At 42.1% G+C, this 132,706-nt stretch overlaps 2 protein-coding genes, 1 non-coding gene and 2 pseudogenes across 11 annotated transcripts; 1 reads left to right on the forward strand and 4 right to left on the reverse strand.

The window, feature by feature from the left end:
• Nucleotides 1-4,046: 4,046 nt before the first annotated feature.
• LOC112424876 (small nucleolar RNA U13) lies at nt 4,047-4,150 on the reverse strand. The gene has a single exon (XR_003015814.1). It is a non-coding gene; the product is annotated as a small nucleolar RNA U13 (small nucleolar RNA).
• A 2,639-nt stretch (nt 4,151-6,789) lies between these two features.
• Nucleotides 6,790-10,795, reverse strand: LOC105471415 (triosephosphate isomerase pseudogene; annotated as a pseudogene).
• Nucleotides 10,796-10,867: 72 nt separating this feature from the next.
• On the forward strand, nt 10,868-112,027 carry LOC105471413 (transportin 3). Of its 3 annotated transcripts, XM_011723909.2 has the most exons (24): nt 10,868-11,331; nt 24,086-24,246; nt 47,737-47,937; nt 48,838-48,911; nt 50,742-50,898; nt 61,408-61,551; nt 65,174-65,349; nt 65,844-65,982; nt 68,849-68,995; nt 72,419-72,526; nt 74,254-74,345; nt 76,504-76,643; nt 79,987-80,178; nt 83,014-83,105; nt 84,973-85,049; nt 87,203-87,263; nt 88,114-88,254; nt 91,038-91,154; nt 92,021-92,115; nt 94,060-94,216; nt 96,324-96,491; nt 99,191-99,303; nt 108,919-109,010; nt 110,833-112,027. In XM_011723909.2, exons 3-23 carry the CDS (start codon nt 47,815-47,817, stop codon nt 108,977-108,979), a joined length of 2,574 nt encoding a protein of 857 aa, XP_011722211.1. In that variant the 5' UTR covers nt 10,868-11,331; nt 24,086-24,246; nt 47,737-47,814; the 3' UTR covers nt 108,980-109,010; nt 110,833-112,027. The 3 variants fall into 3 exon arrangements, with proteins under 3 accessions (XP_011722211.1, XP_011722210.1, XP_011722212.1); XM_011723908.3 differs by lacking the exon at nt 24,086-24,246; XM_011723910.2 differs by lacking the exons at nt 10,868-11,331; nt 24,086-24,246 and adding an exon at nt 11,536-11,557.
• Nucleotides 35,186-36,510, reverse strand: LOC139362486 (ornithine decarboxylase pseudogene; annotated as a pseudogene).
• A 4,938-nt stretch (nt 112,028-116,965) lies between the features above and the next one.
• LOC105476633 (interferon regulatory factor 5) lies at nt 116,966-129,410 on the reverse strand. 7 transcript variants are annotated; one of them, XM_071094528.1, is made up of 9 exons: nt 129,278-129,410; nt 124,722-124,927; nt 120,284-120,473; nt 119,756-119,820; nt 119,259-119,292; nt 118,825-119,085; nt 118,239-118,631; nt 118,031-118,149; nt 116,966-117,786 (listed from the first exon to the last, which is right to left on the reverse strand). In XM_071094528.1, exons 2-9 carry the CDS (start codon nt 124,914-124,916, stop codon nt 117,541-117,543), a joined length of 1,503 nt encoding a protein of 500 aa, XP_070950629.1. In that variant the 5' UTR covers nt 124,917-124,927; nt 129,278-129,410; the 3' UTR covers nt 116,966-117,540. The 7 variants fall into 7 exon arrangements, with proteins under 7 accessions (XP_070950629.1, XP_070950627.1, XP_070950624.1 ...); XM_071094526.1 differs by lacking the exon at nt 129,278-129,410 and adding an exon at nt 129,063-129,204; XM_071094523.1 differs by lacking the exon at nt 129,278-129,410 and adding an exon at nt 129,063-129,158 and having other exon boundaries at nt 124,722-125,079.
• Nucleotides 129,411-132,706: the final 3,296 nt, after the last annotated feature.

Genomic DNA, 132,706 nt, shown 5'->3' on the forward strand with positions numbered 1-132,706 from the left:
AACAGAGCAAAACCTGTCTATAAAAAAAGATTCAGATGATGTGAGCCTTATTAATGCATTCAACAACTACTTATTTTCTGTCTACCATATGCCAGCCACTGTTCAAAGCATTGGGGATATGGCAGTGATCAACACAGAGTTTCCGTTAGCATTGTTGACCTAAATGAAAGAGGCAGAGACACAAAATACAATTTGAAGAGTTTACTAGAGGCCAGGCAAAGTGGCTCAGGCCTATAATCCCAGAGCTTTGGGAGGCTGAAGTGGGAGGATCGCTTGAGGTGAGAAATTCAAGACCAACCCTGGCAACAAAACAATATTGCATCTCAACAACAATGACAACAACAAATTTAAAAATTAGCTGGGCATGGTGGTGCACAACTGCAGTCCCAGCTACTTTGTGGGAGCTACTCAGCAGGAGTATTACTTGAGTCCAGGAGTTTGAGGCTGCAGTGAGCCATGACTGCACCGCTGCACTGTAGCCTGGGTGACAGAGAAAGACCCTGTCTCAAAAAGAATTTATTTGTGCCAAAGTGAGAACAGCTGCCCAGAAGACTCAGACCCCAGTATCCTTGGATATGAGCTTCATTTGGCCTTTATTATAGCAGGTTTTTAAAGTCAAAAAAGGGGGAAAGCTAGTAGACTGATACGAAGTTATCTGTCAAAAATTCTAATTGGTTTATAGAAATAACATTGATTATTGATTGCCATACACTGTTAAGCTACAGAATGTGGATTATGGTGTCTGGTATGGCATTATTAGGTTAATTTTAGTTAATTTTTAGCTACCTGTGGCAATAGCAAGCAGTTTCAAGAGACGAATACATAGTTCAAAAGTGGGGGAGTGGGTATGATTGTTTTCTCATTTTCATGCCTCTCTGGGCCCGATAATTTAAAAGAACTCTCATTCCTCAGATAAAAGCTATTTTCTTTTCTCTTCAGGGAACTTACACTTTAATGAAGGGAGTAGCTAAAAACAACAGAAATATGGAATGTGTCAAGTGGTGATAGTGCTATGAAGAAAAACACAAAAAAGAAAATATAAACCGTCTGGGCGCAGTGGCTCATGCCTGTAATCCCAGCACTCTGGGAGGCCAAGGTGGGTGGATCACTCAAGGTCAGGAGACTGAGACCAGCCTGGCCAACATAGTGAAACCCCATCTCTACTAAAAATACAAAATTAGCCAGGTGTGGTGGTGGGCACCTGTAACCCCAGCTTGGGAGGCTGAGGCAGGAGAATTGCTTGAACCTCTAAGGTGGAGATGGCAGTGAGCCAAGATGGTGCCACTGCACTCCAGCCTGGGTGACAGAAGGAGACTCTGTCTTAAAAAAAAAAAAAAAGAAAATATAAACCACTCAAAATCTCATCACCAGAGATAATCATCGTAAGCATCTCGTTGTCTATTCTTCCAAACACCTCTCTTTGCCAATATACAAATATGTTTTTGTATCAACAAGCATTTTTACAGGCTGATTCATAACCTGTTTCCAGTAATATTTCTGAGATATCTTTTTATGTCAATAAACAAAAACTGATATGATTTTATTTCTAGCTTTGATTTTTTTCTATATCATGAGTCATCAAGCAATTTTTTAATACAGAAAACTTTAGACATATAGAAAAGTAGAGAGAATGGTAAACACATTTATCTCCTATAACAATTATTATTTTGCATATTTACTTTACCTTTTTTTTGTTTATATATGTTAAACTCAATTATAGACATGATGAACAGCTTACCTGTTCTGTTTCCACCCCAACTGGGTGAGCTATAATTCAATTCAAAGGGCTGTTGGTTTTTTAAAAACAACTTTTTTTTTTTTTTTTTGAGACAGGGTCTCACTCTTGTTCAGGCTGGAGTGCAGTGGCACGATCTTGGCTCATTGCAACCTCTGCCTCCCAGGCTCAAGTGACCTCCCACCTCAGCCTCACCAGTAGTTGGGACCACAGGTGCTCATCACCACACCTGGATAATTTTTTTATTTTTTTATTTTTTATTTTTTTTGTAGAGATGGGTTTTGCCATGTTGCCCAGGCTGGTCTCAAACTCCTGAGCTCAAATGATCCACCTGTCTAGGCCTTCCAAAGTGCTGGGATTATAAGCATGTGCCACCATGCCTGGCCCAATTCTGAGGTTATTTACCCAGAGTTAGTGTCAGACTCCACAGGGCTAAGGGCTCAGTCTTTTATAGGATGCTCTCATTTCAGATATCAGCCTCACTTTGGGATGTCCCTAAGCCCTTGCACTTTTGACCAACTGGCTGTAACCTCAAGGGTTCCCACAGTCCCCACATGCTTGATAATTTGCTAGAACAACTCACAGAACTCAGGAAAGCATAATACTTATGATTAAAGTTTTATTATAAAACAAGGCCAGGAGCAGTGGTTCATGCCTGTAATCGTAGCACTTTGAGAGGCAGAGGTGGGTGGATCACTTGAGGTCCGGAGTTGGAAACTAGCTTGACTAACATGGTGAAACCCTGTCTCTACTAAAAATACAAAAAAATTAGCTGAGTGTGTTGGTGTGTAGCTGTAATCCCAGCCACTTGAGAGGCTGAAGCAGGAGAATTGCTTGAACCCAGGAGGCGGAGGTTGCAGTGAGCCAAGATCATGCCACTGCACTCCAGCCTGGGTGATGGAGAAAGACTCCATCTCAAACAACAACAACAACAACAACAACAACAACAACACATTGTTAGAGGCCCGGGAGGAAGACAGAGTTTCCATGCCCTCTCCTGGAATCACGGGGCATCACCCTTTCAGCACACCAATGTGCTAAAGTAGGAAGAGCCGCTGAACTTTGGTGTTCAAAGTTTTTGCTGGGGTTTCAAGGTGTAGGCATGATTGGTTAAACAATTGGCGATAAAATTGAACTCATCTTAAGCTCCTCTCTCTCCTGGAGTTCCTACCAGAGTTCCAACCTTCTAAACACATGGTTGGTCTTTCTGGTCACCAAACCCCATCCTGAAGTTATCTAGGGGTCTGCACAGTCACTTCATTACTGTAATGAAGGCATTGTGATCACTTGGAAAATTCCAAGAGCATTTGAAGCACTGTGACAGGAATGGGGGATGAAGACTTGATATATTCTTTATTGTACTACGTTGTGCCTAAATACTTTAGTATATGCAAACCCATAGTACATTGAAGGTATTGTAAGTCAAAAGTGCAGACCAGGTGCAGTGGCTCACATCTGTAATCCCAGCACATTGGGAGGCCAAAGCAGGTGGATTGCTTGAGCCCAGGAGTTTGAGACCAGCCTGGGTGACATGATGAAACCTCGTCTCTACCAAAAGTAAAAAGAAATTAGCTGGATGTGGTGGTGCATGCCTGTGGTCCCAGCCACTTGAGGGGCTGAGGCAGGAGAATCACTTGAGCCTGGGAGGTCGAGGCTGCAGTGAGCTGAGATGGCGCTCCTTTACTCCAGGCTGGGTGACAGAGTGAGACCGTATCTCACATACAAAGTGCATTTTCCTCTTTTTTTCTTTTTCTCTCTCTCTCTTTTTCTTTCTTTCTTTTACAGATGGGGTCTCCTGGAGTGCAGTGGTGCGATCTCGACTCACTGCAGCCTCGACCTCCCTAGCTCAAGTGATTCTTCTGCCTCAGCCCCCACAAGCAGCTGTACTGTATATATATCACTTTTGCACCACTGTAAAGTCAAAAAATCGTGTCAGGGACTGTCTGCACCTCTAAATAAGTAAGGACATTTTCCTTTATAGCCACAATGTCATTACCATATGTAACAAAGTTAATGAGAGTTCTTTCTGCTTGATTTTCAATGGCTGCCTACTATCCAATGCATGCATATATCCTAAAGTTCTTGATGGGCATCAAGATGCCTATTGATGGACATTGAGGATATTTCTACTTTTTCATTAGGGGAAACCACACTAGGATGAACATTCTTATGCATACATCTTTTTATCCTGTAAGTATCCCGTGTTACTACCTGAGAAAATTGTGACTGCTTGTTTTCCTGGCAGGGAGCTGTGAAATCCAATTCAAAGGCATTGTTTAAAAAAAATTTTTTTTTCTTCTCTTTTTTTTCACATCAGGCAGGTAATGTGCAGATGTGGTAACAAGGTTGGAGGGAGGTACATCTCACACATGCACGTGAAACTCCAATCATCATGCTTATCAACTACAAAAGAATCAAGGTATTGTCTTTCAGTGAAGCACAGCATATCCCTGTCCCTGGTGCAGTCAGCATGGCTTTGCCTGAACTTTTGCTATAATCTGTGTACCAAAGAAATCTGATGTTATCGTATTCTTTTGGGCAAGGATGAGGGTCTTCTACTAACTCTCCAAGGCAAGTGGGCATAATGACAGATGCTATGTACTGAGTTGTGTCCCCCCAAAATTCATGTTGATGCCCTAGCCCCCAATGTGACTGTATCCAGACATAGTGTCTTTAGGAGGTAATTAAGGTCACATGAGGTCATAAGGTAGAGCCCTAATCCGAGAGGGCTGTGGCCTTACAAGAAGAGGAGCAAGAGGCTGGGCGCGGTGGCTCAAGCCTGTAATCCCAGCACTTTGGGAGGCCGAGACAGGCAGATCACGAGGTCAGGAGATCGAGACCATCCTGGCTAACCCGGTGAAACCCCGTCTCTACTAAGAAATACAAAAAACTAGCCCCGCGAGGTGGCGGGCGCCTGTAGTCCCAGCTACTCCGGAGGCTGAGGCAGGAGAACGGCGTGAACCCGGGAGGCGGAGCTTGCAGTGAGCTGAGATCAGGCCACTGCACTCCAGCCTGGGCGACAGAGCGAGACTCCGCCTCAAAAAAAAGAGGGCCCTCTCCAGAACCTGATCAGGCTGGTACCCTGATCTCGACCTTCCAGCTTCCAAAACTGTGAGAAAATAAATATCCCTTCTTCAAGCTGGTGTTTTGTTATGGTAGGTCGAGCTAAGATTTTGATTAAGTTTGACTTCAAAATTCTTGGTGGAAGTGACAGAAACTTAATTTGAATTAGCTTAGGAAAAAAAGAATATTTCTTCAAAGAACTCTAGGAAAGAAAACAATGGGTATTAGAGCAAAACCACTGGCCTCTGCCACACTGCCTTTGCAATTTCTCCCCAAAGTGCAGTGTGGCTCACTTTACCCTGAGGTTGGAGAGTGATGGGGGGAGAGGGGTGGGGTGGGTGTCAAGAGGCTAGAAAAGAATTAAGGAGGCCTCTGTGGGGCCACAACCTATGCTTATTATTGTAACCTGAGGTTCACCACAAATCATGGGTGCCGTCTCATGGCAGATCAAAGCTTTTTTTTTGGTGGGGGGGTAGGGGGTACAGAATCTTGCTCTGTTGCCCAGTCTGGAGTATAGTGGTATGATCTTGGCTCACTGCAACCTCCGCCTCCCGGGTTCAAGTGATTCTCCTGCCTCAGCCTCCTGAGTAACTGGGATTATGGGTGCACGCCACCATGCCTGGCTAATTTTTGTATTTTTAGTAGAGATGGGGTTTTGCCATGTTGACCAGGCTGCTCTTGAACTCCTGACCTCAGGTGATCCACTCACCTCAGCCTCCCAAAGTGCTGGGATTACAGGCGTGAGCTACTGTGCCTGGCCAGATCAAAGCTTTCACGGAAGGCTTCATGGTATTGCCTGTAGAGAACTGGAGTGCTTGAGGTACAGCCCTCAATCTTTGGATAATCTCACCCCGAGTCAGTAAAAGAAACAGTCATTACATCTTTCCTTCTTTCCTTCAGAGAATCCATATTTAGCTTGCTTGCAGAAGGAAGGAGTGGGTTTGGTCTCATTAAACTTTGCATTAGAGTCCAGTTTTCCTAGGGTTACCATTGTGCCTAATGACAAAAGTTATAGGGCTTTTGGTATTTTAAATATTCCATGTATTTCTAATATTTTATTTCAAATATATTATTCTAACAATATTTGACATCTCTGGTGCATTTATTTGGTGCTTAAAGATGCTCATCTCAATCACTCCTTTGTCTTTAGCCACGAATTAGAAACTGACAACTTTCAAATCTGGATTTTCAACCCACCCCCTGGGCTTCAGTCCCACACACGCTACAGCCTGCTGGTCTTGGCTGTCTGTTAAGTGCCTCAATATTCAACATGGCTAAGATTAAACTCATCTGCATCCTCATATCCTTTTCTGTTTCCATAAAAACCATTTCTTCCTTTAGGTTCCATATCTCAAAAGCCTGGGTTCTCTTCCCTCTTGTCACACCTTGCAGCTCAAATAATCACCATATCAAGATTCTTCCTCCTAAGTTCCTAAATACCTCTCTATCTCCATGCCCACTGCCAACACTTTACTCCAGGCTACCATCACTCCTTACCAAGATTATTACAATAATTTCTTATTTCTGTTCTTGCCACCTTCCCTGACCAAGCCATTTCATGTTAAACTAGACTGTGTGTGTGTTTTTCTTAAGACTAAGGAACTAAGAAACACACCACTTAAGACATTTGCTAAGCACCCACTATGTATCAGGTAATGGCATGAGGTCATCAAGCTGGGTTAAACACTGTTTAGCTTCATTTCTTACTCCTACCCAACGCCAACTCTATCCTTCAGCTAGTTTCAGTCTTCAGAACATAATTTTTTCCCTTGCCTCCAGGCTTTCACACTGTTGCCTCTGCCTACAATACTAAACCCTTTGCCTAATTGCTTCCTATTTATCTATCAGTCTGGTCTCAGTTTAGACATACTTTCTCCAGATGGTGTTCCCAATCTCACTACTCTGGGTTAGGTATCACTTCTATTTTTTTACTCTTTTCTCCAACTGTTAGCTAAATATCCATGTGGTGTTTTAATAATTCCTAACCATAGAACTTTTAAAAATAAGTTTTATTGAAATATAGTTCACATTGCCATAAAATTCATGCTTTTAAAACATATAAGTCAATGGTTTTTAGTATATTCATGTGGTTTTTCTGAACATCACCACTAATTCCAGAGTATTTATCTCCATCAATACCAAAAAAAAAAAAAAAACCAAAACACCCAAAACAGAAAACCAACCCTAAGGATCAGCAGTCTCTCCCTACTCATCCTTCTCATGGAAACGACCAATCTACTTTCTATATTTAGAACTTTACTTACTCTGAACATTTTATGTCAGTGGAATCATGTAATTAATGTGCTTTTTGTGTCTGGCCACTTTCACTTAGCATAATATTTCAAGTTTATCTCCATTGTAGCATCTATCAGTACTTCATTCCTTTTAAGGGTCAAATAACATTTCATTGTATGGATATAGCACACTTTGTTTATCCATGTATCAAATGACAGATATTGGGGCTGTTTCTGCTGTCTATTATGAATAATGCTGCTATGAATATGCATGTGGAAGTGTTTATATGCACACACGTTTTCATTTCTCTTGAGTATATACCTAAGTGTAGAACTGCTGGTTCATATGATAATTCTATGTTTAACATTTTTTGAAGAGCTGCCAAACTGTTTTTCAACATGGCTGCACCATGATACAATCCCATGAATAGTGTATGAGAGTTCTGATTTTTCCACATTCTCACCAGCACTTAACATTTTTTTGTTTTAGTTGTTCTAGTGGGTGTGAAGTTGTATCTCATTGCAGTTTTGATTTGTATTTCCCTGATGGCTAATGATGAGCATTTTTTCATGTGCATTTGTGTATCTTCTTTGAAGAAATGTCTATTCAAATTAATTGCCCATTTAAAGAACTGAGCTGTCTGAGGCCAGGCGTGGTGGCTCATGCCTGTAATCCCAGCACTTTGGAAGGCTGAGGCGGGTGGATCACTCGAGGTCAGGAGTTCAAGACCAGCCTGGCCAACATGATGAAGCCCTGTCTCTACTAAAAACACAAAAATCAGCTGGGCATGGTTGTGGGCACCTGTAATCCCAGCTACATGGTAGGCTGAGGCACGAGAATCGCTTGAACCCAGGAGGTGGAGGTTTCAGTGAGCTGAGATTGTGCCATTGTACTCTAGCCTGGGCAACAGAGCGAGACTCCATCTCAAAACAAAAAAGCAAAACACACACACACACACAAAACCCCAAAAACTGAGTTGTCTTTTCATTGCTGAATTGTAAGAGTTTTTATATACTCTGGATACTAATCAGTTATCAGATACGTGATTTGCACATTCCCTTCTGTGTTGTGGACTGTCACTTCACTTTCTTGATAGTATCCTTTGATAAACACAAAAAAATTTGTTTTGAGATATGGTCTCACTGTTTCCCAGGCTGGAGTGCAGTGGCACAATCTCTGCTCACTACAACCCCCACCTCCTGGGCTAAACCAATACTCCCACCTCAGCCTCTTGAGTAGCTGGGATTAGAGGCACCCACCACCATGCCCCGCTAATTTTTTTGTATTTTTTTGTTGAGACAGAGTCTCATTTCATTACCCAGACTGGTCTTGAACTCTTGGCCTCAAGTAATCCTCTTGCCTCGGCCTCCCAAAATGCTGGGATTACAGTTGTGAGCCACCAAGCCCAGCACTGAATCTTTTTTTAATGAATGAATGGATTGGGTAACTAAAATATCAAGTTTCTTTTCTCTATCTAAAATTATATCAACTCTGTGCAGTAACAGTGTTTTCATCATGTTGCTGGCAGTTAAAAATTCCTTGAGGAACAAATCAGAAGCAAACAGCAAACGAACACACGAGATGATAGGGATTGTGTGATTTAACAGGTTTTGGAGCAACACTGATCTGGATTCAAATCCTAACTTTAAGAACTGTATCCCTGGGCAAATTACATTACTATTTCTCTTTCTTTAAAATGTTTTTTTTTGTTTGTTTTTTTAAGTGCCAGGTGTTTATTTCCCTCACATGTGGGGTGGCTCACATATACAACACACACAGGCGTTGGCCCCGTGGGAGAGGGCAGCACCCCTGGCTTCTGAGGGGAGGATCTTGGCCTCACAGTGTAAAAAGGGAGAGGACGGTTTCTCTCTCCTCCCCTCACTAGGGCCTAGGGAAACCAGGAGCAAATTCCACGACTTTCACCTCTCAACCAAGGAGAAGCCACCTTGGTGACATTTAGTTCCAACCATCACAGTAAGTGGAGAAGGGATTGGCCTGGTCTTTCAACCATTACAGGGTGAAGGTATACATAGTAAAGGAAGATACAGTTTGGATGAGGCCACAATAGGGGGCAGATGACACCATCAGAAGCATATGCAGGGGAGGGGCAGTCACTCGGCTTCTGGGCTGCTTAGTTCCCAGATTGGCAGGAAGAGTAGGGAAGACGGATGGGGCTCATTGTTTGGCATTGATGATGTCCACGAATTCGGGCTTGAGGGAAACACCACTCATGAGGAAGCCACCCATGTGAGGCTGCCTGGCCAGCTCCTTGCAGGTTGCCCTGGTCACAGAGCCTCCATAAATGATACCAGTGCTCTGAGCCACTGCATCAGAGACATTGGACTTAAGCCATCCTCGGAGCTTCTTGTGTACCTCCTGGGCCTGTTGGGGTGTTGCAGTCTTGCCGGTACCAGTGGCCCACACGGGCTCATAGGCCAAGGTGACCTTGCTCCAGTCCTTCACATTATCTGCAATGACCTTTGTCTGTTCAAAAACAACCTTCTCACGGATGCCAGCTTCCCTTTCACCTAGCTTCTCCCCAGTGCAGGTGATTACTCCGAGTCCCTCTGCCAGAACATGGGCCACTTTCTGCCCAATCAGCTCATCTGACTCCCCAAAGACATGCCTTCTGAGTGCCCCAGGACCACACCACCTATGTGACTCCTAAGTCTTTGACCATGCCAGGGCTGATTTCCCCAGTAAAGGCCCCATTAGCCACTTTGCAGCAGTTCTGCGCAGCCACAGCAATCTTGGGATCTAGCGTCTGCCGGGCCAAATCGATACAGGCAGTGGGGAGAGCACAAATCACTTCGGTATGGGCAGGCACAGTCGCCGCGTTCTGAGTGCCAATGAGCTCCCCCAGACACTTCTTCCGCCCGTTATCTTCCAGTTCCTCTCCACGAAGAACTTCCTGGAGGGCGCCATGGCGCCGGAGCTGAGGTGCCGTAGGTCAGTGTCAGCGCCTAAAACGGGTTTTAATAATACTTGGCAAGGTTGTTAGGCGGATTAAATGAGCTCTTGTAACTACAGTGTTTTACACATTGTGAGCATTTATCAAATAGCAGTTATTTACTAGTGCAAAGGACTAGCAGCAATGTTCATATTAATATACTGTTAACCTTTTGTCCCCAATTTCTCCAGAGTACAGTTTCCAAGATTTCTGTTTTCTTTTGTGAACTGTTAGACCACTGGTATTGGATTCGGACAGAAAGGCATTCACAAAAATACGGTTCAATGTGAGAATAATCCTAAAGATGTATGCAAAACACTCTGGAGTTAGAGCACCAGGAGCTGTAAGCGGAATGAAAGACCTCTTTTGGGCTTAAGAACTAAATAAAGGGGAGCTGACAGAGATTCTAGGCATTTTGGATTTATCTCAATGTGGCACATATTTCAGGTTTGTAAAATAGTTCAGTTGACTACGTGTCTGTCTCCTCCACTAGAGCCAGCGTAGGCACCATGTCTTAAGTCATTTTGGATCTCCAGTACTGTGGCCACTACAGGGAGAGTTGAATTGACGCGCCTTGATCACCAGGGCAGAAAAGGATTCTCTGGAGAGGGATAGGGAAGTCGGAAGGGGGAGGAAAAACCTGGATCCATTTCCAAGGAGCTGAAGGCAGCTTAGATATGGGACACATCTCGGTGCTAAAGACCCAAGCTGGAAGCGAGAAACCGAGAGAACAACACCGGCTCTTCTTCCCGGCTCCTGCCCCGGTAGGGCCACTTCCGGGAGGGGGCGGGGAGACAAGAGGAGGCGTGCCGGGAAGGAGGCCGTTTGTAGTGTACCAGGCGGAAGTGTGCCAAAGGTATCGGTGCTGTCGCTTCCGGTCCGGGTAAACGCACCTTAGGTACACGCTGGTGTGTGGCGTGCGAAGATAGGCGTCTGAAGGCAAGTCAGCGAGTGAAGACGGGAGCGCCAGAATCTGTGGACTCAGAAGTCTGGGGTCTAGTGGAAAAACCGGAAAAAAGGCCAGGAACCTGAATACGACCTAATAGCTGTTTCCGAGGGGGCAACTTCCACGGGGAACCTTCTGCCCTGGTAACGGCCAAAGAGGAGGAGATGGCGCCAGTCAGGGAGCGGCCGTGGCCCAGACAGTGAGGAAGCGCGAAGGCGGAGCAACCGTGGAAGCCTCGGGAGAAGAATCAGAGCCGTCGTTACCGCCACTGCCGCCACCACCATGGAGGGAGCAAAGCCGACATTGCAGCTCGTGTACCAGGCAGTGCAGGCGCTTTACCACGACCCAGATCCCAGCGGAAAGGAGCGCGCCTCGTTTTGGCTTGGGGAGCTGCAGCGTTCGGTGAGGGGCCCAGAGAGGCAGTTCTGTGCCGCGGGGCCGGGGCGGGGTGGAACCTAGGCTCCAGGGGAGAACCTGAGCCCGGCGGTTGACCTCGTGAGGTCCTCCTTGGGGAGGAGCTGCTGTCGTGGGGTGGGGCTGCGAAGCTACATCTTTGCCGCTTTTGGGAAACTAGTCGCACCTGATCGGTCGCGAACTGGCCCTTTCCCCACCCGGTGGAATCTGATTTGTAGGTCTTATACTTTTCGATTGTGGCATCGATCTAGTCTTGTTTAAGTTCTGTCTTTGCCGTTGCTTCTTGGGCCGTGCTTTTCCGTTTTGTCTTCCTCCCACCAAATCCAACCCCAGTGTTTCTCCACCTTCCGCTTAAGAATGGTTTATTGGTCTCCTCTCCGTGTCCAAGACTTGCATCCGGCAATTTCCTCCCAGTCGTAGCCTTATGCCTCACTCTTTTTGCCTGTTTTCACTCCAGTTTGAGTCTGTTCTTCTCGAAACTTCTCAGGTTTCTAGATTCTTACTCGTGCGAGTTTTCCCCTTGCTTTGGAATGGCAACATAATATGAAGAAAAAATATTAATTCTGCTTTCAGAAAATCTTTGGAGTTCTAATTTTATTTCATATTAATCCTCTAACCTTGTTATTTCTCTGGCTTTTAGATTTTTTTATTTATAAAATGGGTATCACTGCTGCTTTGATTATTCCATATAAAACTGTATGTGCATCCAGTGAGATATTTAATTGTAGCTTATATCTATTGTATTTCTGCATTCGTTGATTCATGTTTTATGCTTCCTTCCCTAATTTTCACACCTTTGCTGTGCTTCATTTCTGTGTGAGTGTGTATTCTTGGTGATCTGGCTGACTTAGGTCCTAATGTAGTATGCACTTTAAAAATTAAGTACTTTGAAAACAACTAAAGAAGCTTTTTTACAGGCTGACAAAATACTCACCTTTGCCTTTATTTTTGCATTTTATACTAACAAGCATATTTTTTTGCCCCTCTTCCCTTTAACTCATAACTGATACTTAAAGGTGCTCTGCCTTATTAAATCAGCTCCTAGACTGCAAGTTCATGATATTTAAAAATTTGCAACTTTGACTTTTTAAAAATCTGGTCTTGGTATGGAGCAACTTTGCCTTTTTTTTTTTTTTTTTTTTTTTTGAGACAGAGTCTCGCTCTGTCGCCCAGACTGGAGTGCAGTGGTGCGATCTCAGCTCACTGCAACCTTCTCCTCCTGGGTTCAAGCGATTCTCCTACTTCAGCCTCCCGAGTAGCTGGGATTACAGGTGCCCGCCACGATGCCCGACTAATTTTTTTTTTTTTTTTGAGACAGAGTCTGGCTTTGTCACCCAGGCTGGAGTGCAGTGGTGTGATCTCGGCTCACTGCAACCTCCTCCTCCCAGATTCAGGTGATTCTCCTGTCTCAGCCTCCCGAGTAGTTGGAATTACAGGCGCACGCCACCACGCCCAGCTAATTTTTGTATTTTTTAGTAGAGACAGGGTTTCACCATGTTGGCCAGGCTGGCCTCGAACTCCTGACCTCAGGTGATCTGTCCACCTCGGCCTCCCAAAGTGCTGGCACTAGAGGTGTGAGCCACCGCGCCTGGCTGCAACTTTGACTTTGAATATTAAACTTAAAAAATTGGTGCCCAAGTCCTCGTCAGAAAATAAAGGAATATGACTCACTGTAGGCTACACAAGAAAATCATTCACATATGGTCTCATTTAGTGTTTCTGTGATCTCTGGAGAGTCACAATTCCCTGATCTTCGTATAGTTTTCTAAAGTATAAATAGGAGAAATGCTACACTTCACTGCAAAAGTCATATCTTTCTAATTAAACCTGCTTGTTGTGTGTATTTTAAATCAATATTTGAGTGCTTACCATGTGCCAGCAACTATGCTGGGTGTTTGGATTTGGAAATGAACTAGAAAAAAATCTCTGCTTATCACAGAAGGTGGTTGTGATTAAATGAGTTAATATTCTACGAAGAGCTTAGAAAAGTTCTTGGAACATAGAGATTAAAATGTTAGCAATTGTTATTTAAATATTAGTCACTTTTCTCTCCTTACTTTCCACTACTCTATTACAACCTTACATCATCTTCACAGATGGGATTTCCCATTGGCCAAACCCAGCCGGAAGCCAGGCGACACAGTGACCTGTTGGTAAAGTCTATACAGGTCAGCCTATTGGAGCAGAAAACATGACAGAAGAGGGTGGAAAAGTGGATCTGGAAAATATCCAGCAGTCACACATCATGTTTAGGCAACTTCAGCATCTGGATTGACAGTTCAGCTAACATTTTGGCCTTTTGATTCCTTTACCTCTTCATTCTCTTCAGTCACCTGGTCACACAATCACACCCTGGATCTTGTCTTTACTAAAAAGCCACCACCCAGGCTGTCATGACTGTAATCCCAACACTTTGGGAGGCTGAGGCAGGCAGATCGCTTGAGGTCAGGAGTTCAAGACCAGCCTGGCCAATATGGTGAAAACCCGTATCTACTAAAAATACAAAAATTAGCTGGGCGTGGTGGTGCGCACCTGTAGTCTCAGCTACTCAGGAGGCTGAGGCAGGAGAATCTCTTGAACCCAGGAGGTGGAGGTTGCAGTGAGCTGAGACTGTGCCACTGCACTCCAGCCTGGGTGACAGAGCCCGACTCCATCTCAAAAAAACAAGTTACCAGCCAGGCCCATTGGCTCACGCCTGTAATCCTAGCACTTTGGGAGGCCAAGGTGAAGGATCCCTTGAGCCCAGGAGTTCAGGACCAGCCTGGGCAACATAATGAGACTTCATTTCCACACAAAAAAAGGAAAATTAGTCGGGTATAGTGACATTCGCCTATGGTCCCAGCTACTCGGGAAGATCCCTTGAGCCCAGGAGTTCAAGAGTGAGTGAGCTATGATTTCGCTGCTGCACTCCAGCCTGGGAGACAGCAAGATGGTAAAAAAAAAAAAAAAAAAAAAAGTCACCACATCTCAAAATAGCTAATTCAGACATTCTGCTTTGATAATAACTCACTGTTTTCCAGTTTGCTGGCTCAAAAATCTCAAATAACGTCACCCAGTTTTTTGAAATCTTTATGTAATTTTACTAATATTTAAGTTTTATTTTTAAAACAAAATTCTGTGGAACCTCTTTTTTCCTGTTGGTAATCAAATACCTCTTTTTTTTTTTTTTAATTTTGTTTTCTGTATATCCACAATAAGTCATCCCCAAATCTCAGTAATGTAAGTATCCTCTTTGTTCAGACTGGTGATTTGTTTTCTTTTTTGGCTGAAGGAAATATCTATCCCAAGAACCCTCCATTTCCCTGCTCCAGTCTGGCCTGGTTCGCTAGGTCTGTTGATAATTATCGTTATGGGATTCCATAAACACTGTCCTAGGGAATTCCCTTTGCCTCTTTGTTGTGCTGAATCCACTGATTCTTGGATTCCATGATGTTTTCTTGGGTTACTCTTCCATTTAATGGATCATCGAGAAGGGAACCTTCATCCTTTCTCTCATTGCTTTTCTGTTGGTCTGTTTCTCTTGGGTTGCTTTTACCTTGAGTTCTCTAGTCAGCCGGGAGGTTGTAAGCTAGACTGCCAGTGTTCTAAAGCCAGGTCAGGGAATGAAGCTAGGGGATGGATCTCACAACTGAGTATGTAGGTTTTAATTTAATCTCTTGTTTTCAGCATGATACTCCTGTCTTTAGCTGAGTCTATTGTCTAAGAGTCCAGAGACCACCTACTTCAACTTCAATCTTTCCAAAGTAAACCTTGAGTCTTCCGTTATGGTGGGAGAGTAGTAGCCTGGTTGCTCAGAGTCAGAGAGGAAATTTAGGAGTCTACTGCTTCTTACACAGATTTTGACCCTTTTTTTTATTTAAACTTTTTTCTTTTTTCTTTTCTTTTTTTTTTTTTTTTGAGACGGAGTCTCGCTCTATCGCCCAGGCTGGAGTGCAGTGGCCGGATCTCAGCTCACTGCAAGCTCCGCCTCCCGGGTTTACGCCGTTCTCCTGCCTCAGCCTCCTGAGTAGCTGGGACTACAGGCGCCCGCCACCACGCCAGGCTAGTTTTTTGTATTTTTTTTTTTTTAGTAGAGACGGGGTTTCACCGTGTTAGCCAGGATGGTCTCGATCTCCTGACCTCGTGATCCACCCGTCTCGGCCTCCCAAAGAACTTTTTTCTTTTAATGCTGCATTACTGGCAGATTTCTCCCCCACCCCACCCTTTTTTTTTTTTTTTTTTCTTGAGACACTCACTGTCTCCCAGGCTGGAGTGCAGTGGCGCGATCTCAGCTCACTGCAAGCTCTGCCTCCCGGGTTCACGCCATTCTCTTGCCTCAGCCTCCTGAGTAGCTGGGACTGCAGGCGCCCGCCACCACGCCTCGCTAATTTTTTGTATTTTTTAGTAGAGACAGGGTTTCACCATGTTAGCCAGGATGGTCTCAATCTCTTGACCTCGTGATCCACCCTCCTTGGCCTCCCAAAGTGCTGGGATTACAGGCGTGAGCCACCACGCTCGGCCCACCCCACCCTTTAAAAAAAAAAAAAAAAAAGAAAGAAAAGAAAAGATGGGGTCTCGCTATATTGCCCAGGTTGGACCCAGACTCTTGGTCTCAGGCAATCCTGTCTCCTCAGCCTCCTGCGTAGCTGAAATTACAGGTGCACACCACCACACCCAGCTCCACTCTTTTGTTTTTTGTTCTGCCTGCGCATCTGCCTTCAGATGTACCTGTGCTTCCAATTCCCCAGTCTTCCTGGGTTTTGCAGCATGAGTAGTTTGTCCCTTGCTTTCCCCATTCTCATCTCATCCTCCCTCCCCACCCCCAAGGCAAATTTCAGCCTTTTCGGATCTGCTAGGACAGTTAACACTGTCCTTCAGCTTTCCAGTTTCCACAGTTGTGTTGATATCTGTCATCTGTTTCCATTTTCTTTGTCTTTATGTGTTTTTGCCTTTTTAAAAAAAATTTTTACTCTGATGTTTAGTGGATTTTTGGAAGGATCTGAGAGCAAACAGCTGTGTTCAATCAGTTAGTTAAGTCATTTTAAACAGAAGTCCCTGCATTAGTTCTTGAATTTTATCAAAACCTCAGTTCATTGACTGTCCCTTCCTTTTTCTTTATTAGGTCTTCCTGTCTTTATTTCTCTCCTTATCAAATGTGGATTCCAAGATCTATCTTTCTAGTTATTTTATAAATATACCATCACCTTTCCCCTCTAATTTGGTCAAACTTCAGCATGGTTGTATGCAGCTGCTTCTCCTCTTGTCAGATCTAGGTGCTTTGCATCTCTCAATCTTCTGAAATCTCTGGGACCTTAATCTTTTGGTTTATCCTATATCTTGTCTGCATCTTTAGACTCCTTTACTGAGTCTTTCCCATCAGCATCCAAATAGCTGAAATATTTCTCATAGTACACAAATATTTTGTGGTAGAATGGATGCTGCCTTTGCCCAACTTTACTTTCTTCTCTGCTTTTACTCTTTCCCAACCCTGTCTTCAAATGCAGAAACTAACTCACCTTTTGAAAGCCCAAACTAAATTCTACTTTCTCCTTGAAGGCTTACCTGCTTCTCTTCAGCCAAAAGTGATTTCAGCCCCCATTGAATGCCTAGAGAACTTTATTTCATTGTGTTTGCCTTTTTATAAACCTTTGAAAATAAGTGTTTTGCCTCCCCTACTAGACTGGGATTCTTGTCACATTTGTTTATGTAGTCCAATACCCATAGTTGAAGAAATAAACCATGGTTATTAAGATAAACAATCAAGATGCTTCACACACAGGTTCTTAAAAATGTTGATTGTCACAGTGCATACATGCAGATACTCAGTTGGATAACTCACATTTTTCTTTATCTGCGAGTTTTATTTTTGCTGTCACTCTTAACCGTATACACGGTTAAAAATAAACAATATTCAGCTCCTTTAATGCTCTTCAGTCTTTCCAGTCTTTTTTTTCTTTCTTTCTTTTTTTTTTTTTTTTTTAAAACCTTTATGAGATATGTATGTTGCCCTCATTTTATACTTGCAGATATTCAGGTGCAGAAAGGGAGAGGAACTTTTGGACTCAATAAGGCTCTCTTATTTTTTGAGACAGAGTCTCACTCTGTTGCCCAGGTGGGAGTGCAGTGGCACCACCTTGGCTCACTGCAACCTCCGCCTCCTGGGTTCAAGCAATTCTCTTGCCCCAGCCTCCCAAGTAGCTGGGACTACAGGCATATGCCACTAGGCCTGGCTAATTTTTGTGTTTTAGTAGAGATGGGGTTTCGCCATATTGGCCAGGTTTGTCTCAAACTCTAGCCTTAAGTGATCTGGCCGCCTTGGCCTCCCAAAGTGCTGGGATTACAGGTGTGAGCCACTGCAGCTGGCCTATTTATTTAGTTTTTTGAGACAGGGTCTCACTCTGTTGCCCAGGCTGTGGAGTGCAGGGGTGTGATTATTGCTCACTGCAGCCTTGCTCACCTGAGCCTGGTTCCCAGGCTGGTCTCGAACCCCTGGGCTCAAGCACTTCTCTCACCTCAGCCTCCGAAAGTGCTGGGATTACAGACATGAGCCACTGTGCCTGGCCAAGGCTCTCTTTAAGTGGTCACTGAGTGGCATTTGTAATCAAAAGTAATGTGTGTGGTGGTTTTTTTCTTTCCAGAAAATTTTGTCTACTGAAACAAAAGCGCATTTTAACTGTAGTAATAAGTATAGCATTTTAACATCCATTTGAAATTGGTAAGGCATAGAATTTGTGTAGTTAGCTAAAAAACTACTTTCAAGAATATGTATTTGTGAAACTGTTATCCTTATTCCTCCCCACCACCCCAACTAATTAATCTGAGAGTAATTTAGTATAGTTCTAATGACCTGGTGACAGTAGACTTGCTATAGAGGTATAATTTGAATAGGCTTTAGCCTGTGCTGTGAGTTAGCATCTTTTCTCTTTCTCTAATATTTGTATAAAACAGTCATTTTCTGAGTCTGTATTCATTGCTCTAAACCTTTTCCACCAAAATTCTTGGAGATGTACAGCCATGGTTATGTTTTATGTGATGGGTAAATATCACTGATAACTTCAAAGTGTTCTAAAAGACAGAGTATTTGGAGGCACATCTTAAAGGAATCTTAGTAGCCTGTCCTGTACATTTAGTAGTTTCATTTGTCCACCCCTGGTAACCAAAATTAGTAGAAGTTGTAGAGAGCTATTGAAGGAAAGACCATCTCTTCATAGGGCCAATTACTTAAGCTATTCAGTTATAAGTTTGTAATTTAAGTTGTAAGTAGGAGATAACTTTTACAGAGACAATCTTTGGGTTAGATGTTACCTCAAAAGTGTTGTAGTTCAGTCTGGAAACTGAAAAGGCATGCTTCAGCATGGGTATTTGCAGCTTTTTGATGAAAAGCATCAAAAGCATAAAGCAGATGAAGTAAACCATGCTTTGATAGACCAAGTTGGCATTGTCATGTTTGGTTTATCACATGTCCATAGGAATTTTCTTCTTAGATATGATATCAGAAACGTCATGGGTTGATATGGTTTGGCTATGTCCCCACCCACATCTCACCTTGAGCTGTAATAATACCCCCCCACTTGTGTCAGGGTGGGGCCAGATGGAAGTAATTGAATCATGATGGGGGGTTCCCCCCATCTGTTCTTGTGGTAGTGAATAAGTCCCACAAGTTCTGATGGATTTATAAATGGGAGTTCCCCTCCACAAGCTCTCTCTTGCCTGCCGCCATGTAGGACATCGCTTTGCTCTTCGTTCCTCTTCCGCCATGAATGTGAGGCCTCCCCAGCCGTGTGAAACTGAGTCAGTTAAACCCCTTTCCTTTATAAATTACCTAGGCTTGGGTATGTATTTATTAGCAGCGTGAGAACCGATTAATACGTGGGTTGTGGAATGTCAGCTTCAAACTTCTTTCCTAGTACTTTTCCCTTTTGGAATTTATTGATTCTTTACCCTAGTTATAAAACGTAGGGTTTTTGGCTTTTCTCTGGTCGTTACTGATTTATCTTGAAAGTTTAGGCATTTTTTTATGTTTGCTTATGCTCACACCTTCCAGTCAAAACATGGTTTTGAAAGGAAAGCCTTCTAGAAAGTAGATAATGTTCCTATACAACTTCAGTAGATGAGTTCAGTCTAGGAATACTCTATGCCTCCCACTGGTAGAAACTAGGAGTATGTAAATAATGAAAACCAAAGATCTTTCTCCCAGAGAGTTTACCAGTGTAGCTGTGTCATCCAGTGTAGCAGCCACCAGTCCAGTGTGAGTATTTAAACTTAAGTAAAAGTTAAAATCAGTTTCTTTTCTTTTTTTTTTTTTTGAGACAGAGTCTTGCTCTATTGCCCGGACTGGAGTGCAGTGGCGCGATCTCGGCTCACTACAACCTTCGCCTGCTGGGTTCAAGCAATTCTGCCTCAGGCTCCCAAGTAGCTGGGATTACAGGCGCATGCCACCATGCCCAGTTAATTTTTTGTACTGTTAGTAGAGATGGGGTTTCACTGTGTTGGCCAGGGTGGTCTCGATCTCCTAATCTCGTGATCCACCCACCTCAGCCTCCCAAAGTGCTGGGATTACAGGCATGAGCCACTGCACCCAGCCTAAAATCAGTTTCTTATTTGCACGTACCCAAATTCCAAGTGCTGTACAGTGCAAATATAGAACATTTCATGTCTTTGAAGTATTGGAGTCTATGTTTGTGATTTTGTGACAGTATTTCTGTTGCCATGGTAGTCTGTTATGTGGTGGCATTTCTCCATATTTTGATTAGTTTCTCATCTTGTCAGGCCTTGGCCCAAAGTTGATTGTTTGATTTAGGATGTAAAATTATCAGTGTACTGCTGTATTTTCTAATTACAATAGTTTTTCCAGCTTTTCAGATATTTCTTCAGCATTCTTTTATAGTGATTGCACTGATGTTTATAGAGGAAATGGAAAGTAGGTTTTATAGATTTTTTTTTTTGTGATAAAACATTGAAAACATAAATTTACCATTTTAACTTTTTTTTTTTTTTTTTTTTTTTGAGACAGGGTCTCATTCTGTTGCCCAGGCTGGAGTGCAGTGGTGTGATCATAGCTCACTACAGCCTTAAACTCCCAGGCTCAAGCTATCTTGCCACCTCAGCCTCCCACGTAGCTAGGCTTACAGGCATAAGCTACCGTGCCCAGGCATTTTAACCATTTTTAAGTGTGCAGTTCAGTGGTATTACATACATTCACATTGTTGTGCAACCATCACCATCATCCATTTTCAAAACTTTTTCATCTTGTAAAACTAAATCTATGCCCACTAAACACAATAGGTGCCCATTTGCCCCTCCCCCTAGTCCCTGGCAACCACCATTCTATTTTCTGTCTCTATGAATGTGACTGTTCTTGGTACCTCATGTAAGTGGAATCATACAGTATGTAGCCTTTTTGTGATGGGCTGTTCTCACTTAGCATAATATCTTCAGGGTTCATTCATGTGCGTAGCACGTGTCAGAAGTTCCTTCCTTTTTAAGACTGAATAATATTCCATTGTATGTATATATACCACATTTGGCTTATCCATTCATCCATCAATGGACACTTGCTTGCACCTTTGTGAATAATGCTGCTATGAACATGGGTGTACACATACTTGTGGGAGTACCTGCTTTCAGTTATTTTGAATATACGGTATACCCAGAAGTGGAATTGCTGGATCATGTGGTAATTCTATATTTATTTACTTACTTATTCGGGGAACTGTCATACTGTTTCCCAGATTTTTAAGCTCTGTTGAACTTAAAAACAAATTTATTTCATAGGAAGTTGAGATTACTCAGACTACCTGTCCTGTATTTCCCTCGCTTGTACCATGGTGCTGAAATATTATCAGAGAGTATTTTTCCAGCTGTGCAGGTGAAGCCTCTAAGATAAACCTTATTTCTCTTTATTGGAAGTTAACAGTATTGCTACAGGGGATAGTTTTGTAGTGTTGGGTATGTACATACTCTTAAAAGTACTAATTTAATTTTCCTCTTCTGGTAGAGTCTCCAAAATGAAATTAGAAAACAAGTATTTTTCCTTTTGTTGGGTTTTCTGTTGACAGAGTTTGCATAACGGTTTTTACTTATTTTTTTCTCAAGCCCACAGCACAATTCTTTTTTCTATTTTGTATTCATTGCTTCCTTGTTGTATTTTCTGTCTCAGTCATAGTGTAATGTTTTAACAGTTATCTTCAAAGCAAGAGAATATATTTGGAACTAGACATGAAAACATAGATTTTTGAGCAAGACTCCATCTCAAAAACAAAAAAATTAAAAAAGGCCAGGCGTGGTGGCTCATGCCTGTAATACCAGCACTTTGGGAGGCCAAGGCAGGCAGATCACTTGAGGTCAGGAGTTCAAGAAAATATACATGCTTTTATATAAATAAGCATTCAGAGATTTAAAAACCACTTTAATATATTATTACAATACTTTAAGTTAGACGTCTTACATTTATATTAAGTTTGAAAAATTTGAGCCTTAAGCACTCTTAACATATGCTTTGTATGTACGATAGAATTCTCATCTGGTTTATGTGAGTTACTATAAAACTGAACAGGTAGGCAGAAATAGAGACCAGTGTTGAAAGAAGATAAATTTTCTGTATTTTGCCTTTCAGGAAGCCCTTGCATGGGCTAACCATTTGTTTCAAATGAAATGGTTTCAAGCTTGGCATTTTCTATTTTTAAAGCAAGACTGCCTAGTATAAATAAGGCCCACAGGGAAAAGATTATCGAGTAATGCTTGCCTTGGTCATTCCCAACTGAAGTTAGCTTTATGGATCTAAATTTATTTATCTTTTTCAGGGCCATTCTTGAGATTAATACCCACATTCATAGGTAATTGAGGATTATTATTTTGGGTAGGGATTCTTGTCATGAAAAAATTGGGGCAAGATATCTTAGTATCATCTTATGTGTGACCAACAACTACATAGTTCAGCCAAAATTCCTTTGTCAAAGGTCATTATGATATAGGATCATTTGAAAGTGCTTGTCTCAGAACTTCTGGGATTTCGGGAGAATCTGGGAACACCACACTGTGCAGTGCTGTCATTGGCCTCATTGATTCCTTTCTTTTATTTTGATTAAATTTCAATTTATTTTAGAGATAGGGTTTCACTCTGTCACTCAGCCTGGAGTGCAGGGGCAGGATCACAGTTCACTGTAACTAGGCCTTCAGTGATCTTCCCACCTCAGTCCCCTACCCCCACCCCCAGAAGCTGGGCCCAAAGGTGCGCACCATCACATCCTGCTAATTTTTTTTTTTTTTTTCTTTAAAGACTGGGTCTTGCTATGTTACCCAGGTTGGTGTAGAATTTCTGGTCTCAGGTGATTCTCCCAAAGTGCTTAGATGACAGGTGTGAGCCACTGCACCTGGCCCTTCCTTTTAAGTAATTGTTTTTAGCTACGAATATCTTTCCTCCTGAGGAAAATACTTTTTTTCCTTTTGATTATATATTTAGCTCTTATGGAGATGGCTGTGAAAATGTAAGCTGACTGAACTTACCTCTGTAAGGGTACTTTTTTGCTTCTAGAAAATGTGTTTATGTATACCCAAGTGTATTTTGTGAATCTGGGAGCTTGCTAGGGGATTTATGATTACTTTTACAACTTTTTTTTGGAGGATGGGAGTTGCTTTATCACTGCTTTGGTAAAGATATTAGTTAAGTTTGATTTCATCTTGGTTTCTGTGTTGCAGGCCATCTTGCAAAAGAAGTTATATTGAAAAATATTTTTAGATAGTGATGGTTATCTTATGTGCCCCTCAGTTTACTTTTTCTTAATTGGTATCCCTTCAAACCAGTTTTCTTCCCACTGTCCGAGAAAATTATCAGGAAGTAATTTGTTGTAACAAATCTAGCAATTTATCTCGTTTTGTAAAATTCTCATAAAGGATTATGTAAAAGAACTTAAGGTAGTTGATGACTTAAAAAATTACTTTTTCTGTTTCAGGTAAATTAGACTTGTTCTTTCTTTACCTGTCTCATGAAAATGACTTTTTCTTGATTTGGGAAATTCTGACTTTTCTAGCGCTATACCACATGGTTGCAGGGCATATATCTAAAATATTGTTTTGTTTGACTGATTTATGGTTTTCTTTTTGAGTCCTTTTTACTCTGTGTTCTGATGTAGTCTTCCTTCCCAGAACTTTCCCCAATATACTATAAATCTTTGAAAATCTTCATTTAATAAATAATATCGTTCACTCATTGAAATGCTTAAAAAATGCAGCAACCTGACACTTATGTTACTTCTCAAGTCTTATTGAATTATCTGTATTTCCAGAGCTTTATTTTCTATTTGCCAGAGCTCTTTGGTACTCAGTGAAGTATTTTAGGTAATTCTGCTTAATTTGAGGAGTTTTTGTGTGGAATTAACTAGCAGCTGTAATCTGCTTCTAATTCTTGGCAGCTAATGAGTCCTTAGGCGTCTGTCTGGGTGTGTGCTTGCATTGTTGACGGCCTGCTCAGTGATATTGGTTGATTCGGCAGTTTTAGAAATGTTAGTTTAGAAGTGAGTCTTGGAGCAACAGTGCACCATTAAAGAAAAAAGGGAGCAAGTACTTTAGGATCTGCTGTGAAGTATAATGAAGGGCTTAGAGCATGTTAGTGAAAGGATTGCTGGGCCACAGCCTGCCTCATATTCATCACATAGTCATGGAAATATCTTTTGAAAAGACTGATATAAAGGCCTGTTCTGCTACTGCTTTGTGAAATGGAAGATTGGAATTAGATGCTTAAATAGAAAATGTTCTCTTGTTGCAGCCTCTTTGAAATGTGCTGCTAGTGGGAGCTGCAGCTTCCTCCTGCTGACTCTGAGCCCCAGGCTTCAGTTGAGATGGTCCTTTCAGAAATGTGGAGCTTAGTCCAAGCCTGGATTTCAGTGGGTAGCACCTGGCATCTGTGGCTAGAAAGTCCTATGAAGTGTAAGTGCTTTCTTCTCTCCTTATAAAGAATCCCTTTTCCTTCATTGATTCTCTTCCTTCCCTTCCTTTTTTCTGCTGTTTAGCAGAGGGGAAGAACAATGAGCAATGTACTGTAGTGTGTAGGGTATCAGGATTTGGTTGAATTTTCTTTATGACTCAGTGGCCAAAACGAGGTTTCATTTTGTTTTCTTTTTTGAGACAGCATCTCACTCTGTCACCTAGGCTCGGGGGTAGTGGTGTGATCGTAGCTCGCTGCTGCCTCCAGCTATTGGGCTCAACCAATCCTCCTGCCTCAGCCTCCTGAGTAGCTTGGGCTACAAATACTCCATGCCTAGCTGATTTTTAAATTTTTTTTGTAGAGACAGGATCTTGCTGGTTTCTAACACCTGGCCTTAAGCAAGCCTCCCGCCTAGGCCTCCGAAAGCTCTGGGATTACAGGTGTGAGCCACCATGCCTGGCTGGATGTCAACAATTGTTAAACTCTCCTGGAATTCAAAATAAAGTGATAATTATGACCCTTAACATTTAGTATGGGCAGTGTCATCATGGGTGATTTTTGATTGGCAATGTACTTAGTAGCCTTGATACCCAAGTTTGCCAAGTGATTCTTTAGGAGTCACTTTCATATTTAGTTATTATTCTGAAAAAAACCAATACAGTATTTGAAAGGAGAAGTACATTTGACCAGAGGGTAAGACAGTATCAAAGTAAATAAGGGTGCTTGAATTTAGAAGATAGTGCTTTCCTTTTGCTTCTACTTGATACATTTGCACAAGAGTAAGTCAGTGATTTTCTAACTTCCCATAGCATTGTCCTGGGAAATTCATATAGCTGCCATCCATAGTTTAGTTTAAAAAAACCCCAAACTAGAAAATAACATAATGAGCATTAAAAGGTGCAATTTTCAGGCCGGGCGCGGTGGCTCAAGCCTGTAATCCCAGCACTTTGGGAGGCCGAGACGGGCAGATCACGAGGTCAGGAGATCGAGACCATCCTGGCTAACACAGTGAAACCCCGTCTCTACTAAAAAATACAAAAAACTAGCCGGGCGAAGTGGCGGGCGCCTGTAGTCCCAGCTACTCGGGAGGCTGAGGCAGGAGAATGGCGTAAACCCGGGAGGCGGAGCTTGCAGTGAGCTGAGATCCGGCCACTGCACTCCAGCCTGGGCGACAGAGCAAGACTCCGTCTCAAAAAAAAGAAAAAAAAAAGGTGCAATTTTCAACTTGCAGAAAAATAATTTTTTTTTTTTAGACCGAGTATCACTTTGTCGCTCAGGCTGGAGTGCAGTGGCGCAAACTCGGCTCACTGTAAACTCTGCCTCCTGGGTTCACACCATTCTCCTGTCTCAGCTTCCCAAGTAGCTGGGACTACAGGTGCCTGCCACACGCCTGGCTAATTTTTTGTATTTTTAGTAAAGATGGGGTTTCGCCATGTTAGCCAGGATGGTCTCGATCTCCTGACCTTGTGATCCGCCCGCCTCGGCCTCCCAAAGTTCTGGGATTACAGGCGTGAGCCACTGTGCCCGGCCACAGAAAAATAATTTTTTTAAGGAGAGGTAATTTTCTTACATAAAGTGTATCATCTTAAGTGTATAACTCAATGTTTTTTTCTTATATGTACATTTTAAGTAATCACAAATAACTTCAAGGCATAGCACATTCTATTACTCTAGCAGATACCTGAATGCCTCTTCCCAGTAAATCATTCCCCTCCCATAACCACTGTTCTGACTTACATCACCACGGATTTGTTTTGCCTGTTTTTAAAAAAATAGCTTTAGTGAAATATAATTCACACAACTACATTTCGCTCATTTAAAGTATACTGTTTAATGGTTTTTAATATAGAGATTTCTTTATCAAGTTTTGGACATTTTCTTTTTTTTAATTTTTTGAGATGGAGTCTCGCTCTGTTGCCTAGGCTGAAGTGCAGTGGTATGACCTTGGCTCACTGCAACCTCTGCCTCCCAGGTTCAAGCAATTCTCCTGCCTCAGCCTCCCGAGTAGCTGGGATTACAGGTGTGTACCACCATGCCTGGCTAATTTTTGTATTTTTAGTGGAGATGGGGTTTCGCCATCTTGGGCAGGCTGGTCTTGAACTCCTGACCTCAAGTGATGCACCTGCCTTGGCCTCCCAAAGTGCTGGGATTACAGGCGAGAGCCACCGTGCCCAGCTAGACATTTTCATCATACCAAAAAGAGACTTGTACCCCTTGGCCTGCCACCTCCTACCTCATTCCTAGGCAACTACTAATCTACTTTCTGTCTCTAGAGATTTGCCTATTCTGGATATTTCATATAAATGGAATCATATAGTTCATGATCCTTTGTGACTAGTCTTCTTTCAGTTAGTATGATGTTTTCAAGGTTCATCCATGTTATAGTACATATTATTCATTCCTTTTTATGGCCGAGCAGTATTCCATTCAACATATATACCACATCTTACCCATTCATTGGGCAGTGGACATTGGGACTCTTTCCACTTTTTGGCTATCGTTTGTGAATAGTGCTATAAGGCATTCATATACAAGGGCTGTTGAAATTTTTGGATTATATGATAACTCTATTTTTTTTTTTTTTTTTTTAGACAGAATCTTGCTCTGTCACCCAGGATGGAGTGCAGGGGTATGATTTCTGCTCACTGCAACCTCTGCCTCTCCAGCTCAAGCAATCCTCCCGCCTTAGTCTTCTGAGTAGCTGGGACTACAGGTGCACACCACCGTGCCCAGCTAATTTTTGTATTTTTTCTAGAGATGGGGTTTCACCATGTTGCCCAGGCTGGTTTCAAACTCTTGGGCTCAAGTGATCCTCCCGTCTTGGCCTCCCAAAGTGCTGGGATTATAGGTATGAGCCACTGTGCCTGGCTGATAACACTCTATTTTTAACCTTTCAAGGAATGGCATCCTGTTTTCAAAATGGCTGTACCTACCATTTTACACTCCTACCAGCAGGGTATAAAGGTTCCTGTTTTTCCACATATTCACTAACACTTCATGTTGTCTTTTTGATTATAGCCGTCCTGGTGGGTATGAAGTGATAGCTCATTGTGGTTTTGATTTGCACTAATGGCTAATCATGTTGAGCATCTTTTCATATGCTTTTTGACCATTCATGTATCTTTGGAGAAATGTCTATTCAAGTTCTTTGTCCATTTTTAAAAAAACTTTTAGGTTCAGGGATACACATGCAGGTTTGTTGTATAGGTAAACCTGTGTCATAGGGGTTTATTGTACAGATTATTTTGTCATCCAGGTGTTAAGCCCAGGACCCATTAATTATTTTTTCTGATCCTTTCCCTCCTCTCAACCTCTTACCTCCAGTTAGTCCCAGTGTGTGTTGTTCTTCTTTGTGTTCATGTATTCTCATCATTTAACTCCCACTTATAAACAAGAACATGTGGTATTTGGTTTTCTGATCCTGTGTTAGTTTGCTAAGGATAATGGCCTTCAGCTCCATCCATGTTCCTGTAGAGGACATTATTTCATTCTTTTTATGGCTGCATAGTATTCCATGGTGCATATCTACCACATTTTCTTTATCCAGTCCACCGTTGTTAGACATTTAAGTTGATTCCATGTCTTTGCTATTGTGAATAGTGCTGCAGTGAACATTTGCATGCATGGAACAATTTATATTCCTTTGGGTATACACCCAGTAGTGGGATTGCTGGGTCAAATGGTAGTTCTGTTTTTAGCTCTTCAAGGAATCACCACATTGCTTTCCACAATGGTTGAACGAATTTACACTCCCACCAACAGTGTGTAAGCATTTCTTTCTCTCTGCAACCTCACCAGCATCTGTTATTTTTTGCTTTGTCCATTTTTAAATTGGGTTCTTTGTGTTGAATGCTTCCATTTTAGAAATACGGTTTCATTGACTTTGGAATTCTTTCCTTTTTTTCTTCCCATTTTTTAAATCTACCTCTCCATGTCTTCCGGCATCCTCATTCTTGACAAGAAGTCTGCTCTAGCTTTTTACTTTTGTTCCTCTGTATTTAATGTGTCCTTTTTCTCTGCTTACCTTCAGTATTTCTCTTTATCTCTGGTTTTCAGGAGTTTGAGTATGATATATTTAGAATTTGTTCGCTTATTTGCGGGAGGAGGGAACAGTAACGTTCTCTGTTGCCCTGGTCTAACCTAGTGTTTAGCATTTCCGTTGTCTGCCATTCTCACTGGTAGGGCGGCCTCAATGATCCTAGTTTTTCTTGTGGCATTTATTCTTTGCCTTGCATCCGGCAGGTATTGTGCAAAATAGTTTTTTTTCCCTTCTTTCAGTGGTAGGAGACCTCTCGTGGTGTTGGTAGTATTATTATAGGCTCAAGACTGTTTTATGCCTATCCCCTAGGGGTAGATGTTTTTCTTTTATGCTTAGTGCAACTGCAGTGAGTCTTAACCTGTGCTTTGAGGGGTGACATGCTTTGCTGCCCCTTCCCCATAGCCTAAGGCTTTTGTTCAGAGAAGAAGCGTTCAGTCAGAGATTTTTGTGCTTTTCCGCAACAGAGGCTGTTCCCCTCCTCCAGGACTGCACCACCAAAGGAGCTGGTCTTCTGCCCTACCCCCAATCTTTCTCTTGAGTATCTGGTCTGCGGAGGTGATCCTGCTGGGTGACTGAGTTCCCCTTGTGTCTGAGTCCCGGGGGTTCTATATGCTCATGCTAGCCCACATGCAGCCTTTCTCAATTTGTTAGAAGTGTTAGCTGAATTTTTATGAGCTGGTTGCCAGGTGCTGTTAGTTTCTTCCTCTGTCCTGTCATAGATGAGCCAGTGCTTGCCTTCGTTTTCCTTGTTAGAGGTCTGTCCTTAGATTTCAGTCAACTTGGTTGCCCTAAGACCTCAGCTTTCTGATACATTTAAGCAAGGTTATTTTATAGTTTATTTGCTTTTGTGTATTGTTAACTTGTGGAAAGCAGTATTGTTTCTGTCGTTATATATCTTAGGTGGATGTGGAACTCTTCTGAGGCATTTTTATTCTTCATATATTTTAAATCCCACAAGATATTATTGCTTTATATAATCAGTGTTAAATTGGATTTACGCATATATTTAACAGCTTTTTCATTATTCTTCATTTGTTCCTGATTTCCGTTTTCTTTTTTCCTACTAGGATTTCAGTTATATGTGTCTTAGCCTTTTTCACTGTGTCCCACATGTCGCTTGCATTCTTCTCATTGTTTACCTTCTATCCTTTTTTTGACTTTGTGCTTCAGTCTTTCTGTTTTTTATTGACCTGTTATCAAGCATAGTAATCTATAATTCTTCAGTTGTCTGATTTGCTGTTTGGCCCTTTCTAATGGTTCTTAATTTCAGGCTCTTTCTAATGGTTCTTAATTTCAGTTACCGTATTTTTTACTTCTAGAATTTCCTTTTAATTCTTTTTAATATATTCCATTTATTAATGGAAATTCTCCAGTTTTGTCTTCTAAGTCTTTGCATATATTAATCAGCTATTCATTTTTTCCAACTGTTTCTTTTAACCTTTTAGAAGTAAACCTTATAATGCCCTACTCCTTAAACATTTCCACTTGTATCTTGTAAGAACAAGGATATTTTTCTAAAATAAACTAAAACTGTTGTCACTCTCAAGAAGTTTAACATTGATATGATGGTATTATCAGTCTGTATTCAAATTTTCCTAATTGCTCTAGTTACAGATTTCTAACTTTCTAAAATTTTATTTTCCCTAATCTAGGATCCTTCATGGGTAATGCTTTTCTTTTGGTTGTTGTGTCTCTTTAATTACCTGGGTATTTTTTTTTCTTTTATGATAATGATATTAAAACACAAATCCAAGACAGGTGTGGTGGTGCACACTTGTAGCCCCAGCTACACAGGAGGCTGAGGTGGAAGGGTTGCTTGAGCCCAGGAAGCCAGACTGAGCAACTGTGTCAAGACCCTGTCCCTTTAAAACATACACACACGGCTGGGTGCAATGGCTCACGCCTGTAATCCCAGCGCTTTGGGAGGCTGAGGCGGGCAGATCATGAGGTCAGGAGTTCAAGACCAGCCTGGCCAATATGGTGAAACCCCCGTCTCTCTTAAAAATACAAAATTAGCCGGGTGTGGTGGCAGACGCCTGGAGTCCCAGCTACTCGGGAGGCTGAGGCAGGAGAATCGCTTGAACCTGGGAGGCAGTGGTTGCAGCGAGCCGAGATCACACCACTGCATTCCAGCATAGGTGACAGAGTGAGATTCCATCTCAAAAAAAAAAAAAAAAAAAAAGAAGAAGAAGAAAAAACACACACACCCCACACAAATCCAGAGTGGGCCATTTTGTCTTAGTTTTTCGTATGCCTCGCTATTTAGATTTGTCTGGTTCTTTTCTTATGATTGCATTTAGGTCAAACCTTTTTTGGAAGAATACTGCATAGACGATAATTTGTCATTTTTACTGAATCACATCAGGAGTCACATAAAAGCTATTGGTGATGTTTTATTACTTTGGTTAAGACATCAGTTATTTTAGTCTTTGATAGTTCATTATCTAGATAATGGTTACTTTCTATTGTCTGTTTCTTTCTAGTTGTTGTCACTTGGTTTTGTTTTCTCCCCCGCAGACGTGGTCTCGCTCTGTCACCTAGGCTAGAGTGCAGTGGTGTGATCACAGCTCACTGCAGCCTTGACCTCCTGGGCTCAAATAAATGGAACTTCCACCACAGCCTCCGAAGTAGCTGGTATTACAAGCATGTACCACCATATCTGGTTAATTTATTTTTTTCTTGCTTTTTTGTGTGGAGATGAGGTCTCACTTTGTTGCCCAGGTTGGTCTTAAGCTCCTGGCTTCAAGTGATCCTTCCACCTCAGCTTCCCAAAGCGCTAGGGTTATAGGTGTGAGCTAGTGTTCCTGGCCTGGCTTTGCTTTTGTTTGACAGATGCTTGATATGTTGTTTAAGAAAAGTTGAAGAGATAAATGATGTTTTCTTCCTGAAATGATTTTCTTTTGCATCTGGCAGGTCTTTATGACAGGAACAGATCTCTTTGAAATTCAAAAAGGAATTGAGCAGATTCTAAACTGTGTTTCAACCTTTTTTTTGTTTTGTTTTCCTAGACAGGGTCTTGCTCTGTCGTCCAGGCTGGATTGCAGTGGCGTGATCATGGCTCACCGCAACCTCTGCATCCTGGGCTCAAGCGATACTCCCACCTCAGCATTCCTGCCCACACCCCCCAGTAGCTGGGACTACAGACACGCCATCATGCCAAGCTAATTTCACCTTGTTGCCCAGACTGGTCCTGAACTCCTAGGGCTCAAGCAGTCTTCCTGCCTCAGTTTCCCAAAGTGTTGGGATTACAGGCATGAGCCCCTGGGCCTGGCCTACTTTCTGTTTCTATGAGTCTTGCTACTTTAGATATCTTATGTAAGTTAGAATCATTCAGTATTTATCTTTTAGTGATAAATGTATTTTCACTTAGTGTAATGTCCTTGAGGTTCATCCATGTTGTAGTGTGTGTCAGAATTTCCTTCTTTTGAAGGCTTAGTAACATTCCACTGCATATATATACATTTGTTTATCCATTTATCCATAGATGGGCATTTAGGTTGCTTCTGTCTCTTGGTTATTGTGAATAATGCTGCATTTGGCTGCAGTTGGACATGGGTGTGCAAATATCTTATCTATTGGAGATCTTTTTTTTTTTTTTTTTTGAGTTTAGCTCTGTTGCCCAGGCTGGAGTGCAGTGGCATGATCATGGTTCACTATAATCTCTGCCTCCTGAGTTCAAGTGATTCTCATGCCTCAGCCTCCCAAGTAGCTGGAATTAACAGTTGTGTGCCACCATGTCTGGCTAATTTTTGTATTTTTGGTAGAGATGGGGTTTTGCCATGTTGGACAGGCTGGTCTTGAACTCCTGGCCTCAAGTGATCACCCGCCTCCCAAAGTGCTGGGATTACAGGTGTGAGCCACTGTGCCTGGCCCTGTTTGAGATTTTATATTCAGTTCTTTTAGATATATAGATAGAACTGGGATTTTTGGAACATATGGTAGTTCTATTTTTAATTTTTTGGGAGCCTCCATCCCCATTCCCACCAGTGATGCAAAGGTTCCAATTTTTCCACATCCTTGTTAACACTTATTATTTTCTGAGGTTTTTTGCTTTGTTTTTTTGGATAGTGGTCATTCTGTTGGGTGTGAGGTAATATTTCGTTGTGGCTTTGATTTGCCTTTCTCTATGGTTGGTGATGTTGAGCATCTTTTCATATGCCTGTTAACCATTTGTGTATCTTCTTGGGAGAAATATTTATTCCAGAAATGCCATCCAAGAAATCATTGTCAATTGCAATGATTATGAAACTTTTCCCCTAGGCTTTCTTCTAAGAGTTTTATAGTTTCAGGTCTTACGTTTAGGTCTTTAGTCCTTTTTGAGTTAACTTTTATATGTGATGTAAGGGACTAACTTTGTTCTTTTTCATGTGAATATTCAGTTTTCCTAGCACCATTGTGTAGTCTTGGCACCCTTGTCAAAGATCATTTGAATCCTTTACAGGAGAGTTTATTTCTGGGTCTATTCCATTATATTGGTCTGTGTGTCTGTCTTTATGCTAGTATCATACTGTTTTGATTACTATGGCTTTGTAATAAATGTTGAAATTAGAAGTATGAGACCTCCAATATTATTCTTTTTTAAGATTTTTTTGGCTCTTTGGGGTCTCTTGAGATTCCATATGAAGGAAACAATTCCATTTTCTGCAGAAAACGTCACTGAGATTTTGGTGAATGTTACATTGAATCTGTAGATTGCATTGGGTAGTACTGAAATCTTAACAATATTAAGTCTTCCAGTCCATGAACATGAGATGTCTTTCATTTATTGGTGTCATCTTTAATTTCTTTCAGCAATGTTTTGTAATTTTCAGTATACAAGTCTTTTGTCTCCTTGGCTAAGCTTATTCCTGAGTATTTTATTCTTTTTTATTCTGTTGTAAATGGAATTGTTTCTTTTCAGATTTTTCATTGTGAGTATGTAGAAGCAACTAATTTTAATCTGTTAATTTTGTGATCTGCAACTTTGCCAAATTCATTTATTAAGTCTAACAGTCTTCTTATGGAATCTTTTGGGTTTTCTACATGTAAGATCATGTAGAATGCTCTTACATTATACGTGACCAGAGATTATTTTATTTCTTCCTTTCAATTTAGATGCCTTTTGTTTTTCTTGCCTAATTGCTCTGGCTAGAACTTCGAACACTATGTTGAATAGAAGTGGCAACAGTAGACATCCTAGTCTTGTTCCTGTTAGAAAAGCTTTTTGTCTTCACTGTTGTATGATGTTAGCTGTTGATTTTTGCATATATGGCCTTTATTATGTTGAAGTTGTTTCCTTCCTGGTTTGTTGAGTGTCTTTGTCATGAAAGGGTGTCAAAGTCTGTCAGATGCTTTTTTTGCATAAATTGAGATGACCTTCATTCTGTTAATGTGGTGGATTACTTTGATTTTCATATGTTGAACCATCCTTGCATTCCAGGTATAAATCCCACTTGATGATGATGTATAATCCCTTCAATATGCTGTTGAAAAGCCAGGCATGATGGCTCATGCCTGTACTCTGACCTATTTGGGAGGTTGAGGCAGGAGGATTGCTTAAGGCCAGGAGCTCGAAACCCATCTGGGCAACATAGCAACACCCATCTCTAAATATGAAATTTTGAAAATAAAAATTTAAAAATTGAGAAAAAAATATGCTATTGAGTTCCATTTGTTAGTATTTTATTAAGGGTTTTTGCATTACTATTCATAACAGATGTTATTAGTCTGTAATTTTCTTGTTTCTTCTTCTAGCTTCGGTGTCAGAATAATGCTGGTTTCATAGAATGAGTAGGAAGTGTTCTTTTCAGTTTTTGGAAAGAGTTTGAAAAGGATTAATGATATTTCTTTACATGTTTTGTAGAATTCACCAGTAAAGCCATTTGTTCCTGGGCTTTTCTTCATTGGGAAGTTTTTCATTACTAATTTAATCTCTTTACAAGTTATAGGTCTATTCAGATTTTCTATTTCTTCATGATTTAGTCTTGGTAGGTTATGTTTCTAGGAATTGTTTATTTCATGTAAGTTATTCAATATGTTCACTTGCAGTTCATAATACTTTTTATAACCCTTTTTATTTCTGTAAAATTGGTAGTAATCTCCTGACTTTCATTTCTGATTATTTAAATCCTCTCTCTTATTTCTTTCTTTCTTTCTTTTTTTTTGACATAGAACCTCACTCTGTCGCCCAGGCTAGAGTGCCGTGGCATGATCTCGGCTCACTGCAACCTCTGCCTCCCGGGTTCAAGCGATTCTCATGCCTTAGCCTCCCAAGTAGCTGGGACTACAGGCAGCTGCTATCAGGCCTGGCTGATTTTGTGTGTGTGTATGTGTGTGAGTGTGTGTGTGTGTGTATTTTTAGTAGAGACAGGATTTCACCAGGCTGGTCTTGAACTCCTGATCTGAAGTGATCTGCCCGCCTTGGCCTCCCAAAGAGCTGGGATTAACAGGCATGAGCCACTGCGCCCAGCTCTCTCTTATTTCTTAATCTAGCTTAAGCTTTGTCAATTTTTTTGTTGTTGTTAGTTTTGAAATACTTTAAAAACAAGTCACAACACTATGGCCCATTCCATTGTACAAGCTACAGATGCTTGCTTAGCAGCCGAGGGGCACTCTTGAGTACCATATCTGAAAAGTGAATAAAAATCCTTATAAAACAAATATTTAAATAGTTTCCATAGGAACATAAATAATGTGTGAACTATATCCTAGTCTTCCATATTGTCACATCCATGCGAACCCAACTGTTACGAAAAGTGAATAAAAATCCATATAAAACAAATATTTAAATAGTTCCCATAGGAACACAAATAATGTGTGACCCATATACTGGTCTTCCATCTTGCCCCATCCATGTGAACCCAACTCTTTTGAAATCCCTTAATTCAAGCAGGACTCATAGTTAACAACAACGAGAGTGATATCTACATATTAATACTAGTGGAAGCACAGGTTGCTGAGTGATGTTTCATTCCATTTGCCCAAGCACAAGTCACAGGCAGGGTGCTAATGTCCTGTTCCTCTATCTGGGGTGGGAGGTCGTGGTTCTAGATTTGCTGCATGAGTTTCGATGCTGGTCCTGACATCACATGTAGATTGTTGGCCTCTGGAATCCAGTGAAAGTAGAAGTAGCAGCAACAGCGTCAGTGCCCATGTTTTTAAAGAGCATCCAATTACCTACATGTATTTTGGGCAGATCACACTGCTCAACAATCTGATCAAGGCCATCACATGTTCTTCCCGTATGCTGGATGAATAATACTTCTCACTGATGTCGGTCTCTTTTGCAGCAGGGGCTTTACATGTGCATGATCATAAATGATTGATGAAATGATCCATATACTTCATCATTCATATAATACCTAAAGGTCTGTTCACTTGACTCATCTTCCTTATCAGAGCCTGTCCTTTTTTTTTTTTTTCTTTTTGAGACAGAGTCTCGCTCTGTCACCCAGGCTGGAGTGCAGTGGCGTGATCTTGGCTCACTGTAAGCTCTGCCTCCTGGGTTCACGCCATTCTTCTGCCTCAATCTCCCAAGTAGCTGGGACTAAGGTGCCCGCCACCACACCCGGCTAATTTTTTGTATTTTTTTTTAGTAGAGATGGGGTTTCACCGTGTTAGCCAGGATGGTGTCGATCTCCTGACCTCGTGATCTGCCCGCCTCCAGGATGGTCTCGATCTGACCTCATGATCTGCCCACCTCGGCCTCCCAAAGTACTGGGATTACAGGCGTGAGCCACCGTGCCTGGCCCTGTCTGTTCTTTTAATATGATATTTTTGGCAATGAAGCTGATGCCACATGAACTATCTGCCTGGCTTAGCTGTGACTCTCACTCTAGAGTCTGGTGGAAAATACTTGTCCTATGCTGGGTTGATTACACTGGTAATACTTCAGATTTAAGCCTCACATCCTCAGATCCAGGAAAGCAACTGCTAGTATCAAGCAGTTACATACTGAAACCAAACTCAACTCCTGTGTCAAAGACACAGTGGACATTGGAGGCTACCTGCATAAAGGTCTCAGGATTGGTACAGCTACTTCCTACATGGAAGCTGACACCAGTGACATCAATATTTAGCTCTTTTGCCCATTCCAGAAGAAGCCTGCTGGCTTTGAGCTTGGCACCAGATTTAACACTGAGGTGACGGACTGCTTTGGAATCATCATTTGCAATCTTAAAAACCAACTCTGCTTTGAGTGTGTTCTGGCAACTGACATCAACTTGACCTTATTACCGAAAATCATCATCTGGACTCCATTATCGGCAGTGTACTTAATTTGAGACATTTGTTTACAAGAATTTGCATAGATAAACCTCTTTTGGGGGCATCCCCAGAATCTGCACCAATTGTATTTCAGCCTTGCTAGCACAGTCAAATCCTGTCCCAATGGCAGTGAGAGTCTTCATGATGGCTCTGCTATCATTATGTTTGACTCCATGAAAGGGGGTGACATGAGGAAGAGTTTTTAACCATCTTAGATATATCTTTAGAATGTCTCTAAGGTCCATGACATAGAAGCCATCCTAATCATCATCAGAAGAAAATTCATTAAATTTTTGGTCCAGAATGTCCTTGGCAGTAAAACCTTCATCAAGGAAGCGAGTGGCAGTGAAACTCTTCATTACTAAACTTTTCATGGTTTCTTGATGTTCCTCTGAAACACAACAAAATGGAAAACTAAGAGATGGAATTGAAAGAAATATTTCCAGATTCTCACAAAGACAGTTCTCCAGGAATTCCAAATCCTGCCTCTTGTGCCCTCAGAGCAGCAGTGGAAACATTCTCAGAACACCTGGGTACCACGGAAAGTGAAGATGCTGCTCTCTGAGCCAGAGCTACAGGACCTCTCTGCTGTGCCTGTCAGTGCCTTGCTTCTGCTCGCCAGAGATGCTGGCCCAATGTAGCGCTGGAGCTGTTGGCAGAGGGGCGGCCAGTGACTGCGGCTGCCGGGACTGACCTTGTTGATCTTTTTGTAGCATCCCCTTGATTTTCCTATCCTCTCTTTTGTTAATCTTTGCCATAAATCTTTATTATTTCCTTCTTTCTGCTAGCTTTGGATTTAGTTTGTTCTTTTTCTGGTTCCTTAAGGTATAAAATTAGGTTGTTGACTTGAGTCCTTTTTCTTTTTTAATGTAAGCATATACAGTTATACATTTTATTTCTCAGCACAGTTTTTGTTGCATCCCATACATTTTGGTATGTTGTGTTTTTTATGCTAGTTCAGTTTAGTTCAGTTTTATACTAGATCTTATACTAGTTCAGTTTAATATGCAACATTGGGGTTTTTGTTCTGTTTTATTTTCTAAACATAAACACAGAAACACAATACAAATGTATAACTTAGTGAGTTACTATATGCGGATGTCCTTTTAGCCACCACCCAAGTCAAGAAACATCTTCATTTGTCTGAAGATGTTTTCTGATTTCCCTTCCTTGACCCATTGGTTTTTTTAAGAGTATGTTGTTCAATTTCCACATATTTGGGAAATTTCTAGTTTCCCTTTTGCTGTTGACTCCTAGTTTTATTTAATTGTGATCAGAAAAGATATTTTGTATGATTTCAGTCTTTGAAAATTTATTAAGACTTACTTTGTGGCCTAACGTATCAGTCTTTTTAAGGAGTGGTATATTTCTTGTTTCTGTCACTGGGTCCCAACTCGAGAGTTTGGAGTATTTACCAGGGCTCCTCTTCGATATCTCTGAATTCCAGTTTTGATTTCCCCAGTCTTGTGAGAATGTCCAGAGATCTTCAGCTTCTTAGCCTCGTGTCTTCCACTTTCAAATTGGCAAATGCCATGAGGGGAAAAGTGGAGCCGAAGAGTGAACTGAACTCTATGCTCTTCCATTCCCTTCTCTCTGGGATCTGTGGCCTCATATTTTAGCGTTGGTGTCTTTAAAAACGTTCTTTGTTGGGAGTATTTAGTGAATTTTTTTTTCTTTTCTTTTTTTTTTTTTTTTTGAGACCAAGTCTTGCTCTGTTGCCCAGGTTGAAGTGCAGTAGCATGTTCTTGGCTCACTGCAACATCCACCTCCTGGGTTCAAGCGATTCTCCTGCCTCAGCCTCCTGAGTAGCTGGGATTACAGGTGCGTGCCATCACACCAGGCTAATTTTTGTAGTTTTAGTAGAAATGGGGTTTCACCATATTAGCCGGGTTAGTCTCGAACTCCTGACCTCAAGTGATCTGCCTGCCTCGGCCTCCCAAAGTGCTGGGATTGCAGGCTTGAGCCACTGCGCCTGGTCTTAGTGAATCTTTTCTGGTGGTTTATGAATTGGTGTAATAATACCAGATGGTCTGTTATAACCAAAGTTGAAACACCCGATAAATGTTATGAGAGAGGTAGCATTATTGTTTAGGGAGCATATGGACATGAAACTAACTCCTATGTGTTGTTAAAAAGCTTTGCTACCTTTTCTAAACAAATTTTATAGAAAAAAGTCTTACAGGCCAGATGTGATTGTTCATGCCAGTAATCCTAGCACTTTGGGAGGCTGAGGCAGGCAAGCCCAGGAGTTTGAGACCAACTTAGACATTATAGCAAGACCTGGCTCTACAAAAATAAAAAAAAAAAAATTAGCTGGGTGCCGTGATGTATGCCTGTAGTCCCAGCTATGCAGGAGGCTAAGGTAGGCAGATCACTTGAGCCCAAGAATTTGAGGCTACAGTGAGCTGTGATGGTGCCACTGCCCTCCAGCCTGAGTGACAGAGAGAGGCCCTGTCAAAAAAAATTTACAAGATCTGTATCACTTTAAAAAAAATTGAATATAAAGTACAAGTTATTTTTAATAAAAAGGTAATTACAAAAGACATTTTAAAAATAATCAAACAGCCGGGTGCAGTGGCTCATGCCTGTAATCCCAGAACTTTGGGAGACCAAAGCAGGCAGATCACCTGAAGTCAGGAGTTTGAGACCAGCCTGGCCAACATGGTGAAACCCCGTCTCTACTATAAATACAAAAATTAGCTGGGTGTGGTGGCACATGCCTGTAATCCCAGCTACTTGGGAGGCTGAGGCAGGAGAATCTCTTGAACCTGAGAGGCAGAGGTTGCAGTGAGCCGAGATTGTGCCATTGTACTCCAGCTTGGCCAACAAGAGCGAAATTCCTTCTCAAAAAAAAAAAAAAAAAAAAATTCAATCATCATCAAAGGTGCTTGAAAAATAAATTTCCTGTGCATCCCTACCCTCCAAGTTAACCAGTTTTGCATCTCTACCTCTAAGATTACTGGTTTGCCCGGGGGTAAGTAATTGTTTTGTTTTGTTTTGTTTTGCTTCTGCCCTTCATTTTTGAGGTCTCTACTTTTAAGGAGATAGAAATGTTTAAAGTCAGAAGTACAGATAATTGAGGATGATACGGTTGGTGTTTTCTGCTAGTTTCTATCGTTTAGTTTCTGCACAATGTGGCACTGCACAAGCAATTTTTTCCCCAAGGGTCTTGACCCTGGTGGGTTGACAGGTGGATTTCATTTGGGAAAAAGATTTTTTTGTTTGTTTGTTTGTTTGTTTTGAGACAGAGTCTCACTCTGCTGCCCACGCTGGAGTGCAATGGTGCAATCTCGGCTCACTGCAACCTCCGCCTCCCGGGTTCAAGCAATTCTCCTGCCTCAGCCTCCTGGGTGGCTGGGACTACAGGCACACACCACCATGCCTGGCTAATTTTTGTATTTTTAGCAGAGATGGGGTTTCACCATGTTGGCCAGGCTGGTCTAGAACTCCTGACCTCAGGTGATACACCAGTCTCGGTCTCCCAAACTGCTGGGATTACAGGTGTGAGCCACTGCGCCCAGCCTACATTGGGGTTTTTATTGTTGTTCTGTTTTGTTTTCTAAATGTAAACACAGAAACACAATGCAAATGTGTAGCTTAGTGAATTACTATATACGGATGTCCTTGTAACCACCACCTAAGTCAAGAAATAGAACTTTGAGCACAGTGGTTCAAACCTGTAATCCTGGCACTTTGGGAGACCGAGGCAAGAAGATTGCTTGAACCCAGAAGTTTGAGACCAGCCTGGATAACATAGCGAGACCCTGTCCCATTTTTATAAAAAAAGAAAAGAAAAGAAATAGAACTTTACTGGCCATTCCACTCCAGAAGCTATTCTTGTACCATTTGACATAACTACTTTCCTCCCCATAGAGGTAACCACTGTCCTTTTATAATAATCTTCTGTGTTTCTTTATGGTTTTATACTTAGTGGCTTAGTGGGTCCAGCTGGTTCTTCTTGTTTTTTTTTTTTTTTTTTTTTTTTTTTTTTTTTTTGAGCCGGAGTTTTGCTGTTGTTGCCCAGGCTGGAGTGCAGTGGTGCAATCTTGGCTTACTGCAATCTCCGCCTCCTGGGTTCAAGCAGTTCTCCTGCCTCAGCCTCCTGAGTAACTGGGATTACAGGCACCTGCCACCATGCCCAGCTAATTTTTTGTATATTTAGTAGAGATGGGGTTTCATCGTGTTGGCCAGGCAGGTCTCGAATTTCTGACCTCAGGTGATCCACCCGCCTTGGCCTCCCAAAGTGCAGGGATTACAGGTGTGAGCCACCGTGCCCGGCCTGTTTTTTAATATGTTTTCTGAGTGTCTTAATCTGCAGGTTCTCTCTCTGTTAATTTTTTTTTTTTTTTTTTTTTTTAAGACAGAGTCTTGCTCTGTAGCCCAGGCTGGAGTGCGAAGTGTGATCAATGCTCACTGCAGCCTTAAACTCCTGGGCTCAAGGGATCCTTCCCCTCAGCCTCCCGAGTAGCTGGGACTAAGGGGCATGCCACCACACATGGCAAATTTTTCAAAAATTTTTCCTAGAGACAGGGTCTTGCTTGTTACCCAGGCTGGTCTCAAACTCCTGGCCTCAAGCGATCCGCCTGCTTTGGCCTCACAGAGTGCTGGGGCTACAGGCGTGAGCCACAACACCTGGCCTCTGTAGATTATTTATCTGTTGAACTATCAGGGCCATTTGACCTGTAGAGTTTCCCACAGTGGATTTTGCTGATTTTATTGTCATGATTCAGTTCTACTCTCCTTTGTTTTTCCTGCAAATTAGCTGCTGGATCTAGAGGCTCAATGAGGCACAGATTTGATTCCCTTGTTATTTTGGTATCTCCTTTCATCAAGAGGCACATAGTGTTTGGTTTTCTGGTGGTTCTGATTGTTTACCACGATGAAGCAGATTACCCCAAAACTTAAGTGATTTGAAATAAAAACCATTTTATTGTATCTCATAACTTTGTTGATCAGGAATTTGAGCGGGCTCAAATCAGCATCCGGGATCCTGATTGTGCTCCTTCGGGTTTCATCCATTTGGTGGCTGAGCTGGTCTGGAGGTTCTAAGATGGCTTCATTTACATGCCTGACAGTCTGGTGGGAATGACTGGAAGCCTGGATTCAGTTGGGCCCCTCTAGCTTTCCATGTAGTCTCAGGGCTCTACCACGTTCTCTCCAGCAGAGTAGTCTTAAGTTTTTACAGGCAGTGGCTTTCCTCAGAGTAGTGTTCAGGATACCAAGGCAGAAGCTCCAAAGATTCCTTTGACTTAACCTTGAAAGTTCCAGAATGTCACTTCCTGCCATATTCTGTCAGTTATGCAAGGTATCAAGGCCAGTGCAGATTCAAAGGCATGTAGATTCTACCTTTCAGTGTAGGATTAGCATTATATTCACAGCTATCTTTAATCCACCTTATTCTTTTTTGTGTGTGATGTAACTAGCTGTTATTGTTCAGTGCTTAATCCATTAATTGTGGGTTGTGAAGTGTTAATATTCTAAATCTGTTATTACTTTACTTACATGCTGTTAGGTTAGTGCCAAAGTAATTGTGGTTTTTGCCATTGTAATACTTCTATAAAGAGACTCTTCTCATCTGTTAGGTTACTTAGGAGTACAGTTTATATAGGAAAACCAAGATAAATACATGATTTTTTTCCCTTGTAAGATAATGAGTTTATATCTGCTTGTAATTGTTACCAAAAATGGCCTGTGGTGGACAGTTTGTTTTTTCCTTGTATCCCTTGCTGAATCCGAAATTGTCCTATCTCTGGCCAGCTGGTTGCCTCCTTGGCTCCTCAGTACTTTTGAAATGACTCTAGTAGTCTTATTGTCTTCTGTCCTTTCTAGTATGACAAGATGTATCATGGGCCTATCTTGTATATTTAATATTGGTATCTTTTAGTGGGAAATTGAATTTAAAGGCTACAATGTAGGCGCTAGGGATGCAACTTGTTACTGAGTTGGACAGTATGTTTAGGGCTTTCAGTGGATAGAGCTAGGGAATTGTATATATTTTATATATCTATATAGGATATATAAATTATCTATGTGTGTGTATACATATGTAGAAAAGTAGGTATATAAATAGTGGGTATAAGTACTTAAAGGTAAAATACCTCATGAATTTATATTGCCTTTTCAACTACAGCATTATAAAGTTTTTAACTTAAGCCTTTTTGTCTGCACTTCTTTTCTTCCATACTGAGAATCCAGGTTGTGAGGGACACAGACGGTGATAGAATATCTCATAATTACTCAGTAGCTCTGTCCCACATTAGCCTAGTCAGTAGCCTTAGACTAACAATGCTAACACTACTACCATCAATATGTACACTGAAAACAAGCGTAGTTTTGCATGTGTTCTCCCCTTTCTTCCACACTGTGTCTATACATAGCTTGTAATCATTACATACCATTTCTCTTTTGACCTTCATTTATTCGTAATTGTTGTAATAAACTATGGTTAATATTCACCCCCAGTCCTTACATTGATGCCTTGTTCTCTCTAATCAGTTTGATTGTCCAAAGCTCTTTTTTTTTTAAAAGCAGATTGTTTAGGAAGGGCTTTTAGGAATAATATCTACATTCTTGCAAGTAACAGTTTCTGGCCTTTATAATTGAAAATCAGTTTGACTTGACATAAAATCTTTGTCACATTTTCTTTCTTAGCATATCTTTACCATGTTCTTTCATTTTCTTCTGCCATGAAGTGTTCAAGTCAAAGTAGATGATAATCTAATTTTTTCCCTTGTAAATCATTTGCTGTTTTTATATAGATGTCCAAATTATTTTATTCTTTTTCTTTAAGTATATTAATTTTACCAGATTATGTCTCAGTATTGGTTATTCTGGGTTGGTATTTTTAGGTATATGATATACTCTTTCAATGTATAGTTCTATGTCTTTCTCTCTTACCACCCAACATTTCAGAAACCTTTTCTGTTTTTTTTTTTTTTTTTTTTGAGACGGAGTCTCGCGCTGTCACCCAGGCTGGAGTGTAGTGATGGGATTATATTCATTTATTTACCCTTCCTCTTTTGATAACTTTGATACCAAATTTTTTAAATTAAAAAAAAATTAGTAGCAGGATCATAGCGCACTGTAACCTCAAACTCCTGGGCTCAAATGATTCTTCCTCCTCAGCCTCCTTAGTAATTAGGACTACAGGCACACACCACCACACCCAGCTAATTTTTTAAATTTTTGTAGAGGCAGTATCTTGCTATGTTGCTCAGGCTGGTCCCAAACTCCTGGCGTCAAGCCTCCCACCTCCGCCTCCTAAAATGCTGGGATTATAGGCGTAAACTGCCTTGCCCAACTAGGAACATTTTCTTGAATTACAGTTTTTGATAATTGTTCCGTTTCCTTGTTTTGATTTTCTTCTTCAGAGATCTCTGTTGTCTAGATGTTAGATCTTTGTCTCTGTTCAATATTTGTCATTTCCTCTTGAATCTTTAAAATTTTTTTTTTATTTTAAAAACTCCATGTGTTTCTCTTAAGACATTATCTGATGTGTTTAGTCACAGTGAAATTCCTCCTAGTCTTCATCTCTGAAGGGATTTTCTTCTTTAATTTGTTTTTTTCCTGAGATTTTTACCGCATTTCTGAAATTTTCCTTCCCAATTCTGTTCTTCCGTATCTTGTATCATTTTCTTAACGTTGTTTAGCTCATTTTGAAATAATAGGCTAGGTTTTTAAACCTGTTTTTCTGGTCTTCTTTCCTCATAAGGTGTTACTCTGCTTATTTTCTCTTTCAGCCATGTATGACATTTGACCTCAGTTGCTTATTTTCTGTGAAATTAGTTTTTCTGAATTTCTAGAAGAAGGTTTGATTAAGGATAATACTTTCAACCTTTTCTTCCTTCATTTCTATTATACTTGTCCTATATTATTTTGAGTTTTTTTCACAGCAGTTTTTCCTCAATTGGGGTCTTTTCCTCATTGTTTGGTTTCAAGGTTTTATAAAGGCTAAACTATTGGCATCCCCTTCACACTTATACTCACTGGCTATTGGATTGGGTAAAACCTCCTCCATTTTCTTTTTTTTTTGAGACAGAGTCTCACTCAGCCGCCCAGGCTGAGTGCAGTGGTGTGATCTCGGCTCACTGCAACCACCGTCTCCCGGGTTCAAGTGATTCTCCTGTCTCAGCCTCCAGAATAGCTGGGATTACAGGCACCCGCCACCATGCCCAGCTAATTTTTGTATTTTAGTAGAGACGGGGTTTCACCAAGTTGGCCAGACTGGTCTTGAACTCCTGACCTCAGGTGATCTGTGTGCCTCGGCCTCCCAAAGTGCTGGGATTACAGGCATGAGCCACTGCGCCCGGCCCAACCTTCTCCATTTTCAACTGCCATCCTCAGATTGGCTCCTTGTACTTTCCAGTGAATCTCTGTTGGTTCTTGGTGTTTCTCTGTTCTTAGGTCCATTAGATACCATGTTGTTTGCCTCTGCTTCCACATTTACTGAGACTAAAACTACACAGGTCTTACAGATGTCACTGGCTTGTCTCTTTCCACTTATATTTTGGGGTTCTTGTAGATACCCTTGGAGATAACTAGACAACACCTAGTTTTGTTGCTGTCTAATGCTCTGTTTTTATGAGGGATTTGTGGAGATTGTATAAAGCTTCATAGAATCTTTTTGCTATTTAAAAATATATCAGCTAGGCATGGTAGCTCACGCCTGGAATCCCAGCACTTTGGGAGGCCAAGGCAGGAGGATTGCTTGAGTTTAGGAGTTCAAGACCAGCCTGGGCAACATGGTAAAACCCCATCTGTACAAAAAATACAAAAATTAGCCGGGTGTGGTAGCAGACACCTGTAGTTCCAACTACTAGGGGGCTGAGGCAAGATTATCTCTTGAGCCCAGGAGGTCGAGGCTGCAGTGAGCTGAGATCGTGCCACTGCACTCCAGCCTGGGTGACAGAGTGAGACCCTGTCTCAAAAAATAAAAAGATATTAATGTGAGCAAAGTAAAGATATTCTGATGGTATATTAAATCATAGGCGTGCTTGGATTACTGGTTAATCAATGGCTAAAAACTTTGGAAGATTTTTTACTTGAGAAAGGAAAATTGGTGCTATTAGTACTACATTAATTCATTAAACATTTGTTGAATACGTTTGAGACGCGATGCTTGGACTAAAAAGTACAAAAATTAGTAAAATATACTACATCTGTAAAGAAGTTAACACCTCATGCTTACTTTGTACCCCTTATTTCATCGAAAGCTATGTTGGTGTTTTTTGGTGGGGGGTGGGAGGGGTGTTTTTTTTAAAAACAGGGTGCCTGTTGCCTGGGCTCAAGCAATGCTCTTGCCTCAGCATCCCAAGTAGCTGGAACTACAGGTGCATGCCACCATGTGCAGCTAATTTTTTATTTTTTAGTTTTTTTAGACAGGGTCTCACTCTGTCACCCAGGCTGGAATACAGTGGTGCAATCTCGGCTCACTGCAACCTCTGCCTCCTGAGTTCAAGCTATTTTCCTGCCTCAGCCTCTTGAGTAGCTAGGATTACAGGAGAGTGCCACCACACTCGACTAATTTTTTTGTATTTTTAGTACAGACAGGGTTTCACCATGTTGGCCAGGCTGGTCTTGAACTCCTGACCTCAGGTGATCTGCTTGCCTCTGCCTCCCAAAGTGGTGAGATTACAGGCATGAGCCACTGTGCCGGGCCCCAGCTAATTTTTTAAATTTTTTGTAGAGGCACGGGGGTCTTGTCATGTTGCCCGGGCCAGTGTCAAAACTTCTGGGCTCAAACAATCCTCCCCCTTTGGTCTCCCAAAGTGCTGTGATTATAGGCATGAGCCACACGCCCAGCCTAAAGCTAAGTTTTATGTCAGTAAATCTGTAATTAGGAAATTCAGGGTCTTTATTTTCCATTTACTTTAGGAACTTGTACAAGCCGTTTATTCTACCTGTTTCTATATCTTAACTTGCTTCATATCTATCTTTGGGAAGATCTTGAAGGATACACAAGGGATTATGTATTACTTGTGAAGAGCTCTGTCTTCATAAGAAATTGACCCCTTCTCTTTACAATATACACTGTTCCTGAATTGAGGTTGAAATTTTTTTCAGTCCATTATTGCCAGTCCATGTTAGTCGTCTTCCAGAGGCTGTTTAGCATAGAATTGGATTAGAATTAAACTAATTAACTAGTTGTCTACAATCTACTGCATGATTTTGTTTACAAAGTTGTCTTCAAAATATGACTCCCCTTTATAATTGTGACTAGCTACTAGAGACCAGATTTTATACTTTGGTTCTTTTTATTATGTCTGTAGATAAGTTTATTTTTCCGTTGAAAGTGATTTCAGTAGCATATGTAGCACTTTGTCAAGTCGTAATTCATCAGAAAATAATTGAAGGGACCAGGCACGGTGGCTCATGCCTGTAATCCCAGCACTTTGGGAGGCCGAGGCAGGAGGATCACCTGAGGTCAGGAGTTCAAGATCAGCCTGGCCAACATGGTGAAACCTCGCCTCTACTAAAAATACAAATATTAGCTGGGTGTGGTGGTGCACATCTGTAATCCCAGCTAGTCGGAAAGCTGAGGCAGGAGAATCACTTGAACCTGGGAGGCAGGGGTTGCAAGTGAGCCTAGATTGTGCCACTGCACTCCAGCCTGGGTGACAGAGCGGGACTCTGTCTCCAAAAAAAGAAAGAAAATAATTGAAGGATGTGAAATATTTACTTGAGCCAAGATAGCTTTTCTTCTGTTTTGTCAGGAACTAATAATTGAAATGTAGGGCTACTGAGACCAATATAAAATATATTCTTATATTTATAGATATATTAAAACAGCTTCTGGATTCAATTCTTAGAGTGAACAAAGCTTTATTTTAAGCAAGAAAAGAGAAGAAACATCCAACCATAGATTAGGACTGGAAATTATACAGTGGAAATTATTTAGTGGAGACTTTTGGGACATTTTTCTTCATATTCTTGACACCTACACAGTCATTCAAATCAACAAGATTGTATCTATTAATTTAACTGATAGCTCTCATGCTTTCCTAGAATTAGTCAGATTTTAGGTAATTACTTTGTTGAACAGAGCGTATAACAATGTATTTTGAACTGTTGGCTGAATTACTAGGTGATTTAGCTTGTCAGATTTTTCTTTATACGTTGGTCTAAATATGTTTATATAAGTATTGAGATTGTGGCATTAACATTAGAAAAGTAGTCTTCTTTAAGACATCTTTGTCTAATACGCTTTCAGGTTCATGCATGGGAGATCTCAGACCAGTTGTTACAGATCCGACAGGATGTGGAATCATGCTATTTTGCTGCACAGACCATGAAAATGAAGATTCAGACCTCATTTTATGAGCTCCCCACAGACTCTCATGCCTCTTTACGGGACTCATTGCTAACCCATATCCAGAACTTGAAAGACTTGTCACCTGTCATTGTAACGCAGGTAAATCCTGTGCTTCTCATTAGAGAAATTTGTATGGCCATTTGAATTTATCAGGATTATTTTAATTGGTATTGCTAGGCCATGTGAGGTAATGTTAACTTCATTACAGATATACTGCTGTATTCTTTTAAGTGGATAGAAAATGAAATTTTTAATCTTTTGTATTAATCTTAGAGTGCATTTGGTTTTGAACTAACTTAATACCAGAAGTGGTTAAGGTGAGTATGTGTTTTCACAGGCATGCTAGGTCAGAGGTTTAGGTAGTTGCCTTTTAAGAAATCCTTTCTGGGCTGATTGGCTTTAGTAAAGGTCTCATGAATGAAAGGTTGAACTAGAGTATCTGTCCTTTTCCCCCTTGGACAGGGAAATACATTAGATAGGAAAACCGGAAGCTTCTGTGAGTACATACTCACATGTGTCCTCTGCCTGGCATAGAAGTGTCCTTGAAGAGGAGGCTTTTGCTTAAGTCTTCAAGATGAGAAATGGAAAGAGAAGGGAAATGGCAATCCATTATTTGAGAACTGAGTCAAAGGTCTGACTTTGTTAGTAGCTTTGACCTTTGGCATAGTATAATTTATATGTCTGTGAAGTTCTGTGGTATTGCCAAATAAAAGTAAATATTGATATATTTTGAGGAATGTCCATATTCTGTTGTTTGACTTCTTTTCTGTTTTTTTTTCTTTAATTTTTAAAAGTTAACTCTTAAATTTCAGCAATTTATAGCTAACCCAGAAGAGTTTATATCAGATACATATAACTGAAGGTTGGGAGAAATGGGGGAGGGGAGGTTAGTCTAGTTGTTATATTGTTTGGAAGAAATGTAATTTCTTTGCTTCCCAATTAATATTTATTGTAACCCTATTTCTGTTCATCTGTCTTCATTTATTCTCTCTTATTCAGCTGGCTTTAGCAATAGCAGATCTTGCCCTACAGATGCCTTCCTGGAAGGGATGTGTGCAAACACTGGTGGAAAAGTAAGTAATTTATATTGACTGTATATTAGCATTTGGAATTGCCATTAACCTACACAGAGAAATTTGTTGGCAATAGCTAGATATTTGACTATTTACCTGAACTCTTAACATAGAATTATGTTATTAACCTTTGTTAGATTAAGTGAAACTTATCTAAAATTTTAAATACCACTGAAATATATTGTGTGGGTTGTAAAAGACTAGTAATTTATGTAACACACACTTCTTGAATTAATTGCAGCAAAGTCTTTTATTGCCTTGTGGATCACTCTCACTAACTGGCATGACAGCCGTTTCGTAAAAATATAGAATTTAAGAGTATATTAAATGAGAAGTTGTTATGAATATATGTTCTTACTAATTGGGGTTTGTTTCACGTTTATCAGAGGGACAGTATTCTTTTTAGACACACAGAACTTGCTACTTTGAAACAAGCGTTCCTTCTGGGTCCTGGCAAGATAATCTTGATATTTGCTTGCATTTGATTGGGAAGTTATTTTTGAACAAAGTCTAGATGTACTTTTTACTTACAATGTAGTGTGTCATTACAGCCTTTTATGGATAACTTTTTATTTATTTTATTTTATTTTGAGCTGGAGTTTCACTCTTGTTGCCCAGGCTGGAGTTCAGTGGTGTGATCTCGGCTCACTGCAACCTCCGCCTCCCAGGTTCAAGTGATTCTCCTGTCTCAGCATCCCAAGTAGCTGAGATTACAGGCACGTGCCACCACGCCCAGCTAATTTTTATGTTTTCAGTAGAGGCGGGATTTGGCCAGGCTGGTCTCGAACTCCTGACCTCAAGTAATCTGCCCACGTAGGCCTCCCAAAGTGCTGGGATTACAAGTGTGAGCCACCTCACCCAGCCTGTATAACTTTTTAAAAAATTATTTTTATTTTTTTTGAGACACAGTCTTGCTATGTCACCCAGGCTGGAGTGCAGTGGCACAGTCATGGCTCACTACAACCTCAGCCTCAACCTACCGGGCTCAAGTGATCCTCTCACCTCAGCCTCCTGAATGGATAGCTTATTTTTTAAAGAAAAATTTTATTGGGGAAATTGACACATGCTCCTTGAAAAAATTCTAACAGTATGGAAGCGAACCCCATCCTCTCTCCCTATCCTTATATATTGTTTTTGAAACAGGGTCTCGCTCTGTCACCCAGGCTGAAGTGCAGTGGTGTGATCATGGTTCACTGGAACCTGCAACTCTTGGGCTCATGAGATCCTTCTGCCTCAGTCTCCTAAGTAGCTGGGATTACAGATGCACACCACCGTGCCTGGCTAATTAAAAAATTTTTAATGTAGGGACGGTCTCCCTGTGATACCCAGGCTGGTCTTGAACTTGTGGGCTCAGGTGATCCTCCTGCCTTGGCCTCCCAAAGTGCTGGGATCATAAGCATGAGCCAGCACACCTGGCCCTTAACCCTGTATTTTACAAGCAACCACTATTAACAATTGGCTATGTAGAGTTTCCTTTATGCATTTTAAAATAAATAAGTGCATATATATTTTAATGTACAAATACCTATATATTTGTTCACCCATATTCAATATGTTTCATACATGTTTTTCACTTACTACATTGTGGACATTTTTTCATGTTAGGACATATAGATATCACGTTCATTATAATGGCTATGTTTCATTGAAAAACTGTCCTTTTTTAAATCTTAACTAATTGTGGAGGACATTTATGTTTATATCTTTTTTCTCTCCCTTAATAGTGGTGGGAATGCTGCTTTTGTTGTGAGTTACTCTGATGGCTGTTATCTTACGTGATTGTGTATTTTCTGTCTATAAATAACATATCTCCCCTTTTTTCTTTTGCAGATACAGCAATGATGTTACTTCTTTGCCTTTTTTGCTGGAGATCCTTACAGTGTTACCTGAAGAAGTACATAGTCGTTCCTTACGAATTGGAGCTAATCGACGCACAGAAATTATAGAAGATCTGGCCTTCTACTCTAGTACAGTAGTGTCTCTATTGGTGAGTAAGTTTGAAATACTAAGTTGCTGCATAAAGTCAGAAAACCATGATGGTTATTTTGTAATCCAATTGCATTATTGTGAAATAGCTTTCTTTGCAAAATTTAATGATGATGCTTTGGCATTTATGTAACACCTTACCATTACAACATACTTTCAGAAACTATGCTTTTTAAGTTTCTGTATAATCCTCTAAAGGTGACGTTATCTCTTTTATGAATGAAAAATGGACTTTAGAGTTATACAACTGTTAATTCAGAATTTGAACTAAGGCCATCTCATTGTATATCTTGTGCTCTTCTACTGCTTAATGCTCCAAACTGTTGACTGTTAATAAAGGATCATGCAAAGGGAAGTGTGTATAAACCTACTTTACTAAGAAAGGATCCTTCCTTTTTTTTTTTCTAATTGATACATGAGAGTGGTACATATTTGTGGGGTTACATGTGTTACTTTTATTTTTTGAAACAGGGTCTCTGTCTCCCAGGCTGTAGTACAGTGGCATGATCTCAGCTCACTGCACCCTCCCCTCCTGGGCTCAAGTGAACCTCTCACCTCAGCCTCTTGAGTAACTGGGACTACAGGTGTGCGCCACCATGCCCAGCTAAGTTTGTGTTGTTTTTTTTTTTTTTGTAGAGATGGTGTCACTTCATGTTGCCTAGGCTGGCCTTGAACTCCTGACCTCAAGTGATCCGCCTGCCTCGGCCTCCCAAAGCTCTGGGATTACAGGCGTGAGCCACTGTGCCCAGCCACATGTATTATTTTTATCCAAGTATATAATATGTGATGATCAGATCAAATCAGGTGATGATCAAATTGAGATATTCATCACCTCAAACCTTTATCATTTCTTTGTGTAGGGAACATTCTAAATCTTCTCTTTCAGCTATTTTGAAGTACTCAATAAATTATTAACTATAGTCACTTTTTTGTGCTATGTAACACTATAACTTATCCTTTCTATTCAGCTGTATTTGTGTACCCATTAATCAACCTTTCTTCATCCTCCCCTCCCCATTACCCTTCCTAGCCTCTCTGATCACCATCATTCTACTCTTTACCTCTATGAGATCCTGTTTTTTTTTTCACTCCAACATAGCAGTGAAAGCATGCGATATTTGTCTTTCTGTGCCTGGCTTATTTCACTTAACCTAATGTCTAACAGTTCCATCCATGTTGCTGCAAATGACAGGATTTTATTCTTTTTGTGGCTAATGAATATTTCACTGTGCACCTATACCATTTTTTCTTTATCCATTCAGCCATTGATAGGTACTTAGGTTGATTCCATATCTTGGCTATTGTGAATAGTGTTGTAGTAAACATGGGATTGTAGACATCTTCTTGATATACTGGTTTCTTTTCTGGGTATTTATCCAGCAGTGGGATTGCTAGATCATATGGTAGTACTATTTTCAGTCTTCTAAGAAACTTCAATACTGTTTTTCATGACTGTACTACTTTACATTCCAGAGCGTTCCCCTTTCTCTGCATCCTTGCCAGCATTTGCTATTGATCTTTTGCCCATTTTTTTAATCTTTTTTTTTTTTTTTTGCTATTGAGTTTTTGGGTTCCTTATATATTGTCGTTATTAATCTCTTATTGGATGGGTAGTTTGCAAATATTTCCTCCCATTCTGTAGGTTGTCTCTTCACTTGGTTGATTGTTTCTTTTGCTGTGCAGAAGCGTTGTAGCTTGATGTAATCCCTTTGTTGACTTTTTTTGCTTTGGTTACCTTTGATTTTTAGGTCTGTCTTAAGAGAGATCTTTGCCCAGATCAATGTCCTGCAGCATTTCCCTAATGTTTTCTTGTAGTAGTTTTATAGTTCACATCTTGCATTTAAGTCTTTAATCCATTTTGATTTGATTTTTGTATATTGTGAGAGAGAAAAGAAAGGATCCTCTCTTAAAGATGAACTGAAATTTTGAGAGGGAGGTGATAGAAGATTTTACTTGACCTTTTGAGTAGTAGTATCCCATTATGGATGAGCTAATACACATTTTTAAAAGAATTAGATGTGATTAGGCTCCTTTTAGTTAGTCGACATTTTTAATACGCTAGAGCAGGAGTGGGTAAATCTATAGTTTATGGGTTGGCTGCCTCTTTTTGTAAATAAAGCTTTGTTGGAACACAGTTATGCCCATTTGGTTATATTTTGTCTGTCTATTATTTTGGACTATATCAGCATAATTGGGTATTTTTCACAGACACCATATGGCCTGCAAAGTGTAAAATATTTATCTGGTTCTTTTTTTTTTTTTTTTTTTTTTTTTTTGAGACGGAGTCTCGCTCTCGCTCTGTTGCCCAGGCTGGAGCACAGTGGCCGGATCTCAGCTCACTGCAAGCTCCGCCTCCCGGGTTTACGCCATTCTCTTGCCTCAGCCTCCTGAGTAGCTGGGACTACAGGCACCCGCCACCTTGCCTGGCTAGTTTTTTGTATTTTTTAGTAGAGACGGGGTTTCACCATGTTAGCCAGGATGGTCTCGATCTCCTGACCTCATGATCCGCCCATCTCAGCCTCCCAAAGTGCTGGGATTACAGGCTTGAACCTCTGCCCCCAGCCTTATCTGGTGCTTTATAGAAAATGTTTACTGGTTCCTAAAGTACATGGTAATAAATTGATTAGCCCATATCTCATTTATAGGTCTTTATAGTCCAGCTTAATTTTCTCAATAATGTGGTTATACAGCTTGAATATCCCTTATCTGAAAGGCTTGGGACCAGAAGTGTTTAGGGGAGGGCAAAAAAAGTAGTATTTGGGATTTCTGAGTTTTTAAAATTTTGGAATATTTTCATTATATTTACTGGTTCAGCATTCCTAATCTGAAATGCTCCAGTGAGCATTTCATTTGAACGTTATGTTGGCACTGAAAAACTTTTGGATTTTGGAGCATTTTGGAGTTTGGATTAGGGATACTTCACCTATAGTAAATTATTTTTCAGAGATGTGTTTCAGTACAGCAAGATCATAGATCTTTTTGTTTGAAAAAAATTAAAATTCTGTTAAAAATTGTGTTCAGTTTTGTATTAGAAATTCATTGGAGGGCTGGGTGCGGTGGCTGACCCCTGTAATCCCAGCACTTTGGGAGGCTGAGGCGGGCAGATTACTTGAGGTCAGGAGTTTGAGACCAGCCTGGCCAACATGGTGAAACCCCATCTCTACTAAAAATACAAAAATTAGCCAGGTGTGGTGGCACACTCCTGTAGTCCCAGCTAGTCGGGAGGCTGAGGCAGGAGAATCACTTGAACCTGGGAAGCGGAGGTTGCAGTGAGCCGAGATTGCGCCACTGCACTTCAGTCTGGGCGACAGAGGGAGACTCCATCTCAAAATAAATAAATAAATTAATTAAAATAATTCTTTTAAGTTAAATATATGTTTCTCACTTAGCCATTTATTTTAAAGAAATCGTTTTATGGAAAATTAGAAAATATGGACAGCAAATTACATTCAAACCATCTGGAGATCATACAGTTAACCCTTTCCTCTATGAACATACTTCTTTATGGACATATATACAGATATTTTAAGCCCAAATGCGATTATACTTTACTTACTCTTCTGCATCTTGCTTTTTCAGTCATCTGCTTATCTTTTCATGTTAGTAAGTTTTCATATCATCTGATAAACCCAGACCATATTCACATTTCACCAGTTAGTCCTAAGATACTCTTTACAGGCCGGGCCTGGTGGCTCATGCCTGTAATCCCAGCACTTTGGGAGGCCAAGGCTGGCAGATCACAAGGTCAGGAGCTCGAGACCATCCTGTCAACATGGTAAAACCCTGTCTCTACTAAAAATACAAAAATTAGCTGGGTGTGGTGGCATGCACCTGTAGTCCTAGCTACTTGGGAGGCTGAGGCAGGAGAATTGCTTGAACCCAGGAGGCAGAGGTTGCAGTGAGCCGTGATTGTACCACCGCACTCCAGCCTGGGTGACAGAGTGAGACTCCGTCTCAACAAAAAGAGAGAGAAAGAAAAAAAAGATACTTTTTACAAAGAATATCCAATCTATAACTATGCCTTGTATCAGGTTCTTAGTCACAGCCCCACATCCTGTTCCTTCTTTAAAATGACATGACTTGTTGAAGAGATTGTACCAGTCGTTTTATAGAATTATCTTAACCTTTATGATTTTCTGATTGCCTCTCCTTTGTTTCATTTAGCTTGTTTTTCTTTTCTCTGTATTTCCTCTAATTGGAAGTTGTATCCAACACAGCCCTTCTCAGTAGGGGTTCCTCAAGAGAATTAAACCTAAAGCTTTCATTATATGTAATGAATTCTTTCCTCTACATTAATAATGGTTCTAGCTATATACCACCCTTAGGATAATTAAGAAGATAAGCACTCAGATAATTTTCTGAAGGACTTAATTCTTATACAATAAACTTTTTTGTAGCTATAGAGCCTCTCTATGTTGCCCAGACTGGTCTCAAACCTGGTCTTAAATGATCCTCCCTCCTTGGCCTCCCCTAATGATGAGATTACAAATGTGAACCACCACACTTAACCTATAGGATTTAATTCTTTCCTAGGATCCTGATTGAGAAAAACTGAGAGGCTTGGATGATTAGTTTTTAAAAGTTAAACATTTTGGGATAGAATATATCATAGGTACATGATGCTATGTCTTAGTGTATATACAGCATTCGGTAGTGATGCTAGGATTGACCACTGGATTAGGATGAAAGTCTGATCCTTCTATTTTTAAAAGTCACCTTCCTCCTTTGTAATATAATGTAGTTTGTGTGATGGAAGCTTGTTATTTTATGAATGTTCAATTCCCTGTCAGACTTTAGCCTAATTATTTTACATTCCAGTAGATAATCCTTACTTTAATCAATAATTTCATTATGGGCCAGGCAATGTGGTTTTTGCCTATAATTGCAGCATGTTGGAAGGCTGAGGTGGGAGGGTTGCTTGAGGCCAGGTGTTCAAGACCAGCCTGGGCAACATAGCAAGACCCTGTCTCAAAAAAAAAAAAAAAAGAATTAACCAAGCATGGTGGCATACACCTGTAGTCCCAGCTACTCAAGAGGCTGAGGCAAGAAGGATCACTTGACCCCAGGAGTTCAAGGTGGCAGTGAGCCATGGTTGTGCCAGTGTACTCCAGTCTGGACAACAGAACAAGACTCTGTCTCTAAAAATAATAATACTTTCATTTTGCAATGGCTTACAAAATGATATTTGACTATTTCTGTCATTCCTTGTACATATAAGTTGGCATTCTTATGGGCTCCTACTAGAAGGGTAGGATAAATCTTAATTCTTTTCAAAATGAGGGTTTATTTTAAAGCTGCCTTGAATGTTAATTTTTTTTTCTTTTTCTGTTTTTGTCTTTTTGAAGTATGATGGACTCATGTTCATTAGGTCTAACCAGATGTTTCCTTTCCAAGTTTCAGAATCCCATTCTTTACCAGTCAGTTTCCTGACTTTCACATGAGAAGTGTGGAGAGACTGTAAATTCAACTGTTGTTTGTAATTCAGCAAGTCATACAACTAAGTTTTGTATATGAGTTTCAGCAGTGCTAACTTTGTGGCCACAAAAAATAAGAGCTGCTTTTAGACTTGGCATGAAAGCTCTGGTGCTCACACTATGGCTTGAGTTGAGAATTAATGGACTGGAATTTGTCATTTTCTTTTTGTAAGCACTTGTGAACTTAAAATAATCCAGTCCACATGTATTTTGTGTCATGATTACTGCCACAGAAGTCAACTACAGCAGCCACTTGGGCATTCAAGGCACGTGCTTGACTTAGCACATCATGACAGTCAATCACAGGTGATATTTTCCTAATTGTGATGCAGTCTGAAAAATATATTTCCTGTGGTGCTTAAAAATGTCTCTAATTTTGTCATGTAGCTTGTCATGTTATAAAACCCAGGGGATGAAATTAGTCCAAAATGGCCAAGAAAAAAATAGGCATGTGGCTGTAATGCCGGGTTCCAAACTCCTCTTAAGACCTTTTCTCGTTTAGTTTCCTGCATGCTCTCCTTTAATGGTTACATTCTATCCTATTTCTTGTTAGTATTATACTTTTGTGGTCTCTCCTAATGGACCCATTCCTAAACATGGTGTTGAACTTTTTGAAGTTTTAAATGTGTTTCTGCATGCTATCATAGCTAAACTGAACCTGTGCTTCTAATATTTTTGTCTCTCCACTTTCTATTTTGTTAATCTAAGATCTCAATTCTTGTTTATCCCTGCTATCTTTTTACTGGTGAGCTCTTCTGGACTCTGGCATTTATCTTGAAGCTTTTGAGGACTTACTTTAAGAGACAGATTTTTAACATAGCATAGCTCTCAAAGAGGAACAGAAGATAACTCTTAGTTCTGATGCTTTAGAATGTATGTTTGATTTAATTTGCAGAATTTCATCTTTTCAAAGAGATTAGTTTTAGAAACAGGTTTTTTCAGAATTTGGTCCTTCAGTTTGAGTCTGTAGTTAGAATGTACAAGCAAATCCTTCCACTTGTATATATCATGTCTTATTAAAATTGAAATGTCATTCAAGAAGTATAAAGGCCAAGTGATTATGTAATTATATATGCTTGTTGGAAAAAGGTAGAGTTGGAAAAAGGTGAGTTTATATCAACAGCATCAAAGATTCAATTGAGAGTTTGAGACAGGTTGAGAGGGAGAGAGAATGAGTATCAGCTCTTAAAGAGAAATCTCTCAGTGGCTCCAGTTCATGTTAAGGGAACTTAGTTACTCTACTTTCAGCCTTGAAATTAAGTGCTCCTGTGCCTTTATTTATGTATCACATATTTAAATATATTGCATATATTAGTGTCATACTCTTTTCTAAAAATTCTGGCCATTTTAGTGATTCTAGGCAACTGCCTGGCATCCGTGAATATTTTCTCTGAGTTTCAGGGGAACAAAGAAAGTCTTGAGGTAAAAAATAACTAGAAGAACTTAATGGGGCCAGAACCATATTTGCGACATTTTCTCATCTCATCTAGTGTGTTTTCTGGTGACTTTTAAAGTGTTATTTTATTTTTTAATCTGTAGAGACAGGGTCTTACTTTGTTGCTCAGTTTAGTCTAGAACTCCTGGGCTCAAGCAATCCTCCCACCTCAGCCTCCCAAAGTGCTGGGATTAGAGGTGTGAACCCCTGCACGCAGCCTCTGATGACTTTTTACGAGTACTTTCCCCTCTAAAGCAAGAGCTCTCAGTTCTTTCCTTTCCTGCCATTCTTCCTTCTTTTTTTTTTTTTTTCTCAGACAGAGTCTCACTCTGTCGCTCAGGCTGGAGTGCCGTGGCGCAATCTCGGCTCACTGCAACCTCTGCATCCATATTCAAGCAATTCTCCTGCCCCAGCCTCCTAAGTAGCTAGGATTACAGGGTGTGCCCCCATGCCCGGCTGATTTTTGTATTTTTAGTAGAGGCGGGGTTTCACCATGTTGGTTAGGCTGGTCTCAAACTCCTGACCTTGTGATCCACCCACCTCAGCCTCCCAAAGTGCTGGGATTACAGGAGTGAGCCACCGCACCCAGCCCCTGCCATTCTTCCTTCTATAAATACTTGGATATTTACTCTGTGCCTCTTGTGGCTTTAGATAGTAACAGATGTCTCAGAAGTCGTTTATATCCTAGACATAAACTTATGTGTATACTCATGGTTATGTGGTTAATTTCTCTGCAAGTTAGCTGCAACTCCACCTTTTTTCAACAAGCATATATAATGCAATATGCACAATAAATGAAAATGAGTGAGTCTGCATTTAGTTAACCGTCAAGTTCTGATGTTATTCGTTACAAATGATGTGTACTTCAAGCTGACATGCTTAAAACTAGTAAAATAGTTGGTTCATGTGTGATAGATGATTCTGTTTCCCCATGCTGTTAATATTTCCTGGCTTTCTTTGGTAATACACTAATTATCATCCAGGTAAATTAGTATATAGCTAGTTATACTGATGATGATGTATAATATTAGTAAGATTATTGTTGCAATCTGCCTAGCTTTAGAGGCTTTTGAAGTAGAGGAAGTCCTTGATAGTAATCATATCTTTGTTCTGTATATATAAGCAAATAGAGAAATTTGGGAGGTAGCTATGGTGTAGTGGTTAAGATCATAGACTTTGAAGCCAGACTTCTTAAGTTTAAGTCCTGGCTATGCTATTTCCTACCTGTGCCATATTGGGCAAGTTACTTGACTGTCTGCCTCAGTTTTCTCATCAGTATAATAGGGATAATAGTATCTGTTTCATATAGTGGGGATTAAATGAGTTAGTACATATAAAGCTCTTAAAACAGTGCCTGTTGCACAGAAAGGGCTCAGTAAGTGTTAAAATGACTGACTGGTCAGCTTATTTGTCATGTACTTTTCTTCCTCTCCCTGAAATATAATGGCCTGGAAGAGAGAGAAGAAATAGAAGGAATCAGGTATATTAATGTACTTGGACTTCCTTTCTTCTGTCTTCTGAGAAGGAAAGGTTGTTTGTTTTGTTTTGTTTTTTTTGTTTGTTTGGTTTTTTTTGTTTTTTTGTGTGTTTTTTTGTTTTTTTTTTGTTTTTTGAGACGGAGTCTCGCTCTGTCGCCCAGGCTGGAGTGCAGTGGCGCGATCTTGGCTCACTGCAAGCTCGGCCTCCCGGGTTCACACCATTCTCTTGCCTCAGCCTCCCGAGTAGCTGGGACTACAGGCGCCCGCCACCACACCTGGCTAATTTTTTTGTCTTTTTTAGTAGAGACGGGGTTTCACCATGTTCGCCAGGATGGTCTCCATCTCCTGACCTCGTGATCCGCCCGCCTTGGTCTCCCAAAGTGCTGGGATTACAGGCATGAGCCACAGCGCCTGGCCCAGACCTGAATATCTTATATAGCCCTCTGTGGGAATGAGCTGGCATACCCCTCACTTCTCTTCATCTTAGCAACCTAGCATTCTTTGGAGCACAATAATAAAGACAGTCATCTTCAATGTAGATTTATGTAGTAGATGAAGCTTTGAACTTGGAGAATTTTCCTGTGTGTTTTATATCTGCATTGTAACCACAAATATCAATATTTAGATCTGATTTAATAATACATTATGGGATTTCACCCCCACTCTCATGCCTCCTGAACCCCATGAAAATTATATTTCTAACTCATTGCTTGCAAGAGCTATTTTAAAACATTCTTTGTCTAGAAAAAGATGCATTACATTTTACTTTGGAAAAAATATATATCACAAAAACAGTCTGCAAGGAGAAACAATGAGTTTTAGTCTAATTCTGTTTTATCTCTTTTATAGTATTTATAGTAGTATCACTTTCTGTGGGATGACATGTTTATTATTCTATTGCCAAAGCTGAAACATAAGCTTTTCTTGTGGAAATATACAGTAGTATGCCTAGCTTACTCTAGGTATCTATTCTATGACAACCAGGTATATAAATAAGTAAACTATTTGTAAAATAATTTTTTGGATAATACAACCTTAATGCAGAAGTGGGAACTAAGAAATTAGTAAGTTATTTCTGAAACAACTTGGGTAAGTCTGTAACCTCTCTGTACCTCAGTTTTCCCATTGAGAAGGTAGAGACCATAATAGTAGCTACCTATAAAGTTGTATTTGGGGATTGTGTTAGTGCAGTCTCATGCTGCTATAAAGAAATACCTGAGACTGGGTGCAGTGGCTCACGCCTGTAATCCCAGCACCTTGGGAGGCCGAGGCAGATTGCCTGAGGTCAGGAGTTCGAGACCAGTCTGGCCAACATGGTGAAACCCTGTCTCTACTAAAAATACAAAAAAGTTAGCTGGGTGTAGTGATGTGCATCTAATCCCAACTACTTGGGAGGCCGAGGTAGGGGAATTGCTTGAACCAGGGAGGTGGACGTTACAGTGAGCAGAGATCGTGGCACTGCACTCCAGCCTGGGCAACACAGCAAGACTCCATCTCAAAAAAAAAAGAAAGAAAGAAAAAATACCTGAAACAAGGTAATTTATAAAGAAAAGAGGTTTAATCAGCTCATGGTTCTGTGGGCTGTACAGGCTTCTGCTTCTAGGGAGGCCTTAGGAAACTTAACAATCATGGTGGAAGGTGAAGGGGAAGCAGACACATCTTCACATGGCTGGTAGGAGAGAGAGGGAGGAGGGGGAGGTGCTACACACTTTGAAACAACCAAATCTCGTGAGAACTATCAAAAGAACAGCAAGGGGGATGTTCATTCCCATGATTCAGTCACCTCCTACCAGGCCTCTTCTCCAACACTGGGGATTACAATTTGATACGAGATTTGGGTGAGGACATAGAACCAAACCATTTTGGGATTAAGTAGATTAGTGGTATTTAGAACAGTGGTGCCTAGCTGGATGCAGTGGCACATGCCTGTAGTCCTGTCTGGGCGATGTAGCAAGACCCTCTCTCTTAAAAGGAAAAAAAAAGACAGTGACACTTAAATAGCACTTTTAACTATTAGCTGTTTTATTGCCATCCTTCTCATTATTATACTTGTAAGGTGATTGTAATAATGGTTTAAATATATAGATTAACATTATTCATTTTAAGTTTTTTTCCCTATTCAGATGACCTGTGTAGAAAAAGCAGGAACAGATGAGAAAATGCTTATGAAGGTTTTTCGCTGTTTGGGAAGCTGGTTTAACTTGGGAGTTTTGGACAGTAACTTCATGGCTAACAATAAATTACTAGCACTCCTTTTTGAGGTTTTGGTAAGTAATGACTTTATTTATCAAAGTATTTCTGCCAATCACTTCGTAACTAACCTGCTGGGACATAACAGTGTTTTCAAATTTTTGCACAGTAACTGGAAAGCATGTATTAAGAACATAGCAATGTTCCTTGCTACCAGGTACCAAATTAAAAGTATCAGTTTTAATACTCAAAATAGGATATAGTTATGCTTAAGAAGAAAACAATCTTATATGCTGATACATGATTTACATATTAAAATTCAAATAACCATTGGTATCTTTTTCCTCGTTTTAAAAATATAAATTCTGTATTTCAATAATGGTCATTGAATCCTAGACATTTCCATGATATAATTATATGTGCATCACAAGTTTAGGAAAAAACAGAAAAGAAAGAATTAAAAATTATGTTTAGTGCACCCAGAGACAATTATAGATGAAGATACTGTCTTTGTAGTTGAGATTAGTTAAACATCATTGTATGTGCAAAATGGATTTGGGTTTTTGAGATTAGTAGAGTAAGTACTAATGTATTTTTATATACTTGTGTATTTCTTCTTTAAGCTTTGAAAGTAGCAGTGCCTAGTAATATAGTCTTGGTAGATAGGAGGTAGGGAGTCATTAGAATACGATTACATTTTAGAACAAGAAACATAACATTATCTTAAGCATAAATATTATTGAAGGGGTGTTTGGAGAGGTGAAAAACTTTGTCTTTTTCTGCTGGTGGGTTTCCTTCAATGAAGATGTATTAGTATGGAAGCTGCATGTATTCTGAATGTATGCGGATGCACTATTACTTAGAAGATAGTACCATGATGCTAGATTGATGCCACTGTCAATTAAAGAAAAGACAGACGTTCTTCAAGGAGACATTTGGCTTGTCAGTGGTAGTGTATTTCTGCTGTCATTTTTGCATCAGAAGCTAAGTCTCAGGAAAATTAGGATGCTAGTCATTGTTTTGCTTGCCATTGTCTGTCTCCATGTATGTTGGTATCCTTCCTCAATAATGATAATATTTATTACCACCTCAACAAATAGTATGAAGAGTAATCACTGTAAATAAAGTCATGTCCCACTTTTGTTTAAAAAATTTACATGTGATTACATATAAATGGAGGACAGTCTAGAATATACTTCAAACTTAACAGTGGTAATTTCTGGGAATTGGGATTGGAGTAAGGAAGCAGTTAAGTAGTATGCCAGGATTATATTATCTCCTCTACTGATCCAGTGTCAGGACCTCTCTGTCACTAGTAAGAGTGTTTATCTAGAGTCAGGGTAAAATGTATTCTCATTTTTACATTCATTCAGTGGTTTAAAATCATGCTTTTTTTCTTTTGGGGGGGAGTGTCACAGGGAGTTAGGGTGTCTCTCTGTTGTGCAGACTGGAGTAGCTCCATTGGCATGATCGTAGCTCACTGTAGTCTCAAACTCCTGGCTTCAAGCAATCTTCCTGCCTCAGCCTCCCAAGTAGCTGGGATATAGGCATGTGCCACCATGCCTGGCTAATTTTTAATTTTTTTTAGAGACAGGGTCTCTCTTTGTTGCCCAGGCTAGTCTCGAACCGGCCTCAAGCGATTCTTCCACCTCAGCCTCCCAAAAATACTGAGATTACAGATGTGAGCCACCACACCTGGCCCATGTCATATTTTAATTTGCTTTATGTTTGGACCATGACTTTCTTGTACAACTTTCCCCCAATAGCTTTTTAAAAAAACTTAAAAATTAAAATACTTGATATATACAAAAGAATAAGTATGAACACTTACTATTTATTTATTTATTTTTGAGACAGAGTCTCGCTCTGTCGCCCAGGCTGGAGTGCAGTGGCGCAATCTCAGCTCACGGCAACTTTTGCCCTCTGGGTTCAAATGATTCTCCTGCCTCAGCCTCCTGAGTAGCTGGGACTACAGGTGTATGCCACCATGCCTGGCTAATTTTTTGTATTTTTAGTAGAGACAAGGTTTCACTGTGTTAGCCAGGATGGTCTCGATCTCCTGACCTTGTGATCTGCCCACCTTCCAAAGTGCTGGGATTACAAGTGTGTGCTACCACGCCCAGCTCAAACACTTACCTTTTAATAACTTGATAATATAATGAGAATCTTTGAACCCACTATTCAATCTAAGAATAACCTAATGAATAATTTGCATCTTTGTGCTCTCCCAAACCTGCTTGTATAGCTTTTTGTCCCACTGGAGATTTTAAATATCCTTTTAAAAAAATTTTTCAAGGAAGACTAATATGCCCTTACTAAGTGCATTTAACCTCTCAACTGTACTCTCTTCACTAGAAACCCGGGAGGATTCCCTTCTTGGCCCTTTTGGTCTGCTCTGATTTGCATCAGTTCTTTAGATATACTCCCCGCCATCTTGGGACTTGCCTTTACTGTGCTTTCTGGATTAAAAAGTTAGCTGTTTCTTTCAAACCCCCTCAGATAACATCTTCAGGAAAGATATAATGGAAAGTAAACTTGGAATTTTTGCATGCCTGAGAACTATTTTTATTTTGCTTTCAATCTTGATTGATGGCTCAGTTAGTTATGAAGTTGTAGGTTGAATATTATTTTCCTTCAAAAGTTCAGAGGCCCTGTTCTCCTTTACTAGCGTGCATCATTGTTAATGAAATGTTGGAGAACTCTGACTTCTGCTCGCTATTATTACCTCCTTCTCTCTTCCCCAGAAATTTTACAGACCTTTGTTTAACTTTGGTATTCTGAAATTTCACAGTGATGTGTTTAGGTATGTGTCTTTGATACTTGTTGAGCCCTTTCATTTTAGGCAGTGCTTGAATATCAGAAAAAGGATGGAAAAGATTTTCACATACTAGAATAGGGTAGGGAACACATGGCATTCCATTTGGACCTTTGTTTAACTTTGGTATTCTGAAATTTCACAATGATGTGTTTAGGTATGTGTCTTTGATACTTGTTGAGCCCTTTCATTTTAGGTAGCACTTGAATATCAGAAAAAGGATGGAAAAGATTTTCACACACTAGAATAGGGTAGGAAACACATGGCATTCCATTTGGAGGGGCTGGTGTGAACAAGAACATGGAGATTACAAATGATATGACCATGACTTAGGGACAGAAAGACTGATTTGCTTGACGTATAAGGAAACAGAAATAGGATTGGGAAGATTGATGGATGTTTTCTCATGGAAGCCTATGACTTGACTGTTACACATTTAAAGTACATGTTCAGAAAGAGGCTGTAATTGAAAGAAAGAAAGAGGCTCTAATTGTTTTCCTATTATACTTATCCATCACTGTCCTCAAAGGATTGGTTCCAGGACCACCCACTGCCCCTGCCCCTCTGTGCACAGTTTCCAAAATACACAGATGCCCTAGTCCTTTATATAAAATGGTGCAGTATTTGCATATAACCTACCCACATCTTCCCATATACTCTAAATAACCTCTAAATTACTTATAATACCAAATACAATGTAAATGCTATGTAAATAGTTGTTATAGGGTAATTTTTAAATTTGTGTTTTTCATTGTATTATTATTTGCTTATATTTTGAATATTTTCTATCGATGCTTGGTTGAACCCTAGGGTATGCAGGGCCAACTGTAGATCACTCCTTAGTGATCATACTTCTTGCTTCCCTATTCCTGCTACCTCCCCAGCAACAGGATAAGACCTCATCTAACCTACATGAAGCTGCTTCAGACTGTGTATGCTCAGCTCTCTATGCCATTGAGAATGTGGAGACTAACTTGCCATTAGCTATGCAACTTTTTCAGGGAGTGCTGACGTTGGAGACTGCCTATCATATGGCTGTGGCGCGTGAAGATTTAGACAAGTGAGTAATTGTTTAAGTCTGGAGCCCTGGGTTTACCTACAGTCTGGTCATTCTTTTAAGTCACTTTTTATTATTTATCTGTCATTTGTGATTCTCGGTGATTCTGTAAATGTACAGATAGTTGCTTCCTAAAGACACTCTACTACGCTCCTCTGAACCGAGAGTGGCAAATTGGATGTGGGGTTTGTAGAATTACCATAGAAATGCTAAGGCTTTAAAAATTAGAGACAAATTGTAAAATATCAAGTGTGATTTGATGGGAATTTTTATTCAAATGTTTTAATAATTGAGAATTTGAACTGACAAATCACATGTGTAGGAGTATATGATCTAGGTAAAGGTGTCTGTCATGGGGATTGTGATACAACATAGTAAATAATCACTAGATGTCCCTTAGACTGAGGAACCTTTTATTTATTTGATTAACTGTGCCTGTATATACTTATAATATCCAGATTTCTGACTCATTGTTCTCATTCGCCTGTCTTCTACAGAGTTCTGAATTACTGCCGTATTTTCACTGAACTATGTGAAACTTTTCTTGAAAAAATTGTTTGTACTCCAGGCCAAGGTCTTGGGGACCTCCGAACTCTGGAGCTGCTTCTTATCTGTGCAGGACATCCTCAATATGAGGTAGTGTTTATGCTATTCTAAGGCTATTATTCTCCAAGTTGTGTGCTGCATATTATCTATATTTCATTACCTCATGCCCAGCTTTTATTGTTGAGAAATTATAGTCTTGTTTTTAATTAATGTGATTTCCTCTGTTTTGGAATTTAAAAAAAATTATATTTGGGTTTCTGCATTGTGTCCATCTCTATTTTCTTACCTGGTTGGCTGGGCTGACTGTGGTAGACCCCTCAAGGAACTCGTTAGAAAGCAAGCCTTTCCAGCGAACCCCTTGTCTAGCTTGACTTATTCTCTAGAGCTTTATAGCTAAAAAACACCAAATTCTAACTATACCTCCACAAGTCTTAACATCCCCAATTTTTCTCCAAATGATGGATGAGAATGACAAAGGGATTGAAAAGACTTAAGGGTCTCTGTCATTCAAAATCCTTGACACCCTACCTACCGAGGTTTGCTAGATTTTTTTAAATCTAATTTATTTGAGAAGTTTTATAGTATAAGAAATGAGAAAGGGTTGGCCTTGGTGGCTTACGCCTGTAATCCCAGCACTTTGGGAGGTCAAGGCAGGCAGATCACCTGAGGTCAGGAGTTTGAGACCAGCCTGGCCAACATGGTGAAACCCTGTCTCCACTAAAAATACATATTAGTTGGGCGAGGTGACTCATACCTATAATAACCCAGCTACTTGGGAGGCTGAGGCAGGAGAATTGCTTGAACCAGGAGGTAGAGGTTGCAGTGAGCTGAGATCAGGCCACTGTACTCCAGCCTGGGCGACAAGAGCAAAACTCCATCTCAAAAAAAAAAAAAAAAAGTGAGAAAGAAGTGCTCCCAAGTTGGACATTGTTTTAAATAGCTCTGTTTTGGATCCTTGATGGGAAATGGATGGTAGGGACCCTCTTACTGTGCCTTAGGCACAGTGGTCCTGTGACTCTCGACCCGTTTTCTGTTATCACATGCAAGACAAGGTTTATTTGTTTTACGTAATGTCATGAGGATACCTAGATTTGAGTGGAACCCAAAACATTTCTGGAAGAATGTAACCCCACACAATTATCACTCCTTTAAACAGTGCCATATGGAAAAGAGGCTACGAGTAAAATCCCAGGCCTTTTCTCCCTTTCTCTCACACTCAAGAAAACAGGTGAATAAAAGTGACATGAAGCTGAATCAGTTATGTTCAGGAGTTACAGATGATTTTGAATCTAAAACATTCAATGCAGTGATTTCAGAAGTTTCAGAAAAATACTTTAAAAAAGACTTCTGGCCAGGCATGGTGACTCACGCCTGTCAGCACCTTGGGAGGCCGAGGCAGGCAGATCATAAGGTCAGCAGTTTGAGGCCAGCCTGACCAACATGGTGAAACCCCGTCTCTACTAAAAATACAAAAATTAGCTGGGGTGATGGCACGGGCCTGTAATCCAGCTACTCAGGAGGCTGAGGCAGGAGAATCACTTGAACCCAGGAGGTGGAGGTTGCAGTGAGCCAAGATCGCGCCACTGTACTCCAGCCTGGGCGATGGAGCAAGACTCCATCTCAAAATAAATAAATAAATGAATAAAAAAGACTTCTGGCTGGGCATAGTGGTTCATACCTCTAATGAGGTTCATACCTCTTTAACACTTTTGGCGGCTGAGGCGGGAGGATTGCTTGAGCCCAGGAGTTCGAGACCAGCCTGGGCAACATTGGAAGACCTTGTCTCTACAGAAAATTTCAAAAATTAGCTGGGTGTGCTGGCGCACACCTCTCATCCCAGCTACTCAGGAGGCTGAATGGGAGGATCGCTTGAGCCCAGGAGTTCGAGGCTGCAGTGAGCCATGATTACACCACTGCACTCCAGCCTAGATGGCAGAGCAAGACCCTGTCTCTGCAGAAAAATTTTTAAAATTAGCCAGACATGGTGGCAAGTGCCTGTAGTCCTCCTAGCTACTCAGGAGGCTGTGTGGAAGAATCGCTTGAGCCCAGAAGTTCAAGGCTGCAGTGAGCTATGATTGTGCCCCACTGCACTCCAGCCTAGGTGACCCTGTCTCTAAAGAAAAAATATATATCTTTTGAGACAGGGTCTCACTCTGTTGCCCAGGCTGTAATGCTGTGGTGCGATCACAGCTCACTGTAGCCTCAGCCTCCTGGGCCCAGGTGATCCTCCAACCTCAGCCTCCTGAGTAGCTGAGAATACAGGCATGCGCCACCTACATGCCTGGCTAATTTTTGTATTTTTTGTAGAGATGGTGTTTTGCACCTGGCTGAAATTTGTTTTAAGTAAAATAAAATTGGAAGCGGTGGCTCATGCCTGTAGTCCCAGCACTTTGGGAGACCTAGGTGGGAGGATTACTTGAGGGCAGGAATTCAAAACCATCCTGGGCAAGATGGCGAGACCCTGTTTCTACTAAAAAAAAAAAAATTAGCTGAGCTTGGTAGTGTGTACCTGTAGTCCCAGCTACTTGGGAGGCTGAGGCAAGAGGATTGCTTGAGCCCAGGAGTTAGAGGCAGCAGTGAGATGTGCTTGTGCCACTGCACTCTACCTGGGGCAACAGAATGAAACTCTGTCTCTAAAAAATAAATAAAAATAAAGACTTCCATGTCTGTTATCGTTTTCTCTAAATTCAAAATTCAGTGTACTTTTGGAGGCATTACCTCAGGACTAAATGGAATGTAAAACCAGTCATTCTAAATGGAGATTTGGGCCTAACATGGGAAGACAATTTGGGGGAGATAAATAGTAAATCTGCTAGAGAAAAGGTGACTTCTTAACTGACTCCACTCATATTATTTAAAAATATATCTTTCTTCCTATATGGTCATGGTGATAATAAAATGTCTTCTTATTCTATTCCTTTCCCATTCAAATAAATCATCTCTGTTAACCTAACAGGTAGTAGAAATTTCATTTAACTTTTGGTACCGACTCGGGGAGCATTTGTACAAAACTAATGATGAAGTTATTCATGGCATCTTCAAAGCTTACATTCAGAGGCTGCTTCATGCCTTGGCTCGACACTGCCAGCTGGAACCAGACCATGTAAGTTCCCTTCTCTACCTCTTCAAATCTTAATTTCTTCCTCTTGTCAGTGCCAACTTTAAAAGGAACTGAGAAGATAGATAATAAACCTGGCTGGGTACCCTGGCTCATGTCTGTAGTCCCAGCACTTTGGGAGGCCAAGGTGGATGGATTGCTAGAGGCCAGGAGTTCAAGACCAGCCCGGGCAACATAGAGAGACCCCTGTCTCTACAAAAAGAAATTAAAAAAAATTAGCTGGGCCTAGTGGCACACGCCTGTAGTCCTAGCTACTCAGGAGGCTGAGGTGGGAGGATTGGCAGGTTTTGTCACTCTACAGCTTATACTGAAGAAGTCAGTACCAGTATAATCTGTTAGGCCTGTTTAGGAAAAAACAAAAACAAACAAAAAACACTCCAGCTAAACCAGTAATTCTTTTCCTAGGAATTTATCTTAAATCTGCAGAAGAAAAAACAGCTATTTTATATACAAAATGTTATCTATAAAAGTAAAAATTATAAACCCATATACAGCAGTATAATAAGAGTTATATGAACTATATAAGAAGAGTTATGATTTAGCAACTTGATGGAGCAATTAAAAGGTAGTGAAATGATGGTATGGTAAGAGAAAAATCAGAATGTAAAATTTTGTACTCTTTTTTTTTTGAGATGGAGTCTTGCTCTGTCGCCCAGGCTGGAGTACAGTGGCGCCATCTCGGCTCACTGCAAACTCTACCTCCCAGGTTCACGCCATTCTCCTGTCTCAGCCTCTTGAGTAGCTGGGACTATAGGTGCCCGCCACCACGCCCAGCTAATTTTTTGTATATTTAGTAGAGACGGAGTTTCACCATGTTAGCCAGGGTGGTCTCAATCTCCTGACCTTGTGATCCACCCACCATGGCCTCCCAAAGTGCTGGGATTACAGGCGTGAGCCACCACGCCCAACCAAAATTTTGACTCTTATTAATAGTAGAAAGTAAGTGGTTAGATGAAAACTAATACAAAAGTGAAATATTTGTGTGTATGATTTTGCCCCACGAACATACACATTTTAAAAATCTTATTTATACTCATTTTATAGTTTAAAAGAATATAGAAATCTATTTGTTTAGAAAAAAATACTAGAAATATTATTAGTTTATTAGAAAACTCTTCAAACATCATGCTTAATCTCTTCAAATTTTGCCACATTTATTTCATCCTGTTGGTTGGTTGAATCCGTCCTTTAATTTAGGACCTGCAGTAAGTTTTATTGCTTACAATTAAATCCCACGTGCTATTCTCTTAATTTTAATGTTAGTATTTTGTTTGAGTCATGGTATTTTGTATCTCCACACAACCTTAGTCATGATCTAGTCTAGTGGTTTTCAGACTGCACCCACCACTCGGAGGCCGAGGTGGGTGGATCACTTGAGGTCAGGAGTTTGAGACCAGCCTGGCCAACATGGCAAAACCCTGTCTCTACTAAAAATAGAAAAATTAGCCGGGCATGGCGCCGGGTGCCTGTAATCCCAGCTACACAGGAGACTGAGGCAGGAGAATCACTTGATCCCAGGAGGTGGAGGTTGCAGTGAGCCGAGATTGTGCTACTGCACTCCAGCCTGGGCAATAGAGCCAGACTCAGTCTCAAAAAAATAAAATAAAGTGACGACTCCTGTCTTCAGCTACATTTTATTTGGAAGCCTGATTTATAAAGCAGGGCCCCTTTTGTTTAAATGGCTTTGTGCTTGATCCCTTTTTTGCCTTCGCTGAATCTGTGGCACCATTTCCCTTGCGGGTAATTTCTTACATTTGTAAGTGTATAGTGCTTTATAATTTGTATAGCGCTTTATAATGTTAGCCATTATCTCATCTGAGATAGCCATCATATTTCCTCCTCATTTCTTGACCTTAATTTCTTCATCTTAAAGCAAGGAGGTTGAACTAGATTAGCAATTCTCAACAGTACTAAGGGCTTTTCCCAGGTATTTGGGCCCAAGATTCTCATACATGCCTTTAACCATCTTATAATTGCTAACTCTTTGTTTACTTACAGAAGTGTGTCAGAATAGAAAAGATACAGAAGTGTTTGTAATAGGAAACCATGGAATATAAATGATGTTTAAATTTTTTAATGACAAATTTCAAATGCACAGCAAACATGAAATAATGTCATAGAGAACATCTGTATACCTACCACCTAAATTCCACTATTCATATTTTACTATGCTAGTTTTATGTATCTGTCCACCTACATGAAATTTTTTTTTAAGTTTAAAATTCTGGGCTGTTCATGATGGCTCACATCTGTAATCCCAGCACTTTGGAAGGCCCAGGCGGGAGGATCACTTGAACCTGGGAGTTTGAGACCAGCCTGGACAATATAGTGAGACCTTATCTCTACAGAAAATTTTAAAAATTAATTGAGGCCAGGCGTGTGGGTCATTCCTGTAATCCCAGTACTTTGGGAGGCAAGGCGGGCAGATTCCTTGAGCTCAGGAGTTCGAGACCAGCCTGGGCAACATGGCAAAACCCCAACTCTACAAAAAATATAAAAATTAGGCAGGCGTGGTGGTACATACCTATAGTCCCAGCTGCTCGGGGGCTGAGGTGGGAGGATTGCTTGAGCCTAGGAGGTCAAGGCTGCAGGGAGCCAAGATCAAGTCACTGCACTCCAGCCTGGGCGACAGAGTGAGGCCTTGTCTCAAAAATGAAAATAAAATTATATTTTCTGTGTGAAGTTATTGTGACAGTGGTTGATTTTGGTAGATCTTGAAACATAAATCTTCGGAGGTTTGTTTGGCACTAAAGAGCTGACCTTCTCTAGATAGGCTTATCAGTTAATTTACTACTTCCAGGTCACTTCTCACTCTCACCAAGCCACATTTTTCCAACAACAGAACAAGCTGTAGCTTAGAAATACAAAACACAGCCGGGCACGCTGGCTCATGGTGGCTAACACTTTGGGAGGCTGACGTGGGCAGCTTACTTGAGGTCAGGACATCAAGACCAGCCTGGCCAACATGGTGAAACCCTGTCTCTACTAAAAATAGAAAAATTAGCCAGGCGTTGTGGTGTGTGCCTGTAATTCCAGTTACCTGGGAGGCTGAGGCAGGAGAAACACTGGAACCTGGGAGGTGGAGGTTGTAGTGAGCAGAGATCGCACCACTGCACTCCAGACTGGGTGACAGAGTGAGGCGCTGTCTCAAAAAAAATAAAAATAAAATACAAAACACACACACAGACCAAATAGTTTCTCGTGGTAAAGGCAGAGAATAGGTTGTGTTGACTTGGCATACCTCACAGTTTGGGAAACCCTCTATCTAAAATAAAATACCCTCATGATTTAGGCAACTTCTGTTCATTGAAACTTGACTGCTTAATGGTTTTTTTCTTCTTAATTTTATAGAGGTCATTGAAAGCTGCAGTGAGTTTAAAACAAATGTTATCTGATTTGAAATTTTAGGAGGGGGTGCCTGAGGAGACTGATGACTTCGGGGAGTTTCGGATGAGGGTATCAGACCTGGTAAAGGACTTGATTTTCTTGATAGGGTCTATGGAGTGTTTTGCTCAGGTAAGCCTATTTGGAGATTGTTTCCAGTTTTACTGGTCACCTTAATTGTGTTCACTTCTGTGTCTTCTGTGAATGTTCCATCTTATTTCTTCAATCTTAGTGGCTGAATGAGATAATAGATATGCAAGTGCCTAGCACACTGCCTGGCATATAGTAGCTATGTTTATTTAACATTTTACAAGTCAGTTGCAGTTTATGGATGATTTGGTTATGGTTTACTCTCTATGCTTGCAATGATTGCTGTTCCACTTGTACAGCTGGAATAGAAGATCATAGATAAGCATTAAAGCCTCTAGGATACTTATAGGGAATCTGGACCTAGCCAGGAACAATAGGCAAGTGTTTCTACTTTAGTAATTACATACCAACTCCTGGTAACTCTTTTAGTTATTTGGCATTATCTTTGTCCACACTTATGGTTAGATTCCTGTGCAGTTTCATCCCAGAGGTGACTATGCTAGAGTAGAAGATTCATAGTCCAGAGGTTTTCCTGACAATCAGTGAGTAACATTTTACCTTATAAGGTTACAGTCATCGTCATTCCATATCACTTAACATTAGTATAATTTCAGGCAGTTTTCATATTGCTGGATTATACTCTAATGAGCTCTGAAATACTACTTTGGAAGCTTTATCATAGCAATACTGAAGTAACCTAAATTTTTTTTTTTTTTTTTTTGGTAATTCAGTCATTTGTTGTATATTTGGGAGTCATACAATCTAAAAAATGTTAATAACAGTATAACTGTTTTCATTATATTAAGCAAAGCATGCTTACTGACCCATCTGTGAAGAGCTGGGGATTCTTAGAAAGCCACTTAAATGAGATCCCTGGATCTTAGACAGATGACCTGTGCTCAGATTTCAGCTCTTCTCTCTTTAGCTCTATGGCTTTGAGAAATCCTTTGATCTTCTCAATCCTTTGACTTAATTTACAAATTTATGTAAATTATCAATGCTGTTCAAGATACAGTCTGTGGAACACCACCCCATGAGATGTTTTTTTGCCAAAAAAAGTTATATCATTAATTAAAATTAGGAAATGGTATAAATAGTATATTAAAGGCTCTATGAAGTTGTATAACAAGAGAGCTGTTTAATTTTGCCTTCCCTAGCAGTGTCTGTTATTTGACTGTAAAATATTAGTTAGTCACGTTCTGTAGGTGGATATAATCTGGGAAATTCTGGACCAGAACATCTCAGAGTATTCTGCTAGGTGTACCTTTTTTAAAAAAATTAATTCTGCTTGGATACAGTATTGTGATAGGTGCTTCTAAACAGCTGCTTTTTAGGAATTCAGTCAGTACTACCAGTGCTGATGCAGACAAGTAGTTAAAACAATAGAAATGTAAAGCCAATACATATATAGAGGATTTACATTGTATCTCTATTTTAAGTGTGTTTATGTATTTATCAGTTATTATCAGGACCAGGAAAAGACACTCATGTACAGTGTTTTGTTTTTCTCATAGTAGTCGTTTTCTGGGGGCAGATGATAATTTTGATAAACTCTTGGGAGTCTAAATGGGTTTATTTCAAATATTAAAATAGTTATTCCTAGTTAGTAATGATGTAAAAAAAATGAAAATAATATTCTCATCTGGCTTGAGAGATAATTAGATTTAGAAACAAGGAGCAGGATTTACTTTAACTGGATTTTTTGTTTTGTTTGTTTTGGCATTCTGTTTTCCTTTTAATGGATCCATAATCCACCTCTTCTTCTCTAGTTATATTCTACTCTGAAAGAAGGCAACCCACCCTGGGAGGTGACAGAAGCGGTTCTCTTTATCATGGCTGCTATAGCAAAGAGTGTTGATCCGTGAGTGTCTCATAAGTCTTTTGCTGGGAACTCTAAATATCAAGAGGAAGGAAAATTACACTATTTTTTTTCCTTATATGGTATATACCTGAGACTTTTCGAACTTCTTACTTCTGTTGTGCTGTCTAGTCTTCTGACTTCTAGAGTCTAGTCCAGGGTCGCCTGAATTGCTGATACCATGTTTTAACAACATTTCCTAGAGTTGAAATTATTTTATTCTTGATGCTAGGAATAGAATGCTGATTTATTTTTCCAACTGAGGCTCCCTTGTGAAAGTTGGTATGGTAAAGAATTTGTTAGACTGTTTAATTGTTGGTATTTGCTTAAAAGCAATTGAATAGACACTAATTTGGGTTTTCTGCTTTTGTGACCTTGGGTAAGTTATCCTTACAAAATTAATTACATTGTTTTGAGTTTCAGAGAGGCAAGGCCTAGGCACCTTTCCACCTGAAAGAGCCAGATCTAAAGGGCAGTTACCGTTTTTGTTATTGCCATTGAAAAATTTCAGATTAAATCCCAGCACTTTGGGAGGCCGAGGTGGGCGGATCACAAGGTCAGGAGATCGAGACCATGGTGAAACCCTGTCTCTACTAAAAATAGAAAAAATTAGCCGGGCGCAGGGGCGGGCGCCTGTAGTCCCAGCTACTCGGGAGGCTGAGGCAGGAGAATGGCGTGAACCCGGGAGGCGGAGCTTGCAGTGAGCCGAGATTGCGCCACTGCACTCCAGCCTGGGCGACAGAGCGAGACTCCGTCTCAAAAAAAAAAAAAAAAAAGAAAAATTTCAGATTATTCAAATTTTACTTCTAATTGCATAGAAATTCTATTTATGGTATGAAGCCCTAGAGACAGAATTTACTTTGTGCCATGAGTATATAAATCGATGTTAATATCTGCCACGCTGAATTGTGACGTGATACCTGCAGTCAAGCTCTATATTCAGTCTTGATTGGAGAGATGGTTAAGGCAGGTATTTATAAAAAGCACAGTGCTTCTTTCTTAGCTGCCTTTCAGGGCCTCGTCAATGGGATATTGTTTCTAATCCAGTAAATATTCAAGGAGGTTGAATAGATTTATTTTTCTCTATTAAGAAGTCCTGGTCCTTAATTATATACCACACTATTTACTCTTAAACCCATTTTGGTGTCATTTTGAACCTTCTGTGACAAGTCTGAAGCTTATTAAAATCATTAATATTCTAACTAATATGTCTTGGTTTGAAAAATGATGCCTAGATAGTCTTCATTAATTGATTTAGTGTCCCTAGGAAACATAAGGTATAAATGAGAGATTCGATATATTTTTTTGTTTATCTGCATTTCAAGCCAACTGCATGATTATAATTTTTTAGTGCATATAAAAGGACTTAATAGTCTAGCTTATCAGCAGAGGGTGGTCTTGCTCTAATCCAGGATATTATTTACATTTTAAACATCTTTCATTTCTGGATTAAGTTCTGCCACTTTGGGGGCATCCTCCACTCTACTCAAAAGCGTTTAGCCAGTATATTTTGTCGGGGGCAGAGGGAGAAGGAGAGGGAACAGATAAACTCATGGAGCTGTGGAAAGTGTTTGGTTAACTTTAGTTTTCCCTCATGTTCCAAATTGGGGCAACTTAATCTATTCCTGCAGCTTGTTTTCTTGTTCTTTCAGTTAGTGAGCTGGCTACCCATACTTACCTGTTCTTAAAGTTTCCAATATCCAGGTGTAGGAAATCTTTGGAGAATAACAACAAAGAGTGGTCTATCAGAATTATTCATTCATCTGTTTAGCCATTCAGCAATATTTATTGAGTGCCCACTATGTGCCAGGCACTGTTCTAGGTGCTGCAGCTATAGGATGAAATAAAATAGATTCTTTAAAAGAAGACATTCATCCACAGTAAATGTCTGCCTCTCCAGCTTGATGTGTCTTTAGACACTTTACTGGCGTTCAGAATATTAAGGAGCAGTATGCTTTTCCTGAAACAATATCTTTCATTTCTATCTTTTCCTCTTTTTTGAGGATTTGAAAATCTTCCATAACAAATACCAAGTACTTTTATTTTAATAGTTATTTAGAAAGAAGCTCTTTAGCAATGCTGTGTGTCATCACAGCCTGTTATTTGGCCAGAATATAACCTCTGAAATCAGTAACTGTGAGTACTTACCACCTATACTCAGGGAGAACAATCCAACACTTGTGGAAGTCCTAGAAGGAGTTGTCCGCCTCCCAGAGACTGTACATACGGCTGTGCGATACACCAGCATTGAATTGGTTGGAGAGATGAGTGAAGTCGTTGATCGAAATCCTCAGTTCCTTGGTATGTGTAATCTCTCTCGTCTGCCACTTCTTAACTTGTCATTTTTCTGATTTTTCTTCTCATCTCTTACTTTTGCTTGAGTTTTCCTTTCTGTTTTTTTAACACGAGAGTGTTTATAGAAACTGAGAGTAAACAATATGTTGTAAGTTAGTGCTTAGTTGATGTAACACTTATAATCTGATCTGGGAGAAAGACCTTTGAAAGATTAGATCTACAGATAGGGAAACACTGAACAGTTTGCTTCTAGTACTCTGTTTAAGCATGAACATTTCTGTCTCTGTTAGTCTTTGGCTTATGCTAATCAGACTCTCTTATAGTTTTAACATACTAGAAGCTACTAAAGGACCAAAGCAAAGGAGGTAATTTTTCACTTGTAATACATGCTTCATTTAAAAACCAAGAATTATTATTCCAAACTAAATAACTGCAAATTAAAATGAAGACTGTTGTATAGCCTCTGGCTGTCCTTTTTTTTTTTTTTTTTTTTAATTATTATTATTATACTTTAAGTTCTAGGGTACATGTGCATAACGTGCAGGTTTGTTACATATGTATACTTGTGCCATGTTGGTGTGCTGCACCCATCAACTCGTCAGCACCCATCAACTCATCATTTACATCAGGTATAACTCCCAATGCAATCCCTCCCCCCTACCCCCTCCCCATGATAGGCCCCGGTGTGTGATGTTCCCCTTCCCGAGTCCAAGTGATCTCATTGTTCAGTTCCCACCTATGAGTGAGAACATGCGGTGTTTGGTTTGGCTGTCCTTATTGACTTGAAAAAATAACTAAAGATCATAAGTAACAACTTTAGAATTGAAGGTAAAGTTGGAAATCATTTATTCTAACCTCATTTTACAGACAAGGAAACTGAGGCCCAAAGAGACGAAATAACTTATCCAGGGTAATATATATCAAGCCCTGACATTTAAGAGGGATACATTCTGAGAATTTTAGGAATGCCAAAATTTGTGATTAGTATTAAATCATTCAGGTTGATATGTTTCCTATGTATATCTTTATTATTGCCTTTTTACTTGATTTTATTTTACGTATCTGTTTTTAGTGACTGAAACACATGCTTAAAAGAGTGAATGTGTTCTTTGTTTCTATACATTGAGCTGCTTTCTAAGTTCAACGTACTGTTTCTTTTTGTTTGTTTTTGTTTCTTTTTTTGTTTTGAGACGGAGTCTTGCTGTGTTGCCTAGGCTGGAATGCAGTGGCCCGATCTTGGCTCGCTGCAACCTCCACCTCCCAGGTTCAAGTGATTCTCTTGCCTCAGCCTCCCAAGTAGCTGGGATTACAAGTGTGTGCCACCATGCCTGCTAATTTTTGTATTTTTAGTGGTGACAGGGTTTCACTATATTGACCAAGCTGATCTCAAACTCCTGACCACAAGTAATCTGCCCGCCTCAGCCTCCCAAAGTGCTAGGATTATAGGCGTGAGCCACCACACCTGGCCCAGCGTACTATTTCCAAGTGATTTCAAAATGACTGTTTTTTAGTTCTTAGATTTCTGCACTTTATCTGGCTCAACATTTGGCTTTCTTTTCTGAACCATTTTTCCACCAAGGAACAGTAGATTTGTTTGTTTGTTTTAATACTTCAGTTAATGTCCAGAAAGCAGCAAATCTAGGTTGACTTGCAGACTCTTATCAAAAGATTTATCATTCAGTGCCACCTTCCAGTATCTCATTCAGATTTGTGCCTCAGCAGTAGACAAATTGCTCTATGTTCATATTCCGAATAGTCAAAACTACAAATACCCAATTTGGGAGTCACAGAAGTCTACAGTATTAGAGTTGCTTGGGGTAGCTTCTAGATTCTAGGTCTTTTGATTCCTAGACTAAACAGAGTGAGGTTTTGGTTTTGTTTTTTTCTTTTTGGTAAAGGTAGGCAGATTGTGCTGAGTTTGGACATCGTATTGATCATTAGACTAGAAATGGACATAATGGTTTTAAATGGGCTTTAAGACATTATTCTTGGTCAGGCACAGTGGCTCATGCCTGTAATCCCAGCATTTTGGGAGGCTGAGGCGAGAGGATCATCTGAGTTCAGGAGTTCGAGACCAACCTGGCCAACAGGCGAAACCCTGTCTCTACTCAAAATACAAGAAAATTAGCCAGGCTTGGTGGCACATGCCTGTAATCCCAGCTAGTCAGGAGGCTGAGGCAGGGAGAATTGCTTGAACCCAGGAGCGGGAGGTTGCAGTGAGCCAAGACTGCGCCACTGCACTCCAGCCTGGGTGACTGAGCGAGACTCATCTCAAAAAAAAAAAGAAAAAAAATAGATGTTATTCTTTTGATTCTTTCCAATTTTTCACAGTTTCCTACAAGGTCAATATAAAGTACTCACAATGACCTTTAAAAATATATGGTTTTTTGCTCAGGCGTGGTGGCTTTCAGTGGTAATCCCAGCACTTTGGGAGACTGAGGCAGGCGAATCACTTGAGGCCAGGAGTTTGAGACCAGCCTGGCCAACGTGGTGAAACAATCATCTCTACTAAAAATACAAAAATTAACCGGGCTTGACGCATGCCTGTAGTCCCAGCTACTCAGGAGGCTGAGGCAGGATAATTGCTTGAACCCGCGAGATGGAGGTTGCAGTGAGCTGAGATCGCGTCACTGTACTCCAGCCTGTGGGACAGACTGAGGCTCTGTCCCCAAAAATAATATATGGCTTTTCTAAGGTTTTTTTCCCCTATAGAAAAACATTCTGATTTTTTATAAAAGAAGGTAAAAAGATGAGTAGAATTAGCTCTATAGAAATTCAACTTTATAATAAACTTTCTTGGAACACTTATATTTGGCAAAATTAAAACATAGTGAATTAATTCATCTAGAAGTGCTAAAGATTCATCTGCCTATTTTTAAGGCCTTTTGTAACTAGAAAGAAGCAAGTATAAAAGTTTCAGCTTTAGACAGCTATCCTTGTCCTGATTCGTATAGACTGTTTTACCAAGTAATTCATCTCTCGGTATAATTGTAACTCCCTGAGCTTTGCATTCTTTCTTACATCACCATATTCTTAATACCTGGATTGCCATATATGCTCTTAAGTCAGTGGTTTACAAACTGCTCTGTGAATCCCTGGGAGTTATGTTGACTGCCATGAGGGAAGAAATGGAAGACGAAATAGCTGGGGCTCAGGGCCTGTTGATAATATGTAAGTGAGATCAGCTCCATTTTTATGTGTTTTATTTATTGTGGTTCTGAACACATTTCACTTTTTAAAAGGGTTCTTTTGCTTTGAAAAAAGAAAAGCAAGTATACCTCTGTTCTAACAAACTAGAAGTTTTCCTTTAGTTTCAGATATATAATCTCTACTTGGCTTTTCTTCTTAGACCCTGTGTTGGGCTATTTGATGAAAGGCCTGTGTGAAAAGCCCCTGGCTTCTGCTGCAGCCAAAGCCATTCATAACATTTGCTCTGTCTGCCGAGATCACATGGCTCAGCACTTTAATGGACTCCTGGAGATTGCCCGTTCCCTTGATTCCTTCCTGTTGTCTCCAGAAGCTGCTGTGGGCTTGCTAAAAGGTATTTACTTGATGTTAACCACTAATAGTCACCTCAAAGCCACTACTTGGGGTAATCTTACATCTGTCATATTCCAATTTTTTCAGTTGCAATGGGCTTAGTGATAAGAATTTATGAGATGGGGAAGGTGGCTTTTCCACTAGAGGGGATAGTGTTGACTATATGTACATGCATTCTTTTCTTGGACTATCTTAAGGCAATATGATTAATTAATACTACTTGTAGTATGTATAGCACAGACCTAGATTTGGGTAGAGACAACATATTCAAACTAAACATGGCTGCTTTTTAAGTTGGAAGAATAAAAAGGGAGACCAAAGAGGCATTGCCATACCAAAGAGGTAAGTGGGAGTTGAAAGGTAGTATACATGGATCAGTGCCATGAGTAGAAGTCAGGGGTGCTGGTCTCTTAGCAGCCTTTAACCATTACTGATCAGCTCAGTGATTCTCTATCCAGAGCAGCCATTGTGATAAGGCTCAGACTTAATAGAAGAAATAGAGCTATTAAGGCTAGGGGAAAAGACTTAGACCAGCCTTTAAGCATGGTGGCTATTTTTAAATATTTGGAAGATGGTCTTATAAAAGAAGGATCATATTTATTTTATGAGTAGTCACTTGTCAGCCATTTATACGGAAGCATATACTGGCTCTAGGAAGAAAACACTTTCTAACCATACTTTCCGAACACAGATTGGAGTGCCTTGTAAGGTAATGAAATTCTTTTTTTGAGACGGAGTCTTGCTCTGTCACCCAGGCTGGAGTGCAGTGGCCGGATCTCAGCTCACTGCAAGCTCCGCCTCCCGGGTTTACGCCATTCTCCTGCCTCAGCCTCCCGAGTAGCTGGGACTACAGGCGCCCGCCACCTCGCCCGGCTATTTTTTTGTATTTTTTAGTAGAGACGGGGTTTCACCGTGTTAGCCGGGATCGTCTCTGGATCTCCTGACCTCGTGATCCGCCCATCTCGGCCTCCCAAAGTGCTGGGATTACAGGCTTGAGCCACCGCGCCCGGCCGAAATTCTTATCACTGGTAAATTAGAGAGGATTGAGGTATATTAAAGGATTGGGTAAAATAACCTGTGTAGTATCTTCTAAGCCTCTGTGACTTGTTAAACAATTAGCCTTGGCAAGATTAGATGGCCTTATTTGTGAATTCTGTCCTTTGTCATTCATATGACCAGATTCCTTACCAGCTAGTGTGACTGTGCTTTTTTATATCAGATTTTCTTTTTGTGCCTTGGGTTTTTGTTGTTTCCCTTCATAGGCACAGGTAAATCAGAGTCAAATATTCTTGTCATTTTCTAGTGGAATTTAACCTTGATATTGAAGTGATGTCTTACCTATAGTGCAACGTGGCCTCCCAAATTTCAGTGGTATCTAATAGATGTAGAAAATGGTTTTCAATTTTATTTATTTATTTATTTATTTATTTTAGAGACAGGGTCTTCCTTGTTGCCAGGCTGGGATGCAGTAGCAGATCATAGCTCACTATAACTTTGAACCCCTAGACTCAAGTGATCCTCCTGTCTCAGCTTCCCAAGTGGCAAGGACTACAGGTGCACACCACTATGCTCAGCTAATCTTTTAAATTTTTAATAGAGACAGGGTCTTGCTATATAGCCCAGGCTGGTCTTGAACTCCTGGCTTCAAGTGATCCTCCTGCCTTGACCCCACAAAGTGCTGAGATACCAGGCATGAGCCACCATGCCTGGCAACTTTTTAAAGTAACATACTTTTCTATAGGAATTAATTAAAAGGAAAATCATGCTGAAATTAGGCTTTTCCCTCCTAGTTTTAAAGAAAAGTCGTGGAGCTTGCAGTGAGCCTGATCATGCCACTGCACTCCAGCCTGGGCAACAGAGCAAGACTCCATCTCAAAAAAAAAAAAAAAAGAAAGTCTAACTCATTTATGGCTTATAGAAGGCCAGGAAGATTCACTCTGGTTTTTTTATTCAAATTTGAAGGTAGAGGGATAAATTACTGTTCTGTTGAATGAAACTTAGGGGAAAAAAAAAATTATATTCAAGGTGTCTCTTGACCTAGAAGGGACCTAGGCTACAATATGTAATCCTTTGGATTTGGGGAAGGTGTTTCAGCAGTTGGTTGGGATAGAATGGGGATTGCAGCAAGAGGGAGGCTGAGTGGGAAGGGTCTGGACCTTCTGTCTCCACTTGAACCTAACTGCCTCTGTTGATTTTTGTTTTAGGTAGTTCTAAGTCAAGATTTATTTAGGAGGGAAAAAGAAGGGGGCAGGAGGCTTTTGTAACTTTTTTTTTTTAAAAAAAGAAAGGCAAATTTAACTGTTACTTCGCTGTTCAAGTCACTTATTTCATAAAGAAACTGAAGCCCAGAGAAAATGTCTCTTACAACCTCACAGAGAGTGTTATGGTGTAAGAGTGAAATCTCTAATTTCAGCCCATTCTTCTAAAAGCATTATGTCAGAATTTCTCTTATGATAAGAATTGCCGGAAGTACTTATCAAAAATAAAGACTCTCTTTGACCCACTAAATCAGCATCTCTGGGAAGTCTGAGAAATATTACACTGTGGTTATACATTTTAAAATAGCTTTGCCCTTGGCTTTGTGAAGGAGATTTTAAAAGTCTTTGACAAATATTAACTTCAGTTGTAAGTGTTAGTCAGTCTTAGCCTTCTGAGCCAAATAAAGAAAAAACAACTGTAAATAACAAAGTGTTATAATTTTAAAAAACAATGCTGATCTTTTTAAAAGAATGGAACCAAACCAGTTCGCTTTTTCTGTTCATTGATATGATGTAGACCGGTTGAGTTACCTCAATTCAGCGTTTATTTTTCATTTGTATCTTCCTTTGTTTTTCAGGGACGGCACTTGTCCTAGCCCGATTACCTTTGGATAAGATTACTGAATGTCTTAGTGAACTATGTTCTGTTCAGGTTATGGCATTGAAAAAGGTAAGTCCAGTTAAGGAAGGTGTGAAACAAATATAAGGTGTTTACATGTTAAAAATGAAAAGACAAAATTACTTATTTACAGATCTTTTATCTATCTAGAAAACCCAAGAAAATGCACTAAGAATTTATTAAAATTAATAATGCTATCAAAGTAACTGCATACAAGAAATAAGTATTTCAGAATTAATAGATTCTCACTATATCAGTGTTAACGCAAAAACTAAATTTTATAAAATGTTTTAAAGAGGTTTGTCCTGAGCCAGTATGAGTGACCACAGCCCAGGAAAACCCAGTCTTGAGGAGTTCTGGGAAAGTGTGCTTGAGGTGGTGGGATTGTGGTTTGGTTTTATGTATTTCAGGGATGCAGGAGTTACAGGCAAATACATAAATCAAAATACGGAAGGTATACATTGGTTTGGTCTAAAAAGATGGGCTGTCTTGAAGTGGGGGCTTACAAGTCATAAGTGGATTCAGAGATTCTTTAATCTGCAGTTGGTTAAAGGAACAAAAAGCTTGGGGCTAGCAGAAAGGAATGTTTAAGTTAAGGGTGCTGTGTCAGAGTCAACTATAACTTTGACAGTTTAATAAGATTGATGGGCTATAGATGTGACTTAACTCTTGCCTTGTGTGGCCTCAGATCTTGTTTGTAATTTACTGTCTTATTGCCACAAGGAGTCTTTGATCAGCCGGGCGTGGTGGCTCATGCCTGTAATCCCAGCACTTTGGAGGCCGAGGCAGGTGGATCATTTGAGGTCAGGAGTTGAAGATAAGCCTGACCAACATGCTGAAACCCTGGTCTCTACTAAAAATACAAAAAATTAGCCAGGTGTGGTAATGCACACTTGTAATCTCAGCTACTTGGGAGGCTGAGGCAGGAGAATCTCTTGAACCTGGGAAGTGGAAGTTGCAGTGAACCGAAATCGTGCCATTGTACTCCAACCTGGGTGGCAGAGCAAGAATCCATCTCAAATAAAAAAGGTCTTTGATCAGTCTTATGATCTCCATTTAACATTAATGCTGGCCACTTGTTCCTAAACTCCAAAAGATAGGGAGTATAACAAAAACCTATCTGACCTCCCGTCCCATCATGGCTGAGAGCTCCATTTTTAAGGTTTCTCTGGAGTCCCCATGGTAACAGGAAGGGCCTGTTCGGTTGGTGGGAGACTTAGGATTTTATTTTTAGTTTACACTGGTAATCATCAGTTAGAAAATGTAATGGGAAAAGAATTCATTCAAGTTAGCAATCAACGTCAGAACCTACCATGTTTCCTTAAAAGATATTTTAAAGATGTCAACTCTTCTCCAGTTATAGTTATAGTACAACAATTGTAGGCATACCAGTGGGATTTTTAGAACTCGATAAAATAATTCTGTAGTTCATCTCTGATGATTTACTTATGGGAATATCTAAGAAATTTTAGGAAAGAAGAGTAAGAGACAATTCGCTTAAAATATATTATAAAGCTATAATAATTGTAAAGCTTTATAATATAAAGCTAAATATATAATCTTTTACGTACTGTGTAACATAACATATATACAATCTATTATATAATTATATAATATATATAATAATAAGTAAAGCAAATGAGAAAAAAATCAAATGATACTATTTTCTATTTCTCAGTAATCAGACAGTAAAATGTAGTAATATGTAGTCTTGGCCAGGATGCAATAAGATGGAGGAAAGTGGTTTGACAGTTTAAATTAAAATTTGCACCATTTGAGTAACTTTTAGGACTTTATATACTTTTAGGGCTTTATTATAAGGAAATAGAGATTGAGACAAAAGTTGATGTATGTTGCAGTGTTGGCTATACATTTGTACATGTGACAATTGGGTGTTAATGTCCTTTTGTCTCTTCAGCTGTTGTCTCAAGAGCCCAGCAATGGCATATCCTCAGATCCCACAGTGTTCTTAGATCGCCTTGCAGTGATATTTAGGTAAGAAGGGAGACACTGGATGCCTTACTTGGGTTAAAGGCTCAAATGAAACCATTGTGTATTGAAGTAAGCAAGTATTTTTTTCTCATACTTCCAAGTATCTCCCTGTGGTTTGGAGACTAATTAAACCAGCTGTTACCTGAAGTTCTGGGGCAAAGACAAATTCTAAGAATTCATTCCTGGTAGATCTTTATGTTAAAATACTCTTTAAAAGTGGATGGCTGGGCGCGATGGCTCATACCTGTAATCCCAGCACTTGGGAGGCCAAAGCAGACAGATTGCTTGAGCCTAGGAGTTCGAGACCAGCCTGGGCAGCATGGCAAAATCCTGTCTCTACCAAAAATATAAAAAATTAGCTGGGTATGGTGGCATGGGCCTGTGGTCCCAGCTACTTGGGAGGCTGAGGTGGGAGGATCACTTGAGCCTGGGAAGCAGAGGTCGCAGTGAGCTGAGATTGTGCCACTGCACTGCAGCCTGGATGACAGAGTGAGAACCCCATCTCAAAAAAAAAGGAAAAAAAAAAAAGACTCTCTAAAAATGGAATTATTTTGGTCTCCAGTTCTGTGGACACCAAAAGACCAAACTTTCACATATATCATCATTCCACATGCATCAGAATCACCTGGGCTTATCAAAACACAGATTGCTAGTTCCCATCCCCTCAGTGTCTGATTCATTGGATCATGGGTAGGACCTGAAAATTTGCATTTCTGATAATTCCCAGGTGATACTGATGATTCTGCTTGCTATTCCAGAGACCATACTTTGAGAACATCTCTCTATATAGTGTATGGGTACAAAAATATAATGAAGTTTCTTCAGTGATCAGGGGAAATTAATGCATCTTTGAAGTCAAGAGGAGGAGCCTAATGATTAAAAAGGCATTTGAGTGACAGTTTTCAAAGGGTGATTCTTACTGAGTAACATAATTTATAATTTGTGGGATCAGTGTATAACTGGAATGTTATAGTAATCGTTGCATAGAAGCCTATGTGGGATAAATATTTAAAAAGGTAATGTGTTACTAGTTATTGTCAACAGATACCTTTCTCTGAGTTGGTGCAATGTTTTCCTTTTATAATTAGGAGAGCCTTATTAACATGCCATTCTGAGAACCTATTAACAGTAACCCTTATTTCACAGTAAGTGAAAGAAAATCTGTAATAGTTGTAAATACTTGAATTAAAGTTAAATTTTTATCAAAGTTGCTGTTGGGCTTTTTAAAACTAAAGGGTAGCTTTCCTTTAAAGTAATTGGTAGTTAATTATGTATTTGTTTGTTTGTTTCCTTCTTTTCTTCAAATTAGTGGGCTCTCGAATTAGAGGAGTTGTATTTGGCTGATTGTGGATAGTACATTGGATTCAGACTAGAACTGCAGCATCTTTGGACTACAGTTCCTATAGCTTTTAGTCCTTTAATGCAAGGAATGAAGCAATACTTGGTTTCTAGTAGTGGATTTAGACAACTTGTGTGTATTTTTTTGTTAATTTGAAAGAAACTACATATTCAGGTTTTTGGGTTTTTGTTTGTTTGTTTGTTTGTTTTGAGATGGAGTTTTACTTCATCCACTTCTTGTCCAGGTCGGAGTACAATGGTGTGATCTCAGCTCACTGCAACCACCGCCTCCCAGGTTCAAGCGATTCTCCTGCCTCAGCCTCCCAAGTAGCGCCACCAGCAGCCTCCCAAGTGTCTGGGATTACAGGCATGCGCCACCACGCCCAGCTAGTTTTTGTATTTTTAGTAGACAGGGTTTTACCATGTTGGTCAGGCTGGTCTTAAACTCCTGGACTCAGGTGATCCACCCGCTTCGGCCTCCCAAAGTGCTGGGATTACAGGCGTGAGCCACCACACCCAGCCCATATTTGGGTTTATAAGGGGGAAAAAATGGAAAAGATAGCTGTAGCGCCTCACAGCCCATGTATCCAAAGTTGGGTTGAATTTGCATGTTCTATTGGAAGTGACTTAAAGATGGCCAAAAAATGATAGGATGATTTAAAATATGTGCTTATAAGGGTGATGTAAGTAAATGACTTTATCATCTGGTTTTCTTTATTTGGTGAAAATGATACTAAGTAAGCAAGCAGGGATCAGGGCTCTGGGTCCTCAGTGAAATTGGTCTTCATTCACTATTTTGGGCTGTTGTCTTTTCCCAGGCATACCAATCCCATTGTGGAAAATGGACAGACTCATCCGTGCCAGAAAGTCATACAGGAAGTAAGTGCTAATGGATGCTTGTGGAATCAAGGCTTGCTTCTTTTTTCCTTACAGGGCTTTGGGTAACTCACCTGAGGAGATACTGTGTTCCAAGTTCATAGGGAGATTCAGTTTGTTGATATTTGTTTCAATGAAATGAGGGACAGAGCCATCCAAATATCTTTTATTTTAGATTTGATAACAAAACAGGCTACAAGGGAATGCATTGAAAGGCCAGAGAAGTGGTAGAAAGAGATCCACTGTGTAACTCATAGAGTTGCTGGGAGGCCTGATCAGTACCAGCAGAATATTTTTGACAAAGCTGGTGACTTCAGTTTCCTCAGTGATGACATATTTCCCCTCTACTTTTTTCACTGAAGGTTATGTGAGGATCAAAAGTCATGTTTTAAGAATTGCTTTTGAGACTTCAGAGGACAAATGACATCAACACTAAATATTTTTAAGTGTCCAGTGGTCTCAGATGATGCCATTTCCTTAACTCTAGTCCTTTTGTTCAAATTCTTCCACCTTCCAGGAACTGTCTTTAAACATCTCTTCCTGTATAGCTCATACTCATTCTTTTCATCGCCTTTCAGGAAGTCTGAAGTTTAGAAATTGTGTATCTCTGCCTTTTAGCAAAGTTAGACATGCTCTTCTTCCAGTTCTAAAGAGGCACTGTTTTCTCTTGTTGAGTGGTAGGGTTTTGTGGTGGGTAGTCTATTGAACCTGTGCATGCTGGCCATGTGTGTTCCTATACAGAAAGTTTTGTCCCAGTTATTTAAAAGCTAAATGAGGTGTTACCAACTTAGCAGTTTTTCAGGTCCTAGTTGTTGATAATTTTCTTTTTTGTGCTCTTTTACTTTTGACCCAGATATGGCCAGTTTTATCCGAGACTCTAAATAAGCACCGGGCTGATAATCGGATTGTAGAGCGTTGTTGCAGGTGCCTGCGCTTTGCTGTTCGCTGTGTAGGCAAAGGATCTGCAGCACTGCTGCAGCCACTAGTCACACAGGTAAAGTTATCTGGGGCGGGTGGGGGGCGGTGGTGAGGGACATGTTCCATGTACAGGATTTGAAATAGGCTAGGCATGGTGGCTCACATTTGTAATCCCAGCACTTTGGGAGGGCTGTGCAGGTGGATCACCTGAGGTCAGGGGTTCAAGACCAGCCTGGCCAACATGGTGAAACCCTGTCTCTACTAAAAATACAAAAATTAGCCAGGCATGGTGGCGCACACCTGTAATCCTTAGCTACTCGGGAGGCTAAGGCAGGAGAATTGCTTGTCTCCCAGCCTGGGTGACAGAGCAAGACTCCATCTCAAAAAAAGAATTTGAAATAGGAGCCTTTAGGACAAAAACTTTGCTGAAGAAATGAAACACTTTTGTATTTATGAACAAACTAAAAAAAAACTTGAAAGAGATTAATGCCTGTGATAGGTACATTGTCTATAAGGGAAACAGCCTAAAAGCTCTTCTGTATAGTAGCTATAGCAGTATTCTAAGTAGAAACACAGCCCAGTGTGAAATTCTGTGAAGCAAATGACTCGTGCTCAGTCCTTGTATACTAATGGCAAGCATTTTTATATTGAGATCCTTGGGAAAAAAATGTATCAAGTTTCTTTGCTGTTTCTTGGCCCAAAGGGATTTTCTTCAATCTTGGCCACAGTTAGTTGTCCACAGAAGTCTCTTATTTGTCAAAAAATTTGACTCTTTTAGTCATTAAGATTGATATGTAATTATGATGGTATGACTCACTAAATGATGTTCTCTAAAATCATATTCTCGTCTAGAACTATATGAGGTGCCTATGCTTAAGTCACTAAGTCATTTATGTTGATGTTAACCTTAGAGCAGGGCCAGGATGCCAGTGCCTAGGACACAAGATTTAGGGATGCAACGCAAAGTGCCAGTCCTGTATTTGCAGGACTCTGAGGTGTGTTCTGAAGTTTTGTACCCATGCTGTGAGGAAAATAGTCACAGAGCTCCAGGCTAGAGCCCTACCCCGCCCAACCTGAAGTGACCATGCTCCACCTAGGGAGGGCACCTAGGGTGCAGATTTTAAGGAGATCTTGGCCTTAAGAGTGAGTTCCCCCTTAAATTCTGCATCATAGGTGCCCTCAACCACAGGCACAGGCATGCTGGTGCAGTGGTGGTACTTGGATAACCTTGCCTCTCTAAATTGTAGATTTGATTAAAGGTTGTACAGGTAAATATTTCAACAGAATTTTGATTTTTAGTGATTTTCTCTACTTTCACTTTATGCTGAGCACCGTAATGTATGTTTGCATTTAGGCAATTGCTACCTCTGGTCAAGTGTCCCCTTCAGTGCAATATATTCTGGGTCTACCACAACTTGATAGAATGCCCCTTTGCTATTAGAGGATACCCTCATGATTTTGATACTGTTTTTTAATTCCTGCCAGTTATATATGACCAACTCATATATAACTCATATATAACCAACTCATATATAACTCATATATGACCAACAGTTATATATGACCAATAGAGTAGGTGGCACTATTATATAGGAAGTGTGTTCTAGAGTCAGTACATGTGACAAAAATGAAAATTATCCTTAAAAAAAAAATCCGTTAACTCAGGAGCCAGCAATCTACAGTCAGTGGCCTTGCCACATATTTTTTTTTTTAATGTTTTACTGAGCTATAGCCATAATTAAGTATTATCTATTGGTCATTTTTGTGCTACACTGGCAAACTTGAGTGGGCAGAAGACTGAATGGTGGACAAGATCTGTACTTTTTACAAAGTAGCCCTTTAAGAAAATGTTTGGCAATCCTTGACTTAATCATTCCTTAGTAGAGCATATAATTTTGAGTTTACATCATGGAATGGATTCATAGCTCCTATCTCATGCTCATTCCATGGCATAGGCCAATAGAAGAATTAGTTACTGTATCCTTTCAGTCCCCACCAAGTTCATAGAGTTGAATTTATGTAATAAGATCAATACATATGTACTGTGGTGGCGTTTTAAATAGGTGAGTGTACAATTGCTTCTTAATTCTGGGAGGATAGTGGAGTAAAAATTCTAAACAAATTATTTAAGCGCATATTGTGGCCGGGCATGGTGGTACGCACCGATAGTCTCAGCTGCTCGGGAGGCTGAGGTGGGAGGATCCCTTGAGCCTGGTAGTTTGAGGCCACAGTGAGCCAAGATCTCACCACTGCACTCCAGCCTGGGCAACAGAGCGAAACCCTGTCTCTTAAAAATAATAGTAATAATAATAATGTGCATATTGTACTCAAATTTTTTTCTGCTGAAATCCAAATAGCTTCATAGAAAACGCTATTTTTTACTTAAAAGATAAAATAGGTTTAGGAGCAACTCAAAATTTAAACAATGCTTTCACTGTCTTCTCCAAGATGAAAGTGTTTGATATTGTTTTCCCAACTATGGCTATATATACTATTTAAAAATATGATTTATCTACAGTGCAAATGAGAGCAACCTTTACGTACTGGATGAAATATTCTGTGCTGGGGTTTTGCAAATAATCCATGAGCTCCCTGATAGCTTCCAGCTTTAAGTATTAGACAACTCTTACACAGCATTGTCTTGGGAAGATGAAAGCTCAAAGGGTTGGAAGAATAGAGAACCTGAAAATCATTGAGATATTGAGCCCTTTGTTTCAAAAAATAGTGCTAACAAGCTTTACTGTGTTGCCTTAAAGAGAAGAAGTCAATCTATCTCTGAATTTCTTCCTGGAGACAGCTTCATAAGTTGGTAGTTTTTGAAGGGCGAAGCATTGAACTAATTGTTTTTTCCCTCAACAGATGGTGAATGTGTACCACGTACATCAGCATTCCTGCTTCCTGTACCTTGGCAGTATCCTCGTGGATGAATATGGCATGGAAGAAGGCTGTCGGCAGGGACTACTAGACATGCTCCAGGTATCTTTTCCATGAGGAATATAGATGCATCAGGCCTAGAGGGTCTGAAGGCCTACCAGCGTATTCTTTACCATGTCTTTAATTCTGTTGCTTCTTTATGTTTTCTCGCAGGCATGTTGATTTCCTAGTAACAGGGAGGTAGAAGCTTCCTAGTTGTTCTCTGAACAGGCCTGTTTGAGAGAATGAGAGACTGACCACATGAGTGTAATGATTATTACAGATGTTACTGCCTGGTTTATGCTCTTCCAGAGATAGGGTGTTTGGAAGGGGGGAGGAGGTGAGCAAAATGAATCTCTAAGCTCAAGCATTATTGTATTTTTAACTTCTTGCCTGGAACAGCCAACTGACTAGTTTTCTTAGCAGCAGGGAGGGTTTTAGAGTTAATAATAGCATTGGAAACAGCTCCTCAGATACTGCTTTTCCTTCCCTTCCAGCCACAGAGGGGGAATATTGAGTTTAAGAATGCTATTTCTTTTCCCAAGATGTCTTTTCATTTAAAATTGATATTTCATAATTATTATAAAAATTTCCACTCCCTCAGTGGACTAAACCATATCTAGTACCTAAATAGAGTCTGCTTTCAGAAATTTCTAAAACTTTGAGATGACATCTGTTGAGTTTTATCAACTAAAATCTGTATCCTCAACCCTTTCTTAAATGTGGACTTCATAGGTGAAAACTGTTTATGTCAACTGGGAAGGATTTATGTCTTTCTTTTCCTGATCAGATTCTCATTACAGTCTTTTTCTTCTCCCAACTGTGCTTTTCTTCTTTGTTCCTTTTGTACTTATTGTAATATTTGGCAAGTCTGAATGCTGTGGCATTTCTGAAAAAGGATTTCTTTTAAAATCAGTGTTCTGTTTTAGGCACTGTGCATCCCCACCTTTCAGCTCCTAGAACAGCAGAATGGTCTCCAGAATCACCCTGACACTGTAGATGACCTGTTCCGGCTAGCTACCAGGTAAATCCTTCTGAAGAGCCCATTTCTTAATTGCTCATCCTGTCACTGCTTAGTCTTGCCATCTGACCCTTGGTTGTTTTATTGTAAAATGAAGTCACTGGAGTAAGTAGATTAATGATTCATAACCCAAAGGTAAATTGCAAGCTGATATATCCCCAGCAATGACGCAGAGAATGGCAGGAAGCAAGGGATAAAGCAGCTGAGTTCCTGCCAGGAAGGAGGGCACACACACAAGACAATGCAGTGTGCCTGGCAAAACACTTGACTAGATCATTTCTACAGTCCTCTGTAGTTTTTGACTGTTTGTGCTGTTGTGATTTCATGTTTCACCTCAGCCTTCTCTTTGAGAAGCTTAGCGTCCTTTAGATATAATCAGTTTCAGAATAAAGAATGTCTAGGATTTTAAGATGCCTTAGCACCTGCCTTATACTGTATTTCTCAGCTCTACCCACAGCCTACTTTATCAAGTTTGATAATATGATTGCCAAACTTCTGATTGAATTCCTTAGTCCCTAACTAAGGAATTTGAACCAAACCTGTTACCATATCAGCATTTTAAAAAAAAAAAAAAAAAGAAAAATCATTATTTTCAAAACAACAAAAGCCCAACTGTTATTTCATTTACAAATGCTAAATAATATTGACTTGATTGTTTCATCTTAGGATTGATTTTTTTTTTTTCTTTTTTCTTTTTTGAGATGGAGTCTTGCTCTGTTGCCCAGGCTGGAGTGCAATGACATGATCTCGGCTCACTGCAACCTCTGCCTCCTGGGTTCAGGTGATTCTCCTGCCTCAACCTCCTGAGTAGTTGGGATTACAGGGGCCCACCACCATGCCCAGCTAATTTTTGTATTTTTAGTAGAGACGGGGCTTTGCTATGTTGGTCAGGCTGGTCTCAAACTCCAGACCTCAGGTGATCCGCCCACCTCGGCCTCCCAAAGTGCTGGGATTACAGGCATGAGCCACCATAACCGGCAGGATTGAATATTGAACACTTTTTTTGTTAGTTTTTGGATAGGTTAGAAAAACTGTTTTTTTCTCTTTTTAGTTGATAGAATTGTTGGATGGGCTGTCACCCTCTGTTTTCTTAGGGTATGCATTCCTTGGAAAACTAGTCCCTAGAAATGTTCTTTGTACAAATGATGAAACAAGTTTGGAATATACTGTATCTTTTTTTGAAGAGATTCTCCCTGTATATTAAAGGAACTTGGAAACCCGATAGTAGTTTAAAACAAAAAATAAACAAGCAAAACCACTTTAAAAATCCAGCAGCATTTCCCAAGCTTACTTAACACACAACGTTTTCTTTGAGAGATTCCTGTTGACATCCTGGGAACTGGAATTCTGTGAACTTTAGTTTGGGAAATGCTGTTCTAGCATCTTTAGGACTTTTTAACCTAGGAGAGTTTCTACTTGTAAGTCCTTTTGACTGGTCTTTCTTGATTTATAAAATCTTAGTTGGAAATTAGGTGTGGTGACATGTCTTTTAATATACTAATCTAAGATGTGGTCTCTTTTTTTTTTTTAAGAGCAACTTTAGGTTCACTGCAAATTTGAGTGAAAAGTTACTCCCATATACCCCTCCCTCCTAACACATACAGCTTTCCCCTCTATTAGCATTCCCCACCAGAGTGGTACAAACAGTGACCCTATATTAACACATCATTATCACCCAAAGTCCATAGTTTACATTAGGCTTCACTCTTGATGTACATTCTGTGGGTTTTGACAAATGTGTAATGACATGTATCCACTGTTACAGTATCATACAGAATACTTACACTGCCATAAAAATCCTCTATGTTCTGTCTATTCATCCCTTCTTCCCTGAAACCCCCACCAACCACTGATCTTTTTTACTGTCTTCATAGTTCTGCCCTTTTACCCTGGCTGCTTTTATAGCCTAAACTTGTCATTTATACCTAGTCTCACTTTCCACACCAGGTTTATTCAGCGTAGCCCTGTCACCTTGCTGCGGAGCCAAGTAGTCATCCCTATCTTACAGTGGGCCATTGCCTCTACTACCCTGGACCACCGGGATGCCAATTGTAGTGTCATGAGGTTCCTACGAGACCTCATTCATACAGGGGTAGCCAATGATGTAAGTATAAAAATGATACCATTTCTGCTTAACAGTTTTTATCTCCTATCTCTTTGTCATTCCTTAGGGGAAAACCAGCATCTCAGTATTTCCTTACTTGATCTGTATTGGTAGACATATATCATAGTGGATCATTCACTAGTCAAAATATCAACTAAGACACTTGTGCTGGGTGCTTTAGGCTATATAAAGCAGTCTAAAACTGTTCATGCTCCTAAACCATTTGGTGTCTAGTTGAAGAGAGAAACAAGTTTAAAGAGTTAAGTAACAACAAGAAGCCAATATTTGGTGTTTTTCATTTGTTTTTGAAATAGGGTCTTGCTCTGTCACCTAGGCTGGAGTACAGTGATGTGAATCTCAAGGGATCCTCAGCCTACTGAGTAGCCAGGACTACAGGCATCCAACACCATGCTGGCTAGTTTTTATATTTTTTATAGAGATGGGGTTTCACCATGTTGCCCAGGTTGGTCTTGAACCCCTGGCCTCAAGTGATCCTCCCACCTTGGCCTCCAATATTTGATTGTCAGATGAGTGATAAAAGTCATTGATTGGTATGAGGTCAGACGAGGGAAAGCTCTAGACCAAAAAGAGTTGGAATAACTTTCTGGAAAGGGAGGGATTTAAATGGAGCCATGAAATAGAGGTAGAATTGTGATGGATTAGAGAGGCAGATAGTCATACTGCCTCTAAATCAAGATCAGAGCACGTCAGAATAGTGCTAAGTTTGTTAGTAGACAACTAAGCAGTGGGAGCAGTAATGTGGTTCACAGGAGTTTTGAAGTTAGGTTTGATTAGAAGTGGAGTAGAATTGTAGACAGGGGAGAGCAGTGAAGAAGTATGTATTTACTTCTGCATTCTATTCAGGCTATTCATTTAAGAAGTTTGGCAGTAAAAGAGAGAAGAAAATAACTAGAAGGGAAAGGCAATTTAAAAAATATTTTTCTCAAGATATTAGAAATATATGTGTTTTTAAAGACCACAAGAAGGGTTGGGCGCAGTGGCTCACGCCTGTAATCCCAGCACTTTGGGAGGCCAAGGCGGGCAGATCACTTGAGGTCAGGAGTTCAAGACCAGCCTGGCCAACATGGTGAAACCCTGTCTCTACTAAAAGTACAAAAATTAGCCAACCATGGTAGTGGATGCCTGTAATCCCAGCTACTAGGGAGGCTGAGGCAGGAGAATTGCTTGAACCCAGGGGATGGAGGTTTCAGTTAGCCGAGATCGGGCCACCGCACTCTAGCCTGGGCGACAGAGCAAGACTCTGTCTCAGAAAAGAAAAAAAAAAAAAAAAGACCACAAGGAGAAAAAAAATAAGGGTTTTTTTGATAGAAAAAATTAGATCTCTGATAGATGTCTTCAATTCTTATTTCAGTTGGTTTTGTTTTGTTTTGTTGTAACGTGGGGGTCTGGCTGTGTTACCCAGACTCGTGGCCATTCACAGGTGAGATCCCACTGCAGATCAGAATGGAATTTTGACCCACTCTGTTTCTGACTTGGGCTGTTCACCCCTCCCTCTTTAGGCAACCCAGGAGTGGTTTCCCGCTCCTAGGAGGTCACCACATTGATGCTGAGCTTAGCACAGGCACCCAATTGGTATAGCATGCTCCAGCCCAGAACACCTGGGTTTAAGCTGTTCCCCTAAGCCTTTGGAGTGGCTGGGACTCTGGTGTGTGCTGCCGTGCCAGGCTGACTTGATTTTTTAAAAAGGAAATAGGAACACAAGTTATTTTTCACATTAAAGAAAAATTAATACCATCACATAGAAGATGAGAAAAAAATTTTTAAAATTGCTAACTTTAATTATTAACCATGTTTTCTGCCTTCAAATCATGAAAAATCTAAGCATTAATCTCTGTTGAAACCCATGTTCATTCCCTGGATACTAATGAACTCCTTCATTTTCTTTCCAAAGACAAAACATTTTCTGGACTTTGTGTATCCAGCTGTTACTTTATACACACCTGCATACACACACACACACACCCGCACACACAGACATACACACTTTCCGACCTATTAAAGAGAAATTGCTAAAGAGGAAGGAGTGCCTGGTCTTTGGGAAATTGAGACTAGAATTTATCTGATGTTCCTGCTTTCCTACATACAGCATGAAGAAGACTTTGAATTACGGAAAGAACTGATTGGACAGGTGATGAACCAGCTTGGACAGCAGCTTGTCAGCCAGCTGCTGCACACCTGCTGCTTTTGCCTCCCCCCCTATACCCTACCAGATGTGGCTGAAGTGCTCTGGGAGATCATGCAGGTTGACAGACCGGTAAGATTGTTTTCATAAGGAATTTATCTCACAGGCTTTGGTTCCTTAAGACCAACCCTAATTTTGCAACTAGCCCTGTTTACTGTCCATGGAACCAAATTTAGACATATTGCCAAGTTAGATTGGTAGATGAAGAGGCCCGTAAAGGTCAGTAATTTATATTGAGTTATTTAAAGCATGTTTCTATGTCACTATCATAGGGGCTATATTACCAGAAGTAAGTATCAAGCATTGAATTCAGTCGTGTGACTTTCCAGTGTGAAATTTGTTCACTTGTGAGAGATGTCCAAATGTCAGTTTTATTAGTTGCATATTACTCAGGAAGTATTTAATCCTTTGAGACTTATTCTATAGCACTATATTATTTCTTGGTGATACATCTAACCAGAACATTTGGAAGCACATAATTGTGAAAGTAACCCACAATGTACAGTTGGATATATTTCCCCTCTGGATTTCTTTGAACCAGATCCTTTATCACCCACCTAAGGATGGAGTTGTTTTTTTAAAGCTATCTGATAATGCCCAAGTAATTTCAGTACTGGGCCACATGACCATAACTCAGGTTGTGTGTACTGTGTGAAAGTTGAGTAGAATGGTAAAGTATAATATAACCTGAAATTGTTTTTAAAATGGAATTTATAATTTTTAGTATTACTATAAAAGCAGTTCAGGAAAGTACTCAATGGGACCTAGTTAAAGTGAACTGTCTTACGGAACTGCAGAATATAAAATGGATAATAATAATATATAATAGATAGTACCTATTCCTCGCTGGTTCAATACACATGTTCCATTTCAACCTGATAGAGTAGCATATTTGTTTTTCCAAAGAAAAGTACTTTTTGAACCTCCAGGAATCAGCAAATTTAATTCAGAAGTCGACCTGAGGGAAAAAGTCTTCATACTCTGCTTAAACTTTTATACAAATACACTTGGTTCCCAAGTAACAGAAAACTTATGTAAATCTAACTTTATAAAAACATTCTTGATTGTAAACATATTGTTAAGTGCTAACAACAACAACAAAAAATGAGAACGAGAAGTTTGGACAGGAATAGAAACCAGGTAGCCATGTACTCAACGGGGTGTACTGTATATCAGCTGGGCACAGTGGTTCACGCTTGTCTTCCAATACTTTGAGATACCAACGCAGGAGGATCACTTGACGCCAGGAGTTGGGAGACCAGCCTGGGCAACTTAGACCCCATCCCTACAAAAAATAAAAATTTCTTTTTAATTAGTTGGGTGTGGTGGCATACATCTATAGTCCCAGCTACTCAGGAGGGTGAGGCAGGAGGATTGCTTGAGCCCAGGAGTTCCAGCCTGCAGTGAGCTATGATCATGCCACTGCACTCTAGTCTGAGCTGCATAGCAAGACCCTGTCTCAAAAAAAAAAAAAAAAAAGTTTGCTATATAACAACTATTATGTATTTTTAAGAATTAAGGAACTGTTTTGTATCCATAATTAAGAAATGCTTAGTACTTCCTGAGCATTTATAATACTTTCGCTCTGGCCTATTATGGTCATAAATGAATATGATGGGAAAATATATAATGTAAAAAAAATTAGATATAAAAGAGTAATTTTACAGCCCAAAACTGACTGAAGTATACATTCCACTTAAGAAAGGGATGAAGAAATATTAGAGCTGACCCAAAGGACAACAATTAAACTGAAAATAAGAACCCAGAGGAAGTCTCTAGAATTTTTATTTTTGAAAGGAAGGAAGTAAAGGGAGTAGAGACAATTCTTGTGCATAGGAAGGGCATAAAGAGAATGCTCAGATATGAGCAACAAGAGTTAGGTTTTTTAACACAAAGAGCAGGCAGATATCCCAAAGGAACTGAATGGATAGGACTTATTCTGAGAGAGATGGCCTTAAAATCCTTAAGATTCTGGACTCATATGTATACTTTCTGACATGGTGGCTTTTTGCCCCTCCTCTTTCAGGTATCTGAACCTTTACTTTGGATCGCTTTTGATCTTTAAGCTCAAGAGTTTTTGGAAATCTGTTTAATTTTAAAAGTATATTGGTCAAGTGCTTACACCTGTAGTCCCAGCACTTTGGGAGGATCTCTTGAGCCCAGAAGTTTGAGACCAGTCTGGGCAATATAGAAAGACTCCTCATCTCTTAAAAAAAATTATTTTTAATTAGCCAGGCATGTTGATGGACTTCCGTAGTCCGAGCTACCTGGGAAGCTGAGGTGGGAGGATCACTTAAGCCTGGAAGGTCAAAGCTGCAGTGCACTGCCCGCCAGCCTGGGCAACAGAGCGAGACCCTATCTCAAAAAAGAGAGCGAGTGTGTGTGTGTGTGTGTGTGTCCATGTGTCCGTGTCCGTGTCTGTGTCCATGTTTGCATGCATGCATATGTAATTTGTCATATACGTTATGACAGGAAAAGAACAATAGCCTCATCCAGAAGAAACTTCACTTCTAAGGTGTAGAAGGTCCTTTTCTGAAATGATGCCTGCTGCCCCTTTGAAGGGAAGTCTAGGCATGCATGTTCAGACTGCCATCAACCCAAAGGGTTCGAAGGGCTAATGAGAGCACTTTTATTGATTCCTTTACTTGCTCCCAAGTGTAGGGAAGTAAATGCTACTGAGGAAAATTTGTGGGGTTTTGTTAGTATCTATAGTGTCTCAGGTGAGTAAGCCATGCTTCCTTTTAAAACTCTTACCCTTTTTCCCTATACAGACTTTTTGTCGTTGGTTAGAAAATTCCTTAAAAGGTTTGCCAAAGGAAACAACTGTGGGAGCCGTCACAGTGACACACAAACAACTTACAGACTTCCACAAGCAAGTCACTAGGTGAGTGATACTGGGGGTTCTTAAAAAGGAGGTGTGGGGTGTGGGAAGAAACATATCTTTATTTCTTATGTGTCCTTGGAAATGGACAATTTATATTCTGTTTAACCTTGAATTGCACAAATTGGCATTGGAAGCCAATCTAGCGGGAAAACATCACCATGCTGTGTATGTATGTACATATATTTAACATATGTGCTAACTGGTGTAAGATTTTTAACGGTAAGTGGAGGCACTATTTCTCCCAAAGGAAAGTGCACTGAGCAGCTCACTCCCCGTCAGGAGATCTGTCTATATTTTTCTAAGTCCTTCTGAGTTTTCATCTACATTCGGGGGTCAAGAATGTAGGTACCTGAGTAGGGCAAAGCATTGGTTATAAAACATTAGAAAGTGATGTAGACGACAGTGAATTGGATAATATTCACCATGCCTAAAGAGAGTCAAATTCTAATTTCAAAGAAGTTGTGTAGTCCAAACAGAATATCTGCCTGGGATACATTAGGCCCATGAGGCACTTACAATCTCTGGATTACAGCCTAAAATGTAAAGTGGGTGTGTTTTTTTACTGTGAACATAAAAATATTTTTAATACAGTTACATAGTCTTCCTATTGTTTTATAGCTATAAAGGTGTTACTTGATTTCCTTATAATGCCTCTATTAGTAGACATTTAGATCATTTTTCCGTTTTTTAGTATTACAGATAATGTCAAAAATAGAACCTTTTCCTTCTTTTGAATATTTTCCGTTAAAATTTAATCACCGAATCAAAGGTTATGAGACTTATGGTCTTAATATTAGTGACAGCAACTTAAGTTGGATTTTATAGCTACATGTTCCCTTGCCCTCATACTCTTTTTATATTTGGAGTCTTTAGAGTTTTGACTAAATTTTAGGCAATAACTTATAATCATACAGTGTGGAAAGATATATAGGTCAAAGAAGGAATGTTATAGCAAGGTTGGTAATAGTGAAAAAATTGGAAATATTCTACTTGCCCATCAATAGAGAAAAGTTAAATAATTAACAGTGTGCTTATACTGGTAAATAGTCCCAAAGATGAACCAGAAAGAAGAAATACGTGATAATATGGAAGAATATACAAGATAAATTGTAAAGGTTAAAATAACAGTATTATATAACCTAACTTGAGCTTTTAAAATAATTTTAAAATTTTTTAATTGTTATAAAAATACACATAACATGAAATTTACAGTATTAACCATTTTTATAAATGCATAGTTCAGTAGGGTTAAGTATATATTCATGTTGTTGCATTACCAATATCAAGAACTTTTCCATCTTGTAAAACTGAAACTATACCCATTAAGCAACAATTCTCCATTCTCCCCTCTCCCCATCTCCTGGCAATTACCTTCCTACTTAATGTTTGAGTCTGACTACTATAGATACCTCATATAAGTGAGATCATACAGATTTGTATTTTTGTGGCTAGCTTACCTCACTTAGCATAATGTCCTCAGGATTCATCTATGTTGTACCGTGTGCCAGAATTTTCTTCCATTTAAAGGCTAAATAATAGTCCATTGTATGCGTATACCACATTTTATTTATCCTTCCATCTGTTGATGGCCATTTGGATTGCTTCTACCTCTTAGCTGTTGTGAGTAAGGCTCCTATAAACCCAGGTGTACAAATATCTCTTTCAGCCCCTGCTTTCAATTTTTTGGATACCCAGAGGTGGAATTGCTGGATCATATGGTGATTTTATTTAATCTTCTTTTAATTTTTTGAAGAACCATCATACTGTTTTCCATAGCAGCTGCACCATTTTACATTCCCACTAGCAGTGCACAAAGTTCCAATTTCTCCACATCCTCACCAACACTTGTTATTTTCTCGGTTTTTTGAGAGTAGCCGTCTTAGCATTTCACACCAAGTGTGAAGTGATATCTCATTGCGGTTTTCATTTGCATTTCCATAATGGTTAATGATGTTGAGCATCTTTTCATATGCTTGTTGGCCATTTGTTTATCTTCTTGGAGAAATGTCTGTTCAAGTGCTTTGCCTGTTTAAAAATTGGGTTTCTTTTGTTGTTGAGTTGCAGGAGTTCCTTTTATATTTGGGATATTAATTCCTTATCAGGTACATGATTTGCAAACATTTTCTTCCATTCTTTAGGTTGCCTTTTCATTCTGTTGATTGTGTCCCTTGATGCACAGAAGTTTTTAATTTTGATATAGCCTAGTTTATCTGTTTTAGTTTCGTTGTCTGTTTGGTGTCATATCTAGGAAATCATTGCCAGATTTAATGTCATGAAGTTTTTCGCCTAGATTTTCTTCTAAGAGTTTTACAGTTTTAGGTCTTATGTCAGGTCTTTGATCCTTTTTGAGTTAATTTTTATATGTGGTATTAGGTAAGGGTCCAGCCTCTTTCTTTTGCTTGTGGATGTCCAGTTTTCCCAGCACCATTTATTGAAAAGACTGCGCTTTCTGCACTGACATCCTTGTTGAAAATCATTTGACCATATACAGGAGAATTTATTAATGGACTCCCTATTCTATTCCATTGGTCTATGATGTATTTCTTTATGTCAGTACCATGCTGTTTTGATTATTGTGGCTTTGTAATAAATTTTAGAATCAGGAATATGAGGCCTGTAGTGTTCTCTTTAAAGATTGTTTTGGCGGCAAGGCGCGGTGGCTCACGCCTGTAATCCCAGCACTTTGGGAGGTCGAGGTGGGCAGATCACAAGTTCAGGAGATCGAGACCATCCTGGCTAACACAGTGAAACCCCTGTCTCTACTAAAAATACAAAAAATTAGCCGGACGTGGTGGTGGGCACCTGTAGTCCCAGCTACTCAGGAGGCTGAGGCAGGAGAATGGCGTGAACCTAGGAGGTGGAGCTTGCAGTGAGCCGAGATTGGCCACTGCACTCCAGCCTGGGCCACAGAGTGAGACTCCGTCTCAAAAATTTAAAAAAAAAAAAAAAGGATTGTTTTGCCACTTGGGGACCCTTGAAATTCCATATGAATTTTAGGGTAGATTTTTCTGTACAAGAGATTGTTGGGATTTTGATGGGGATTGTATTGAATCTATAGATTGCTTGGAGTAGTATTGAAATCTTAACAATATTAAATTTCCAAATCGACAAATACAGTATATTGTTCCATTTATTGGTGTCTTTAATTTCTTTCAGCTACATTTTGTAGTTTTCAGTGAATAAGTTTTTCACCTCCTTGGTTAAATTTTTTCATAAGTATTTTTTTATGCTATTGTAAATTAACCAACTTGTACTTTAAAGAGCTGTTTTATTATAAATTATACACACACACAGGCTACTTTATGCACAGTAAGTTTTTGGAAAGATATATAAGTGAGACTAGGAGGGGAGGGAGGCTTTTACTTTTCATTTCATAACTTTCTGTACTATGTGCACTTTTTTATGAGCATAAATTACACTTTTATGGGTAAAATCAGACTCAGAAGGGAAAGAAAATGAACTTTAAGCAGTGGTACAAGAGCTAGTTGTCTTTTCTCAGAATTGATTTCTTAATGTCACTTTCCAAAATAGTTTACTTTCTCATCTTCTGGAATGTTTCCAACAATGTTGTTAATGTTAAAATCCCAAACCATGGAATGCTATTATTTTATAGTTTACTAAGTAGCTTAAGTAGTAAGCCCAGTATGCCCCAGAAATAACTCACTTTTAGCCATAGATCAAGTGACATGCATGACTGAAAAACAGCATGTGACCCTTCATGACACATTTTGCCAGAAGTGGGGATTTTCCCTCCACTGGGTAGATATATATTGACTGGGGTGACCTTAAAAATTATTTGATTGCTTTTACTGTGAATCTTCTCAGTAGAAGTAGTATTCTATCTACAAGCTGTCTGAGGGGAAAGAAGTGTAGTAGTTGCTTCTCTCTGCTTCTGTTTTGCATTATTCCATTCAGTGCTGGTTACAGTATAAGGGAAGGATCGTATTGGCTCTAATTTTCTTAAAGCAAATGGGAACCTAGGGGAAGCCCTCCAAAGATGGGGTTTGGAGTCAAGTATATTTGTTTGAATCTTGCCACATACCCTATTACTTTGATCTTCAGTTTATTTATCAAGTGAAATAGGGTTAGTACTACCAGTCTCATAAGGTTATTATGAGATACCAAATGGAAATCTAAAGAAGATCTTGTACATAGTATGTGATCAGTGAATGTTAACTCCCTTCTCCTCAGAGGAGAAACTGCTAGAATGTCATTATGTACTTGCAAGACTAGCTGGGGCATGTTTCCTGTTGACTCTAAGGCAGCCACCCACACATTCTGGAATAAGTCTCTGTCAAGCCCTCATTCCCTCAGTGGGACTAATATATGACAGATAAAATAATATGCTTAGTCTGAATTCAAGGTCATAGATATCCTTTCCTAATTTATGATAATTCTGGGGGCAAGGAAAAGAGACCTAAGTAAAGCAGTGCTGTGGGGGGAAAAATCTGTGATCTTTGTCCTGTGATATGGGAAAATAAGGTACACCACCATCCTGACCTACCTGATCTTTCATTGCTAAACAAGTTTTGCAGCTCTTCCTATAGCAGGCTGTAACATATGTAACATAGTGGTGGGAAATGAACAGAAGTGAGAGCTAATGTTGAGGTGCTAGAGAAAGGACTTGAGATTGCTCATCTCCTCTTAGTAATTCTCTTCCTCTAGATTGCCTGTAGTAGAAAGGACAGAAAGCCCTTGAACTTTCTGTCCCATTCATGACTCAGTCTCCCTTTTGATTTTAAGGTCCTGTAACACCTGCCTCAACATGCTACTTTGTTTGCTATTCTGGCAGAGAGGGTGAACTGGTTCAGTTTCATTTCAGCAAGCCCAAGCCTGCTTTTCACGTGGTACTAGTAATTAATTCCCTAGCTTTTTTAGTTGGTCAACTTGAAGAAAGCTGGGACTTTTCATTCTAAAATAACATTCTTGCTTTCCAAATGCCAAATGAGCCCATCATTAACTAAGACCAATTGGGACCAGAAGAAACCCTGCCATCATTTCCATTTCTCTATCTTGGTGTTTATTCTGTGACTGCTTGTCACTTGCCTGGGGAGCTTCAAAGCCAAAAGATGTTGAACATGGGAAGCATTGATACTGGAATTAGAGGCCAGAAAGGGGTTGAATCCCTAGTCAAGTCACCAGAGTTTCATTATTTTCTATTACCTACCAGGTCATCGGATCAAAAGGATCTCATTTCTCAGCACTCCCCTAGTAATCTTATGGGGCTCGAAAAATAGCGACCATAATTCAGAAATGTGGTGGAAAGATAGGAACTTGGGGACTAGAAGCCAGAAAATAGAATCTAAAAAAATACTGGCAGTTGAAAAAGTAAATAAATAAAATAAAAAGCTAAGAAATATCAAATGTCAGAAGGACTGAGACAGAAAATACAGTCATGTGTTACTTACTGATGGGGATATGTTCCAAGAAATGTGTCATTAGGTGGTTTAGTTGTTGTGCAAACATCATAGAATATACTTCTACAAACCTAGACGGTATAGCCTACCGGACATCTGGTCTATATAGTGTAGCCTATTGCTCCTAGGCTGCAAACCTATACAGCAGGTTACTGTACTGAATACTGTAGGCAATTGTAACACAATGGTAAGAATTCGTGTATCCAAACATATCTAAACATAGGAAAGGTACAGTAAAAATACAGTATAAAAGAGAGGAAAAAAAAGGTACGCCTGTATGAGGGCACTTACCATGAATGGAACTTGCAGGACTGGAAGTTGCTCTAGGTGAGTGAATGAGTGAGTGGTGAGTAAATAGAAGGCCTAGGACATTACCATACACTACTGTAGACTTTTTATAGATACTATATACTTTGGCTACACTAAGTTTCCAAAAAAATTTTTTCATCAATAAAAATTAACCCTTGGCCAGGCGCAGTGGCTCATGTCTGTAATCCCAGCACTTTGGGAGGCCGAGACAGACAGATCACTTGAGATCAGGAGTTTGAGACCAGCCTGGCCAACATGGTGAAACCCCATCTCTCCTAAAAATTTTAAAGATTAGCCAGCCTTAGTGGTGGGCACCTGTAATCCCAGCTACTCGGGAGGCTGAGGCTGGAGAAACACTTGAACCTGGGAGGCAGAAGTTGCAGTGGGCCGAGATCGTGCCACCACACTCCAGCCTGGGCGACAGAGTGAGACTCTGTCTCAAAATAAAAATAATAATAAAAAATTAACCCTTGCTTACTGTAACTTTTTTACTTTATAAACTGAATTTTTAAAAAAACTCTTGGACTCCTTTGTAATAACACGTAGCTTAAAACACAAATTGTACAGCTCATAAAAAATTTTTTTCTTTGTATCTTTATAAGCTTTTTTCTATTCTTAAAATTACTTTTTTCTTATTTTTTATTTTTTAAAGCTTTTAAACTTTTTTGTTAAAAGCTAAGACACAAACACATATTAGCCTAGACCTACATAGGGTCAGGATCATCAATATCACTGTCTTCCACCTTTACATCTTGTCCCACTTAGAAGGTCTTCAAGGGGCAATAACACACATGGGGCTGCCGTCTCCTAGGATAACAATTTCTTCTGGAATCCCTCCTGAAGGACCTGCCTGAGGCTGTTTTACAGTTTTTTTTTTTTGTAAGTAGAAGGAATACATTCTAATGATAAAAAATATAGTATAGTAAATACATAACCCAGTAATATAGTTGTTTATGATCAAGTATTGTGTACTGTAGATAATTGTATGCATTGTTTTATACGACTGGCAGTGCAGTAGGTTTTTTTATACCAGCATCATCACAAGCATGTGAGTAATGCAACATGCAGTTGTTCATCTCTATTATACTCGTAGGACCACTGTCATATATGCAGTCCATCGTTGACCAAAACATCACTGTAGCACATGACTATAGTTCTAACATTCATGGAGCTTTTTTTTTTTGAGATGGAGTCTTGCTCTGTCGTCCAGGCTGAAGTGCAGTGGTGTGATCTCAGCTCACTGCAACCTCCGCCTCCTGGTTCAAGCGATTCTCCGGCCTCAGCCTCCCGAGTAGCTGGGATCGCAGGTACCCACCACCATGTCCGGCTAATTTTTGTATTTTTAGTGGAGATGGGTTTCACCATGTTGGCCAGGCTTGTCTCAAACTGCTGACCTCAGGTGATCTACCCGCCTTGACCTCCTGAAGTGCTGCGATTACAGGTGTGAGCCACAGCGCCCGGCCTCGAGCTTTTTGATCCATTTCATTGGGCTGCCCACCAAGGACACTTAAGTTAAACATTTGGCTGAAGTGTTTGACACCAAAGCACTTGCAGATAGGATTGGGGCAGAAGCCGAGTTGACAACGTAGCCTGTCCCTCATTTCATCCTATCTCACTGCAGTTCTCCCATACTTGCATTTTGGTTTCAATACTTTCTCTCATGCACCACAAAGGAGGCTGTGAAGTTATTTCTCTTCCAAAGTCTCTGCTGGGCACAGTGACTCACGCCTATAATCCCAGCACTTTTGGAGGCTGAGGCAGGACAATAGCTTGAGCCCAGAAGTTCCAGCAGCCTGGGCAACACAGTGAGACCCTGTTTCTATCTGTTTTGAAAACAAAACAAAACGGAAGTCTCTTGAAGAAGGGTAAAATTTAAAACATGTAAGACATTAGGATAGCAAAAAAATCTCAGTCTCCAGCACTGTCCTAAGTTTCAGGGTTTCTATTATCCTAGTCCCTTGTAATAACACACCACATAGCAACTTCTCTTGGGTTACAAATCTTCCTCCTTCCTGACATTGGGAGCATGAGTGGTATGGGCTCACATACCCTGGCTGCCTCCTTAACAATCAATATTAATTTGGAAGTAAAATAAGAAATGTAACACTTTAATTGAAGCTTATTAAATCCACAGAGGTAATGGCAATTCCAATAAAGCCAAAAGACCTTTCTCATTTTCTTTCTTTTTTCTTTTTTTCTGAGACAGGGTCTTACTCTGTTGCCCAGCCTGGAATGCAGTGGCACAATCACGGCTCACTGCAACCTCAACCTCCCCAGCTCAGGTTATCCTCCTGCCTTAGCCTCGTGAGTAGCCAGGACCACGGTGTGCACCACCACACCCAGCTAAGTTTTAAATTATTTGTAGAGATGGGGTCTCCTTGTGTTGCCCCAAAGTGTTGGAATTACAAGCATGAGCCACTGTGCCTGGCCACCTGCCTTATTTTCATTACATTTTTAGGATGGAGCGACTAGAAGAAACTTTCTAGAATGTTCTGTTGAATCAAGTCATGGGATCTAAGTCAAGGTTCTTAATGATGTTTCAGAACTTATAATGGGTAGGGAAATCTGGATGTAGGAACCTAAGTGGATAGCTGTATTTTCATCTTTTCTGTTAGATCACTTAGAGCAGCTCCCTCCCCTGGTGTTTAATCATTATGAGATGGAAAGTGTGTTTTCATCTGCATTGAATCCTAGGCTGTAGGCACTGGTATCTGAGTTAGTTGAGCCAGGGAGAGGGCCACAGGAAGGCAAGCATATTAAGAATTGCTTCCTGGCTGGGCGCGGTGGCTCATGCCTGTAATCCCAGCACTTTGGGAGGCCGAGGCGGGCGAATCACAAGGTCAGGAGTTCGAGACCAGCCTGGCCAACATGGCGAAACCACATCTCTACTAAAAATATAAAAAATTAGCCGGGTGTGGTGGTGGGCATCTGTGATCCCAGCTACTGGGGAGGCTGAGGCAGGAGAATCGCTTGAACCTGGGGGGCGAAAGTTTCAGTGAGCTGAGATCGTGCCATTGCACTGCAGCCTAGATGACAAGAACAAGACTCCATCTCAAAAACAAAAAAAGAGATGCTTCCTTTTCCACTGCTTTAGCTTAGCCTCATGTCCATTTAGCAAAAACTGTTACGAAGACAGATACAGTAGAATGAACCTGGCATCAGCTGGTTTCTTGGTGACAGTTTTGGACAAAGGGAGGTCGGGGGACTTTTGAAAAAACAGGGTCGGATGAATATTGGGCTATTCATATCGCATAGGCATCTCCTGCTTCGTCTCTCTTTCTACATGTTTTAACTCTTTCCTCTCTCCCTCCTCCTCCTCCCACAGGAGGAAATCCTGAGCAGCCTGTTCAACTAGAAAATCAATGACTGATGGAGACTTAGTTGCTAGACCAGCCTTTGTAAACAAAATCTATCTTTGGAAGAGAATGAGGAAACTTATGAGAGCCTTAGCAACCAAGTGTTGTTGTAGCAGCCTACATGTATTGAATACTATTTTGTTCACTGCTCTATTATCATAAGCACTCTGTATATGGATGATTTTAATCCTCTAAACAGTGTTATGAAGTAGATAATATTAACAGATGAGGAAACTGAGACAAAGATTGGTAACTTGTTGAAGGGCACAATGGAGCCAAGATTCAAACTCGGGCAGTTTGTGTCTAGAGTCCACTCTTTGAAGACTACCAAGCTTATAACTTTTCTCATATATAATAGTTAATTTTTGCCCTGAATTACAGAAAGATCTGAAGCCAGGGTCGCTCAGGAAACGATGGAGAGAGCTCCTAGCAGAGTTGGGACGGTTCTCAGTGTGCCCCAATGTTGTGGTGGTTTTTCAGCATATTCTGTCTTTTCTCCTCAGTCAAGGACCAACCTACCTTTTCTTTTCTAGTGCTGAGGAATGTAAGCAAGTTTGCTGGGCCTTGCGAGACTTCACCAGGTTGTTTCGATAGCTCACACTCGTGCACTGTGCCTGTCACCCAGGTGAGGATACATAGTTCCCAGCTTTTCTCCGGACTGTCAGGGATGCCTGGGAATGGGCATAGGTTTTAATGCCTATCAAGGGACCGGTCTTATAGCTGGAGTCAGGGAAGGACTCAGCAGTTTAACTGTGGTGAACAGCTGGAATATACGGGGCCCAGATTTTCCTGGGCCTGGGCAGCCAGATAATAGTCAGTGTCTTTGGGGGACCATTTTTACCTCCATAAAAAAGTAACTGTTGCAAAGTGCATTGAAAAATTTTCTTCCCCCTTCCCCTTACAGACACTTCTAAGATGGTAAGTGTACATGGCAACAAACAAGTATTTTTAACCTGGCTACTTTGGCAAAAGCAACCTCAAATAGACTGTTACATGTATTGCCAGTCTCCTAAAACTGACCCTCCAGATGTAATGAGCAGAGAGCTTATTCTTATCACTTTTATGACCTGAATGCTGAAGTGCCTGGTTTTGACCAGGGCAGGAGGTACGAGCTGAATAGCCCTTATCCGAAATGCTTGGGATTTCGGAGGAAAAAACACTTTCAGAAGTGTTTTTCGGATTTTTGATTTTTTGGGATTTTGGAATATTTGCAGAATGCATACCAGTTGGGCATTCCTAATCCAAAAATCCAAAATGCATCAATGCGCATTCCCTTGAGGATCATATCAGCGTTCAAAAAGTGTCAGCTGTTGAAGAATTTTGGCTATTCAGGTTAGGGACGCTTGGCCTTCACAGGAAAGGAGGAGCATCTTTGGCTCCCGATGAGCACTTTTCTCCACGTGCTTTCCATCTCCTGATTCTGAAGCAAAGCAAGAAGCTTAGCAGAAAGGAGTGGGTAGTAGAATTTGGATGCCAATTTCTTGACGGAGAGAAGAAAACCAACTCTCCTTTAAGCCCACTCTTTGATGTCTCAAGGCGAGTTTCTTCTCCCAGGAGGCAATTCTTGATGAATGTGTAGCACTCACTGGTAGTTTCTGTGATAAATGCATTCATAGGTAAAGGTGATATTCAGCAGTGCCTTGCCACACCCGAAATCATTTCTCAACTTTGATTGTTTTAATGAGTAATAATATCATTTGGGATCCCCAGATTTTGCGTGGCGTCTGGGTTAGCTGACACTGATACACCTCATAAGGTTGCTCATGGACAGCTGTCGGTGTTCGTGGTTAACTTTTATTGTGTGCTCTTACTGTGTGTCAGGGCACTGTTTTAAATGTTTTAGATGTATTAGGTAATCCTCATCTGCTTTTCTGGATTTGTTACTATTTTTCCTACTTTACAAATGAGGAAATTGAGGTTCAACAATGTTTAACAATTTGCCTGACAGTTATTGGTGGAGCCAGAGTTCACATGTAGATATTCTGGTACCAGAGTCCTCACTTTGAACCACTCCACTTAATACAGTATCCTTTCGATAGTATCTAAATTGGTGTTTTATTTTTAACTGGTTGGTAGGCAAAGCTTTGTTTCAAAATAAAATCGACATGAAGCCTGTGGGATTTAGCAGACTGAGGTGGAACTTCCCTGGTTGCTTTGAATGGGAGACCTGGACCTGTTGGCTCTTTGCCCTCCTGACACATCATCCCTTGTTTCCACAGCACACTCAGCATTGGAAACACGCTGCAGATGGTGTCTCATTAATGCAGTAGCTCCCTTGAACCCACAAGTTAAAACTCCAGACTTTTATTTTTTTTTTTTTCTGAGTTCTTATGGCAAACTTCAGAATGAGGTACCTGAGGAAATACAGAAACCTCTGCCTTAAGGTTGATTTTACTAAATGCTCTGTTTTCTGGTGCAGTTATTGACTATCTTATCTCTTTTGTCAGGAATGTCTTTTTTAATTAGAAGACAGGAAGAAAACAAAAACCAGACTGTGTCCCACAATCAGAAACCTCCGTTGTGGCAGAGGGGCCTTCACCGCCACCAGGGTGTCCCGCCAGACAGGGAGAGACTCCAGCCTTCTGAGGCCATCCTGAGGAGTTCCTGTTTGGGGGTGTGAGGGAAAATCAGCGCGGTTTTTAAAAAGATGGCTGTGGCCTGCCCGGCGTGGTGGGAGGGGAGCTGGTTTCCTGGTGAACTTTCTAAAAGGAAAAATAATTTTAAGTAAAGAAAAAAGAAAAAAAAGGAAAACCAAACAGAAACCAGAACTGAAACATTCACCTGGTAGCAAATGACACATGCACGCACACACATACACGCACAAGCGCCAGTGCGCACGTGCACATGGAAAAACAAAAGGACAAGCTTTCTGTGAAACAAAAAATTTACTTGGGGATAATGTGGGGATTCACATGAATTAAATAGCTGCAATTGGAAGAAGAGGGTCAGGGTCATTTGTTCAGGTTTTCTATTGTTTTGTCCTCTGTTTCCTCTTCTCCCCTTCCTTCTCTTTCTCTCTCCCCTCCTTTTAAATGCAAATGAGTAGAAATTTCTTCTACCTTCCCCAGCTGTTTCTTCCCACCTTTAGAGTTGTTTAGACAAGGAGGAGTAAGCAAGGAGCCTATTCTGCTTTCTATTGTGGTCACATTGGTGATGCTCAGGACCTGCCAGGGTCAGAATTTATGGATATCTGAACCATACATCCATAACCATATCTCAGTCCACTTCCAATCCACATCAGGTTGTTGTCTGCCTTGGAGAGAAGAGCCAAAACTGGGGTGGGGTGGGGGGTGCAGGATATAAATGTGTAAGTTTTTGTTTTTTAAGGTTTTTTTTCTTAGTGAATTATTCACCCACAGACATGAGAGAAAAAAAAGAGGGAGGGTGTGTGGAGAAAAAATGTTTACAGGGCTAACAAGGGATGATGTGTCATTTAGTATTTTACTAAAAAGTGTGGAAATGACTTGATTTCAAGGGGAGGGTGAGGCCAAAGAGGGAAGCCCAAAACAGATCTTAATGTTTCAAAGGAGTGCAGCCCTGCACAGCCATCAGATATGAGGGCACTGTTCTGTCTGGTGTTGTAGCCATCTCAAGAACAAATCAACAGCAACAAAAGAAAAAGAATAAATTTTTAAAATTTAACCAGTGTTTCTTTGTTTTTACTTTCATTCACTGCCTTGTAGCTCAGAAATGGTTCAGCTAGACTAGCTATGGAGTCAGCCTTTGGTACCTGATAGACATCTGGGGATGGAGTTGAAAGGGCAGGCCCCTGCCCTGATGCCACAGACCCTTCAGACTTCAGGGAAGTGGCTCATTCTGCACCTTTTATTCTCCTAATTCACACCAAAACTCATGACGCTTACATTTTACTCTTTCGTGTAGCTCCATGGGAAAGGGAGTTGGGTTACTCTTTCATGTTAAACAGTGTGGTATGGTTTTTCTATTGTGGCCACACAAATAGTTTCCTGACCTACAGATTTATTGATCTTTAAAAAAAAAAAAAAACTTTATTGAAGTATCATTAACATAATCTGCATGTGTTTAAGGTATGCACTTTGATAAGCTTTGACATAAGATACATCCATGAAACCGCTATCACAGTCAGGGTAGTGAACACACTTTTTTTTTTTTTTTTTGAGACAAGAGTCTCGCTCTGTCACCCAGGCTGGAGTGCAGTGGTGCAATCTCGGCTCACTGCAAGCTCCGCCTCCTGGGTGGTAGTGAACATACTCTTTATTGCCAAAAGTTTCCTTGAACCCCTAGGTAATCCCTCCTTCCTGCCTCTTCCCATCTATCCCCATTTCCACGTAACCACTGGTTTTCTGTCACTGTAGATTAGTTTGCATTTTCCTGAGTTTTTAATAAATGGAATCCTAACAGTCTGTTATGGCAGTGGGGCTTTGAGCTAATAACGGCGGAGCTGTATTCTAATGTGATACATCTGGCAGTGTTGTTGATATACTGACACTTCTCTGCCTTTTCTTTGCCTGTCACTTTTAACTTTTTCACTCCTGGGCATAAATCCTCAAGCTACAGAACAGTAGGAATTGGTGAAACAAATCTTCCAGCATAACATCAGTGGTACACAGGGTTTTAATCTCTAAAGAGGCAATAATAGAAGGAGAGAAAAAAACTTGAGTGTCTAGAGTGATAATCAGATTCCAAGGATTAGCACATTGCCCCAGCCATCCCTCTCATGCTCTGGCTAAATAATAAAACCTTTAAGTGTTGTCCAACCATAGGTCCTTGAAATAACCAGTTGATTTTGCTCTGTTTAAGGAATTTGGCTGTTTTCACAGGTTATTATGTGGGGAACTGAAAAAAACGTGTGGAAGACTTAATGCAACCCTCCCAAGCCACTGAAAAACATCCTGTGGAATGCATATCTAAAGCTATAGCTTTGCAAACAGCCCTGTGTTATTAATGGTGTCAGAACCTCACTGCTTACTTAAGCCTTACAGATTATTTGAAAGGGCTGCTCTGAAGCTTTTGGCAGAGCAAGGATGCCCATCTAGATTTTAATTTAAAAAGGAACTGTTCAGGATCAGCTCACCTAATGGAGATGCTGTGTTTCTGTATGGCATTGTCTAGTAGAAATAGGATGAGTATCTTCCGTCCACATGGGCAGGTCAGCTAACTGCATCTGAACTTGCCTAAGTCATCTCCCCACAGAATTGTCTTCCCATGATAGGATTAGCCGTGAAATGTTGGTCAAGATTATGTGGAACACGGATCATCCATTGGGGCTATTTCCAGCAAGACTGTACTAAAACACAGTAACTTGTAATCCTTATGTATCTGAAGGGAATTGTTATAAAGAACAGTAACTGAGAATGCATGCCTAAGACATAAAGGAAATTGTGCTTTTGAATGGCATCAACATTCATGAGTTTATGTAAATGTCTACCTTGTGTGGCCCTGATTTAAGTGAATCATCAGATGAAAGCCACAACCAAGAGACCTTAAAGGTTCAAGATTTTGCAACCAGATGTGCCTGATTCTTTGGGATAGATTACCAGCAAATGAGAATATTGCCTTCCAAGAATGCTCCTTCAGCAAAAATGGGAAAAGCCGTTGATATCTTCTACTCTACAGAGACTGGAAAGGGTAGGTTTTTTCTTCTTTTTTTTTTTTTTTTTTTTTTTGAGATGGAGTCTTGCTGTGTCGCCCAGGCTGGAGTGCAATGGCGGCATCTCAGCTCACTGCAACTTCTGCCTCCTGGGGTCAAGTGATTCTCCTGCCTCCGCCTCCCGAGCAACTAGGATTACGGGCACCCAACACCACACCCAGCTAATATTTGTATTTTTAGTAGAGATGGGGTTTCACCATGTTGGCCAGGCTGGTCTCGAACTCCTGACCTTGTGATCTGCCTACCTTGGCCTCCCAAAGTGCTGGGACTAAGGGGTGAGCCACCGCACCCAGCCAGGGTAGATTCTTTATGTCAAAGAAAAGCTGAGAGTCAAAAGGGTATATTTAGTTGGTTATAAGGATGAACTTGGTGGGGACAAGGAGCTTGAAAGAAGGGAGAGAAACTGCTGGGGCTAAAGGGCTGCGTTCATCCCCAGGGCTGTGGGCATCAAGGTCCTGTGGGTTCCAACGTAAGCTCCAGCACAGGCCACCAGAGCAGTCAAAAGGTACTACCAAGAGGAGCCCTAGCCTGGCTTCGGAGCAGTGAATTGTACCACAGTGGCCTGCCCTTACCTCTGGAGTTTGTTACATCCGTCACTTCTGGGTAATGTTCATCCACAACTGGCTACTACAACACAGAGATCTTATAAGTGACAGCCAGGTTTTTTATTGTTGTTTTCATTTTATTTTTAAGAAACCAATAAATAGAAATTCAGGGAAGATTGTTGGCAGTTACTCAACTGCTAGCAGCACTGGGGAAGTCAGCCCACTCTGGTTGCGAGGGGCACCTGGCCCTTCCAAGCCTCCCCAGTTCGTCTACACTCAGTCTCCCTGCTCCACCATTCATCAAGGGTTGCAAACTCAAATGCCCTTAGGGACACGGAGAGCAGTGAAAGGAAGCAGGCCAGGAGAGGACCATATTGAACTGGGAGAATATTCCCCACCCAGAGTTCCAGCTGATTATTGCCTTTGAGGAATGTGTGACAGTGTTTTCGTATTTGCCAGTGTTTTGGAAGAAGCTGGAAACCAGGTATGTGACATCTCCCATCTCCTAATCTCAAAACATTGAAAATTTCAAGAGGGAATAGAACTGCACAGGCCTGTGCGGAAAAGAGGTGCACACCTTTGTAAATGATTGAAAACTAAGAGTACAGACAAAAGGAGCGCTACGTAATCACTGTACTCTAGTTGGTGAAGTTTAAGAGGATGCAGGTGAACAATTCTAAAATCACTGTACCTGTGTACATATAGAACATCGGGTAGGATGAAGAGTAACTTTATGATAGAGGAACCTATCACTACCTCAGTCAGAAACAGTAATAAATAAGGTTAATAGTATGCACCCTTAACATGATGTAGTGGGAATGATGCTTCACCTCTGTGGTCTTCCATACAAAAACCATGAGAAACAGGTGGAACACAGTGGTTCATACCTGTAATTTCAGCTGTTTGGGAGGCCACAGTGGGAAGATCACTTGAGGCCAGGAGTTTGAGACCAGCCTGGGCAATATATTGAGATGAGGTCTCTTAAAAAAAAAAAAAAAAAAGGCAGGTGTAGTGGTGTGCACCTGTAGCCCCAGCTATGTGGGAGGAACTCCTGCGCTCAGGAGTTCAAGGTTGTGCCATGGCACTCCAGCCTGGGCAACAGAGCAAAGACCCTATCTCTAAAAACAAATGAGAAATACATCAGATAAGCCCAAACTGGGGGACATGCTTTAAAAAATGGCCGGTATTCCTCAAAACCATCAAGACCAAAAACAAGAAAAGTCTAAGAAACTGTCATAGACCAGAGGAGTCTGGTCTATGTCACGTCAAGTAATGACAAGTGAATGTGACAAGTGAATGTAATGTGATACCTTGGATAGGATCCTAGAACCGAAAAAGGATATCCGAAAACCTTGTGAAATCCAAATAAAGAAGTTGAGTTCATAGTAATTGTCCACATGGTTTCATTATTGTCACAAGTGTGCCATAGTAATGTAAGATGTTAACAATTGGAGAAACTGTGGGTCCTTGGGAACTCTATTAGGAACTTTTCCATAAATCTAAAACCATTCTAAAATTGTTTATTTAAAAAAATCTGTACGGGTCACTTAACCATGTGAAAAGCTACTCGGCCTTGCTAATAACAAGAAGTGGCACTGAGATAATATCTCACCTGTCAGGTTGACAAAAATCCAAACAGTGATAATATATATATTCTGTGGATGAGGCTGTGGGGCCAGGTATCCTTGAACATTTGTGGGGGTTTAATCCATTTTGTGTTGCTGTAAACGAAGACCTTTCTGGGTTATTTACACAGAAAAAGGTTTATTTGGCTCACAGTTCTGATGGCTGGGCCTCAAGATGGGGCATCTGCACCTGGTAAGGGCCTGGGGCAGCTTCCACTCAATGACTGAAGGCAGAAAGGGGGCTGGAGTGTGCAGAGATGACACAGAGGAAATGAGAGGGGGTAGGTGCCAGGTTGTTTAGCAACCAGCTCTGAGGGGACTAAGAGTGAGAACTCACTGCCCCCACCTCGGGGGACAATGTAATAAATATATTAAATATATCAGGATGATTTGCTTGCATTGCCCTGATATATTTAATAGCACAGGAATGTACACGAAAGAGTGACAGATTTGAATGGTCCCAAATGCAGCTGCAATGCTAGCCTGCCCTTTTTCACCATTTCTTATGGGAAAACTGATTCTGACAGTTTTCCAGACTGTGCACACATTTAAAAATCCACACCCTTGCTTCAGCCAGCTTCCTCCTGGAAAGGAAAGCCAGCCAGGTGAGTGTTTATGAAGGCCCAACTGACTCATCAGCCCAGAATCCAGGCCCTCCCAGTGCCAGTGGTTGCAAGCTGGGGGCAGGTGCTTGGGGAGTGGGCCAGCAGGCATCCGAAACAGGGCCTGGTGGAGCAGCATGGGAGCAACTGGTAGTAGAAAAAGGAAAGAAACAGCTGAGTCTGTTTTTAACATTTATTAATCCAAAAATACATAAAAATTCTTTCTACTCAGGTTCTTGGGCTCTCAAGAAGGGGGGTAGCTGCCAGCCTTGAGCATCTGATGTGATACCTAAGTGCTCACTCATATTATCTCAGAGGAGAGGGAGATGAGGAAGTGAGGCTCAAACCAGGGAAATCAGGGCCATGCCCTGCAGAGGCCCTGTGCGGGGGACTTGGCCCACAACACTCTGGCTTTTCCTGCCAGAGGAAATGGGGCAATCACAAGAGTGGGCCACCCTTAGGCAATTCCTCCTATACAACTAGGCACCAAGGTTGAGGGAGTTCCTTCCCTGCTCATGGCCGAGTTTCTCGAGAGCCAGACTGACCAGACCAGAAACAATTGAGACAAGGACAGATAGGCCTGGGAAGGCAGGGGCTCGGGCCTTTCTCCCTCTTCTTCCTGGCCCACATCCACTTCCAGGAAACCCAGAGGTAGGACCCTGCAGCCAACCAGGTGCTCACTGGGGCTGTCACACCTCCACATCAGTCCACACAGCCACCCAGGAAGCCAGGGCCAGTCACCATCTGCAGCCTGTTACTGCATGCCAGCTGGGTGCATGGGCCAGGGCCCCTGGCCAGCACCGAGGCCTGCCCCAGGAGGGGCCTGGGCCACAGGCTGCAACCGCTGCTGGGACTGCCAGATGTGATGGAGCTCCTTGAACTGCTCCACCATGTGGTCTTTGAGGTCTGGGTTTGAGATCTGTAGCCGGATACTATCAGCTGACCAAGATAGCTCCCCTGAGAACATCTCCAGCAGCAATCGAGCTGCTACAGGCACTACCTGGGAGGCAAAGAGGAGATGAGACAGGGAGACCCATGACAGGGCTGCCAGATCCAGCTGTGCATGAGGGCAGCCATCAGGGGTGAGTAATAGACTGCATTCTCTGGCCCTGAGCCTTGATGGTCTCTGGCAGCCAAGTTCACGCTGCTCAGGGAGCCCTGAGCCTCCAGCCTGGGGCAAGGGCCTGGCCCCAGGATTCCCCAGTTTTCAAGCCAAGGCCGACTTTGGGGCAGAGGAGACGTACCTGTACAGTAATGAGCTTCTTCTCTCGGGGTTTGCGGTCAGGCCATTCTTCCCCGAAGCAGAAGAAGATCTCGAAGGGTGGTGGGGCGTTGGTCTGGCCCTTCTGGAACAGGATGAGCTCTGCATCAAAATCAAGGTCCCTAGTCAGAGGCTGGAACCACACCCCTGGGCAAGAGGTGGCCAGGAGGACCACGGCTTCGGGCCCTCACCATTGAGAAAATGCTCCAGGCTGAAGAGCTTGGTCTTGACCTCCCGCTGGATGGGGTTGGGGCATGAGTCATGGGCTGAAGCACAAGGCCCACTCCAGAACACCTTGCACTGACACAGGCGGATGGCATACAGGTCCTGGCCCTGTAACTGGAGGATGAGCCCGCGGTCCAGGACATCCAGCAGCTGGTTCGTGTAGAAGCGCTGCTTGTCGCTGGGGATGTCCTCAGGGCTGGGGAAGCGCACTTGCTCCAGGCTTATGGGGCCAAAGAGTTCCACCTGCTCCTGGGTGGCCTCCAGCTGGCTGTAGAAGAGCCGGCAGCCATGGGGGTTGCTGATAGTGAGGGCCCGGGGTGGCCGCCCCCGGTACTGAAACTTGATCTCCAGGTCAGTCACTGTGGGGCAGAAGGCAGGCCCATCCCGTCCTTGAGCCCCGTGCCTCCCCGTTCTGCAGCCCAGTGTCCAGGCCCAGCCCCATCCGCTCTCCCACTTTCCCCTCCCAAGGAGCTGCAGCACCCTCCACCCTCCTTGCCAATCCTACCCCAATCCCCCAGCACTGCTTCCCCGTGCCCAGCCGCGGGTCCTTACGAGGCAGCATGTGGGGGCTGATCAGCAGGTCAGGCAGGAGCTGTTCGCTTGCAGGGGGCAGGCTGGCAGCCAGGGGCCCAGGCTCCAGGACCTCAGGGAAAAGCTCCCTGAAGCCAGCAGGGTTGCCAGGAGGAGGAGCCAGGGGTCTGGGGTCTGGAGCAGGGGGACCCAGCACCACGGGCGGCTGCAGAGTGGGCGGCCACTTGACATCATCTTTGAGTAAAGAATAGGGTGCCATGTGGGGGCCAGACTGCACTGCATCTACAGAAAGTGCATGTGGACGGCTGTCAGTGCCACCTCCAAGAACTGCCTCCCGGGCCCACCTACTCCCAGCCCTGGGCCACCCCAGCCTCCCATTAGCCCCCTCCCAGGTACCTATGGTACCTGTAGCTTCTCTGTATACTAGACCCCCAACCACCACCTCCCGGCCCCACCTGTGAGGCTCAGGCTTGGCAACATCCTCTGCAGCTGAAGGGACACCACCGGCAAGGGAGGGAAGAGATGGGAGAGAAGGGAGGACAAGTCATTCCACTGACCTGGGGCTGGGGAAGTAACATGCAAGAACCACGAGGCAACTGTCCTAGCCTCAGCTTAGCTCAGGCAAGACCCTGCCTCCGGTCCCAGCTTGTCCATCCCAGGCAGGTCAGAAAAGCCCTGTGCCTCACTTTCCTCATTTGCCTTCTACGGGGAGTCAGACCTACCAAGCCCTAACTGCTGTGTGGGTCACACATGCGGGGTAACGACAACGCCCCAGGAAGGAGCAGGTGGGGACTGTGCTCCTATCATTCAGAATTCCAGGAGAAGAAACAAGGTGAAGAGCCATTGAGAGGGCCATGGGGCTCCAGGGGAGCGGGGCTGCGGAAACCTAAGGCCAGTGGGGACAGCAGAGAGCCCGTCCAGGGCTCCACCTGCCTCCCCCTCCCACACTCACCTCTTCCTCTTCCTCCTCCTCCTCCTCTCCTGCACCAAAGGAGTAATCCTCAGGGGGCTGGGAGTCTGCACAGCAGGGAGAGAAAAGCAGGGCAGTAAGGGAGTCAACGTCAGGAGAAGCAAGATCCCCTGAGAGGCTGCCTGTAGCTCCTGTGCAGCTTCTGCCCTCCCCAAAGCTTCCCCAACACAGGGCGCAGTGGAGAGTACAGCCACCAGGATTGGGAAGGACCTCCCCAACTCCATGGGCCATGAGACCGCGGCTGGAGCCAGAAGCCAAAACGAGAGCAATGGTAAGGAAGAAGCACTCAGGTCCCTGACTGCACGCCAAGCCATTCCTAATCTGCCAGTGACCCATCCCAGCCACTCCTGGGAACCCTGGGTGTCATGACCTAGCAGGAGCCCCCGCATTGTGTCCTGGACCACTGCCCACTAGAGGGGCCCTGGGCCTGCCTGCACCCAAGAGCTCAAGACTGGGGGCCGGGACATTGCACAGCCTCCCAGGTGGCCCACAGAGGGCTAGGCCTGATACCTGTGGGAGCAGGGCCATTGGAGCAGACCTCGTAGATCTTGTAGGGCTGAGGTGGCATGTCCCGGGGCCCGTCGTAGAAGAGGCGGAAGTCCCGGCTCTTGTTAAGGGCACAGCGCAAGTTGGCCTTCCATTTGGCCGGATCAGCTTCATCCACGCCTTCAGTGTATTTCCCAGTCTCCTTGGCCCAGGCCTGGGGCAGGAAGAGACAGCCACCACAGAGAACCTCGTCTCCACCACAACCCCAGTCTGCCTACCATTCCGTAGGAGACCCCACTGTGTGGGGAGAACTTCGGCCACAAGCTGAGCCTCGCTGAGCCCCAGACCTGGTTTGCAACGTGGAAGTCTGCCACAGTCCTGCCCCAGCCCTAAGGCTGCCAGCAAGCTCCATGAAATCTAGGGCTATGAGATGCATCTGTAGTCCCTGCTCCTAGGAGGGTGAATCAGTGTGATCTCTAAGGAGGACAGCGTGGGGGATAAGGATGAGCACTCTGGAGCCAGGCTGGGTTTCAATCTGGAATGTGCCCCCTGCCAGCTGTGTGCCAGGCCACGTCACTGCCTCCCTTTGTCTTGATCTCCTCACAGTGCTCACCTCATGGAGTGGCAGTAAAGACTCAAGGGGTTGATGTCGACTGGGCACAGTGGCTCACACCTGTCATCCCAACATTTTGGGAGGCCAAGGTGGGAGGATCGCTTGAGCCCAGGAGTTGGAGACCAGCCTAGGCAACATAACAAGACTCCTGTCTCTACAAAAATTAGCTGGGCATAGTGGTGGGTGCCTGTGGTCCCAGCTACTCAGGAGGCTGAGGTGGGAGGATTGCTTGAGCCAGGAAGTTCGAGGCTGCAGTGAGCCATGATCAGTCATGCTCTGCACTGCAGCCTGGGCAACAGAGTGATACCCTATCTCAAAAAAAAAAAAAAATGAGGGGGGTTGATGTCCGTAAAGCACTCAGAGCTATGCCCGCACATAGGACGGGCTTGAGACACTGGAGCTGCTGGTATTATTTTGAATGGCAATTAGGCGAGGTGAGGACTACCAATGTTTATTTCTACCCTTTAACCCAGCTCTTTGATTTCTAGGGATTCATCCTAAATATCATAGCTGCATTCACACAAAATATTGCACAAACAAGGTTATTTGCAGCAGCACTGTGTGTAAAAGATGACTGAAAATACCCAATGCAACATCCATCAATGAGGGGCTGGTGAAATTATGGCCAACCCATTTTTTTTTTTTTTTTTTTTTTTTTTTTTTTTTTTTTTTTGAGACGGAGTCTCGCTCTGTCACCCAGGCTGGAGTGCAGTGGCCAGATCTCGGCTCACTGCAAGCTCCGCCTCCCGGGTTCCCGCCATTCTCCTGCCTCAGCCTCCCGAGTAGCTGGGACCACAGGCGCCGCCACCTCGCCCGGCTAATTTTTTGTGTTTTTAGTAGAGACGGGGTTTCGCCGTGTTAGCCAGGATGGTCTCGATCTCCTGACCTAGTGATCCGCCCGTCTCGGCCTCCCAAAGTGCTGGGATTACAGGCTTGAGCCACCGCGCCCGGCCCATGGCCAACCCATTGAATGAAATACTGGGCGGCACAAAAAAAGAAAAAGCAGGAAACTGTTTACATACTGACATGTAGCAATCATCAAGAAGTATGAAGTATAGAAAAAATGCAGATATCTAGCATTTCTTATGAAAATAGAGGAAAGGATAGTGCATATTTGCTTATATGTGCATAAAAATCTCTCAGGAAGACTAAACAAGAAAATGATAACACGGCTGCCTCTAGGGAAAGGTTAGGGAGGGGAGTGGGTGGTGGTGAGCCAGGGAAGGAGGGAGACTTTTTGCTCTAAACCATTCTATGCCTTTTAATGTTGAATTTTGTGACTGTATTACCTATACAAAAATAAAAAATGGATTAGCAAAAGAATTTTGGAAAGGTAAGGATCAAGTCCAAAAACTAAGAAAATATGTATCCAAAGTTTTAAAAAATAAGCATTGCCTTTGACCCAGCAATTTTTAAGTCTAGGAAATCAACCCTCAAAATAATTGAGGTTGAAAAAAAGGGAAACATTAAGACAGCCTGCATGACAATGGGGGTTTCAAGTTCAGGTTTTAAAAGCAACCTCAAGTATCCAAAAACCCAGACCCGGTGAGCAAATTGTGCTAAGCCATTCCAGTGGAAATTCTACAGTCACGAAAAGTGATGTGGACGTATGTTGGAAAGGAAAGCTGATCCTGATATAGGGTGAAAAACATCCAGGTTACAAATCAAGATATATCACTTGATTCCAATTTTGCATTCTATATACACACACGTGCAAAAAAACTAAAAATGTAAGCAAAAACTGTTATGCTAGGTACGTCCTAGCATTAAGATTACTGGAGAGAGCACAGTGGCTTGCGCCTGTAATACCAGCTACTCAGGAGGCTGAGGTGGGAGGATCACTTGAGCCCCCGAGCTTGAGACCAGCCTGGGCAACAAAGTGAGAACTCATCTTTACAAAAATCAAAATCAAAAAATTAGGCTGGGCACGGTGGCTCACGCCTGTAATCCCAGCACTTTGCCGAGGCAGGTGGATCACGAGGTCAGGAGTTCAAGACCAGCCTGCCCAAGATGGTGAAATCCTGTCTTTACTTCAAAGACAGAAAAAAAAAAATTCATAATTGAGGTTGAAAAAAAGGGAAACATTAAGACAGCCTGCATGACAATGGGGGTTTTAATCCTAGCTACTCGGGAGGCTGAAGCAGGAGAATTGCTTGAACCCAGGTGGCAGAAGTTGCAGTGAGCTGAGATTGCGCCACTGCAGCCAGGGTGACAGAGCAAGACTCCATCTCAAAAAAAAAAAAAAAAAAAAAAAAGAGTTAGCTGGGCATGGTGGCATGTAACTGTAGTCACAGCTACTCAGGGAGCTGAGACTGGAGGATCACCTGAGCTGAGTTGGAGGCTGCAGTGAGCTATGACTGCACCACTGCTCACCAGTGGTGCAACACTAGGCAACAGAGCAACACCTCATCTCAAAAAAAAAAAAGGAGGGGGGGGAGTATATATGTACAGTTGTAATATGTCAGTTAAAAAAAAAAAGATTGGGCCAGGCACAGTGGCTCACACCTGTAATTCCAGCACTCTGGGAGGCTGAGGTGGGCGGACTGCTTGAGTCCAGGAGTTGGAGACCAGCCTGGGCAACATGGCAAAGTCTCTACTAAAAGTACAAAAAATTAGCCAGGTGTGGTGGCAGGCACCTGTAATCCCAGCTACTCAGGAGGCTGAGATGGGAGACTCACCTGAGCCTGGGAGGTAGAGGCTGCAGTGAGCCAAGACTGCGCCACTGCACTCCAGCCTGGGTGACAGAGTGAGACCCTGTCTCAAAAAAAAAAAAAAAAAAATGGAGCTGGTCAACAGAGTTAGGCCCTGCCTCTAAAAAAATTAGAAAATCAAAAAATTAAAAGATTGATGATATATCTGAATCTTATATTAAAAATAGTTTGTTCCCAACACAAAGAAATGACAAATGTTTGAGATTATGGATATGCTAAGTACCTGATCTGATCACTGTACTTATCAAATCATCACTGTGTACCCCATATATTTATGGGGGTATATTAATTTAAAAATAAAATTTTTAGAAAGATGATGGGTGGGCCGGGCACAGTGGCTCACACCTGTCATCCCAACATTTTGGGAGGCTGAGGCAGGCAGATTATGAGGTCAGGAGATCGAGACCATCCTGGATAACATGGTGAAACCCCGTCTCTACTAAAAATACAAAAAAATTAGCCGGGTGTGGTGGCGGGCACCTGTAGTCCCAACTACTTGGGAGGCTGAGGCAGGAGAATGGCAGGAACCTGGGAGGCAGAGCTTGCAGTGAGCTGAGATCGTGCCACTGCACTTCAGCCTGGGCAACAAAACGAGACTCCATCTCAAAAAAAGAAAGATGATGGGTGATTGTTGGCTTCCTTTAGCATATGTGTGCACTGAACAAGTCCTCATGAGTAATAGCAGTGAGACAAGAGCAAAGGGTGAGTAGGACAAATTATGGGAAGGCCTTCTGGGGACCCTCAGTTCCCACACTGCTCTAGGGTGAAGGTTAGAAAAGGTGTGCCCTAGGCCGGGCGCGGCAGCTCATGCCTGTAATCCCAGCTACTCAGGAGGCTGAGGCAGGAGAATCGCTTGAACCCAGGAGGCAGAGGTTGCAGTGAGCTGAGATTGTGCCACTGCACTCCAGCCTGGGCTACAGAGCGAGACTCTGTCTCAAAAAAAAAAAAGAAAAAAAAAAGGAAAAAGGTGTGCCCTGTGGCTACGTCTGCATCCCCTTAGTCCGGGCCCGGCATCAGCGGCAGCGTGCTAGCTGGGTGGGTGGCCAGTCTTGAGGAGCTGCCTGTGTGTGTTATATGCGATCCTCTTCTGGGGACAGGGTGCTCTGGAGGTCCAGCCAACCTCCTCGCCGGGGCTTACCTTGAAGATGGTGTTATCTCCGTCCTGGCTGGGACCATGCCTCGTGGCATGCCTCCAGGGGATGTAGAATAATTTCTTTTCCCCGTTGACCCATTGAAGCCCTGGGTACTGGCAGCTGTTCACCTGGGCCACCAGCCAGGGCTTCAGCCGCACGCGGCGGGGCGGGGTGGGAGCACCTGGGATGGACTGGTTCATGGCAGAAGGGTCTGCAGGAGAAAGCCAGGGGGAGCCTCAGCAGGTCCGCAGGTGGACGGGGACAGGGTGCTCAGAGGTCAAGCTGTGGGCCACAAGGGATGGTCTCTCCAGTCCATCTAGGTATTTAAGGCCAATTGTCTTTTCCAAGCATCAACTTTCTTGTCTAGTGTCATGGAATTTTGTGTTTGGGTGAAGGGAAAGAGAGTTACGAGTTAGTGAATGCTGCGGGCACAACCCCAGACGCCCTTTACCGGGCGGAGGCATCTATTCTCCAACTGCTGACAGTAGCGAGCAGCCCATTGGCCAGAGAACTGCCTTCCACTACTCACCCCACAGGTTAGGCCCACCCCTCGCTCTTGGGGGGGCAACCCACAGCCAGACTGCCTGACACAAGGGACAAAAGCCTGGCTATCTTGTCTCAAGCTGGGCTACTTGGGGCAGCGAGTGCTCCGTGGGATCAGCCTGAAGGCAACCTCCCGCTCAGTCCACACCCCTGGTTCAATTCTTCTCTGCCCAAGTTTTCTCACCCCCTGTCCCCTGAGAGTCCCCTCCGGAGATGCCCTCAACAAGAATCTCATCTCGAGCTCTCAAGGACACCTGCCCTCAGAGGAAAGCAGAACATGTGAATGGAGGGTGGGTTTCTTCACCCAACTCTCAGAGCTACCTTTCTTCCTCAGTTTCCCTCCGGGAGGAAGTTCCCCAACCTCAACGTCTTTAGATAAATCCCATCAACCAACTCAACCACCTCCAACGACAGCGGCCACCAAACTTAGACGTTACTTCTCTAGGGCCATTCATCTAGATTCTTGGTCCTCCCCCTTCTCCTCCCACTGGACACGCATTGGTGTAGCCCTTAGGAAGGCCCTAACGCCTGCCGGAGCCTGTTAGGAAGTCTGCAGGAAACAGAAACCACAGCTCTAACCACTACCTACCCAGGGGCACGATCCCCACCTCTCAGGCCACAGCTTCGCTGCCTCCCTGGAGTCAGGCCAGAGGGACCCTGCCTCCTCCCCTCCACCCGCCAAACTCCCTCTCCAGCCCAGAACCGGAAACTCTTCACAGTCCTGAGCCCCCTCCTCTCTCTCTCTCCTCCCCTTACCCATGCCCTTGGCCCTTCACTTGAGACCCCTGTGTGGAAGACAGAAAGGACTGGGCCAATATACAGCACAGCCCATCAGAAGTGAACGTGTCGCTCAGCAAGTAAGGAGCAAAGGTTCGAGCTGAACTCCCTCTGTCTTTCTGGGCCTGCTTGGGCCTTGCAGCACGGAACCTCAGTTTCCTCTGAAATTCCCTGCCCAGTACCTTTTGGGTTTGCACCTGCCTCGTGCTGCCTCTGAGCTGCTAGTGTCTCACATTGTAGGCCTCCCTCAGAGCCCAGCTCGGCTGCCACCAACCCAGGAGACGTAAGGCCGGCCGGCCTTGCCTGGCCCAGGGGCTGGGACTGGGAGGTGTTCAGAACGCTCCAGCCCTGCCCCGACCTCAGAACATGGGGGCTCAGTTCCGCTTTCTGCCCCAGCCTCCACCCAGCCCCAGGGGAAACGAAAGTGGCTGGACTGGGACAACTCAGAAACCAAACTGACTGTGGGCTGACAGAGGGAGTCGAGTGGGTCCCCCAGACCAAATTTCCAACCTCCCACCCAGAGCTGTTCCCCACACCCCACACCTGCAGGCAGTCTTTGTGCATTTGGTGTGGTTTGTAGCATGGGCGTGCGCCCACCCATATTTGTATTTGTAGATCCCTGAGAGGCCTTGACCCTAGAATAGAGGGGTGCCAGTCACCAGCAGCACACAATTCTGGCCGAGTGAGGGTGGACAGAGGAAGCTCTGTCTGTGCAGAATCGGGGAGAGCTTCCCTGATGACCCCCTGGGCCGAGGCCGGGAGGTGCTGGTGCCACTGGGGAGATCAGAGGGTCCAGCTGCCTGCCCCCTGCTGTCAGTCCAGCAGTCTGGCCCTGCCCAACACGGCTGTTTAATACGGAGCAAGGTTTTGAAATGACAACTCCGGCCTCAGTGTCAGAGGGCTGCGTCCATACAAGGAGCTTAGGGAGGGGTGTGGAGAAGGAGCTCCCGCGACAAGCGCATCTGTGATGAGCGAGGGTCTGTCCACCATGCCACAGAAGGGACTCAGCCTCAAGGCTTTTGCCTGCAGCCAGGTCTACACAAGCTCTAACCCAAGCAGCATCCATCCTCCCAGAAGCTCCCTCCTGCCCAGAAAAGGGCTAGGTCTGATTTAGACCACCCTAATCAAGGCCCATGACTTTGGAAGTTTGGTGTCAGAACAGGTCTGCCATCGTAGGGCTCCGGAGGCTCTGGGTGAAATGCATGCAGCCCTAGACCTAAGTCAATGGACCTGAGCCCCAGAAAGTGGGGAAATCCAACAGCTGAGGGCCTGAGGAAGCCCCTACAAGTGTGTGAGGGAGCGAAGCATCCAGTGGGCAGTCCTAGAGGACCTGCTGAGGTGGGGCGAGCCCACAGCTCACCCCAGAACCCTGCTGGAGTCCCAGGAGACAGTGCCCCCACCACCCAGGATCTGCAATTCGTGGGCACCGGGGGGCCACTAGGGGAGGAAGTGCCACAGCAGTCCTAGTAAGAGTGGCCAGACAGCAGGAGCCCTGCTGCTCCCAGGGTTGGTCTGGGTCACATGTCTCCTTGCAAACCCACACCCAGCTCAGGGAGAGGACAAGGGGTTCCCTGTACAGGCCCTGACCCCAAATCCCACCCCTCCGGGTGAGCTTCCCACACCCTGGGCCCTGCTGCCCACCTGGTCCGACAGGCTGAGGCTCTGGGCAAAGGGCGCCCAGGAAGAAGCTTCCTCCCAGGGTCAGGGTAGGGGAAGACCAGGGTACAGGGGGAAAACCGCAAAGTAGGGCCTTTAGATAAAAAGGGGTGATTTCCCAGTGCTTCCCTAGACTCTCGGAGCCCCTCAGCCCCAGCACCCCAGGCCCCATAACTACTGGGGGTGGGGACAGGAAGGCGAGGTCATGCCAGGGGGCCTTCTGAGGGCCTACAGTTTCCTACATCGATACAGCCGAGCCCTTTCTGATCCTGGCCACTTATCCTCATTCGGGGCCCTCGAGGAGCCCAGGCCCAGCCCAGTCCTCCGCCCCTGCTCCCCCCTCCCCTCCGCCCCCACTCCTCTCGCGGGCTCCGCTGGGGCACACCCCTTGGGCCAGCCCGCGGAGCCACCCCCACCTCCAGGGTCGGCCTCTGGACCTCTCCTCCTGCTGCTGGAGGAGCAGCACCCCGTCCTCGCCCTGCTGTGCCCAGAGTGGCTGCGAGACTGGGAAAGTCCCCTACTCCCGCCTCTGCTCCCGGGTACCCGCTCCCGCCCCTCCCGGGGTCCGGAGACAACCATCTCCCCACGCATCCCGGCCACGCTAGCCTCACTTTTTTTCAACGTTTAGCCTCTTCATTGTTGCCGCCTTGAGTTCTGGGACAGGACCTACGGAAACCAGCCCAGGAACTATTGCACCCCATCCTTCAGCCCAGGAACTATTGCACCCCATCCTTCTCCGCTGCTCGGGAGACCAGAGTCTACCATTCCCGGCCGCAAGCCCAGGGACAGACGGAGCCTCTACCTAACACCATCTTCCCCCAAACTCTTGCGCAGTTCCTGCCATTGGCCTGAAGATCCCGAGGGATGAACGATTTAACCTCATCCTCTTTTCCAAAAGGGTGAGGGTGGCCCGGTAAGAGCGAGGGCGAGTGCATCGAAAGTAAGGATCGGGCCTCGCTCCTCAGGGGCCCAAGCCAGCCTCCAGCGGGGTGCCCGGGAGCCCCCATTCTGGGCGATGGCGAGGGAGAGGGAGAACAGCAGAGCCGGCGCCCCCCGCTCCCTGTAGCGGTGCCGACTGCGCCGCCTGGGTCACGGGGCTCCCCGGGCGCCAGCACCCCAAACCACGCCTTGGAAGTCCCAGGCCGGTGGGGCGCACCCTGCTGTAGGCACCCACCCGTTCTCGGTCCTCAGGCGCAGCTGGACGCGGACCCCGCCCTACTCCAGTCCCCATCCCGCCGCCCGCGGGTGCCTGGAGGGCGCGGGCCCCAGTCTAGGCCTAGACTTGGGGGCAGTAGCCGGCACCGCTCCCGCCACCCTCAGGGCGCGCCAGGCGGGGACGCAGAGAGAAGAGCGCGGCGGACTGGACCCACCTGTCTGCGGTGCGCCTGCGTGGCTGCGCTGGGGAACACCGGCCGGGCGGCGGGACCAAGCTGGGCTCTGCCCAGGCTGCGCCTCCCGCCGGTCCGCCAACCAGCCGGGCACTTCCGTGTCTCACCGCCCCCGCCCCTGGGCAGCTGCTGCCGAGCTCCGGGCGCGGGCAGTGCCCCGCCCCGCCCCGCGAATCCACTCAGGGCCCCGCACTGACCTGGCAACTGCAGATCCGGGCTGAGCCTCGGGCCAGGCCCAGGGCCTCCAGAGAGATGCCAGTCGGCGCGGTGCGCTAGACTGGCCACTGGCTCTTTTGGCAATCTGGAACCGTAAAACTGTCATTTGACAACCCCGTGCCTCCCGCTGCAGTGCTCGGTTGGGCCCTGGGAGAGGGTGGGGGTGCTTCCCCACGCTGGTCCTCCGGGGCTGCACACAAATGAGGGCGTAGTGTGGCCAACCCACAGCCCTAAGCCCTCCTGTCGCCTGTCTGTACCCCTGGCGAGGGCGGCTGTCGCCCCTAGAGCACAGTCACTGCCCCCAGGATCCAGACACCCCTTCCAGACGTGCTTGCAGGCGGAATCCTCTAGTCACTCTGTGCCTTTCTCATCCTCAACCCCTGTACCTGTCTCGCCCCAGCTCCCCTCCTAAGTCGCCTTCCAATCATCCCGGGGCAGTGGCGTGGTCGCCTGTCCCACCTCCTGTCCCACCTCCTCTCACTGCTACCTTGACCGTCCATCTGTGGTTCTGAACCGTTTTCGATTCCATAAAGAACCTCGTCCCAGGACCTCCACATTCACACCTCCTGTTCCTTCTCTTCAAAATTTGTTTCAGCATCACCTTCTCTGGAAAGTCTGCCTTGACTTCCCCTCCCGCGTGGGGTTCCAGGGTGCAAAAAGCTTCCTGGTTAATTTTGCTTATGATTTTGCTATGGATAGCCAGGGGTTTGGTCTAGGTCTGGCCGCTCACCGCACAGAAAGCCTATCACTGAGACAGCTTTATTGCCGGGGAAGAAGGCTTTATTCTGGTGACATCGGTCGGTGAGCTGGTGAGAGGGAAGACAAACCTTCAATTTATCCCTCCCCTTGACTAAAGTTAGGGGCTTTATAGCAGCGAAGGAAAACAAGAGGGATAAGGAAGAGGAATTGGTCAACAGGCAGCAGGAGTACTAATGTAAGTGTCTCAAGCTTCAGTTCTATGAGCATCTGGCTTTTTGGAAAATTGGGCGGGTTTCAATTTAGATGTCTGATTTCCACTCGAATCAGCTTACTCAGGAACCCCCCTCCTGTCTTTTCATTGTTCCTTTTCTTTTCTTTTCTTTTCTTTTCTTTTCTTTTCTTTTCTTTTCTTTTCTTTTCTTTTCTTTTTGATATGGAGTCTTGCTCTGTCACCTGGGCTGGAGTGCAGTAGTGCGATCTCAGCTCACTGCAACCTCTGCATCCCCGGTTCAAGCGATTCTCCTGCCTCAGCCTCCGAAGTAGAGATGGGGTTTCACCATGTTGGCCAGGCTGGTCTCGAACTCCTGACCTCAGGTGATCCACCCGCCTTGGCCTCCCAAAGTGCTGGGATTACAGGCGGGAGCCATCGTGCCAAGCCGAGCCTTGTGTTTTTTAACAAATAAAGTAGTATTTGTTGATGAATCAGAACTTTGACCTTCCCTCCCCTCCCTTCTCCTGGGTTGAACTTTACCTTTAACAAGTTAAAAAAAGACACTCACGTGTTGTGTGTTTTTTTTTTTTCTCTTCTGTATCTTTCCCTCTTTCCTGACCTTTGTAGCCCTAATATGAAGTGGAAATATCATTTTATATATATGTATTTTATTATTTGTGTCTGCTGAGTATTTCATTATTTCATATTTTTAAAATTTAAAGTATGGATGGGGGAAATGTGAATGGGTAGATCGTTTTCTATTTCTTTCTTTAAAAATGAAATTGCTAGACCAGGCACGGTGGCTCACGTTCGTAATCCCAACACTTTAAGAGGCTAAGGCAGACAGACCACTTGAGTCCACCAACCTGGGCAATATGGCAAAACCTTGTCTCTACAAAAAATACAAAAATTAGCCTGGCGTGGTGACACGTACCTATAATCCCACCTACTTGGGAGGCTGAGGTGGGAGAATTGCTTGAACCCAGGAGGCACACCACTGCACTCCAGCCTGGATGTAGAAGTGAGACTTTATCTCAAAATAATAATAATAAAATGAAATTGCTGTTTCATTGAAAGTGGCTCCTCACAAAATGGGAACCTTTTCCCCTAGAGGTCAGTTATGCTTCATAGAAAAATATTCTATGCTGGTCCAGAAAATGTATCTGGAGCAATAGCTAAGAAGAACCTTCTTTTATTATCAAATGCTCCTCACCCACTCTGAGGGACTGTGAGACCCTAGAATTCTGCCGTCTGCCCCCTTCCCACTGTCCATCTTGCTCAGGTGAGGCCCCTTCCTTAGAGCCTCTGAACCTCAAGAAGCAGCACGGACTGCGTGTAGAGAAGGGGCTGGCACCTGGCTCTGCTGTGTTCCAGCCAAGTGGCCTTAGGCAGGTCCTCAAATCTCATTTCGTCTCTAAAAGGGGGATCATGTTACTGAGCCGACAGCATTGATATGGGGCTCCTGGGATAGAGGCTGTTCAGGGGCTCAGCTTGGCTCTGGTCCTGCCTTCCCTCAACTGAAAGAACCTGAGCCAAGAATCACCTGGGGCCAGAGACATGGCCTGGGAGGAAGGAAGGACAGAGAGCAGCACTCCAGTGCTTCCAGGATCCGGGATCCCCTGGCCTCCCAGTGCCATCCTGGGGGTGGAAGAGCAAGTAGACGGGAAGTGAAGCCACACCCGGCCCCTGTGTGAGCGCTCCCAGTTCCCCCTTGATGGGGCAGGAGGCGGTGGGGACAGGGAGGTCTGTCCAGGCCCCCCACTCCCCACGGTGAGAGGGCCCCTTCCCCCATTTCCCCTGGCTGGAGTATCACAGACTGAGGGTGTGGTAGGAGGCACCCTCCCCTGACTCAAGTAGAAGCTACTCTGTGTGAGTGAGAGTAGAGTGGGGTGGCAGGGGTGGGGGACGGCGGGGGGAGGAGGGAAGCCGTGTCACCAAAGGGAACTGAAAGAAACCCAGAGGCCCATTGGGCAGCTGAACAATACACCCTGGCTCTGGAACAGCCCCCTTCAGTGCAGCCTGGGTGGATGATAACTGCCTTTGCCTCTCAAAACCACCCCAGGAAACCCATCCCCTTAGCCTGGGCTCTCAGGAGTCCGTAGGATGGCCGTCCTATTTCTCAGAAACCCCAAGTTTCTGAGAACCTGTTGGCTGGACATCAGGCTCTGAGGCCAACAGGTCTGAGTCAAATCCTTACTCTGCAATCTAGAATTGCGTGACCTGAGCAAGCCATTCACTCCCCCAGAAACCCCATTTCCCATCCGTAAAGGAGAATGGTGACCCCAGTGTCACAGATAGGCTGTGAGTCTACATTCAACAGTGCTTCTCAGGCATGTTGTACCCGCCAGGATAAAGTGGTGGACAATTTCTACTTTGTCTAAAAATCCCTGCCCTCCTAGAGCTTCCATTCTGCAGAGTAAGATAGACAATAAATCCTCAAGTAATGAAACTGGGTGAGGCCTTCAGGGGTACCTCACAGGCTATGGCTTTGCTAGGGACA

The sequence above is a fragment of the Macaca nemestrina genome, chromosome 4 (genome assembly GCF_043159975.1).
Source record: "Macaca nemestrina isolate mMacNem1 chromosome 4, mMacNem.hap1, whole genome shotgun sequence".
NCBI lineage: Eukaryota > Metazoa > Chordata > Mammalia > Primates > Cercopithecidae > Macaca > Macaca nemestrina.

What these genes read in the sequence shown, in the direction of transcription:
- LOC105471413 (XM_011723908.3), top strand. Translation starts at nt 11,212, where the DNA reads ATGGAGGGAGCAAAGCCGACATTGCAGCTCGTGTACCAGGCAGTGCAG. An exon ending in GCCAGAAAGTCATACAGGAA is followed by an intron (nt 87,264 to 88,113) that starts GTAAGTGCTAAT and finishes CTTTTGACCCAG; the next exon opens with ATATGGCCAGTTTTATCCGA. An exon ending in TCATGCAGGTTGACAGACCG is followed by an intron (nt 96,492 to 99,190) that starts GTAAGATTGTTT and finishes TTCCCTATACAG; the next exon opens with ACTTTTTGTCGTTGGTTAGA.
- LOC105476633 (XM_071094528.1), bottom strand. Translation starts at nt 124,916, where the DNA reads ATGAACCAGTCCATCCCAGGTGCTCCCACCCCGCCCCGCCGCGTGCGG. An exon ending in GAGATAACACCATCTTCAAG is followed by an intron (nt 120,474 to 124,721) that starts GTAAGCCCCGGC and finishes TTCCTGCCCCAG; the next exon opens with GCCTGGGCCAAGGAGACTGG. An exon ending in AGGAGGAGGAAGAGGAAGAG is followed by an intron (nt 119,293 to 119,755) that starts GTGAGTGTGGGA and finishes GTGTCCCTTCAG; the next exon opens with CTGCAGAGGATGTTGCCAAG.